The sequence below is a fragment of the Sphaerodactylus townsendi genome, linkage group LG02, assembly GCF_021028975.2.
Source record: "Sphaerodactylus townsendi isolate TG3544 linkage group LG02, MPM_Stown_v2.3, whole genome shotgun sequence".
Lineage (NCBI taxonomy): Eukaryota > Metazoa > Chordata > Lepidosauria > Squamata > Sphaerodactylidae > Sphaerodactylus > Sphaerodactylus townsendi.
In genome coordinates, this window is record NC_059426.1 from 141,938,874 (window position 1) to 142,069,571 (window position 130,698).

The following is a 130,698-nucleotide window of genomic DNA, read 5'->3' on the forward strand; positions in this document are numbered from 1 at the left end:
AAGTGGCAGTAAAGAGGCATGCATGGAGGGTAGCAGATCCACTACCATGCATCAAACCTTGTGATAGTTGCTGTACTGATAAGATGCTTCAGCTATTTCACAGCAATTATGTCCATTTCGGTCTCCTCCAAACTGTTCTTTCTTCACAGAGGCACAGGTACCTGACCCTCTGTTCAGCAGCATGGATAAACGGCGCCTCCTCCAAGCACTGATGAATGTTCGAACACGGTCATTTTCTCAACAATTTAGAGCCACTGATTAGATATCTAGTGTCATTCAAAAGCATTACCATCCTTCTGTCATAGGTTCTGGCTTCCCCAGGACATCTCCGCTTCACACTAAGACGGATCAATTCAGAAAAAATTCCAAACTCACTCAGTGTTAGTGTTTTTATGTTTGCTGCCTTGTGGGTGCTGACTGAATAGGAAGGCAGCTTTAAAAAAAATTAAAAAAAATAAAATAAACATGTTGGACAGTTTTTAGTGTTGTTTTCATGGAAGAAAAGCACTTGCCTTTAGGAAGACAGAGATTCAGAACAAGGGCCTTTGCATCCTGGCTGAGATACTCAGACTCTGCTGAGCATAATAAGATTAGGCCAAGCCAATTTAAGTAAATTGAGAAATGGTCTCTCCCTTCAGTTACCTTAATAAAGTGCCCCCTTTGACTTCACATTTTCCAGCCTCACAAAAAATAAAAGACAATTTAATTCTATTGTAATTAGCAACCCTAACTTGGAAGGAACTCAAGTAAAATTAAATCATCATTCTTTGATAATAGTGTCACACACAACCATACAGTTCCATAAATTATAGCAAGCAATTGCTGTTATCAAAAGAACATTTCTAGAGTCTGGTATGAAGGAAGAGGAATTGGGTTTTTACCCCACTTTTCTCTACTTCAATGGCATATCTACAGAAAATGGAGCCCAGGGCAAGAAGCCAGTAGCAACCACAGCGGCTTATATCATGCTCCTCTTCTCCAATTTATCTTCACAATAGCCCTGCCGGGTAGGTTTAGCTGAGAGTGACTGGCCCAAGGTCACACAGCAAACTTCCATGGCACAAGTGGGGGGAAACCAAATGGGGGGGAGAGAGTGGGGGGAGAAAGTGTGGCAGAACAATTTGAAGGGAAAGAATGAGGGGGGAACTAAATGGGGGAAGGGAGAGAGAGGGGGATAGAGAAAAAGGGTGGCAGAACAAAACAAAGGGATGGCTTTAAAATTGGATTTGACTTTTTGGAGCAGTGCTGTGGTCAGAGGGAGCCTGGCGGTGGGGAGGATGCTCTTTCCTTGGCCTTGTTCCTGCTCCCAGGCTTTGTCCAACTGCCACCACCACTTCTCTCTTAGAAGTAAAACTTACTTTTAGAGCCCCCTTGTGGTGGTGGTGGCGGCAGCGGCGAACCTCTTAATCCCTGCCTCTCTTTCTGCATAAGGGCAAGCAGGGCAGCAGGCTCACTGACCCCACACTTGTCCTTCCTGGTGGAGGGGAGGGGGGCAAATGCACCCCTCATGTGACTGAGGCGAGTGTCCCCTGGGTCACGTGACCCCTCACACCCGCCCCCCAATATGCCCATGTTCCACTTTTAAGGAGTCTCAAAACAGTCGCCCTCCACAAACAGGCAACTTGTGAGGTTGGTAGGGCTGAGAGAGTTCTGACAGAACTTTCAGTAGCCCAAGGTCTCCCAGCAAGCTTCATGTAGAGTGAGGAATCAACCGGTTCTCCAGGTTAAGAGTCTGCTGCTTTTAACCACTACACTGGCCAGGATCCAAAGAACCATGAAACCCTCTCAGTAAACATAAAGGGCCTTTGCATTTATTTCTTTTGATTGGTTGCCCTACAGAGACAAAATCTAGAAACCATGTATGAGTTGCGTGCCTAATACAACTCAAGCTTTAAACGGAATCGTTGCCTGCTTCCACAGTTGCAGTAATTGATGTGAATTAGAATTAGAATCCCTGTTCAACCTACGAACATCAGCTGGAAGCACCAAGAAAATGTATGTTTGTTGCTCACTAACTGGGTGCAAATACAAAAGGCTTCCTATGTCTAACAACTTTGTCATTTCAAAATTGTGTATATCCATAATTATTGTATGCATTTATGATGAATATGGGACTGAGGCTGAGTTATTCTAGAGGAGCACACACCTAAAAACCAACCCCTTTTAGCATGGAATAACACAGACAGCTGCCAGACGTTCCCTCGAAAAACTGATTTTAAAAAGGGGGGACGATTATTTTAAGTATGGGCTTCCCTCTAGTGGCCAAGAAACAGCAGTGGGCTTTTATATTCAGAATATTTTAGAAATAATTTAGAAATTCAGGTACCGTTTGTTATTTTCTCCTGCACTGTGTTCTTGATCATCAAAATGGCAGACTGCTAGAGAAATAATTAGTCATGAAATCAGCACAAAAGATTGTAGAGCACACAGAAATGGGTATTTGCCAAAATTTAAATGTTTCACATGGTCTTATAAACCCAATTCAAGGTACACATGTTACAACATAAAGTATATTGCACCTATTCGTGCTCATTTTCCTAGGGAACCACTTGATTCAGGTGTGAAACATTTAAAGTCATAAATGGCCTGTAGCCAACCAACATATCCCCTCTCACCTCTAAGGAGAACAGAGGTGGCTGGCTCAGACTCCCCTTTAACAAAGTTGAAAGCTGTATGCTAATACTGTGGTGGTGAACCTATGGCACTCCAGATGTTCATGGACTACAATTCCCATCAACCCCTGCCAGTATGGCCAATTGGCCATGCTGGCAGGGGGCTGATGGAAATTGTAGTCCATGAACATCTGGAGTGCCATAGGATCGCCACCACTGAGCTAATGAGTAAACTGTATGTGTTTGAAAACTCTGCCTGGAGTTGGTAATTCATTGTTTGTATATTACAGTTGCTACTGTGGTATGCCAAATTTATCTTCAATGTGACTGGTGGTTGTTTTCTTGGGGGGGGGGGGATACTGTTATTGTGCAATACCTACTTTTAATATGCTGCAGAACTCAACATGGGTACACTGTTTCAAGCATATTCTAAGATCATTATTTGTCTTTGAACAAATAGTCAGTTGCTGTTATCATCTATATTCTAATAGTCAAGTTGGCCAAATCATTGGATGCTTAAATCCAGTGACTGAAGCTGTGAATAGGCAAGACAGATCTTCCCACAAACCTAAAAAAGGCCCCAGATTTGCAGAAAATTTTGAAATCTAAAACAAATTACATTTGGAGGTAAAAAGCTCCAAATGATAAAAAGAACGCCTGTGGCTTTAAATAAACAGGAGCCCTCAATAGCTATGGGGAGATAACCATAGCACTCCATGTGATTTCTGTCAGCAAAACGTGGTGGGGGGGGGGTGTTTCCAGGGCTGTTTTGGCCTTTCTGGGAGGACTTATGGGAGCCAGACCTAGCAGTAACCAATGGGTGATTCGATATTGCCCACTTGCATGACTCACCTAGACCTGACTGCTTGCTACTGTTCAACAGCAGCAACCATATAAAAGCCAGTCTTGTATAGTGGTTAGACTCCAGAGTAGGATCTGCAAGACCCAGGTTTAAATTACCAGTCTGTCATGAAAGTTTATTTTGTTATATAAAGCCCATCACTTAGGGGACTCCCTGATCCCTTCCACACATGCAGAATAATGCACATTCAATCCACTTTCACAATTTTTAAAAGTGGATTTTGCTATTCCGCACAGTAAAATCCAGCTTCGAAGTGCATTGAAAGTGGATTGAAAGTGCATTATTCTGCATGTGCGGAAGGGCCCCCTGCCAAGGACAGAAGCAGTCATTTGCAGGCCTGACAAGATGTCTTGAAAGGTGTGCCGTCTTCACTGGGGCAAAAATCCATGACATCACACGCCAAACCTACTGACCATTATCCTTTCCTTTTGATCCATTTGTGGGAACAAATGATATTGCAAGGCATAGCTTTTGAGACATCACAATGGATTTTGAAGCTCTGGGAAGAAATCTGAAGGATCTAGATGCAAAGGTCGTCATTTCATCTTTACTCCCAGTTGAAGAACACAGCCCAGGGCCGACTCAAAACCTAACAGCTGGAGATCAGGCAAGGTGGGCTTCTGTCGCAGATAGCTAACTGCAGATGTATTATATCCATCTGAAAACATTGACTGACTGACAGGGGGTTGAGACAGAATTCTACTGTTTACCTGAGAGGTCAGTTCTTCAAGTTGAAAGTGTTGATTAGGAAGGAGGTTCGGGGGAGTAAAGAGGCGAGTGGAGGATATGGGAGGATCCTGAAATAGAGAAGCAGAACTAGTAGTTCTCCCCTAAGAGAAATAACAGTTTGGAAAGGGAGGTTGTATCAAGTATTAAAGACTGAAAATTGGAACCAATCTCGGTCTCCACAGGCTTTAGCAATTTTATGTCAACTAAACTGGTGCATGTTTATCTAGGTAGTAACAGCAGTTACCCCTCTCAGCAGCTACAAACAGCTACAGTTTTCCAACAAACTATCTATTGTGTATATATACAAAGTGTCCTTTATTCCTGGCGCCTTTTCACCCGCCAAGTTTAAAACTGAAACTTCCCTTGCAGTTTGACTAGGGCCATTTCCTGTGGGAATGAAATAAAACAGTTTATATGTTGGGAATTCATATCAGCCTCATGGGCTGTATTTAAACATGTACCAACAAAGGATTTTTTCAGTTCCTTGTCATCCTAGGTTGGGTCATAATGTATCTATGTACGTTTTAACCTCTGGGGAATAGACACAGATAAAGAAAATGAGCCGCTCAGTGAAGTGAAAAGGACGGGGGGGGGGGGAAGTGTCGTAATGTGCAAGCATGGCTGTCATTTTCTTGTGAAACTTCCAAGTCAATCTGAACATATAGTTTGTGCCCCCAAGAGAATGTCAAGTGCTAGTTCTAAAAGTCTGAGAATCAAAAATCATCACACCAGCCATCTAAAGCAGCTCAGCATGGGAAACAATACAAGAATAATTCTTGTTATATGACAATTACACCATATTTTAAATATTTTTTATTTATTGTACAAACTATTTACATCTATTAGAGACATACAGAATCTCACTGGAATATAAGCTGGAGCTAGCTAGCTGAAAACAGGCCCTGGCCTAGCTAAAATTAATAGCAATGGTTTCTAAAACATGCAAGATATTTCTCAGAGGCAGGGCAAGACCAAGTCCAATTGCAATTCGGCGCAGAGAGGTCTGCTTGAGACAGTATCGTGAGGTTATCTTTTACCCTGGAAACTGACACACTTAGATGGAACAAAGATCAGTGAAAAAGGAAGGGATTTCTTCAGAACTCACACACACACTCAATGGCTACAGCACAGCCTGCACCATGTCCCCACACTGGAATCCGGGCAACATTTACAGGTGGGAAAGAACAAAAAGCAAAATCAGACCATCTGCATTGAAATTATGAAGCTCTGGAACAATGGGAACTGGCTAACTGTAGGCATATGTGAACCCATGCAGAAGCCCGTTATTAACTAGGAACGAGCTGCATCACCCACTGTTCTGACTGTGCTTGTGTGTAAAGAAAATCCTTGGCATCTGTACAGCTGCAGAAAGGCAACAAGTGCCAAATATAATTTATTATACGAGAGTGGTTTCAAGCAGATGATTACCTGCTGAATTACCAGCCACTCAGTCCTTAGTATAAAAAAAGGAGCGGATTCCTGAGGAAGATGTAGCAGAACCAACTTCAAGCCATGGCTGGAAAAAGATTAGGGGATCAGGGATTAATAATTAGATCAGGGAACAAGACAAAAAAGACCAGAACAGCAAGAAGCAGCTCTTCTTCCCAGCCATTCGCTGCAGCAGCATCCCTTTCTGGTCCCCAGGGAGAGCAGCGGGTGGCGGTCAGAAGTCATCCAGGAATCTCCACTGCACTCTGTTTACAGAAGTCACCTTTAGCGCAATCTGATGGCATAAAGAGCTCCTCACAGCACAATCAATCTGCTTTTAAGAAGAACTTCTGCTTGAAGAAAAACATCTGCCATGAAGGAAAATACAGTGGTGGTCTCTAAACAAGCCCCCAAAGGGAAAAGACTCCCTGAGCTGTCCCCAATACTCAGAGTACTAGCTTTTTTTTTTTTGGCAGAGCGATGGCTTGTACTTCAGAACAGCTGCAATACGTATTCACCTATAGAAAAAAGTAAAATCCTGTTTTGTCCCCTTTTAAATCGTTATTTCATATTTTGAAAAAATATGCACACCTTGCTGAAAACAGAAGAGATCCATTTGCTATCTCAAAAAGCTGTAACCATAATCTATAGCAGAATGGCTGAACTGGAAATACTGGCACTGCTGTGAACTATTTTTTAAAGAGTTCGGTTTTCTGAGATATGAAGTGGAGATTCCAGCCTTGAGGGAGGCAGTCGCAGTTGTTGGCTCCCCTCATTAAACAAACAGCCACCAACATCTTTCTGGACCACAAGAAATGCATTTCAGGTGCCACTGGAGGGTTGACAATCAACTCAGATTCTGGCTTTGCTGAGGAGAACTGGTTGGACCGCCAGCTAGGATCCCTGAATTCCCACTCCTTTATTGCCAAGGAAATAGGAGTAGTGGAGAAGGTGTGGTGAGAATTAGTGAGAGACACTGATCAGGTATACATAGCTGCACCCACGATCTCCCAAACGGCCTGGAGGGTAAATAGTGCAATATGTTGTCTTGTGAGCCCACCTGCTTAAGCGCCTCCTCCAATTTGATCTCCATAAAAACAAATGGAATGCTTGGGACACACAACACAGGAGAACTGGGGGAAAGGAGGGCATGAGCACCAGCACCACCCATTCCCTATTCAGCTTGAAACACGCTAGGGAAACCAACTTTTGCTACCGTGTGGTAGAAGTAGACCCCATGTCCCATAGAATGGGAAGGAAAGACTGGGAGGAGCTAAGCTCTGTCTAATACTTATCACCCTGAATTTACTTCTATACAAACAGAATTTGGATGCACACAATTGCTTCCTCTTGACCTACCGCTGCTGTTTCCAAAGTACCCTGAAAGAGAGGTGCTGGGATAGGCATTGGATCTCAAACACACTTATATTCATCTTCTATGAGGAAGAGGGGAAATCTCCTGTCGAAGTTCATAATCACAGTCAGAACCAATCACTGGAGGAGAAATTCTTCTTCCTGTTCAGCCACTGGAAGTCACTACCACTACACAAATACATCCTGTTGCCAGTGCCTGATAGAGGTAGTACAACGCTACTGCCAGGGCCAGCACTTGGGCTCCAGTGTCAGAAATGCCGCCCTCCCTCCGCAGCAAGGACAAGCAATGGCAGCGTCCAGTGCAAGGTGGCACAAACGCCCTAATGTATCAGGCAACAAAAGGGAGGAGGGATGGTTTTATTTCCTTCTACAATATCCAGATTGAAGGGGAATTAGCTTTGTGAAAATTTGGCCCAAGGCATGGAAGAGTATTAAGGCTTCCCATAATCTGGGGATTTAGAGCTCCATACAGGTTCATTTACCCACAAAACAATCAGAATATTTAATGTTAGAAATCTTCTGTACCAGACAGCAACTCTAGCTTATGGGCTTCCTTCCTTCAGAGGGCCCTACACATATCACACCCTGGAAAAGGTAAGTGCCATGCCATCCCAGCAGATGCACCCCACTTCATTTACCATACCAAACTGAGCGGAGATAGAAAAGCTTCCAATCACACACTCCAGATGAGGGAAGGCCTCCATGTGACATTGCAGATTGACATTCCTGTTTGCACGGTGCTCCTGCCCTGCCTCCTTTACCCCTAAAAGGGGCGTCCAAATGAGCAGGGAAGTGGGTATGGGCTTTGCCCTGAAAAACAAAGGGAGCTAGAGGGGCTCTTCCCGGGGGGGAATCAGAGCATGCCGAAGCCCTCGCAGCCCTCACTGATGGCCAACTGCAACATCTTGTGTACCTCTTCATAGGAATCATAGGTAGGGAGGCACAGCTGGTTAAAACTGAAAGAAAGAAAAATACTAGTAAACATCACTGACACTTGCATGCTTTCAACAACTCCCAAGCAAGGGAATCTACTGCCCTGGTACCCATTAGATTTGATATGTTTGCTCTGAGCAACTCAAAGGCCTTAAATTGATCTGAAGTTAGCAGTAACTGCAAGATATAGGAAGGGGTACGTTATCAATATGCAGCTAACTTCACACACCTGAGAGACACTCACTCTCAGTGTCCACCCACCCCAGCAGGCAACTCACCAAGTATGGGCAGTTGGCAGTGTACTGTGCGTTGGAGCTGCAATGATTTGGAAAGAGGGGCAGAGTGCCGCAAATCCTCCAGGAGGCAGCTGAGAAGAGCCAGTGGTGAACTGCAACAGCCTGGCCAGTTCCTCCTGTGTGAAACTGGACACCACAGTCCAAAACCACCGCATTACCTGGAAGATGCAGAATGAAAATCAGGGAAACAAAGGCCACTGCAGACCACAGGAGAAAGAAACTTGTCAAAGTCCTTGCAACACTATAAAGATGCCACAGCTACTTAACTGAAAGGTCAAGCCACAGAAAGGTCAGGCCACAATGTGCATTCCTGTGTTGTTTTCAAAATGGATTGATTTTATTTATTTAAAACATTTGCAGACATGCTTTTCTCTCAGAGCAGGTAACAATAAATATACATCATAAAACAGTAAATAAATATTAAAATAATCAAATTTAATAACAACTGGTAAATTTTTGGGGTGGTGTGGGAAGATATGATCTTGCACCATCATAGGAATCCCCTTCTTTTCCCCAACAAAGATGACAATAGTAAGATCATAGGAGCATGCAGATGGCTGCACTCCCCAAATTGTATCTAGAGAGATTTGTGAGGGAGGATTATTTTGTTGTAAATGATTTAAGCCTGAGTAATATTTTTAATTTACTCTTATTTTTTTACTTCATTTATATCCTACTTCTCCAACAGGGCCCCAAAGCAGCTTACCTCAGTCTCTTCTCCAATTTTATCCTCACAACAACCCTATGAAGTAGGTGTGTCAGAGTATGACTGGCCCAAGGCCACCCAGCAAACTTCCAAGCTCAGTGGGCACTCAAAGCTGGGTCTCCCAGGTCCCAGTCAAACATAAACCACTATACCACCAATCAAGGAACATGCAAAAAAGCAAATGTGAAAAGAAAATTCCATGGATAGATTCTTGAATTTTCTCCTTTTTCATTTTCTTTTGGTTTTGCTCCTTAATAGGATATGAGATCTTTAGAAAAGATGCACTCAGTCTACAAGTTTATTATCCCACCTTTGCTTTTCCATTCATTCATATTGCCTCTGGTTTTTGTTTTTTAAATCTAGAAAGCTTCATTTCCTTGACAACACACATTTGCCGCCTCAGTCACAAGAAGACAACAATCAATCCATTGTGGCCATGGCTTATTCTGCTTACCTTTTCTCGGAAGTGCCAGGAACCACCCACTACCACAGCATGTGCTTTGAAATCACAGACACTGATGTCTCCAGTACCACACATCAGCAACTGAAGAAAACAAAGGCTACGTAAAGAAGAGTGGGGCTCCAGTTTTTCCCTCTCAAACCAAACCTCTTCCACATATAGCACAGCAAGTACAACGTTTGCTAAAATTCTACAACCAAAGGCTGAGTCACTTGAAGCCTGAACATCTAATCTGAAGTGCTGCAGCGAGGAAGGGGACACACACAGAACAAACCAATTCTTCTTCCTTCCTTTAGGTGGCATAGTCAGGGAAAGGGGACCATCTCACTTTCTTGGCTGGGGGTTCTTTCGCTCTTGCTAGGGTATGCCTTGCCAATCTTCCCGATGCCTGAGACTTCCAGTGAGTTGGGGGGGGGGAGGGAAAGAGTCGCAGAGTTTTGTGTTCCCAAGCTCTTTGATATCTCTCTACCCTTCTTTGCTCCCCCTGCAGCTGCTGCATCAGTAGCAGTTGAACTAACATCCATAGGAGCACTCCCGCCCAATCTGTAGTTTGTGTGGAAACCAGAGCAGCAGAAAATGTTGAGACTTCCCTCCAAAAGTGCAGCCAGTGAGCTAGTGCTTCCTGACCAGGCAGGAGTTCATGGAAATGATGGTCCCAGGTTTTGAGGGCCCCACTCGTAGGCTGTCATGTTAGATGTTATCCCAGGGATGGAAGGAGACAACTGACCACTGAGCAGGTTGCTCCTTGCCAGCCTCAAGGTTAGACGGCCTGGAAAGTCATGTGAGCCTCCCACTAATCCTGGTGAAGAAGCAGCAATGGACCAGGGTGGATCTGAAAAAGCAGGACACCCAGTCCCCATCACCTCAAGCAAGCTCAGCTGAGGTGCCTCCAAATCCTTAGATCTCCCTGGGCGAGGTGACTTCTCTGTCCCCTTCTACTTTTTGGCATCCGCAGCCATGAAGGAAGATAATTTTGATTTGTATTCAGTCATATTGAAAGTCCTATCTGTGAAGCTACTCCAAAACACAACCTGTCTGGACACAGGACAATGAAAACTTGAGGCAAATGGAAAGACAGCCCCGTTTTTCCAGGAGGGAACAGAAATTTCCATAGTCCCACCAAAGGAGAAGAGGCAGTTCTGTTCTGTAAGTGGAACTCTGCTTGCCACCCTTTGACTGTAACCTATTGTCTAAGGTTCCTTTTCAAGATTAAATTTATAGGACTAACAAGCAAAAGGCATACAGGCTAAAATACCCTTGCTCCAGTTGCCTCTAGGTGTTAGTCTGCACCAAAGAAACACTAGGACTCTATGAAGCCACCTTAAATGAAAGTCAGACCATTACATCTGTCAGTACTGATTACTCTGACTGGCAGCAGTTCTCCATGTTCTCAGGTAGAGAAAGGCATTTCCTGCAACACTTGCTATCTAAGACCCTATTGCATGGAGATGCTGAATACTGAACCCAGGGCCTTCGGTATGCATTCGATCACCAAGACACAGCCCACAGAAGGCAGTACTGTTGGGAGATGCAGCATCACACTTACTTAGGTTAGGAAGGAAGCTTGTAGAGGTGAGGACGTGGACTGGTTGGTAAGGCAGAGTGCTTTCTAAATTACTCAGTGGAGGTAAAGTACTACTGGCTGATAGATAGATCCTTCTGAGACTACATTATTGTGGAAGAATTTTTTTCTGGTTTATATGGACCACCCTGTGAAGTAACTATGAGTAATGTTAGGGAGGGGGGTGCAGCCCAATGGCAGAATATCTGATTGCCATGCATACATTTCCCAGATTCATCCCTGGCATCTCTAGTTAAAGAATCATGTAGGAGATAAACACTTCTGAGACCTTGGAGAGCAACAGCCAGTCTGAGTAGAAGTCTGCAACCTGTGGCTCTCCAGATGTTCATGGACTACAAATCCCATCAGCCCCTGTAGACCTTGATGGACCAATGGTTTAATTCAGTATTAAGGCAGCTTTATGTTTACATGTGCAAAGTTTTGCATTTTGTTCAGATACACAGCATTCAAATCTACGAATCACAGCTCTTAATCTGTTAATCTCTTAATTAATCTATTAATCTCTTAATTAATCTATTAATCTCTTAATTAATCTATTAATCACAGCTCACATCTATTTGAGAAACAGAAAGCAAGTGTGGCAGCCTCAAAGACGATCCTACCAATCTTACCTCAAGTTCATTTTCATCAAAAATAGCGAGAAGATTTTCAGGAACCATCTCATTGAGGCCTAAAAGAGGACAGCAGAATATACGTTTATTTAGAAAGCAAGAACCAGACAACTCAGGAAAGGACACCATACGCCACATTACCTTTCAAGAAGTGATCCACTTCCTCTCTAACCTGATTAGCCAATCTGTACTGCGCAAGTAGATTCAAGTAGAGGATTTTGTTTTCATTGGTTACTGGTACTTGAGAACCACCAGTTACAAGCTCAACCACCTAAAAGAGAAACGGTTCAACTCCTAAATCCACACAATTGGTAATCCTAAATGTATCTCTTCCCTCCTATTTCAAGATTGTTACTGGCTCACTTTGCACAAAGTGTCTTGTCTCAAACAGTATCTCTCACCTTCTCAAGCTGGCCCAGTTTGCTGTATTTTTCCTCAGCAAAGACTAGCTCCATCTCACTCACATCATTGTTCAAAATGAAACAAACTTTTGATTTATAAAACTCTGGATCATCCGTCTCGAAATACTAAGAGGAAAAGCAGCATGGGAGGGAAGAGAGAAAAGAAACTGAAACATCTGCCGTGGAACCGCGATTCAGTCGCTGTTTCATGCTCTAAAAACAATGCAAACGTAAAGAAAGGTCACCTTGTAATGCATCCGCAGTCCTATAATCTGAGCCAAGAAAGATCGGGTGAAACGAGCTCTCACCAGTTGCTTGTAAGCCCCTCCCAAAGATGACTCATAGAGACACTTTCCAACCAGCCGCCCTGCAAATTCATATACTTTCAACCGCAAATGAGGAGGCCGGTTTGGATTGGGGTGCACCTATAAACAGAGCCACAAATACCATTATCAGCACTTACTTTTTTAAAAAGCAGCTGAGAAAACACCCTGAACATTTCTGCTTATAGACTGTAGTTAAGCGCTTTCACATCTTTCTAACCTTGCTTATGAGTTAAAACTCAAGTATAAAAGTTCTGTAAAAGATAGAGGGATGATCTGCTAGTCTGGTTTAAGCAAAAGGACGTATAATTTAATCTCAGTGCAGTGAACAGAGGCACTACTTGTCTAAGCACGTAAGTGAAACCATATGAAAACACCTGATATAAGATTTGGCATGAAAAGCCTATGTAAAAGTTCTACACCACCCACCAACATTTTCATCACAGGCTCACATCAATATCTCCTCTGATTTAAATGTGTCTGTTGGTATGTGTATTAAATGTGTAAACCAGCAGATTTCCTGTCACTGAAAGATCTCGGAGAACAACACAAATGTTCAATCATAAGCATCTGAACGGATGCCATAAGCAGATGAGCAACTTCATTTTTCCAGCAACGGGTGAAAGAAAGACACTCACTAATGCTTGGTTGTTGTCACTGAAGCGGGTGAAAAGCTGATGGACGGTGTCAAATAAAGCTTTACAGATCAATTCAAACCACTCTCTGCGAGGGCCTCCCCAATCCAAGGCTACAAAACAGAACAGGTTCAAGACCAGTCAGATCGTGCAGAAGCCCCATGCCTTCCAGAAGTAGGGTATCAAGAAAAGAGATCCATCTCTCTTCATAGAGCATCACTGTCATGGACAGTACCCATGAAACATGATCCTTTAACAGTTGGTAGGAGAAATTCAGCGTTAATTCTTCTCTATTTTTCACATTAGTGCTTTGTATTGTAAGCCCCTTTCTACAATCATGCAATATACTGAGAGGACATCTTGTCAATTAAAACAATAGCAGGATTTTAAAAAATTTGGAAGAGCTATTGGTATTGCTACATATCTATTGTAACCTCTTCAATTAGCCAGGTAACCTGTGCCCAATTTTGATCTACAAAATAAGAATGATTTTATATTGGATTGGAAATATATTATGGAAGCCACAGAAATGTTTCATCATCAGCAGAACATTTCAACGTCAAACACTCCTCTTGCTTTCTCCCCATTTTTTCCTAGATGCATTGGCTCTTGCAGTGGGCAAATGAACTCACCTTCTTCATCCTGGAAAATGACTTCAAAGTTCTTGCTCCAGTCCGAAACGGAAAAATTCCGTGTTGCTTTCAGAGACTAGGAATATAAAAAGAAACTTGTTAACAGCAATGATGGCACTTGTCTGCAAACCTGGAGGTTGACGTGAGACCTTATTTCTGATAACGAGAGTCTGGTATTAACTCTACAGCCTGCAGCCAGGCAAACCCTTGTCACTCACTGAACTAGAGAGATCATCATCATTCTGCAGTGGACTGATACTTCCCACTTATCCTCTGGTTCCCTTCAGCCACACAGCTCATTGGATGACTTTGGGTCAGTCACTCTCAGCATAACCTACTGCACAGGGTTATTACAGGGATAAGGTCCTGAGCTTCTTGGAAAAATTGCAGAATAAAAACACCAAGCTTAAAATACTAGTTACCAATATTTTATAATACCTTCTCAGATACAATGTTCCTATTTTTCTAAGAACTCTTTCTGATTCCCAAACTATCAGACAATTTTGCATTCAATTTATTTATGTGCAATCCATATATATAAAATACCTTGAACTAGAAAGGTTTAAAAACAAGTTATCTTTGAACTCTAATTTTTTTATTTTAAATATTCAATTTGATAAACCGCTCTACCCCTGAAGGGCTCAGTTTATACCCACTTTTTAGCTTTCTGAAAACTTGAAAATTACACTCTGTTTTTCATCCAACTCTTTCATACTGATACAATCCATCTGGTGTACTGTTGTAATGAGTTTCAAGTTCATGCTCCTGTTCTGCTGGAAATGTACGGCCCAATCAAAAATCCCAGTATAAATGCTGCTAACAGGGTTACAGAGGCATTGGGGGAAGAACAGGAGAACCATGTCAGCCCTTGCAGGTTTGCTGATGTTACTGGCAACAAATAATGTATTTAGCTGGAGCTATATAAAGTAGCTAACCCAACATACTGAGCCAAGAGTTAATTGCTCTTGAATACTACGCATAGTTGTTCAAAGTAACAAGAACTATATGGACATGCAACAGCAAAATTACCCAAGACTCTGCAATTCTCAAGATACAATAAGAATAAGCTGAATTCTAGTTGGCCTTCAGGAGTGGATCCCCCACTCTTCCTCAACTGCTGCTAGAGGTATAATCTGGACAAAAAATCTTGCACAAGAACTTGTGAAACTGTTAAGAACATAGTCAGTCCAGAGGGTCCAGCAAAGTCAACACCACATTCCACACAGTATCCAGATACAGAATAACTGGTAACAGTCCTTCATCACACTCTTCAGCAACAGGCATTTAGAGGCAAAATGCCTCCGAACTAAACAGTTTTCTTTAGCTACCTTGTCTAATAGCTGGAGCTAGAACAAACTTCCAGGAATTTCCTGTTAACACCATCTAAACTAATGAGTATTATTACAGCTTAGATCCTAAGCCTTGCTTGTACCAATGCCATCCACTATACGGGCAGCTCTCTACTATGAAACATAATGCTCTGGCATGCGGTACATTTCAGCTTGCTGAAAGACACTGGGACTGCATGAGTGGAAGCGCCTAGCCCCAAAGGAGAATCACTCCCAAAACATAAATGGGCATATCATAAATGGATGCAAAACTTATGATCCAGATTCATATATTGTGGCGTCAGATTCTAAACACTACGATGCATCATGACAAGTTCTTTACTTCATTTGTCCTTAATCAACTGCTTAATTTCAATGGGTGATGTCAAGTTCTTGCATTATGAGAGGGGACAAGGGGGAAAACCCAAAATTACATTTCTTCACACCATTCATGATCTTATAAACCTCAACCACATACTGCCTCAGACATCTTAAATGTCTTAATTACAATCTACTGTAATTAAATGAATTGATTACAATCTAATGTCTTCTTTGGATTTTAAACTCTGACACTACCACTCTATTTGAACAGTTTTTCAAAAGATATTCTATAGATGGCTTCCAGTCAACGTCCTTAGCACAGATTTTGCCTTTTGCAAAGCTGCCACACACTCATTAATTGTTTTCATAGATCCCGAGCACTCCTTCTTGGTTCATCATTGACAGTTCAGACCCCATTAGTTTATGGAGACTATGTGCTCCAGTGTGAATGATTTTGGTTTATTTGCACTGAACATCATTTTGCTTAGATCCTACCTAGATTTCTGCAGATATAAGAGCCTGTGTGGGCAAATTTTGTCAATACCACTCTCCTGTGGCAGCACAAATTGCATTCCAAAATACTGCCTGTCAGAGCTGAAGTACCCAGGAACAGCTTAGGGGAGAATCAGAGGCTCCGAGAGATGGGGGAAAACTGGTGAAAATCATCCCTCTCTGCACCCAAAAAAATCTAGGGAGGATCCTGTCAAGAAAGAAGCCATCTTAAAGGAATTTTCCAGTAAGCTGCACCTAAGTTCACTGTTCTCTGATTCTCTGCAGTTGTTAGCAACCTCACCCCACCCTGGCAGTTGCTTGCCAAGATCATCTACTTAGGCCTGTTAATTAGCTCTTGCAGTTCAGCTATGAATCTGGTACGGGAGAAGGAAACACTCTCACCCTAGAACAGTGATGGCGAACCTTTTCAAGACTGAGTGCCCAAATTGCAACCCAAAACCCACTTATTTATCGCAAAGTGCCAACATGGCAATTTAACCTGAATACTGAGGTTTCAGTTTAGAAAAAAGGGTTGGCTCCAAGGCGTGCGTTACTCAGGAGTAAGCATAGTGGTAGTCGGTGGCTTTGCTTTGAAGCAACCGTGCAACTCTTCCAATGGGTGAATCACAACCCTAGGAGGGTTTAGTCAGAAGCAAGCCCCATTGCCAGCAATCGAGCTTACTCCCAGGTAAAGGATCATGCTTTAGTTCTTTGCATGAAAATCAGCGGGGTTTAACAGCGCTTAACAGGGTTGCCTACACTGCTTCCCCAAAACTAGGTCTTAGGTTTAATGCTAATAATCGAACCCAGCGGTCCAGGCCAGCCTAGATGGGGGAGGGGGGGAGGCAACTGTTTGCGCGTGCCCACAGAGAGGGCTCTGAGTGCCACCTCTGGCTCCCGTGCCATAGGTTTGCCACCATTGCCTTGGAAAGTTCAATGAACGCTGCCCAGTGATTGGCTAAGGAGGTCACAAAGTTATAGCCAATGTTTTTCTGAAAGTATACGTAGAGAGAAGAATCTGTATCCCTTTACTGTTTTCTTCCCTACCTCACCTTGTTGCCAAGAATATATTTGTATTACGCTCTGGAACTCAATGCTTTAAGAAGCAACGACACTGCATCAAGATGCTGCATCAAGTAAGACAGCTAATCAGTGTTGTTATTTTTATGCATTTCACTACCACTGAACTATATGCTTGATTTTATATTATTTCTTGATTTTCTTCAAAAAAGCCTTCTTTTGCTTTATGGTGTATGTCACTCAGGAAGTTACTGAGACCAAAGCCAGGTAACATTGCTGTACCAAGTCAGGTTCAGCCTTGTCAGCTCCAACCCACTAACATTCTGCTGCTCACTTATACAGCCTGGACACCTCCTTTCAGTCCACTAGGCTCTTAACAATCCTGAACAATTTGCTGCCCCTTAATGACAAAAGTCTCTAATGGAAGTCAACTGCTTACTAGCCTCCATTGTGAGTACTGTCTATTCCTGCCCTCTGCTTCTCATTCTTCAACCAGTTTCCAGTTTATGAGAAGATCAATCTCACCCCTTGACTAAGTCAGCTCAGAAGATTTTATAAAAGGATTTTGTCAAAAAGTTTTTTGAAAGCATCTGAGCACCTTTCTCCACAAACTTTTCAACACTGGCTACTCCCTGCAGATTAGTAAGGAAGCAATGAAGAATGAATACTGCTGAAGTGTGAACAAAACAAGTCAACACTTGGTGGCAGCAATGGCTGCATTAACATAAAGGGGGCTGTCCTGAGAGCAAATGGGGCCCTTTCTACCATTCAGGCCAATCTCCCATCTAGTTTCTGCTCCATTAGAAATGACTGACAATGTAAAATTCTTGGGTTGTGGACAATGCTACAGGTCTTGGAAAAGTCTCATATGATGCACACTGAGAAATACAATCCCAGCCTCATCCTATTCTTGCTCATTCTGCATCAGAATTAAAGAACATGCATGGCCTCTGGAACAGGAAGGGAGTAGTCTACACAGCCTTTTCTAAAAGAGAAACACAACACCCTCTAAAGAGTCTGCATTATAGATATGCTCACCGATTCCAGAAGATTGTGACGGCTGACTTTTAGAGTAACCTTGGAGTGGGGTCTCTTCATGTGCACCTGCCGCAACTCCCTTTGGAAAAAGTTCACTTTGTCTTGAAAAGTCTCTGAACCTCCTGAAACCAATAAATCCTGTGGTCATATCTCAATTAGCAACACACCACTAGCAGAAGGCAATATTACCATCCTTTGTTACGGAAGACTGTGATCTGCCACAGAGAACATAACTCAGGGTTTGAGCTTCTTCTCAGGCTCATGTTTACAGCTAGTCAAATGCACAAGCTGGTCACAATTATTCTACCAAACTGTCTTCAGGAGCACTCACAGTCTAAATAACAAAGGACCCGAGAAAAGAAAAGAGGTAATCATTCTTTCACAATGCCCAGGACCTCTTCACCGACTTGCCCCAATACTCTCTCCTTTTCCCCACACCTCTATTCTCTCACACACATGCAGCCACTCCAAGTTCCAAGGCCCTATTCACCTTCTCCCACCCCAAGACCACAAAAGGAGGAAAGAATGAATTGTTGCAACTGTGCCAAATCCTTCAAAAGAATACCAGAAAGAAACATATGAGCTGGAAAGCTGAGGGAGATGGCATGTGGCGCTCTAGTCACTTAAACAGTCTTAAATTAAGCTAAATTGCTGTTGCAACAACAATGCTCTGTTAGACACTTTGCAAAATGCAAAAGTAATGCAGTTCCAAAGGAGATGGATTGCAGTCTCTACCAAGTTTAAAAAAAAACACCACACTGCTAGTAGCTGTTTTATTATTTTACGCCAGCTAGGATGCATTAGAGACTAAGCCAGGGATCCCCAACATGGTTCCTGTGGAAAACCATGGTGCCCACAGACATCCTTTCCTGGTGCTAGCCAAGTGTTTTAAAAAGTGGGTGGGGCTTTTGCCCAGCAGGGCTTCTGATAAGCGCTGTGTGTGTGTGTGCAGGAAAATATTTTAAAATAATACCGTATGTTCATTTTAAAATGGGACCCTGTTAAACAAAGTATCTTCCTGAGAGTTACTATTTAGAGTTATGCATAACCTCACACCCTGACTTTCTGTGGTTGCTTCTGCCTCCTGCAGTTGCCATTTTCTGGTTATGCTCACGACCCTGTGTCAGAACTTGAAAGGCGCATGCAGGCGAGAAAAGGTTGGGGACCCCTGGACTAAGCCACAGTAGTGCATACCCCTTACTCTCTTTACCTATATTTTTATGTAGAGAGCGAATGAAAGTGGCTGCCAGGATGTTCCTCTCCTTGCAACTGAGCTCCACGGGAGGCTGTATCCCATCATCCACCACCAGTGTCAGCAGCTTGTGCACCGGATCAGGCCCATGGTAAGAAAACTAGCAGCAAAGAGATGCAGGAAGGGGTGAAACCATCATTCACCAGAAGAGCATAGAACATATGGATTAGATATAGTAAGATTGCCCTCTGAGCACATTCCCTTGTCCAGCCTTCCACTCATAGCCAAAGCTGCTGTCAAACATCCAGCTAAGATGTTCGGCGCAAAGCTGAGCAGATGCAAGCAACAAACCTCACTGCAAGAGGAATCAGAGCTGTATGTTCATGGGGACAGGAGAGTAAATTATAAAGACAGATGATGAAAATTAGGACCAGGAGCAGAATGGAAACCACAGGAGGCTCCCAAGCATGATACAGATATGGAAGACTATTTCAAATGTCTGATTCTGGTTGATAAATGGGAACAGGGCACTGTCTCAAAAGCCTCTTCTTCAAAACAGAAATCAAAACTCATCACTTGACACCTAGGAATTTTTCAAAAACTTACCTTCGTTCCAGGGCACACTCTGAAGGTAAAAAGGCGCCACGGAATAATCTTCAAGTAGAATTCCTTTACAGAGAATTGCTGTGAAGCCAAAGAAAGTCACTTGTGGCATCATGAATGCAACACTGGGGTGGGGGTGGGGATTCAATCATGGACAAGCCCAAAGCAAAAATCTTTCATAACAGAGAGGAAAATTATTTTTACAAGTCTGGCCTACATCAACTCTTTACAATATTTGTATCTACTGCCCTTCTATTAAGCTACGAAAAGAAAAAGGGTGGGGGAATCTTTTGTACCACATACAACAGTAGTGCCTACTCTGCAATGAACAGGCAGTCAAGGCAGAAGTTGTCCCTCCCCCGACCCAAGAGACCTGGGTTGCTTAAATCTGTTTTGCCTGTGTCTCCTGTGTTAATATATTTTCCAAAGTGCTCTGCCTGCCCTTGCAAACTTTGTGGACTTTTGACACCTTAGCAACATTTCACACTTCAGCTCTCGATTGTTTCCTAGAAAGTATGATGTCTAGATCACACCATTTCCTCATAATTGTAATTTTGTTTACAGCAAATCAAGAGACTTGTGATTTATTTATAATGTTCTTAAGGCATCCCCCCATTAACAAAAAATGTTCACTGGAGACTTGTGAAATGTAAATAATTTAATGCAAAAGAAGACACTGTTTTACCTATCTTTTTTTCCCTTTTAGACAAACATTGTCTAAACCAGTGGGTACATGTACTCTCCAGGGTACGCACCAGAGCGTTTCAGGGTACATGAAAAAAATTGTGCAATGGGTTGGCTAATATGGGAGCACAATTTTAGAGAAATGGGTTGCCCAGGGATACACGATTGAAAAAAGGCTGGAAACCACTGACCTAAACATTCAGTCCCAGTTCAGATATCTGATTAGTTATAAGGAAAGTATGGACAGTTGATTTTTATAAACTTTTTGCAACATTTCCTCAGCAGTTTTACAGCACAATGGATGGTTGCCCACAAAATAGTAACAATAGCCAAACATAAGACTGGAGTGATTTTTGATCAGTTAAAAGCAGCCATACACAATGGCTGTGCAAAAAAATGTTGCCATTTCTTCAAATAGATTCTTACCTTGGGTGAAACGTAGCAATACACCTTTTTTGGTTTCTTCACTTTCTCAGGGGTCTGGCTGTCAGAAGGAGAGTCCTCGTCCTCATCTTCAGTAGCAGTGGAAGGACGGCGCTGAGAGGCACCCAAATGGAGGGGTGGAAGGTGCCACTGTGTGTTGGCATAGCTACTAGCATTGTAAAGATAGGCCTCAAAATAGATACTGACCCCTGAGGTAGACACATTTCTCTCTACAATATTCTTCTCATTCTCTGCAATAGATTAGTATAAAGACAGATGGACAGGTTAGTATAAAGCCTAATGTGGCCAAAACACACAATGTCTTAACACATTTATTTGTATTTATTTACAACATTTATATCTCACCTTTCTGCCCCTACAAGGGTCACCAAGACAGCCCTGAAATTGAGGTCATATAAATCATATTGTCTACCAAATGGCAGCAGTTCTCCAGGGACTCAAGTAGAGTCCTATTGCCTGCTACCTGACTGCCAGGGATTGAAGATAGTGACCTGTGTAATCCTTGTATCAACTACAAAAAGATTCTGACACAATCTGTAAAATAGTAAGCTCTCAGAAACCAGCTTCTTGTATATAATTTCAATGTTATCCTTTGCCAGAAAAGCTTCCTGATTTATTTCTTGTAAATAAAAACTTCTGATTATTTGTTTAAACTTTACAAACCTTTGGTGCCAGTTCATTATTTTATTTTCTGACAGAAAGGGAAAAAATATTTTGGTGTTGCTACAGAGCTGCTAATCTTCCTGTCTGTGAAGTGCCCTGATTGAAAAACTAAAGATCATTCCTACTGTTTACTTTAATTTATAAAAGTGGGAAAACACAAAGTGTATACACAAAGTCTAAATTATCACATTCACACTACTGCATTGCATATTGATAAACAAAAGGGTGACTCATTCAAAGCATAAACGACTGTCAGAATTTTAAAAGGAAAAATCTCCTCATGGCATTAATGACCTTCCCTCTCATCATAGTTCCCAATTTAGAGTCCAGGCTTAGCGTTAGACCAATGGTTCCCAACCTGGGGTCTGGAGTTTAGAATTAGGCCAATGGTTCCAAACCAGGGTGCAGGGGTCCCCCCGGGAGCCAAAGAATTACTACAAGTGGCCTGTGAATCCATATGCCCACTGTTATTTTGATCTTTGTTATATATTTTCTCAATCAACAGTGACTAATCAGTACAACTACTATCAGATGAGAGGTCCACAAAAAGTGTTGATGATAAAAAAATGGTCCTCGTTGTGATAGACAGGAGGCTATCCTGCCTCTGAAGGGAACAGCAGCCACTCAGCTGTTTCGTCCCTAAGTCTATGGGAGTACTGTTCCAGCATCAGATCACCCTTCAGAGGGGGGATGGAATGTCAGAGGGAAGCACAGGGACATTTAGTTTAGATCTGCCTCACAGAAATTGCGATAGGTCAGGTCTGGCTCAGCAAAAGAGCAGACAGTTTGAAGGGTAGCTTTGCCTGGTAGTGTGGTTCAGTGGTTTGACTCTATCTCTGGGAAAGGACAGTGTACCTGGTTGTGAGATTGTTTCTGGTAATGAGTAGACGTCATACCAGTCAATCTGACTCTTGGGAAGGGGCAGATGTGGGTAGAATCCTGTGGGCATAAAAAGAATTTGACCTAATGGCTAGTCTGTAAAGCCTCTTCATACCTATAAACATTAAACATAATTCAAACCACACTCTGAGGCCATAACAAGCTTATGTGCCTCAGTCAGGTTTCCCATTTGTCTGGAAACCTGTACTGCTAATCTGTTCTTCAAAAACAACCTGTAAAAAAAACTTCTGTTATTTACATACAACTCCTGCCTTAATGATCTCTGTGTTCTACTTGCTTGCCACAAAACTTACCTCATGATAGTGAACTCAAAGACTTTATACCTGTTACCCTATTAATTTCTCACAATTAAGCGGGAAGTTTACAGATGTAAACAAACCCAATTCCCCATCATTATATGAGGCTGTGTGGGTTCCTTCACGTCAAAAGAAAGGGCTTGTCACAATCCTATTCAAAAAGGTTCAAAAAGGTTTTAGACAAAATACCAAATCAAGGTTTGGCACTATATAAGCAAATATTTGGTTCACTTACAGGATCATTTCTCTCCAGGGAAGCACAAGGCAATGAGTCTTGTCCTTTTTTGAGGCAAACCAGTTTGTTGTTAAAGCTGGGGAATTAAGGTTTGTTCTTGCCCTGCAAAAGCAGGCTTGGAAACTGGGAAGAAAGTATGCTTTTGGAGTCCTGGTCTACAGTGTGAGCACAAACCACAGCTTACCAGTTTGAGTGAAGCAAACTACAGTTTGTTGTATAAGAGGAATTAATTAGCTTGGAGAATGTAAAGAAAGGAGTGATCACACAAGCCAGAGCAGAGTTCTTTTTAGGCTTGCTCATCAAAACACCAATCCATGGTTTGGCATAGATCTGTACCAAGACTGTATGGACAATCCTTCCTGACAGAGGAAACTAATGCCTAATTTGTGCCATCCAGGGAGAAAGTAAACTCAAATTTCACCTGCCCATGCCCCTTTACAATGTCTTCAGATTTAGTTCTCTAGAGTTCTCTCCCAAACACATCACTGTTCCTTTCTTCAGTGCTTTCAGAAATAACTGACTACAGATATATAAAATACACACAATAGTCCTGACTTTGAAAATAGGTGGTTCTACAGGACTACGGTAATCAAAGTCCCTGTTGCCACAACAAAGATGCCCTATCCTGAAGAAAAATATCAGAATCGCTTCACCTCCTTCCAAAACCATGCCTAAAAGGTTTGTGCAGGTATGATTCTATTGCACTGTTGGGGAATAGCCAAAGGTACTAGCCCTGGGGTAATTGTACAGATTGTATTCTAGAAGGAAGCCAAATATATAGTATGCATCTCCTAAACTCCTCCTTCTACCCAGCGAGGCCCAAAGGATAGTGAATGGGGATTAATAATTCACCAAGGATAACAGTAGGGATTAAAGTCCAATCCTCTTTTGCTACCAAAAGGAATGCAAGAATAAGAGCTGCATTCCAAAGAATAAGAGCTGCATTTCTTCTAAACCTCATCCTTCTCTTTCCTCTTGCCCCCCCACCCCGCAACTTCCTCAGTGAATTTTCACGACTGACTCACTTGTCTTGTATATCTTTGTTGACACTTTAAGTTGCTGTGTAAGTTCACAGTAGTGCAAGAGGAGATATGTGTAAATATGAGGTGTATTACGACACTATAATAAAACAGAATGAAACCTTCACAACTTTTAGGTTGAAGAATCTTCCCTGCTCATGTGCATAAATTAAAACCAACCTGCCATGAAAACTTTTGGCTTCCTCCAACTTCAGCTTCCAATTGCAACTAAATTCCTACACAAAAAACCAAATTCCACATGTTTGCTAAACACTGCTGTTCTTTGGAAATTCTAAAACCAAAAAAAGAGGAGGGAGGGGAGCACAGTCCGGCTATATTTCCTTTAAAGTTATATTAAAATATTCTTCTTCTGGGGAACAGTGCTTTTTATCTGCTTGATGTGCACATATCGTTTTAAAGTCGAATTTCAGGAGCCAGTATAAAATAATGCCTCTAAAATTGGTCTTTATTTTGGGTTTTACAATCCAATGGAAGAGAGACTGCAGATTAGAAAGTCACAGCTCAATCTAGAAATAACAATTATGCACAAATTGCACTGAATTCAACATTAGCAAAGAAACTTGTTCTTGGTGCTTAAGGGGCTGGGCAGTTTAAAGCTTCCCTTTTTTTGAAAAAGAAAAGAAGCTTGAGGAGAAGAGAATACTGAACAGAACAATACTGGAGGGAAAGGAAGCAATCAAGCATTTTCCCTCCAGCCACTTCTCCATTCCAAACTGCTCACTATTGAAACAATTATGTAATAAAAGGTTCTGGAGCACTGTTTATAGTATAGTTAAGCAAAATGCTTATTCAGACTGAACCAATGGAGAATGCACTTTGTCTGTGTTCCACATCAATAAATATCCTTTGGCTCACTTTGGTACCTGAGAGAACACTTGTTCAATAACAGTTTTGCAACGGTTTCCTAACTGCCTTCCTTTACCAGCAGTAGATTCATGACAACAATAAGGAGACAAAACTGTCACATTTCTAAGACATAGAAAGCACACTAGCATGCTACAGTACCTAGAATGTTATACTTGGAAGGGAAATACAGGTTTGAAACCCCATTTGGTTATTAAACTCACTTGGTTGTCTTGGGTAAGCCACTACCTCTCATGTCTAGCTGTCTTACAAATTTGCTGCATGGCTGCAGAGTCAGATCTCTAAAGGAAGAGTGGGATATATTTATTTATTTATTTGTTTACTTATTATTAAATTTGATAAACCGCCCACCCCCGAAGGGCTCTGGATGGTGTACAACAAAACCACAACTAAAACAACGTGCACAATAAATAAGTGATAAATAGTTAAAATACATAACTCAGAATAAGCAGCATTCTAAAACCCAGTAAAGACAATATTAATAATACTAATGATGGTTCCTGGTCCCAAGGTCGGGAGGGGACAGACAATACTGAAAAATATCACACCGGTAGTGCCAATGATGGTACAGCACGCAACACAGGGACATCCACTTACAATATAAATGTAATTTTAAAAAATCAATCAATTGTAAACATTTTAGCAGGCAACAACAATACGTGGATGAGCTGAAATGTAGGCAACTGTAATATTCTTCTCAACTTACCACTTAAAACAATGATATCAAACTCTCCATTGCTAATAGGCTGGTTTTGGTAGGAGATGCAGGCATGGAAACACCCCCTGCGGAGCAGGGTGAGTCTCAGGAAAACCTGACAGGTCTTTTGATTTGATACCACAGACTTTTCAAACAAAATATCAGAAGACTCTTCTTCTTGGGAACCAAGCTGGATAAAAGGAAAAATATTTTATTAGGATGAATGGGTGTGTTGTGGCTCCTAATAAGGCAGAATGGGACGCAATGTTACTTACCTCATGGATTGAGAGGCTGTAATTGTGCTCATCTATCAATGATACTGAGTTACTGGTGGGGTTATCATATTCATCTCTGGGGACTATCTGCAAAGTATGTGGCTGCCCACAAGTCAGCACCAGAGTGGAGAAATGGCAAACAATTTTGGTTTTGGAGGGAACCACCATCCCTGGAACCAAAAAAAAATCAGTTTCTCAGCACACTGGAGTTTTAACATTCAAAAGGAATTACTAAAACATTAATAAAACAAAATGAAAATAACATTGCCTAAGTTTAGAATGCCCCTTAGCAGAAATCAAAGATGCTGGACAATAAAAACACATAGAATGGTGACAATGAATTTTATATCAGCACTCAAGAGAACATTAGTTCTCTTTTTTGTTTGATGAGTATTATTCACTGTGGTCTAAACATCAATTAAATAGTGGTAAGTTAAATCTCATTTGCATCACTGGGGAAAAAACAGTATAGGTTAATACTCTAATATGGGTCATAAGGTGCAGCCCTTAGTATAGCAACGAGGGTACCTGATAATTTAGTGTTCAAGAACTACAGAATCAAGTTAAAACTTGACTAAGGAATTAAAATTTCAGAGGTACAGCTGAGAAAAGCATAGTCTATGTGTCAAGTTGTGCCAACTACTGGAAGACCCTCTGGTAAAAATATCTGAAGGCAAGAAACAAGACAACTGAAGAAGTGTGTGGTTAAGCTAGTGAGGGAAAATTGGGAAACAGCTTGCGTACAGGAATAACCAAAACAGGAACTGCTGAATAAAGTAACATGCAAAAATAACAAGGAGAAAAGTGGATATGAATGGTCAGGAATTACAAACACTCGTTAAGCTTTTTCTTCACATGTAGACTTGAAAGAAAGTATGTCTTGGACATGATGTGGTGATGGCATGAGCAGAAGTGGCAGTGGCAAGGAGACGGTGCAACTGACCTTCTGAGCTACTCAATGACAACGAACAGAAATGTTTTTGTTTAAATTTGGACATTCACTGAAATGCAGAATATTCCTGGGCAGAAAAAAATCAGAAAGATACCATCGCAAGCCAGTTTCTACACTCTCCAAAACAGCGGGAGAAGAGCTTGGTAGGACCATAGCTGCCTACTTGTTCCTTGCCATCCTAAGGACGACTAAACAGGCTCTCTGACATTGAAGTGAATGCCTGACTATTCTGAAGCTTTCAGCTGGTACTATAGATTCTCTTTGGGCAGGATAATATACATTTTACACATTTTTGCTTGATTGTTCCCTATTGCTAGAAGTATGTGATGTTGCATTTAACAAACAATTTTAATTCATAAATCTAAATGGCTGTGTGCATGGTTGATCTTGATCTCAGCAGACTCTAAAAGGAGAATTTGGGTCACTGTTACCTACTCACAGTAGAACACAACATAGCATGGTAAATAACTATTGTGGAAAGAGTAGTAATGGGGCATGTAACCAGGTCATGTTTCTATATGTTGCTTTGGTATTAAATTACCAAGGCCTTACCTGGCTGAAAGACTTTGTAGTAAGGGCTATATGCCACATTTAATCCCCCAATTTTCACACTGATCTCATAGCGCCCAGCCTTGCGCACAGTGAATGCCACCTTCACCACATTCGAATTGGGCTCCTGAAGTACTTCCTGGGTCACTGGAATATCCATTGCTAGCTCCACATGGCAGATATGAATTCGTAACCCCACAGGGCGATGAGCAGGGAAGGGCTGGCCATTCTTGTAAAACAACTGCATGAAGAATTAAAAAGCCCAGGTGAACCGTAAGCCACAAACATACTATGAACACAGTAAATTGCGTACCAGTGAAAAGAAAAGTATCTCAAAGTTCCATGTTATAAACCGTGTCCCAAATTAAGATAAGATATGGATATTGGAAATACCTCCAAGCTTTGATAGAAGTATTTATACTACTTAAGAAGAAAAAGAGACAAACTTCAGGTAACCTCCAAACCATATGCTTGTATATAAAGCAATCTCAACAAAATTATGCCCAGAAGAAAAGTGGGCAGAGTTACATCTTATCAGGGAAATAATTACCTTGCCTCCACCTGGAAACCCATACAAAGTCACTACAAAAGCATACTAGATGTTTCCTAGACATATCTTATGTCTCTCGTGATAATATACATTGGCATGGAAAACATGACTGCATAATGACACCAATTCAAAAAGCCATGAGCGAAAGGAACTGGAACAGGCCATGTAACCTAAACCCAGACCCAATCCCCAAACTACTGTGGAACAGAAACATTCCCTTACATGCACTCGGAAGGCCATGCTGTGGCCCACCTCATAGGGGTCCTTCCAATCCCAGCAAACTTTGCAAGAGCGGGGGTCCAAGTAGTTGCCTCGCACGTAGTCATAAATGGTCCGCTCCCCTCGGCGCTCCCGATCCTCATGCTGGAGGAAGCTGACTACACGTGCGGCAAGCTCAAAGAGGAACTTAATGGTGAAAAAGAAAGCTACCACAGACACTGTGATCCCACCTGTCACAAACAGAAAATACACAACAGTTAGAATTCAGAAAGACATGTGGGGCACTGATAAACATGGATATGGGGGATGATATGTCGCTCAAAGCAGGAATTCATAAGTACCTGGAAGTCTCATGGACAGAATGATTACACCACTCAGGATCCTTAAGGCTGGATGAATGGCACATTCTGCAGCACTGTTACAGCGCAGCAAACTGTCAATTACTCTGTTATATTTTTACTGGGAGAAGAGGAGAAATTTGGCTTTCCTGTTGCTGGCACCAAAATGTCTTGGAATCAAAGAAAGCATTGTACCCTGGCTGTCATACCGTGTGGCAGCCGATGTGCAACGTGTTCTTTGATTCCCTATTATTTGCCGCTGGACCCCATTCTTTCATTTCTTACTGTTGTTCATTATGGCTGCATACCAAAACGTCTTGACAAGTCTCCTTTACCCTAAGACGTTTTTTTAAAAATTGAGATTGGTGTGACACAATTGCATGCCAGGACATGATATTCAAGCTCAGTATTAGCAAACTGGATTCTGGCCACATAACATGTTAAAAGAAATCGACCTTGAAAAAACTGTGTCCCACAAACAGCTGATCTTTGCTTACCAATAACGTAAAACATGAGGTCCCTTCAATGAGACACACAGCCGAGGATCACAGCTGCATCTGGAATGGAAAAAAAAGGAGAACCCATTCAGTATCCCACCTCCATTTTTGCACATCAACCATCTCCTAGCCTTTACCCACTCCCGCTCCCCTTCTACCTTCTTCTTACAAAATTTTTTTTAAATGATGATCATTCTACACCATAAAACTGTAAAGTGAATTTATAATTTCTGGTTGTTCTTAGCCAATATTTATATGTTAAAAGGAGAAGTTAGCACAGTACTGACAGGATAAAAAGTAGCATCACATGGGAAAACGAGTTGTGCTTTCTTGCCTCTGTCTTTTCATCTAAATAAAAAACCAACATTGCAAAAGCTCTTCTACTCTAAGAAGAATAGAGAGTTCCAGAAAGCACATCCTAACACACCAGGTACAAGCTATCTTTTTATATATATACACACACACACACACACACACACACACACACACACACACACACACACCCCTTTCAGTCCCAATAGCAGCAAATTACATTAAATTTTTCCTTTCCTGACCTTCAATTATCTAAACTATAGTATAGTTGTAGTTCACAGGTTGCAGAAGTATCTCCTCCGTCCCTCCAGCCACATACCTTTACACAAACTCCCATGCCCTGAAAGACAACAGGAGAGTGCCCATCCCTCAGCAGCTTTCCGTTCAGGACACGAAATCCAGGAAAGCGACAGGAAGTGATTAGTGCCAGGTCATCATGGAGAAAACCGACTCAGGAATTCCCAATACAGGTTCACAGCTAAGGAAGCAAGCCTATCAAAGAGTCTCCCATTCCAAAGAGTTGGCACGTCCTTCTGAAATGAAAGACAAAGAAGTCAAGACCATTACATTTATGAAAAGATCAAGGGGAAGGTCAAGTAGATTAAAAGAAACTTCCTTACTACTGAATTGAACACAAGAGTTGCAAAAGCCATAGGCATTCTCCCACAGAAAGATTTTTTTTAAAAAAATCCCAGTACTCAAATTAAGGGAATATACACTGCCACCCGTGCCTACAAAATGACATCAATGAATAATAGGCAAGGATTGGTGAAGTTCCTTGTCTACTCCCTGACATACCATTACTGCTCACTCTGTGATGTCTATAGCTTTAGTATTCTCCCTCTACTCACCACAAGTCCTCAGATCCAGCTGAAAAAAAGGGCATTTGTTCCACAGACCTTTAGCATATGCTTCACAGAAGCCCAATTTCCAAATTCCCCCTTCCCCATTTACACTAGTGAGAATATAATGTGCTCAGATGCTGCATCCTTTCCCAGGTGGAATAGGAATAGACTAGACAACATCTGTGTATTGCTTAGCTGGTTATCTGAGGCGGATTCTGCATGGGCCAAAAACAACAGTGTGAAAATGGTGTAAAATGGTTTAAAACAGTGTAAAACGGTTTTTATACCATTTTCACACTGCTGTTTTTGGCCCATGCGGAATCTGCCTGAGGTCAGACAAATTTTCCAGTTAAACAGGAGTTGCTGAAAAGCAGTCTGGGAAGGTAGCTCAGAACTTTCACTCTTAATCGGCTCCTTGCATTTGGAAAATTAAAGGGACTGCAGACTCAAAAAACAACTTGTGATGTAGATTTGGAACAGATTCCCAAATCTTTCTTAACAGACTGTACTAGGCAGAAACTTGTAAGTCTGCAATAATGCAAGATGCTGAATTAAGAGATGATGAAGAACACACCCTTTCCCCTTTCACATGCCTCACATAGCTTTCATGGAAAACACTCAGAAGGCTACTAGTGTTACCAATCCAAGTAGGCTAGGAACTCTTCCAATATGGATAGACTAGTGATGGCTAAACCTTAAGACTGTCAATTCCCTGCAGTCAATGCAAAAAAAAAACCCCTTTGTTCTCCTGGAGGTGACTGAGGGCATCTTGGATGGGTGATTTCCCAACCCTTTCTCAGGGAGGCAGGAACTTATTCCTTGGAAGGCTTGGGCATCCATCTCGTGCTCCAGTATTTTTCCTGCCTCAGCGGGGACAGCAGTGATTCTACTGTGCTCCATAGCCAGTACAGGTTTTCCTCCTCACCTCAACTATCCTTTAGTTAATTCATGTACCATTAGTTAATTCATGCTCCAATGCAAGGACAATGAGCAGGGATCAATTCCTGTGCCCAACATGCATTCAGGCTTTAACCAGGCCTAGAAATTCCATACTATTCATATAAATTCTTCTCTTCCTTTGGCAACCTTCGCAATATATTGTGAAGATCAAAAACAGGATATGGGTGATAAAATGCTTAAAATTATACTGCTCATGCTATCAGCAAATGATTGCAATGACTTCCAAAGATTCCAGGCAACTAGTGAAGGTTAAAGCCAGTGACATAGAACTGAAGTATATTGCTCCTTTGGAATGCATCCTATATTTTCATGAAGGCGCTTACAACTATTGGGCTGCTTATAAATGCCACTCAACAATTCTGAAGTCTTACTTTCAAAGAACATCTAAATAATCAAATACAAACACAGGACTACCCTAGCCATTCAACGACACTCCTGTAAAAGATAAAATGAATATCTTCTCTACAGGCTGGTCTACCATTAGCATCTTTCATGTCTCAGAAAATGACAGAAATTTTCAGACTAAATTTTGTACTTGAAACCTGCCAACATCTTTCCTACTCTCTGGAGGTTTGTGTTACAACAGCAATCTGACTATTCTTCAACACGCTATTTTAAAATTATCTTTGCCTGAAAGCCTGTCTCACTCGGTAAGTAAATTTCACTCTGATTTCATTTCCTTTTTGTGAAATGACAAGCAAGAGGCCAGACTAAACAGCCAGTAACAGCAGAAAAACTGACACTTTGAAAGTGTGCTCCTTTGCTCCCCATAAACTAGGACCAGACAACTGACATGTTTCGGTCATAGATCAAGCTGTTTTGCATATTTAGCTACTTTCAAACATGCAAAGCAATTCATTGTCTGACCAGAGGTAACCGGGCATCAAATAGACTGCAACAATAAAGAACAAAGGGTGAAATACCACATTACGTGCAATTTCTTGTTTTCAAAAAGCATGGGAAATAAAGGAACAGGTCTTTGGAACTGGAAATTAAAGGGGAATATTGTAGGGGGAAGTATTTTACTTGTTTACCCAGCCCTTTTTATCTCTCTGCTGTGGAACATTTCCACCCCCAAGCTGAATTTAGGCCTGCCTGGTAAATCTTATGGATGTCTCTATGCTTTAAAAAAAGAAATCAAGAAGTACTTACTAAAAAACCTTTGCTTTACGGAAAAGACACTGTAATCATCTGTTCCTTATTCCAAGACACATTTGATTTTTAAAAAACTCATCACTAAGTGATATGTTTCCTCTGGGATAATCTGGATGCCTTAAATAAAGCATGATCTGATTAACCAAAATTTTAAAAGTACTTCGTATTAGTTTTATATTCTAATGTATTCCAACTAATTCAAATGTTTGTGAATGTTATTCTATTGAAATAATACTTGCAAAATCTGAGGGCACTAAAAACTGTGGACACACTAATTTTAGCACACCAGAAAAACTATGCATGACATGGTCTGGATGTGATTGTTCACCAACACATTTCAACAAAACTGAATTCTTTTCCATGGAGGTCCAGAGGCACCTCAGTTTCACTGTCACTTTTTGTACCGTCTCTTTCATTACTCGTTAGTTCCACATCAGGCTGCAGAAAATCTGGTTCTGATCCAGATCTACTTTAACCATACTTCAAACTTTGTCACCCCAAGAAAAGAAAAAACAGATGTGTTTGCTAAAAGTGAAACAACGGTTAGTCAGATTTGGCTTTGCCTTCACTTGTAGCCTAACATGAAACAAGATTTTTTTTCTTCAGTTTTGACTTGCATAATCAGATTTATTTATTTCCTTATTCATTCATTCTTGGCGCTTATACCCCACCCTATATGGAGGTCTCAGGGTGGCTTACAAAATGAAAAACAACAATAAAAACATCATATAAAAAACAATTAAAAACATAAAACAAACTTCCAAAATATTACCCACCCACATACCCTCCCCTCCCCAGATTTATTATTAAAATTATGATTATTATAAGTCCTTGTGGTTATCCCTACCCCATTTTCATATCAACAACACACACATGTACTCACTCATGCAATTCCTCGGAACCATCACCAGAAAAACAGGTATAATAGCTTTAAAACTTACACGATTTTCTAATGTTGCACTGGCAGTGCTATTCAGTGTTATAACTGTAACCACCAATGTGTCTACTTGCAGAGAAGGGTGGATGAAAAAGGATCAAACAGTTTCTAATTTTACTGAACAATTAATCTTTAGAAATGGAAATTTTTCCACAGAAAAATTAAACAATGAAAAATTCCTGCCCTGTGTCTGTGCTCTACTCCAAACTAGACATTAAGAAAATATTCTACATATGAATTGGCAGATGTATCACACGAAGTACTAGAAGTGGCAAGACTATGATGTCAACTAAGCATCAAGCTACAGAACAGTAATTAAAAGCAATTTGCCAAAAGCAATGTTAAAAAAAACCTTGAAGGCATACTTAGAAGTTTGCGCACCATTATTCCTTAGGAACACAGACCACAAGCAAAGCAGAAATATCTTTTAGTAGGCTTAGCTAGCAAATGCTGAAGAATACGATTGTGCATTAAATGTGAATTCATAACCTAGAACTGACATGATGCTGGATGACTGAGTCAGCACAAGGGGCAAAAGTCAAGTCCCTGGTGCCACATCAATTGCCAATACCACTTAGAAAATAAAACCACACCTCTTAAAAACCCCAAACCTACCACTCTGGTAGTCCAGTGACACCTTAAAGACATTATTCCCACTTGCCCATGCCACAATGAATGTGCACACATCTCTCTCATACTATATGCTTAGCAATTAGCTTTCTGCTGTGCTGACACATGGTAAAATTGGCATATATATGAGCAACCAGACAAAATGCAATCGGGGCTCTGCTGGTCTCACAAAACACAACCAAGATCCACAAGCTGGAAGTACCAGTAAACACACAGGATCACTCTTCACAAATTTAAGAAAGACAGAAAAAAATTATCGAAAAAATTATTCCATAATAGTCACTGTAGGAAAAGAATAGGGAAAAACTACTATAAGCCTTAGAAGTCCAGAAATCATTCTAACCCATATCCTTGCATTTGTAATGTATGGCTTTTCAAAACTTTGTAAGATTTCGCTGCTTAGGGATGATTTTTACAACTAAAGGGCTGTTTGCAAGCCCATATTTCAAGCCAACCTTGCACATAAGAATTGTAAATTCTAAATAATTGTAAATTTAACACATATCCTATTTTTCCTTGTAATTTATACATAAACCTTGCCATTAGATGCCTCGTTATATAAAACAGGGACAACATGGCACAAATTTCACAATACGGTTCATTAAGCTATTCCATACCATGATCTGAAACATTCCCTTATGAATTTCAAACTTCTGCAAATTACTGGATAAGGAAGGGAGTGGGGGGAGACACTGCAACTGTGTTTGACCTAGACAGTTAATACACAACAACAAGAAGCCATCACTAGCTTATTATGCTAGCTAGGCAATTCTGATCGCATCTCAAACAGCGGAAAGTTCACGTTAAAAATCGAGTACATAAAGTACGCTAGGGAAACGATTGCCCTCAAAGTTGGATTATTCTGGAACAACCCTCTCTTCAGGACTGAGCACAACCAGAACAATGCAAAACAATGAAGCGCCTCACTGCAGCAGAACATGCAGGAACAGACAATGCAGAAACGGCCGCAGGAAGGCTTATAAGAACAGGGGCGACTAAATCCCATGTGGAAAAGGCCGCTCGCTCCCCTATGGGAGGGGAAAACACTTCGCCCCACTGAAAACACTGACACAGCCGACATGACTTTCAGGACTCATTTAAGCAAGGACGAGACACTCCCCCCATCTGCCATTAATCTGCACAGCGCCAAGGAGCAACGAGAAACAGACATCGACGGAGATAAGCCCTCCTTTGCACCCTCCTTAGCCAGGGGAGAAAAAAAGAGAAGAAGCCATAAAGCAAACCAACCCCAAATCAAGGGGTTCCCAATCCCACAGACTTCCCGCCCCCCACGGGCCCAGACGTCCCCCTGTTCTGCCTGGGGGTGAGCATGCTGCAGACACTGGGAGAAAACCCACCGGCGGGCCTCACTCTGCTGCAGGAGGCGAGACCACCAAGTTCGGTCCTCCCTTCTCCTCCGTCTAGACTAGAGGCAAAGACCAGGAGGCAGCGGGGATGGGACTATCAGCACTAACTGTCGCTCTCACAGCTCGAGCGCTGCCCAGTCGCCCTCTCCTTCCCTCCTCGGTGAGCGGAAGTGACGTGTGAACTGGCAACCGAGCGCGCCGGAAGTATCCCTACCAAAAGCCAGGAGGTACGGCGGAGGGTCGTGCGGGAGCTGAAGGGGCTGCAAGATGGTGAGTAGGAGTTGATGGGGGACCTCGCCGTCCCGTCTCATCGCGCCTACACAGGCTCGAGAAAGAGAGAGCGCGCCGTCCCAAATGTGTGTGGAGAAATAGTGTAATCCTAGGTGGAGCAATTGCAGCCTTTAATACCTGTGTGTGTGTTTCTTTTAATAGCTTGTTAATTTTATGCTGTTTTATGATGACTATCTTGGTGAGAGGCTTTTTGGACTGGCAGCCTAAGCCCATCGACGGGAGTAACTATGCAAAAGATTGCTCGGAGAAACATTAGGGAGTCACTGGGTTTGAGGTTCCATGTATGTTTCCTTACTTTACCCAACTATAATAAAGTGCCAGTCGTCAACTTTTTTGACCCTGACTCAGGTCGAGAGCTGAGTAGTTCAGCATCCTGGTTTTGCCGGTAGTCAGCCAGGTGCTCTCACGTGGTTTATAAGCACAGATAGAGTGGCCAGAACCTCTCCCTGTTGTAGTCTCCTGGCATGTAAATATATGTTGTCTTTAACATGGAAGTAATAGCCATTGATGGATCTGTAGCAATCCACTACCAGTTTTGCTCAAGAATACCCAAAAGGCAGTAAGGGATCTGCATGAATATAAGGGCTAGGCCTTCTCCCTTTACTCAGGCTGTTTCCGCACGGTGGCGGAAACGGCTGGGTCGGCGCATTCCGCGCCGACCCGAAGACACTGGGACCGTCCGCACGGACAGTCCTGGGAGGAGGCGGGATGCCGGCGCCGCAGAGCCCCGCTGCCCCGCCGCCCCTGCGTGTCCCTGGGCCTCCGGCATGTCGCCGAGGCCTGGGGACACGCCCCCCTGGCCCTGCACGCCTGCTCGAGCGGCGCAGGCCAGGAGGGCGTGTCCCCAGGCCTCGGCGACGCGCCGGAGGCCCAGGGACAAGGTGAGTGCCGGGTGGGGGAGGCGGCATGAAGCCGCTGCCGTTCGCTCGGCAGCGGCTTCACGGCGGCGTATTCCCGAAAAGAACACTTCCCAGCGTTCTGGGAATACGCCGGCTGCGGGCCAGCTGGGCGGCGCAAGGGTGGCGCCCCCCATGCGAATGGCGGCCTGGAGATGGTGTTTTTACCGTCTCCAGGCCGTCATTTTCTGCCCGTGCGGAAACGGCCTCATACTGTATAGAAGAGGACCCTGCCACTCTCAAGCCTGTCTGCCGTTCCTTGGTTTCAGTGGTTCGAAACACTGACATCAGTGTATTGCATGCATGCTTGCTTGCCAGTGTGCACTGCCCTTCTACCTGCCCTGCTAACCCTTTAGCCTGATCATATGTTTAGTCTGCGTGTGTGTGTGTGTGTTGAATGGGCAGGTGCTGTGGTAAAAACTCTTGGTCACAGAAGTAAACAAAATCTTTTTTTACTGACATATTCCACTCGTTGATAGGACTGCAAGAGAACCGGAAGGTAGTGTAAGAACAGTGGCAGGAATATTACAGACGCTAGCATACAAGAAACAGAACTTAAGTTGTATAAGTCACTAGGTTTACCTTGACATTCTTTCTGTGGGATGGACACAAGCTGAGCTGGAATTTTTAAATAGAGACTGGTTGATGCAGGCTTCATTCCAGTTCTCTATCTTTGGCTTGTGTGCCTTCATGAAATGTACTAAACCTTTTCACTATTTATCTCCTAGCTGGGAGGTTTTCCCTTTGATCTGTTCTGAAATTGGGTTTGAGTTCCCATGTATGCTTCCCTGCTTTAACCAACCCAACTATAATAAAGTGCTAGTCATCAACTATTTTCACCCTAACTTAGTTCAAGGTATAAGGAATAATATACTACACAATTTGGTAGGCCAAGAAGAGTTTGAAAAAACCTAGATTGGATTGTTTCTACGTCCTTAATAGGACCACTAAACCATACTGGAGTGCCAAAAAGTAGCTTAGGAAGTAATTTAGTAGTAAATATTTTAATTGTAGAGGCTATAAAGTGGGCCCTTTTTGTGAAATAGAAGCGCTTGGTTGCAGCAGTATTACGTTTGGCGAGTAGATTAATTTGCTCAATTTGCACTGACCATTTCAGTTTATGATGCTGTTTGGGGGTGGATTCTAGCATCACTTGTTTAAAATAAGGAGCCCAGATTCTCCTTTTAAATCCACCTTAAAGGGAGAATCTGGGGTCCCCAGTTTAAATAACATTGAAAGTGATGCTGTTTCCCCCAATTGGGAGGACTGGATACAATACCATAAAATGTTTTCATAGCAGTAATAAAACATTTTGAAAGCATTTTGAAAATGTTTTTTAAAAATATTTCTGCTGTGTGGCATGGCCCATTTCTGTGTTCAGATTTGTGAGTTGGGGCATGTTCGATAATGTGATGGTGACTTTGAATTTCGACCTGGTGGAAAAAAATCATTGCTTGGTCACAGTGGGGGAGGGTGGCCGCCCATGGGGGGGGCATCAAACTCAGGTTTTGCCCAGGGCTCCAGTTTGCCTAGGTACGCCACTTATCAATAATCATAACATAACACCATAAATTGTATAAAGCAAAAATACTCAATAACAACAAAGCATAATTAGCAGCATAATAACAATACTAGGGTAGATGGCAACTTTCTTTCCAATAGCACACAGAACCTAGGTGGGAGCCACAACTCCTCTCCTGGAGAGCTCCTTTGTCGTTTTTATATTTTGCCGCATTTTAGTCAGTATATGCAAGTTTGCCCTCCCTTCCCTTTGATGTACTTTACTGGAGATCGTATTCTTGAGTGCTTTAGCTGATGAGTAGTAAAGTGCCTAAGGTAAGATATTAATGATACTCTTTACAACGTTAGGAGGAAGTCGCGTATGGTGGTAATCCTGTGGTTTTGATATGCTGGAATATCTTTGTCAGTGTGGTTTAGAACATTTGGACTAGAAGTAGGGAATCAATCAATCAGTGCTCAATCACTGATGACTGTCTTTAATTCTAGCCTGCCTTATGGGGCTGTTGCAGGGATTAAAATGGAGGAGGGGAAAACCACACGTGTTAAACTGAGCTCTTACAATCAGAGCATAAGAGACTAACTTGGAGTGGTATGGCTTACACAGTAGCTTAGGCCATTTCCACACGGGCATTTAATGGCGGCCTGGAGACGGCAAAAACGCCGTCTCCAGGCCGCCATTCGCACAGGGGGCGCAGCTGCATCGCAGCCGCGCCGCCCTCGCGCCGCCCGACCACCGCGAAGCCGGCGTTTCCCCAGAGCGCTCGGAAGCGCTCTTGTTGGGGAAATGCCGCCTCGAAGCTGCTGCCGAGCGAACGGCAGTGGCTTCGAGACGCCTCCCCCACCCGGCACTTACCTTGTCCCCGGGCCTCCGGCGCGTCGCCGAGGCCTGGGGACACACACCCCTGCCCTGCTGGAGCAGGCGTGCAGGGCGAGGGGGGCGTGTCCCCAGGCCTCGGCAACACGCCGGAGGCCCAGGACATGCTGGGTCGGCCGGGCGCCGGCGCTCCGCGGCCCCGGTTGCCCGGCTCTTTCCAGGACTGTCCGTGTGGACGGTCCCAGCGTCGTCAGGTCGGCGTCGGAAACGCTGACCCGGCCACTTCTGCATTCGTGCGAAAACGGCCATAGTTTGAGTGAATGCTTGCTGAAACTTCAGTCTAGTTACTTATTTTAATTACTAGGGACATGATAATAATGAGCAGTATGTGGAACGTCTTTCTCTCATATGTGAGTAACCATACATAACGTACCTGAACTGAAGGCAGGCCTGAGTTTTTATACCTTTTATGTTAGAAATGAAGCCAGACCTCCGGTATTTCTGCCGAACACTGACCTACTATTAATGTATCCTTTTCAGGGGAAACAAAAGAAAGCAAGAAAATATGCCACTATGAAACGCACGATCAGTCTCCGTGACCAGCGCCTGTGAGTCTCTTGAATTTATTGAGTGGTGACAGCTGAGTTTTGCAAAAGGCTGCTCTTTTTGGTTGATACCCCTTTAGACCATTGATAAGTTTTTATGAGCTAAAAAAATCTGACCTTTAGAAGGAAAAGAGGAGGAGGAGGAGGAGTTTGGATTTATATCCCCCCCCTTTCTCTCCTGTAAGGAGACTCAAAGGGGTTTACAATCTCCTTGCCCTTCTCCCCTCACAACAAACACCCTGTGAGGTGAGTGGGGCTGAGAGAGCTCCAAGAAGCTGTGACTAGCCCAAGGTTACCCAGCTGGCATATGTGGGCGTGCACAGGCTAATCTGAATTCCCCAGATAAGCCTCTACAACTCAAGCGGCAGAACTGGGAATCAAACCCAGTTCTTCCAGATCAGAGTGCACCTGCTCTTAGCCACTACGCCACTGCTGCTCCCAATTAATAAGCCACTGCTTATTAATTGGGTAGGGATTTACATGTCTTGAACTATTTAATCCAAAACTGCTGGAGGTAGTTGCTATTTTAGAAAAGAGATCCTATTGAAAAAAAATTCTCACATACTCAAGGTGGGTTATACAAGTAATGCAATCAGAGTGTGGTGTTGCAGAATTAGAACAGTGAACTAAACATATGCCACCCTACTATAAAACAAATCTGATACAACAGACAATTAAATTAAACTGGATTGCAGAATTGGAGAATGAAACAGTGTAACAGCATAATGCATGTGACAAACAGAGCAGTGATAACCACCTAACATTTTAGTGACATTAACAACAACCCTTTTTCCATTATAAAAAGATCCTTTTCTGTTTTGCTGTCTAATTTGAATGTTTTGTGGGACTGAATTTAGAAATTTTTGTTCATTTTATTACTTGGTGTCAAAATGTAGAATTTCAGGCTGTGGCTAAGGGTAGAAATCCCTTGAGTTTGAGTTCTTATACGCCTTACTGCTACACTTACGTCATTTGTGTATTGTTGACTTTATATTAACAAGATTGTTTTAGAATTGGAAAGACTGAAACTTTTAGAGAAATAACATTTGTATTCAGTTATTTGGGGCTGCTTTAGAATTTGGAAAACCATCTTAAATGTTTGGACTTCACATGCATCTGTCTTTCTGTTTTTATCACCTGGCATATATCTTCCCCCAACCTTAATGCTTTGACCTGAAGTTATCTATGGAGCAGACATACTAATTCAGTGGCTTTGGAATCACATGTAGCTCTTTCACATGCCACTTGTGGCTCTTCTGAGCACTGTTCCCAACTTCGCACCTGCCCTCTATTTCAGAAAAGTAAGCGAAACCTTAGTTCAGCGAGTCTTCGGTGGTTGGAAAATGGTTCCCACCTTGAAACAGCTGTCACTGGAGTAGGAGATAAACGGGAAGCCTCCATTAGGTGAAGGCTTTATACCAAGGATAGAAATAAATTTAGCTCTCCTGGTTGATGATAATTGGTGTTGTGGTTCTCTGCAGTCTCTGGAGTGAATTCCATTGCTGTGGGGGGCTTGTCAAAATTGCAGTACACAAATGTTCTGAAACCTATTGTTGTTCCCAGCAAGGAGCAAGATAGAGCAAAAGCTAAGAAGAAAAAGAAGGATGATCCAAGTGCTATCAAAGAGAGAGAAGTGTAAGTACCAAATGATTTCTTGCTTTCTGTGGAGTGCTTTCCAAATTTCTCACCTTTGAATGTCTGTATTCTGAGTGTTTGGGGTATACAGAGTAGTTCAAGATATTTTTCACACCTATAGAAGTGTATGAAGTTTAAAGTGAACAAAAATCTGTGTGCAAAGAAAAGGTGCTGTGACCTCAGATAGGGTTCCAATTGAGCGGTCTAGGGGCCCATAAGCAAGAAGAGACCATCACCAAATGAGTTAGAGATTAGTCTTCCTTGGGTGACTAGCTGGGAGAAGAGGACAGAACTTTGGGACGGGCGTGACCAGAAACCCCTACAGCAGGACAAGGGTGGCTGTGGTAGATGGAGGGGGTGGTCCAAAGAGTGGTCACCTGACCACAGGGGTGGTTTCAGTTATTGTGCTTTGCACTTAAGGCAGTGGTGAAACACAGTTGGGTGTGGCCAGAACCTCAGGAGGAGGAACTACAGAAGTCTGGACAACTGAAGAGTGCTGCTAACGACCTTAGGCTGTGGAGTGTAAAACTGGCATATGGTGAAGACTTAATAAATGGAGAGCACCAGCAAGAAGTGGAGTGTTTCTTAATTTTATCACCCATGGATCCGAGTCACAGACACCCTGAGCCTACTTTAGGCCTCAACCCAGTGTGTGCAGTGGCACGCCACCTCCACCCTGTCACAGGTGCTTCTAGGAGATTCCTGACAATGTGTATGTAACCCCCATGCTCAGAATGGGTTGACCCAGAAAGGAGTGGAGACTCAAAGCAGCAAGAGGCTGCGGAGCTCATGTAGTTTGGAGAAGACAAGGCTACCAGACTCGGACCTTGATTTCTATAAGCCCTTAACACCTTGTTAAGGGTTTTTTGTGTTTGTAATGGGTGAGAGTTCTCCTGGAAACCTTCATTATGTTGAATCCTGTTCACCAAGCCCTTGGAGTCTTCAGGAGCCAACCCACTTGCAAAGAAGAATTGGACTTGGCAGTATCAGTAGACTGTAAATATAAGGACTTGAAAATGCAACCTGAACAGGACCTTGAAGTGTGATGTTAAATCGTTGATGTTATATGTTAAGAAAGTAAAACCATTTTGTTTTTTTAAAAGTTCTGTTGTTGCAAACTCATTCCAAGTTCTGCCCCACAGAACCCACAAGCTGAGGTTACAAATTGGCGCCCAACGTGGGGCTTGGAAGAGAGATTGCAAATATAAATTGCTTGCAATGGAAGTGTGCAGCAAGTTGGGGTTTGATCCCCATAAATCTGTTTTGTTATGTGATGTCAGTTCAAGAGATGTTGCTGTGTGAATTTGAAACACATGATTCTGTTTGGCAGTTATATGAAGGAAGGGATTCCAGTTGCAACCCCCCACAGTTGCAACCCCCATCCCTTCTGCAAACTACTTGGCTGAATTGCAACATTTGCTGTAAAGAGTTTTGCAAACTGCCAGTGCAGCTAAGCTTCTAGAAGTTGGACATCCTTGTAAGGAAAAGACAATGTTGTGCTATCAGATTCATCAAATGTGGTTCCTCCAAGTACAGGAATCTCTGGGGAAATCACTGTTTAATGATTTCAAGAGTTGCATTGTAATTACTGTCGAAACGACAGAATTTTAGTGGGGGAGAATGTAACCCCCATGCTCAGAATGGGTTGACCCAGAAAGGGGTGGAGACTCAAAGCAGCAAGAGGCTGCAGAGCTCATGTAGTTTGGAGAAGACAAGGCTACCAGACTCGGACCTTGATTTCTATAAGCCCTTAACACCTTGTTAAGGGTTTTTTGTGTTTTTAATGGGTGAGAGTTCTCCTGGAAACCTTCATTATGTTGAATCCTGTTCACCAAGCCCTTGGAGTCTTCAGGAGCCAACCCACTTGCAAAGAAGAATTGGACTTGGCAGTATCAGTAGACTGTAAATATAAGGACTTGAAAGTGCAACCTGAACAGGACCTTGAAGTGTGATGTTAAATGTTGATGTTATATGTTAAGAAAGTAAACCATTTTGTTTTTAAAATTTGTTGTTGCAAACTCATTCCAAGTTCTGCCCCACAGAACCCACAAGCTGAGGTTACATGTACACAGTAGGTTTTGTATCCCTGTTCTGAAATAACTTGTCCTGTATCTGTCTTTGCAGCCCTCAATATCCCTCCTGTTTGTTCTTCCAATATAACACACAACTTGGGCCTCCCTACTACATCTTGGTTGACACAAACTTTATCAATTTTTCCATTAAAGCCAAACTGGACTTGGTGCAGTCAATGATGGATTGCCTGTATGCCAAATGTAAGTTTCTGCACTTGTTCCAGGGTAATGTTGCACTGTAATGAAAGAAGCGTTTTTTATTAAGCCCCATTATCAGAGACCCACTGTGCTGAATCCTTTGAACTGTGAGCAGAAGGTACTTAGGTGTTGGCTTTCCCCCTACCACCTGTTAGCCCTAAGATCTACCCTTAAAAAAGTGAGAGGGGGAGGGTGCTCGAGAACAAAAATGCCTTAAGGCACTTGGAGCTTGTGTGGAGGGGAGAACTGAGCAAAACCACCAGACTTCCTCTTGCCCAATGGATGGTTTCCTCTTCCAGCCTACTTCCTCTAATGTCAGGAATGAAGTGAGGATGTTTTTGCTCAGTTCCCCCTGCTTTGCTTTAGCCAAGAGGGGCCATGCCTCAGTATTTGCTGTGTATGTAGAAGGCCCCAAGTTCAATCCCTGGCAACTCCAGCTAAAAGGATCAGGCAGTAGGTGAAGAAGAAGAGTTTGGATTTATACCCCACTTTTCTCTCCTGTAAGGAGTCTCAAACTCCAACAAGCTCCTTTCCCTTCCTCTCCCCACAACAGACACCTTGTGAGGTAGGTGGGGCTGAGAGAGTTCTGAAGAACTGTGACTAGCCCAAAGTCACCCAGCAGGAATGTAGGTGTGCAGAAACACATCTGGTTCATCAGATAAGCGTCTGCCACTCAGGTGGAGGAGCAGGGAATCAAACCCATTTCTCCAGAACTGAGTCCATCGCTCTTAACCACTACACCAGGCTAATTCTCAGTGATGTGAAGTACCTCTACCTGAGACCCTAGAGAGCTGCTGACAACCAGATTAGATAATACTGACTGTTGTGGTGCATGTTGTATGATGTTGTTTTATGTATCCTATTTTTGCAGGTATTCCCTGTATCACAGATTGTGTCATGGCAGAAATTGAGAAGCTGGGACAGAAATATCGTGTGGCCTTAAGGTGGGTGCATGGCAACTGAACTCTGTCCATATTCCGTCCATCTTGCCTAAACTACAAGTAAACTAACCGTAATATGTGATAACATGCATCTAAATGTAAGTATATAATGGGAAATTAAAATAAGCAGCTTCCAAAAAACTTTTCAGCTCCTCGTCTAGTCCTGTTCATCAGCCATACTAATCCTGTGTAATAATTGTGAAGAGCTGTATAATTGCTTGAAGTATTCATTAACCATTCCACTCTCCTACTGGAGGAAAAATAATTGGGATTGAACTACAGGGCTCCTGTTGTCCTAAATGCGGAGGCTGCCAGAATGAGACAAAGGCAAAAATCATGGGATGTTGTGGGGTTTCCAGGCTGTATCAGATCTGAAGATGCCAGCCACAGATGCAGGCAAAACATCAGGAGAAAATGCTACTGGAACATGGCCATGCAGCCCAGAAACCCCACAACACCCCAGTGATTCCGGCCATAAAAACCTTCGACAGTACACAGAAATGATGGTTTCTGTTAGTAATTTGCTATCTTCTCTGTATCAGTTGCCTGGCCCTTTTCCTAATTTATGACTTTATGATTCTGCAGGATAGCCAAAGACCCACGATTTGAACGCTTGCCATGCGCTCACAAAGGAACGTATGCAGATGACTGTTTGGTGCAGAGGGTGACTCAGGTACCTTCTTGGCTGTAAGAATTCCTATGTCATGTAAAGCAACAATTTCTATCTGTACCATTTACTTTCAAAAAATCTGATTCAATTAAGGCTCTGCCTTTTTAGTTTCTATTCACTTTATAAGTAGCAATCACTATTTCAATGAGTTGATTGTGGAAGGGGAGATACACTTTCCTCTGCTAAAACAACCTTGGATATTTCAGATACTAAGGTAGTAAACATTGTTAATATGCTTGTGAAGAGGTCTGTTATTTCTGAAAATGTGTGCCATCTGGCACTGGTGGTCAAAGGAATAGAAACATTGGGTTTACTCTTTCATTAGAATGTTGCCAAGTTTGAATTAATTGCTTTTTGCTCCCTTTGCAGCACAAATGTTACATAGTGGCTACTGTAGATAGAGACCTCAAGCGGAGAATACGGAAAATTCCTGGAGTCCCTATAATGTATATATCCAATCACAGGTAAATATCAGAGCAAAATTGCCATTTTGTTTTATGGTGTCCTGCCTTGTTTTTCCCTAGAGTACTATTGTAATCTTTCCCAGCACATACATTTGTGCACAGGGCCCATGTGTAAAGAAAAAGGTTTAGTAATAAATGCGATATTTGCAACCGTGACATTTTGGAATTTGACGGTGGCATGAGCTGTCCACTGGCTAATTTTGGTTTGTGTACAGTTGTCTGTGTTTGGCTGAACACGCTTGTATATTACTGTGTATTTGCTTTTCTTTGGCTTGTTGAATGAGATTTACTTCAAGCCTCATGGCAAATCTGTGTTTGCAGGATAATTAATGCCATTAAGCTCAGAGATGTTCTCTGTCCATGGCTACTGATGAATTTTGATATTTGTTACTCCCATGATATTTGTTACTATTTTGGTCTCTGAGATAGGACTCATCAGTCCAGGCCCTCCAACAAACCACCAAGTGATTTGATACCATGTGACTTTCCTGATTCACCCAGGGCTAGCTGCTTGCTACTGTTCAACAGCAATCACCCGACAAAAACTAGTGTTCTATAGTGGTTAGAGTTTCAGACTAAGATTTAGGAAAGCCAAGTCTGAATAATAATTACTGTGCTGTGGAAGCTCACTGGGTGACCTTGGGCCAGTTACACATTCTTTTCCTAACTTACCTAAACTGCACCCCCTGGTGGCTGACAGAGTAAAAACCCTAAAATATTTTTAAAAATACACCTGACTCGTGTATAAGTCGAGGGGGGCTTTTTCAGCACAAAAAATGTGCTGAAAAACTCGACTTATACACGAGTATATACAGTAAGACCAACAAAGATCAGGAGGCTCTCAATGTGTGTCTTCCACAGAGGAAATATGATGGACTGCTTAATAATTACTGTGTTTTTATACTAGGTATAACATTGAAAGGATGCCGGATGACTATGGAGCTCCTCGATTTTAGCCTTACGTTGGAAAGATTCGAAGAGAAGCCTGCTGGGTCCTATTATGATATTCCAGAACTCTTTGCTTGTTGCAAGGCTCACTTGTTTCTCATTCTAATAAATTTTTTATTCTAATAAATTGTTTCTCATTCTATAAATCTAATAAATAAATAAATAAAATTCACATTCGGTTGTATTGGAAACAGGGCTGATTTATGGAGTTCATCTCTTCTTCCAGAAGAAAATATATGCTGGATTTGTTTCTTTGTTCCAGAATAAATATTTGTGATGGCTTAGGAGTCGGCTGTTGATAATTTCTGTGTCAGAGTGTGATTTTGAACCTGGGTCTCCGAGATCCTACTCCAATACTCTGACACTATACCACACTGGCTGTCTTTTATATTTTAGTCCTTTTTCTAGATAACCATTTTTAATCACAAATTGCCTGTACAAAATGGTGGGTCATTCCTTCAGTGAGATTTACATGCAACTTCTTTAAAACTATGGAAATGAACAAAAAGTGAATGGCAAAAAACACGTTTCTTAGATTCTAAGCTGTGTCCCATTGTAATGTGTTTGTTTTGATCCACATGGTAAAAAGCTATAACAGTAACACTGAAACAGATCAGTTCTGTATTTTCTGGAGTGTAAGAGAATGATTGCAAGCAACCTATTCATAATCCTACTCAGATGTGTTCAATTGGACTTATTGACCAGAAGCGTTCTTAGGTTGGCACCATAAAGAAGATTAAAATGCAACAAAGAGGACCCAGTTGAAATTCTAATAGATTTACTTTTCTTGGTAGCTGATTTTTGACACAAATGTCTCTGTACTGGCATTCATAGCAGAACTCTTAATTATTTCACTGGGACTCTGTTTTCCTCACTGCCCATTTGTGCTTTTTGTTTGTTTGTGTAAAATTGTTTTGTGATCTACTTCTAAAACTTTGCACTTAGAAAGAAGTTTCACTAGTCTGTGACTTCTAAACCTACTTAGGAGATTAAGCCTTATTCTTTCCCTGAGGAAGTTGACGTGGTGGTGGTGGTCCTATGTTGTTTGCAATGACACATTTCTGATCACGCAGCAAACCTCAGGTAGTGCTGTCCTACATGCTTGGATGATTTTTTTTACTATTTCACAAATGTAAATCCTTCTGCAATCTTAAAAAAATGCAAATCTACATTTATTTATTTTCCTTTTGCCCAATAATGACCATCTTCAGCTTCCTTCAGAGACTTCCATGTACTTGACACTCTTCAAACCTGGCTGGACAAACGCTTGTCAGGGATGGCCTAGGACCTAGGCCAGGGGTGAGCAATTATTTTTTCCGTGGGGCCGCATAAAAAACAGAAAATATTGTGGAGGGCTGGGCCAAAAGGCAGGGGGGCAAGGCGCTTTTGAAAGCCCCGCAGAAGCTGGCAGCCAAGGCAACAGGCTTCTGCGGGGCTTTCAAAGGCGCCTCGCTCCCCAGCATGGCAGGGGGGCCAGTCAGGGTCATCTGGCGAGCCGGATGTGGCCCCTGGCCGTATAATGCCCAGGTCTGGCCTAGGCCGATCCTGCATAGTACAGGGGGTTAGACTAGATGGCCTGTATTGATCCCTTCCAACTCTATGATACTATGCACCTTCAAATAGTGTTGAGTAAGGGATGTGGATAGTGTTGCCAGCTCCAGGTTGGGGAATACTTGAGATTCGGGAGGTGGAACTTTGGGAAGGGAGGTCTTCAATGGGGTGTAATGCAATAGAGTCCACCTTCAAAAGCAGCCATTTTCTCCAGACGAACTGATTTCTGTTGCCCGGAGATCAGTTGTAATAGTGGAAAATCTCCAGCCACCACATGGGGGTTGGCAGTCGTGGATGTGGATAGTGTGAGACAGCTCCTATTATCCTTTGACTCAAGGTATGATCTTCTTTGCAAGACCGTCAACACAGCTCTTCGTCATAAATGAAACTTTATTCACAACTTCAACATGCAATAAAAGATCTCAATGTGCGGACAAATTTACAGTTCCTGTGAAATATATGCTGAATTAGAAACAGTAAGATAATTAGGGCTTAACATAAAGAAGTGAAGCTTCTAAGAAAAATCCGGTGAAAAGTCTTGAGCTTCTTCTCCAGTGTTAAAAATATAAATAGCTTTTGAAGATGGAGAAAAAAAAATCATCACGGCAAGTAATAACACAAGGAAAAGGAAATACCCAATGCCAAGGAAGAAACAGTGTCTGTCACATGATATATTGCTGCACCATACCAACTAACAAGCACTTATTCTTAAAGGTTCACTAAACATTAACAGTAGTCCTATAGAGAGTTACTCCAGTCCAAGCCCATTGGCTTCAGTGGCTTCTACTGAAGTAACTTTCCATAGGATTGCACTGAAAATATACTGGCTACATGGCAGCAGACCTATGGAATTACATGCCCTTGAATTTCTTTCCAGAACTTATCTGAGATAAATGTGCAGTTTGTTGTTGCAGCATACGATACCCTGCAACTCTCCTCATAGGGGGACCCCCATTTTGATCCTTGTACAAGCGTACATCTTACCAGGGGGCCAGCAATGAAAAATGAAAATGATATGAAAATGACAGTGAGTCACACTGAGAGCATGCAAGGAAAATTAAGAAATGTTAAGTCGTGCAAAAGTCATCTCTGGTGGAGGCCAACCGAAGGGCCCTTTCCTTCCAAAGACCTAAGGCCATGGTGTCGAACCTGTGGCATGGGTGCCAGAGGCGGCACTCAGAGCCTTCTCTGTGGGCACGTGTGCCATCATCTCCCCCTTCCCCTCTCGCCCCACCAGAAGCTGCTGCCGGCAGACGCATTGGGAGTCACGCTGCACAGGCTGGCTGTGCACAAGGCACTCTGCCAACTGGGGCTGTACTTCGGGGAGGTCCTCGAGTCGACCTGATTTGCTGTAAGTATCATCTACCCCCCACAAGTACCCCCTCTCCCCCACAATGCTTGGGAGACTGTAGGCTGGCATGCTTTTCTTGGCATGTAACTTTTGGGATCAAACTAAAACTTTGGGGTAGGGTTAAAAAGCGGCAGCCTAGGCACAGTGGTGGGATTCAGGTGTTTCTCCCCAATTGGGATGAACCGTTTGTTAAGGGCCCCCTGCCTCCCTCCCCTGGGAGAGAGAGCAATGGGGCTTTTAGTGTCTGGGAGGCCAGGACAGGGAAAAGAGATCTTGCAAGGTCCTAGGCTCGTGGCGCTAAGCAAGATCCATGAACTCAGTTTTGCAGGGAGACCTCCTGCCCTGCGAAAAAGTCCAGATCTTGCTCGGAGGAGCTCTCCCTGCAAAACCAAGTAATCTGCTGGGTTCGCTCCAATGGCTTCCTCTGATCCGTGCCGGTGGAAAGGTGAGGGGGCAGCCAGCGAAGCGGGCAGAGGGCAAGGCTGCCTAGCAAGCGGAGCCCTCAGTGCGCTGCCCTGAGAAAAGTGAATCGTCCCTGCACAAACAAAAAAAAGCATCACCGGGTCCCACGCTCCTCTGCAGCATGACTTTCAACACCCAGATTGCAGCATACAGAATTAGGGCCATGTTTTTTATTTCTTCTTGAATTTTAAAAATATTTTTCATTCTAAACCATACAAATGAACAGTTTAATAACTTTACTTGCCTTTAGGTCTTGTGAATGAGAAGAGAGGAAGAAGTTTCCAGGAAATGGAAATATAGGATGGGAATAGTAATAGAGTTAGACGTTTGAAGGAAGTGTTTCGGGGTGCAAGGGAGGTTTCCCCATATTTATAATAAGCAGATTTTAAATATGAGCAAATCACTAGAACAATGATGTTTTGTATCTTCAAAACACTGCCTATCTAGAAATATGCCCTAGTTAATAGGGCAGCAACTTTAAATGTGTGCATTCCTTAATACAACAATTAAAGAGCCGGGGACAAGTGCCCTCTTAAAAGAGGCCGTCCCTCAAAATGAACTGGACCGAGTCTTTGTGCCACAAATGGTATAAAACAAAAAACGGATTGACAGGCGGGAGGCGGTCTAGAGATGCTCCGCGTCGCTGCAATAAGACGAGCGTTCTTTTCTTTCCAACCACAGGGGGCGCTGTAGCTCTTGCGCCGATCCGGAAACGTTCTGGCTGTTTCGGAAATTGCACTCTATGGCTTTGGCGGTCCAGGCCCTTCCGCACGCGCTCCAGTTGCCGACCGTCGCTCTTGCGGCCTGTGGGAGGAAGACCTGCGATCTCTTCTGGCGGCACCCACTGACCTTCTCTCCCCGGCCCCATGTTTCCGACGTGGGGTCTGTACGGGGCGGCCCCAGGGGCCTATCCGCCGCCCACGATGATGCCGCCTCCTCCGTTGCCCGGGCCTCCGCCGGCCGTGATGTCCGCCGGCCTGCCGCCGCAGGTCCCGGTGGTGCCGCCACCTTACGCGGCCTCCTCGGCGGCTTCCTCCGCATCTCCAGTGAGCGGCACGTCGGGCTTTCTGAGCCTGCAGGAGCAGCACCTGGCCCAGCTGCAGCAGCTCCAGCAAATGCACCAGAAGCAGCTGCAGTCTGTGCTGCTGGGGGGCCCCCCTCCGCCTCCGGGACCTCCGCCCAGCCTGCCGCCGCCTCCCCTCCCCGGAGCCTCGGCCCCTACCACCTCCTGGCAGCCTCCTGTCCCAACCGGTCCACCCCCCACACGCACTTACCAGAAGCAGTTTAAGCACCGCGACCCGCCGCCCCCGCCACCTCCTCGCGACCCGCCGATCCGCAACCCCCCAATGCCCCCTTTGCCCCGATCAGAGGAGAGTGTGGAGCCGCCTGAACCTCTTCAGGAATGGGACAGCGTACCGGCCTCGGCCAGTCCCGGCATGGACATGGATATGGACTTGTCCTCCCCGCCCCAGTCTCCGGGCTCGTCTTACCTGCCCCCTCTTCAGGATGACTCTTGCCTTCGCCCCTCCCAACTTCTGCCCTCACAGACCCGCAGTCCGCCGCCCCCTCAGTCATACCAGGACCGTTCCCAGGCCTTTGCAGAACAGACTTTCTCCGAATCTTCTCCCGCAGCAGTTTCCCAGCCTTACCTGACACAGTCTTACCAAACCACTTCCCAGCCAGCATCCTCCCAGTCGGTTCAGTCCAAGGCTCCTTCGATCTCCCAGTCTGAATCTCGCTTCACCTCGTCCCAGGTGTCACAGCCTGCCCCTGAACCTCAGGAGTTCAGACAGGGCAGTAGTAAGCACACTGATAACAAGGGTGAGCGACTGCAAAGTACCTCCCGTGCAGACCTCTCCACAATGACGCCCCAGGTAAGAATGAAGTGTATTTGTCATCTTTAGACTGCAAAATAACTAGACAAGGGGGTCAGATAATAAACTTCCAGAAGTGGTATGATCTATCTTTTGGAGAGAGTTCAGTTAAGACTCCATGTAGGTGGGAGGCACTTGACTTGAAATCATTGTGGAGTCTGAAAGTTCACAATTCGATTATTAGGTTAAATTGTTGCTCCTGCTTTCTCTCTAAAATAAAAAATCAGTTCAGTTCAGGAAATAAATGAATCCACATTTTAGATCAGCATGTGTGATGATTGTTGCTGTGCAGATACATTGTGTGCTAAAAAGATGCATGGGTCACATGTAACTATTTCAAGTGTTCACATTATTTTTTACAATGAAGTTTTTTGTGGAAAGTGCTTTCCTTCCTGAGAAGGGCACACACGTTTAAATTTTCCATCCCACATTCCTGCCAGTATCCATTTATTTGAGATTCTGCAGTAATAGGCTTTTACTTTGTCATCTGTCTGTCCCCAAACCTAAGCATGGTTATTTAGAAATAAGACCCACTGTAGGCAATGGGATTTGTTTAGGTTTACAACCTTTGAAAATTAATATCTGGGTATTTAAGAGAAAAGTATTCTTAAATATCAGTCACACCTTCGTGCTGAAGGGAGCTCAGGACATTTTGGGTTTCTATACTTCCTCACCCAACATATGGCTAGTTTAGAGTCAGTAGACCCAAAGATATTCAGATGTGCGCATGCCTCCTGTTTTCACTAACCTCTGTCCAAACTAATGTGGAAATATGAAAAAGTAGATTATTTTGCTTCGAAAAGAAGCAGACACTTGCTTTAGTCACTGAAATATATGACTATATTCTTGCTAAGCAGCTGAATATTTTTATGGTTTTAGGGGACAGTAGTTATTTGAATAACATTTATTGATTTTTAGACTGTTAAATTTGTTCATCAGCAATTTATTGGAAATAATCTGGACTTTTAATTTGGCAGAAAACTTGGTAGCTTGACCAGATAGTTTCTGGGGAGCATTTTTCATCACTGACCCTAAAGTTGTCATTTGGCCACGTATACATCAACCTGGGGTGAAAACATTGTTATTTATTTGTTTGGGCATTTAAATGATAGATCAGAGTTGACAGGGAGTTTGGATGAGAGGGGAAGACGCAGTAGATGTGTACTAGCTCTAGTGAGCCTAATTTTAGGGATTAAATAATGAAGCGGGGGGTGGGGCAGCAGTGTCAAAACTACTTCATTTTTGTTCCAGTATTTCTCTGGAAGAGCGTTTATGTTTTTCTATTAGTATTCTTTGCTATACATGTAGTATATATAATCTAGGCGTTTCAGACTTTGGGGCCCAATATACATTTCATTAATGTCTTGCAGATCATATTTTATTTATTTATTTATTTATTTATTGGACTTCTATACCGCCCCATCCCCGGAGGGCTCTGGGCGGTGTACAACACAAAAGAAAACAATATAGGCAATTAAAACATTTAAAAGCAGCGACAATCTTAAAAAACATATCTAGTAAATATAATAAATTACAATAAAATGATTAGCGTTCTTCAATCTACTACTCTAGTTCTCACCCCTCCCTTAAGGGGGGGGCGATGGCGTCCAGAGCTCCAATTCTAAAAACTCCCTCCCCCTCCAAAAGGGAGCAATGGCGGGTCTAAGATGACAGTTGGCCCAGATGTCAGGGCCAAAGAAGGGGGGGGGCACCTTCAGCGGTTCCTCCAAAGGCCCAGCGGAACCAGGGGGTTCCTCCAAAGGCCCAGCGGAACAACTCCGTCTTACAGGCCCTGCGGAACTCAGCGAGGTCCCGCAGGGCCCGAACAGTTGGTGGGAGAGCGTTCCACCAGGCCGGGGCCAGAGCCGTAAATGCTCTGGCCCGTGTGGAGGCCAGCCGTATCACCAAAGGGCCAGGGACCACCAGTAGATTGGCCTCTACAGATCAAAGAGGCCGTGCAGGGACATATGGGGTGATGCGGTCTCGAAGATACGATGGTCCCAGGCCCCGTAAAGCCTTAAAGGTCAGTACCAGCACCTTGAAGATGATCCGGAATTCCACAGGAAGCCTGTGCTGCTGACGTAGTATAGGTTGAATGTGTGCCCAGGTGGCGCTACCTGCAAGCAAACGCGCCGCCGCATGCTGGACCAGCTTTAGTCTCCGGATCAAACGCAAGGGAAGGCCCGCGTAGAGCGAGTTACAATAGTCTAGTCTGGATGTAATTGATGAGAGAACAGCATCATTATTTTTGCTTATTTCCAGATAATCCCATGAAAGATACTATAAACTCACATTGATACTTTCTTGCACGATTATGGCAAATGCTACACCACTCACTTTTGTTTAACATTGGCACTGGCTGTGAGTAGTTTGCCTTAAAGGAATAGCAAAGGGCAGTGTAATCCCAGTGGTGTTTATCTTGTTCTCTTAGCACTTTGGCATCGTTCTATTGTGCCATCACTTCTGCTACCTGTAATGAATGTGGTGCTTTGATATCTCTGTGCTTACCAGGGGATTAGAAGGTGTCCTCAGCTTTGCAAATGAGACCTGAGCTCTTCCAAAAAACACCCTTCCTTTTGGAAGTGTTTTTGTATTTCTTTGAGAGCATATTTCCTAATTCTTCCCAAATCTGCTTTGAAATCTGCAAAGTGACATGGTGAAATCCCCACCTCAAGCCTTCCCGTTGGTTGCCATGCTAAGCCTGGCATCTCTACTCGGGGGAATGTTGTGAGGATAAATGGAGGAGGAGAGAATTATATAAGCCACTTCGAATCCCGATTGGGGAGGGAATCATGGTTTAAAAGTTAGTAAGTAAACAAATAAAGGCCTTGTGTTGATGGGACATGCCAGAAGTAGAAAAGCAAAGTGGTACAATACAACCCATTGTTTGCAGTTCTATTGCTAAAGTTTTGTACAGTTGTTGTTTTGGAATCTGTTAATTCTCTGGAAATTATACAGAATTTCTTGACTCTCTCCTATGTTATTATGAGCTGAAACAATTAAACAGTAATGTTGCCTAAGGAGACATGGTGGCATCTGGGCTTGTTGCAGGATCTGGACCCTGTACTTATGTCTATGTTAAGTGATACACTGTTATAAAATCTGTTTATGGGCAACCAGGACCTAAATGTCGTGATGTGACGTCATCCCATGGGTCTGTAATGACCCAGTACTTGCATAGGGTCCTTTACCTTCATAATGATCTACCATCAAGAGAAGATTCATTGTCTAATGAGCTGCAGATCGTCAGTGCTACTTTGAAGGGGTTTTAATAAGGAACTGTGTAGGTGAGAAACTGTGCAAGTGTTGTCCTGTCATTTTTCTTTTAAGTTTGTTCTTATTGTAGTGGTCTGTCCTAGGTTGCTAAATGAGTTAATCCAAGATGGAGATTTGGTAAAGATTCTGAACTGGGCATGGAAACCATTCAGCTTACCTGTACCTTCTTTGGTACTATTTTGTTAAGATGGGCTATTATAAGAAGAGTAACTTTTGAGTACCTTACCTGCTACCTGCTGAATAAAGCTTTTACCTGGTTAAGCTTTCTGGCAATGTCATAAGCATATTTGGCTAGCACATATTATATTGCCCTGATCTGTTAACAACTTTGTCCAATCAAAGTGCAATTGAGAATTTAATCTACTATAATATAGTGCCTTTTATATTGGGATCCTAGAGAATGATTTCTTTGATGTTTGTTGAGCAATGTCACTTGACTAACAAAATTTACTATATAATTTGAAGGAAAAAAGCTGTAGCATTTGGGAAAATCAAAACCAGGTATTTGTAATCCATTTCGTGTCTCAAAATACAAAGATTGAGAACTAGTTATTTCTGGACATGATCTGGCAAATGCTGAACTGAACCTTGCAGGCAATGGCTTTCATTCCATTTTTTTGGCTAGTAATGCCTGTAATTTGGAGAAACTGGAGAAACTGGCATGCACATTTAATTTAATTGTGCATCCCCACTTCCTCTATTTTTTCTCTCTTTTCCCCCATTCTCTGATAGAAGGACTGTGTTGAGATGGGGGAAGGTGTATAGTGTGGGTCTGGGTGTTTTTGGAATTTGGATACTGTGGAAATTTAAGTTTTGGTTTTAGCATTGTTATCAGTTTTATTGTAAAGTTTTACTGTACTTTTTATAAGCTGCCCTGAACCCCTCTGGTTGAGGAATGGGTAAGGTATAAATGTAATAAATAAATGAATAAGGTAATGATATCCTATAAAACCACAATTTGCTTTCCCTACCTCTGCAATTTAAAATTACCCCAACAAAGTAAAACCTAATAAGTTAAGAATGATGATTGTGCTGTGATTGTTACTGCAGCAAGGGCAGCAATAAAATTGAAGCCACAAAATTCAAATTAAAAATAAAATAAAGTTTTAATGCGGTTGAACAGAGTTTCGTTTAGTAAAAAGTGAAGTCAGCAGCAGCTCGGTGGCACACTGGCATGCGGGCGCAATGCACAGCGAGCACCAGGCAAGGCGCAAGGCCAAGCCTGGCAAAAGTGCCCTGAACACAGAAAAATACAGACTTCTTATAGTAATTTCAGAAGTTACATCATAGACTGAGTTATACAATAATAATACAGGACCATTAAGCTTCTTCTCCTGAGACGTCCAGGTCTTCTCTTTGGTGAGGAAACACCTCCGAATAGTTGTCCTTGTGATAACACAGATGTTTGCCTGCTGGCTCTTATTCATATTCACCTTGACGTTCCGCCCTGTATCTGGCTGTTAATGTTTTGTTTTGAAACTTACAATTTTGGGAGAGACTTTTTAGTACGGCTGGGGGATTAAACTATTCTTTAGTGATTTTTCCCCAACTAGGAGGAAATTACTTAACATAGATTCTGCCATCGGCTGATGGTTTTTCCTTACTCGGGACTATGTCAAAATCCAAAAGGGGTTTGCCTGATTCATTAACTGTCTGCATCCTGTTTCTCTGGGTCCATCTTTAGCATAATCTAATCTTTTGTTTCAGCAAGCTTGTGACTTAAGACAATGGCTTCAGGGAGTAATACATTTTACAGCAGGAAGGAAAACCTTTTACAGAAAACCAGAAAAAAACCTAAATTCTACTAACACCATATGTCTATCAAAACTATATTAAAAACAAAATAATTGTCCCTCTGGCTACATTATAACTTGGCAAAGGTGATGTGTCCAATGTGGTAGGTTTTAAAATTTCATGGGAGATGTTTGTGGAACCTAAAACTTCCATGAAAATCTTGCCAAAAATACTGTCATACTGTCACCTGAGTGGCAGAGGCTTATCTGGTGAACCAGATATGTGTCCACACTCCTACATTCCTGCTGGGTGACCTTGGGCTATTCACAGTTCTTCGGAACTGTCTCAGCTCCACCTACCTCACAAGTTGTCTGTTGTGGGGAGAGGAAGGGAAAGGAGCTTGTAAGCCACCTTGAGTCTCCTTACAGGAGAGAAAGATGGGATATAAATCCAAACTCTTCATCTTCTGCTCTTGTTTTACCAGATAGGGATATTGTGTGTTGCAAACTAGGGAAATTGGTAGGAGTTTATACAAGAACTCTTAAATGGAATTAGAAGTTCATGCATGTGAAGTCAAAGGTAAAAAACAATGTTACTCTTAGATCTTCAAGTGAAAGAATAAATGCCTTTTTAGGCCTTAAATGACAGCTGAATTCTTGAATAAATGTTTATTCCACCACTTTTCAGTCTGTCTATTTGAATATAGCTGTTTGAGGAAGGGTATTCTTAAGTCTCTGATGGAATAACTTGGTTAGTTAAAATGTTCTTCCATAGTCTATATGTCAGATTCCATGGTCTTCATATCAGATTTTTGTTTTCTATGTCAGATTTATGCCTCATTAAATGAACATGTTAGTAGAATTTTGTGCTGTATGTACTTTCCTGACTTGGAATCGTGTGACAGCAGAATAAGAGAATTGGGGTCAGAGCTCTTAGAACCTTTCACAAGCAGAAAGTTGTGCAATTGAATAAAAGGGGAAGTTGTTGTCCATCAATCCAAAGCAGTGAACAAAAAGACAAACAGTTGAGGAAGAGTCTAAATAGGTCATAATCAGTTATCTAGATATAAGCAAATAACCAGCTAGTTGTAAACTGTATATCTCAAAACAAACAGTGTAATCTTTAGATTACAATCTCACCAGAATTAATGTTGCCCTTTTAAAAAGAACAAGCCTTGTAATGTTTATTTTCATAATATTTGAAGCTAGAGTGTGTATGGCTCTGGGGGAATACGATCTGACCTTTCCCCATAACATTTTTGCTTTTTTCTGAAATTATGAGGATTTGAAATAGTAATGCTCAGGTCACATCAAATAGCCTCTCCCCCTGGTCAAGTCACATTTGACTTATGGCAACCCCTGGTGGGGTTTTCAAGGCAAGAATCGTTCAGAGGTGGTTTGCCATCACCTGCCTCCATGTCACAACCCTGGTATTCCTTGGAGGTCTTCCATCCAAATACTTGCCAGGTCAACTGCGTAGCTTCCGATATCTGACATGAGGCTAGTATAGACTACCCAGGTTAGGGCCTCAAATTACTTTAGAGACCACATATTGTCTACTTCACTGCAATCAGTTTTGCAGAAGTATTTTTGAGAATAGAATAGACCCTTCTTTTTCTGAACGCTTATAATTTGACCTGCTTTAAAATATTTTAAATTCGAAAGAAAACAATGACAAATTATGTTTTTATATATTTTTAAAAGTTTACACCTTGCCCTTCTTCCTTTAGAACCTTTGTCATTTCTGGTTGTGGTGGGTTTTCCAGGCTGTTTGACCATGGTCTGGTGGATCTTGTTCCTAACGTTTCGCCGGCATCTGTGGCTGGCATCTTCAGACGTGTATCACAGAGGGAAGTCTGTTACTTTGTCATTTCTGTTCTGATTTATTCAGAAAACAGATGGTAAACATTTTGCTGAATAGTGAAAGGATTTATCCTTTCTTATTTTGCAAAAGGGATCTTATGGTACTACAAATAGGGAATAATTATATTTTTGGACACTGAAAAGGATTTGGTACTTTGTCAGGTTCTAGTAAAAACTTTTGATAGTGAAAACTTTAAATATCAAATACAGCTTGTATAATTCTGTATAGGAATCGTATGTAACTTTAGAACTATTCCTTACACTCCAATAATAAAGAGCAACTTTATTTGCTTGATAGAATACCTTATAGTCATGTATGATTAAACCTTCAAGTTATCAAACATTTTTCTCCACCTGGGGTTGGTATGAAATAAGCTGTATTCAATCAACTTCCTGTCTGTATAAATACAATTCTAATGTATAGCACTTATTTCCTACAATGCTGCCAAATATGTTTTACCGTATATACTCATGTATAAGTCGAATTTTTCAGCACATTTTTAATGCTGAAAAAGCTCCCCTCGACTTATATGCGGGTCATTAATTTTTTGTGTGTTTTTACTTTGCCGGCCAGCAGGGGGCGCAGTTTTTATGCTAGATGCACCAAAATTTCAGGGTACCCTCAGAAGACTCTCCTGATGATACCAGCCAAGTTTGGTAAAGTTTGGTTCAGGGGGTCCAAAGTTATGGACCCCCAAAGGAGGTGCCCCCATTCCCCATTGTTTTCAATGGGCGCTATTAGTAGATGGGGCTACCCTTTTGAGGGTCCATAACTTTGGACCCTCTGAACCAAACTTCACCAAACCTGGCTGGTCTCATCAGGAGAGTCTCTTTATGATACCAGCCAGGTTTGGTGAAGTTTGGGTCAGGGGATCCAAAGTTATTGACCCCCAAAGGGGATGCCCCATCCCCCATTGTTTACAATGGAAGCTAATAGTAGATTTTTCATTTCTGATAATATCCCTCTTAAAATCTAAGTTGGGTTACATTTGTACATACAGATGATGAGGAGGAATCCAGTTCTGAAGGATTTTAACTCTTGTGTTTTAGCTTGGTTGCTGGTTGAGCTAAGGTTTTTGTACTTTTAAAGTTATTGTTGATACCATATTGTTCTTGTTGACCCTCTTTTCCACTTACAGAGCCAGTTTACTGTTTTTTTAAAATAAATATTCAAAAACATTTAACCTACTGATGCCTCAATTGATGTTGCATTTCCCACCCTCAACTTATACGCGAGTCAATAAGTTTTCCCAGTTTTTTTGTGGTAAAATTGGGTGCCTCGACTTATATGCGGGTCGACTTATACACGAGTATATACGGTACTATATTACAGTGCTTAGCCTCAGACATTCTACTGAAGCAAAAAAACATAGAAACTGGAGGAAGCCAAACAATTAGTCAAGATACCTGAATCTTCTGTTTTTATCAAACCTGTTGACTACTATTATGTCTCATTCCAATTCATTACCAGTCTCTTGTATCAACCAAACATATCATTTTGTGCCATTTCTCTATATCCATCACAAGAACTATAATTTTTATCAATGCTGTTGGTCTTAGTAAATAACTTTTCAGTTCTTTATTGTTTTGCTTTGTAAAAAATAATTTATGAGGCTATCTACTCTCCTGTCATCACTGCATTCAATTACTGGCCACTTTCTTGAAAAAAGTTCTGCATTCTATATACCATTCTTCAGCCTTCACATTTGTTCTGATTCCTTTTTAAACGGCGTGCATGGTAACATGTTGTAAATAGGAATTAATGTTGCTGCTTTTCTGTACACTGATCAACAGATCATTCTTTATTTCCGTACCCCCCCCCCCCAAAAAAAAGTGCACTGCTTCTTTTTATATTTGATGTCGACTCTTGTAATATTTTTGGAATTCATAAGCATACTAGATTTCTCAGGAGGATTTTCTGTGCCTTTCCAATCTATACATTTGTCATCCCTACACCCTTTATGAATACTGTTTTAAATTGATAATCCTCTTGAAGTTTAATACATCAGTTCAGACCAATTCGAGATATATTAATCAGTTCAGAAGCAAATTTTGATCCCATGGTAAAGCATAACTGCACTTCTTCATCAGCTGAAAATAATTTTTCTCTGATGCAGATCTCATGAATGCACAATAAATGCAATGTAGGATCCCATGAATGTTTGTTCAGTGTTTCTTCGGTTGTCATTATTTTCTCTCTCTGTGGGCAGTTTTACAGAATGACTAAACATTCTAAAACCTCAGGGGTTTTTTAGAGGGCAGGTTAGTTTTAAGAGACAGTATCTTTTAAGGATGTTTTTTCTGCCAGTCTTACCATTTGACCTTTGACAAGTAGGAAGAGTTGGAGCAGATGTTGGGAGCACAAAGTAGAACTAGAATGCATTTTCACATGTCATCGTTTTTGTGAGACCGTAAGCCAGCCCTGCTTATGATATTCAGTTAGTGCATCAGAGCCAACATGTAATTCGACATTTGATTTTTTTTCTTATCTGTTGAATCAGTGGTCAACAAGCAGATGGGTCAAGGCTTTCAGTGAGAATTCACATGTGAGCCCAGTTTCCAGAACTATGCTGGTGCTGAAAGTCCCTTGTCAACATAGTCCAGTGATGGCGAACCTTTTCGAGACTGAGTGCCCAAATTGCAACCCAAAACACACTTATTTATCGCAAAGTGCCAACATGGCAATTTATCCTGAATACTGAGGTTTCAGTTTAGAAAAAAACGGTTTGCTCCGAGGCGCCCTTTACTCGGGAGTAAGCTTGGTGAAGCAACCGTGCAACGCTTCGAACGGGTGAATTACGACCCAAGGAGGGTTTACTCAGAAGCAAAGCCAGCCTAGATGTGTGTGATGTGTGTGATGAACTCTGTGTGTGCGTGCCCACAGAGAGGGCTCTGAGTGTCACCTCTGGCACGTGTGCCATAGGTTCTCCACCACTGACATAGTCTGTCAAAACTTGAAGCAGCACTGTAGGCACTACTTGTGTGTGCAATCCCTTCTGTGATTGTTGCCTCTCCTTGTACAGTCAGAAGTGAGAAACTTTATAAAAAGGAGCATTTTTTTCTAGAAGAGTACATATGTACTTAGTGGGTGAGGGCAACAGATAAGTCACATGTGCACTGGATTAAATCGTGCATAAGTCCCTGCCCCCAAATATTATAAAACTTTTGATATGTTTCATTTACGGTTGATGCTAGCAAAGCAAACACCGCGTGCTTTCATTTACAAGCATTCCGTATTGTCTCATCTTCCAAAAACAAATTTTGTGCGCCTAATTTTTAAAAATCTGTTTAAATGTATTTGTTTGAAGTGTATGTATCACTTTCTCTGCCAAACAATGTGGCACCAAGTTGATGATCATAACAGATAAAACAGTACAAAATACAACGACAAAGTAATTTTAAACCAAAAATTTCTATGCACACTTTCCACAATCAGAGCCTGGATGACACCAGCAAATGGGACAAAGTGAACTTTAACTCACAAAAGCTTGTACCCTGGAAAATTTCAGTGGCCTTTAAGGTGCTACTGGACTCAAATTTTGGTGAACGTAGTTATCTATATTTTTATCTTAAAAACTTTATTGCTGTAGTCTTTCCTTTCAAAAGGTACACCTATCCTATTTGAGAGTTGAGTTCTTTCTGCTTTTCTCAGGGGTTAATCTGCCTTCATTCTAGGATATAAGCTTCTTGAAACTACTGTCCTTCTCAAATCTTTTCTGTTATAGGAACAGCAGAAATATTGGTACCAACAGCATCTGCTTACTCTGCAGCAGAGGGCAAAAGCACATGCACTGGGACAACAGCTTCCACAAGACCTAGGCGTTGCAAATGATGCTCCAGAGCAGAGGCAAGAAGAAAGGGAAATGTCTCTTTCTGACCAACTTTCTGAGTCCACCTTGCATTATGAACCCCAGTTATCTCATTCCAAAGACGATGACCTTCCTTTGTCATCCATTGAACCTAAGGTAGGCTGTGCACAGAGATATCAGTCTGGATATTGTGTCCGGTCGTAGGGATTTGTTTTCCTCTTTTGCCTGTTTCAAATTTATCTTTCATTGTTGAAAGGCTTTGCTGGAGAAAAAAAACTGTGCCAGGGCATAGTAGAGCACTAGGATGATCAATTAGATCTGTTTGCTGGTCAGTTGGGACTCTAATGCAGGCCTAAAAACCTCCAGACTTCTTCTCGTACTGGAGTTGATTTATATTCATTTGTGGTGAGTATATAAATTTGCCCTTCGTCTGCAGCATAGCAATGAGAAGAGTGGAGCACAAATGAGCTACAGCTTTTCCTGTTGGTGGAGTTGACCAGCCATTTTGGCTCAAGGCCTTGTAAAGCAGATGGCAACGCTGAAAAGCAGAGGAGCTCTCAGAGTAGAAATACTGAAAAGTTGGCATTGTATGTCATAGCTAATGTCGAGTTTGCTTGAGACTGGCAAAGCCCATCAATAATACCGTATTGCACAGTATCTTTCTCATGTACTTCTGCACAGGCTTGAGGATTAAGAGCAGGCCCCATAGCTTAATTTTTTTCCAATAATGCGTAATTGATACTAGGATCTCACATAAAGAAGAACTTGAACTTGCTAAGTCGGACCAGGGCCTATCTAATCTAGATATTTCTTTCCAGTTGTACCCAGCCCAGATTTTTTTGGAAGCTTTTAAGCACATAATGATAATACCATGCATTCTGTATTGTTTATCTCCAGCCATTCACAACCAGAATTTTACTAGGTTTTTTATCCTGTGGGTTTCATTTGGTTCTGAGAAGTGAAAGCAACTCATAGACTTGTTCTCCATGTATTTTTCTCATCATTACAAAAGACCACCTGATCCAGTGGTTGCCTCCGTTTCTTCTGGCAGTGAATTCTAAATGTACTGTGTGAAGTAGTACATTGTTTTATCTGTCCTAAGATTACCATTAGAGAATATAATTGAATGGCACTGAGTTATAAAATGATAGATGAGGGAAATATTCTCTTCTCATTCTCTTCCCCATAAATTTATAAACTCCCCATTATGTCTTACTCTTAGAATGAAGAAGTGAGTTGTGACTCATGAAAGCTCATACCCTGCAGAAATGTTGTTAGTCTTTAAGGTGCTACTGCACTCTTGCTATTGCTGCAGACAGACTGACATCCCAATCCAGAGCTGGGGGACCGAAGGGACTCCTGAAGGTGGGGTGGCCTTATGCTGGCAGAAATACTGTCCCTGGGGCACTTACCCCAGCGAAGGGGCAAATTTGTCTGCAGGCAACTGCCATGGCCTCTTGGAATGCCCGGATGCATCGCTGAGTGCTGGATCAGCACCCCTTCTGGCCTCACCAGCGTAGCAGGGGCATTCAGGAGGCATGGCCAGAGGCCACCCTAGCTTTGCCTGCAGATACATCACGACACTGGACTCCAACCTACATCACCCTTTTGGGTAGTATATTTCTAGGCAGCCCTATGGAGAACTTTCCTGAGGCAGAAAGGGAGGTTTTCTTTTTTTCTTCCCCATGCTGCTGAAAAGCTTTCTGAAGGTGGTGTGACAGCAGTGCCATCCTGGCCATCCTGGGCCTCTGGATTGGGCTGCCCCATGGCTACTATTGGGATCTACCTTTATGGATAAATGGTCTGTCTTGGTATAAGGCTGCTTTCAATATGTATATAAAAACAACAAAAAAGTAATATGTTCGCCTAATTTAGATAAATCTTTTTAGCATTCTTAACATGTACTTGTAATACCAGGCAAATCTATCCTCAAATGTGGGGGAACATATATGCTGGGATCAGCTATAGTTCCCTGTCAAATATAACCTTGATATCATATGAGGAAACAGAGCCAGGGTAAAATGGATGCCAGCCCAGAACCAAGAGGGTGGTATCAAGAGGGTCTGTCTGACACATGGCATCATTCTTCCCCTTCCAGAATTAGTAACGCACAGCTTCTGCAAATGCTCCTCCTAAGGGCATAGCCACTCTCATCTGGTTAACAACAGCCCTGCTTTGCAAAAGTGCACCTGGCTCCAGTCCTACAATGAACTTGCAAAGATCTGCAGCTTAAACTCATCAAGAAACCTCCTGCACCGCCCTGTACATTAACCTCACCCTAGAAACTCCCTATCCAACTGTGATGGGTCGTCAGTCTTCCCAGGTTTCTTTGTTTTAATCTCATCAGCACTGCCCAAAATTCATCAAATCATGAGTTCTCCCCAATTAAATCTCAACAAATTATTTCCAATGGCATTGTCCATGCCTGGGAATGGATCTTTGAATTGTCCCAAAAAATCACCCCTCTTATCATTGCCAGGGGATCCATTTTTCCTATAACTATAGCACCAAAGGCCAGTCCTTTGCTCTTGAATAACCTCCTTGTTCCCAGTGTCGCGCTGTGCGAGAAACGCAGGCTGTTTCTCACGTCTCTCTTGGACCTCTTCACTTCTGAAAAGGTAATTATCACCCTCCCAATACACTAATTTATTCCTGCTCTTGCTCACCCCTTTATTTATTAGGCTTCTTAAAAATGAGGGTTTATTTTTATTTTGATCTTCTAATAAAATTGTAATCTCTTTTGCTGACATCTTGGTTTTGAGTAATTTTCTTGGGGAACAGATCCCTGTATCAGGTGTCAGATCCCCCACTCTGCCAAGAGGCAGACCCAACCAATTCAGGTAACACTTGACTTCTACCGTCCTGAATAATTTGTTATCATAATTTTTGTCATAGCTACCTGACTTCTTGCCCTTGCTTTCAAACTATTTATGAATAATATTATGTTCCAATAAAGATTTTTTTTGTAGGTCCCGCTGCTGACATACTTCCAGGCTAAAGATTATTTATTTTTCCCTGTGGTGTTGCATAGAAGGATTTGTTTGCCAATTCTAGTCTTAGTAATTCTTTCTTCCAGTTTAGTTCAGACTAATGTTAGACTGGCAGTTATTTCTGAAAACTGATGTTACGTATTTAATTTTTCATTCTTAGATGAAAAAGTTGACTTCAGTGTTACATATTTTGCTTTAAAGGGCCTTGAGTTATTTGAATATTCTTGGTTTTAATGCCTGTTGTCCCTGCTATACATAGTTGTTGTAATGGCTAGTGCATCTGACTACGGGGTGAGGACACATTGGGTCAGTCAGCCATTAAGCTCTTTTGGTAGCATTGAGCCAATCATTCTCTCTGTCTCTGTGGCTCATGTACCTCACAAAGGTTGTTGTGAGGCTAAAAAGGAAGAAAAGTAGTTGATCATTATTATCTTATTTCCTTTTGCGTTTCAGTATCAATAATATCTGGATAGAAGAGAGATAATGCGCTGCTTCCAGATGGGAGGGATTTTGCATGGTGGTTGTGTTGCTGTTATAATTATTGTCCATTTGCATTACCAGCAGAGATTCCACATGCCACAGGCTAATACTGTTTTTCTTCAATTCTTGCTATGGTTTTGTTTTCACACAATGGGGGCTGCGTTTACTTTGGTGCTACTGTCTTGTAGTCATAATTTTTTTTTAAAAAAAAAAACCCTTAATTAAAAAAATCTATATCTATCTACCTGTACTGGTATACATGTAGCACTCTCTGTAATTAAACTGTTGCATTATTGCAATGTTATTGTGCATAAAATTCAGGATATTGACTTGGATCCAGCAATGCACAAGTGGAAACAGAAACTTGCTTGTTCGTTTATTTGTTTTCCACCTTTCTGTCCCACCTTTCAACCCAGCTTAAGGTCCCTAAGGGAGCAGATGGTATGCTGGTCCCAAGCGATAAATGGCTTTAAAGATCATTACCAGCACCTAGAATTGGGCCCAGAAACAAACTGCAAACAATTGTAGATGGAGGCAGACTGGAGTGATATTATCCTTCAGCTCACTCCAGTTAACATTCTGGCTGCAGCTTTCTGTATGAACTGAAGTTTCTAGACAGGCTTCAAGGGCAGACCTATGCAGATCACACTGCAGTGATCTAATATAGCTGTTGTCAAGACATATGCCTCAGTGGCACAATCTTTTCTGTCCCTGAAGGACCACAGCTAGGTCACCAACCAAAGCTGATGGAAGGTGTTCTTGGGTACTGCTGCCACTTGTTTTTTGAGTCCCAAGAGTAACCCCTAAGCTATCAACTTGCCTCTTGTGGAACCCTTTATGCCAAAGGCCAGGGGACTGAGTAGCAATGCTTCAGCACCACACTCTGAAACCCAGTATTACAGTTGTATGATGCAGACTTGCACCTTCCAAGGGTGGTAAAATGAGTACCCAGCTTGCTGGAGGTAAAGTGTAAATGACCAAGGAAGGCAGTAGCAAATCACCCTATAAACATAGTCTGCCTAGTAAATGTCATGATGTGACACAGGGGACTACCTTTACCCTATATCTAGGCAACTGTGGGAAACTATGCGAGAGCTTTAGATTAAAATAAAAATCATTAACGATCTCATTTGAAAACCCAAAATCCTGGTGTATTCGGTATTTAAATATAGTATGGCATTCTTGAACCAGTAATTTCCTAAAACCATCTTGATCATCCTGAATGATGACCTTTCCCAGGAGAGAGATTAAGGCAATACGACCCTGTTGGTCCTCCTGGATCTCTTGGGGGCTTTTGATGCTCTTGGAAAGGCTATGGTGCTTGGCAGTTGGGGGTACTGCTTTCCAGTGGTTCCATTCCTACCTTCAATGCTGGTACCAGAGAGTTGTCATGGGAGACTCTTGCTTGACACCATGAGACACTTGTGGGGTCCTTCAGGGGTTGATTTTATTTCCCATTCTGTTTAACATCTACATGAAGCTGCTTGGAGGAAGTTATCAGGAGACTTGGAGTAACGCACCATCAGTATGCTGATGACACTCAGCTCTTTCTCTTTGTACCATCTGAATCAGGAGAAGCAGTGAACGTTCTTGACAGGTGCTTGGAAGCAGCAATGGTCTGGATGAGGGCCAATAAATTGAGGCTGAATCCAGACAAGAAGTAGGTGATGGGTGTCTGTACGTCTCGGGTCCATGAGGGGGGGGGGCCATCCTGTTCTTGATAGGGCTGTATTGTGCAGGAAGGGCAGATGCAAAATCTGGGGGTGCTTCTGGACTCTGCTATGACATTTGAAGCTCAGGTGGAGGGAGTGGCCAAGAGTAACTATTCCCAACTCCAGTTGGTTCACCAGTTGTGGCCCCTTCTGAACAGAGATAATTTGGCTATAGCCGTGGTGGCGAAGCTATGGCACTCCAGATGTTCATGGCCAATTGGCCATGCTGGCAGGGGCTGATGGGCATTGTAGTTCATGAACATCTGGAGTGCCATAGCTTCGCCACCACTGGGCTATAGTAATCCAAGCTCTGGTAAACTCCAGATTGGTCTATTTTAATGCACTTTATGTGGGGTTGCCCTTGAAAATGGTTCAGAAGCTGCAGTTAGTGCAGAATGTGGCAGCAAGACTTCTAATGGGTACTGCTAGCTGGATGCATATCACACTGGTCTTAGAAGAACTGTACTGGTTGCCAATTTGTTACAGAGTTCAATTCAAGGTGTTATCTCTGACTTATAAAGCCCTAAAAAACTTGGACCTCAAATATCTAAAGGATGCCTTCTCCCATATCAACTTGCTTCTGCCCTAAACATGTCAACAGATGAAGTCTTTACAGTGGTACCATCACCTTCAGTGATAAGCAAAGTGGAGACCCGAGATAGGTCTTTTTGAGTGTTAGCCCCAAGATTGTGGAACAGTCTCCCCGTTGAGGTGTGTCAACCATTTTCTCTATACGTATTTAGATATTTGGGAAATATGCACTTATCTTGGCCTTTGGCTGAAGAGTAGGTTTCCCCTTTTGGAAATTTTATGATTTTTAATTGTTTTTTTAGGATTTTTAATACATTTTAAAGGATTTTAATAGACTTTTAAGAATTTTAAACAGATCTTATTGTGTACAGTTTATAATTATTTTTACTTTTTTTTGTTTTATATTGTTACCCGCAATGAGACCTTCAGTTATAGGGAGGGATAGAGAAGTATATAAATAAATAATGAAGAAAATATATGTGTAAACCTGGAGCAATTCATAAATGATTGGATGAAATCAGTGATTAATAGAGGTAGTTTGCAGAAAGGATCTTTGCATTATAGAAGTTATCTCCTGCCTCAGGGAGTCTGCAGAAGGGGATCCCTTGCCTGAAGAACCACATTGGTTGTGTTAATAGCAAGAAGGAGGCACTGAAAGGAATTACCACTTCTCACTCTTCCATGAGCAGATTAAAGAGTTTGCACAAGAGAAATGTGCTGATTTCCTCCTTCTCATTGCAGTCCTTTGCCCACATCTCTTGTCATTCCTGGGGATGCTGTGATAGTCAGAAGATGCTTTTCTAGAGACATGAACTGTATGTGGAGGGGTAGTGTGGTAAAGATCTCTGTGCTCCATTCGTGATTAGTTGTGCCTAATCCGTATGCCAGTATCTTCAGGGATGAAAGCTGTACAGCTGCATATTTGATCAACCTTTCTGTTCTGATATTTATTTGTGTCTTCAGCTGAGCATCAAACCACCAGAGGATCCTGAGGAGAGTTTAAGGTTGCAGCAACTGCAGGCTGCAGCTACCCAATGGCAGCAGCATCCACAGCAGCGTGTGGGCTTCCAGTACCAGAGAATTATGCAAAAGCATGCACAGTTGCAACAGATGCTGCATCATTATCAACAGATCATACAACAACCCCCACATTTGCCTGTGAGTCTTTGCAGGAATAGAATTTGATTCCTTCTTTCTGTTGCCTTGCTGGAGTTGTTACTGTACTTTAATGATGAGTGTGATTATTTTTCATAATTGTCTTTTTTATCATAGCAGACCGTTTCCTGTTGGCTAAATGTTAGCTTCTTGTCCTTTTCTTCAGAAGCTGCATTCCAATGTAAAGGGGAAAAACTAAGCTGCAGTTCTTGTGTGAAATCCATTGTGTAGAAAAGACTCCTGCTTTCTTCAGTGGGGCTTAATTAAGCAGTATGTTTAGGATCACAGTGAAGACTACAGTAGTTGTAATTTGTTTTGTTGCTTGTATAATTTTATTATACTGTTTTTACTTGTGAGCCTCCTTGGACAGGTTTACAGAGAGGGATGTAAACATTTTCCAAATAAATAAATAAGGTAGGTACTTTATATTGTCACAGTAATGGGGGACGGGGGGAAGAAAATTGTATTCCAAGACTCCAGTGTATGACTTCACCATCGGAGCACAGTAATATTGCAACTGTGACAGTATTCAGTATTTCATCTGAGATCGTAGATCCAAATTTCTGCTACATTGACTGCATTAAATAGCTTCAAGTTTGCAAAACATTATTTTATGGGCCTTTGCATGCCTTCACTATTACTTTCTCTTGCACGCAGACAATGTCAACAGAGATGCAGCTACAGCATTATGAGTCACAACACAAAAAGTTCCAGCCACTTTATAAAGAATGGGAACGGGAATTTCAGCAGTGGCAGGATCAGCTCCAGACCTATCCTCACAAGGACCAGCTTCATGAGTGCGAGAAACAATGGAACATGTGGCAAGGGCAGATGAAAGCCACGCAGAACCACTTGCTGGAGAAAGTGAAGTCCCTTCAAAAGATGAGCAGTCAATATACTGGGGGTACAACTGTTCCACAGTTTCCTCCATTTTCTCAGACTGCTCAAGTGGGCGTGCCTGTTATGCCCTCTACTTTGCCCTCAGCTACACTGTCTGTGACATCCTCTGGGTTCTCTTCTGGCTCTCATGGAACTGATATATCTGGTCCCAAAGAATCTGGTCTTCAGAGTACCCAGAACACTGAAACTGCAAGGGCTGCTCCATTTTCTTCATCAGCTGCTTTTCAGTTTAAATTGGCCGAGTCATCTACTACTTCCCATGCAACAGAGATTTCTAGGCCAGCTCTGCTTCCCCCATCCACACCTCCTTCTTATACATTTAAAGCAACAGAGTCACCCACTGCCTCTCAGTCCATGGAAACAACCAGGCCGGCATTCCTTCCCACACCTTCCCTTAGTTCTTTTTCATTTAAAATGACCGATTCTTCTGCTGCCTCCCAAGCCACTGATGTAGGCAGACCATCTCTCCTTCCTACCCCTGCTGCTTCTTCCTTTTCATTTAAAATTATTGATTCACCTCCCACCTCTCACACCATCGAGACAGCTAGGCCAGCTCTACTTCCTACTCCCACCCCTCCTTCTTTTTCTTATAAAGGTTCAGATTCGTCTACCACAATGCCTTATCACTCAAATGTGACATCATCTACTAGTTCTTCTGACCAAGGCATTCCTCTGGGCAAACAGGCAATGCCATTTGGTTCTGGCTCATCTGAACTAGGCTCTGCTGAAGTGAAGCCGCCTTCTACAGTGTCCTCATCATCTGTAGCCACCACCACTGCCACCACTACCTATCAGAGCAAACCAGTGAGATCAACTGGGTTTACTGAATCTCCCAGAGGGCTGTGTTTTGATGGCCCTAGGGGTCCAAGGTATGATTGTTTTCCCCTTTTTAATTTTCAAACAGTATTGCAAGACTGTACAACTGTGTTGGAGGAAGATGGTTAAAGGTTTATTTTAAACATAGTTTTGCTGTATTTAGCACTGTAGAGATAAGATGTTTTATGTGGATTTGCTTGTCTTGTGATATGATCACTGCTATCAGTGATAGCCCTGCTTCATCATGTGACTTACAGTGTTGTCACCTTGTATGCATCAAACATTCCTCTGGAATGATTCTAGAGTGCCCAGAGACATCCAGATCTGCTTTATATTTGAAGGGGGTCCTTTGGCAAAGAGTATTCTTGAGATAATGCTCTGTGGATTGGTAGTTTTTTGTGGCCACTTTTCCCTATTTTACCCAATGTGTCCAGTGGTAGGAACAATCTCCTTTTCTTCTTGGAAAGCAAAGTTTATTTTACATATGGGGAGAAGTGATTCTTTCTGGATTACAATGTATTGTGTGTTGTAGTCTTCAACTGAGCTCAGTCCCGTTTATAAGTCCCGCTAAGACCAATGGATGTTGTTGCAAAGTATGTGCACATGCATAGGGCTGTATACTTAATGACTTTCTGCATGGTGATCAAGAACTTAATTTATATTTAATGTTAAAAGATTTAATATTTCCTTTGATTGTATGTCACTTTGGGATTCAGGGTGAATTCAGGGTGAAAAGAGTAGGTGTAACTAATTTGCCCATTTCCCTACATGGGATGTCTGATTATATTTGCATGTTTGTTTCTACAAGACAGAACCAACGTTCTTGCAGGCAGAATGTCAGATTTGCTGGAATTATACAAGTCTGAGAATTCAAGTTTTCATTAAAGAGCTTCAAAGAGGCAGGATCCTACACGCCTGAAAATCAAATATTTGAAAAGAGCTCTGTCAGCTGATTTTTGTTTTTGTCCCACCTTTCCCCCCAATGGGAAGTCAAAGCATGCCTATTATAGTTTTCTCCTCTTCATTTTATTCTCACAACATCCTTGTGGGGTAGGTTAGGCTGAGTGTGAATGGCTCACCAAGCAAGCACCCATGGCAGAGTGGGGATTTGAACCTGCGTCTCCCAGATCCCAGCCTATCTTTCCAACCACTACTCCATCTGATATCTTCTGAATTTTTTATTTTTATTTAATGCAGCTACAGAGTGGGAGCTCTGAACTGCATCTCAGCAGTGAAACTGGTGAAGAGGGTGTTTTATCCGTTTCCTACTATATTTCTCATATAAGTGACACTGTTTATAGTTATTAACATGTACCTTTGAAGTTCCAAGGTAGACATCCAAATACCTCAAGTTACAGATTTGCTGCTGCGGACATTGGTAGATCTTTGTCAAATTGTGTTTTATAGGGAAGGAAAACCCATTATCTACATGTATGTTACATATATAATATTTAGTTTCCTGGTTAATAGTGAGGGTCGTTTATTACTTCATGAAGTTTGAATTAGGCAGATATTTCCCTGACAAACTATATGGGCTCTGTTGTAAGCAAATCCAACTAATTTGTTTTACTTGAATTAATTTTTTTTAGGATATTTCTATGCCACCTCTTTGGAGTCATCCTTTAATCAAATAACGCTTTTTAAACCCACAGGTTTGATGGACCACGAGGAGGAAGCTTCGAGAGATTTGAAGCCCCAAGACAGAGAGGGCCGCATTTCCAGGGCCAGCGGTTAGAAGGCCCAAAGCCAAGGCTTCAAAATCAGAAAATGGATGGATCTTCCGGCAAACAGGGAACAATCCCCCGGGGCCCAGCAGCAGCATTTTATTCTGCGTCAGGCATATCGCAGGCGCAGGCTTCCCAATCAGGTGGAACACAGTGGCGGGGGTCTAGGCCCCCTTCGGGTCAGCAGCATCCGCAGGCCGATGGTAGCAACTCTTTCAGTGATGTGGCCAGCACTCAGGCAGCTGCAAATCATTCTAAACCTCCACTGGATAGAAAAAATTCTGGTCAACTTCAGGCAGGTAAAGGCCCATCTACCATGCAGCAAAATACATCCAGAATAGATGGCAAAGAAGTGACATCAGAAGCACAAAAGTGGAGCACCACAGAGCCTGGACGGCAGATAGAAGCATCTAAAACAGCTTCTGGTCCATCATCAGTTCCTGCTCCGCCACCAAAACCAGGAGGGAAGAAACCATTGCTGCCAACTCCAGCACTTGGAAATACAGACTTGAACTCTGCAGAGAGCAAATTAGTTTCGCCTGAAAATAGCCAGAACAAGGAACCACCTAAACTAGAGGACAGGGGGAGAGGGCAGATTAAGCCAGGAGATAATCAATCTAAAGGACCAGCTGTCAGAGGTAGAGGCCAAGGTCGGATAGAGGATACGAGAGGTAGAGGCCAGACCCGGTTAGAAAATGCCAGGGGCAGGGGGATGCCAACTCGAGGTAGAGGCAGAGGTCAGATTAGAGATGTAGCTGGCAGAGGGTTAAACAGTGGCACAGAACTCCATGAGAAGCTGCCAGAGAGACAGCCAGGCAGCTGGGAACCAGGCAGTCAGGAGAGAGTACAAGGCAGGCGATCCAGGAGCCAGGAAAGAGGGTTGCCAGCTAGAGATGGAGAGCCAGATCATCGAACGGGCAGCAGAGAGAGAGGCCGTGCAAGTAGCCGGGAGAGGGAACCGGTCAGGCGGCCTGGTAGCCGAGAGAGGAGGCTGGATCGGCAGGCCAGTAGCCGGGAAAGGGGTCCCAGTCGACAAGCTGGTAGCAGAGAGAGAGGCTCAGATCGGCGACCTAGTAGCCGGGACAGAGACCCAGTCAGAAGGCCTAGCAGCCAGGAAATGGAACTTCACAGGCACGACGTAGGTCTTGGAGGCAATACTGAAAATTTACCTCCATTTTGTGATGAACCACGCAGGCCTCCATGGGCTTATGGAGATTCAAACCTAGAAGAAGGATGTCCATTTGAATACAGAGATGTTCCACCTTTAGAACGCAGACGATTGGACGATTGGGAAAGTGATAGATACTGGCCTGAACGTGAACGTGACCGCCGGTATCATGATAGCTCTCTTGATCTGTATGAGAGAGATGATTCGCTATCACATCGTCGTCCATTGCCTCCTCTTTCACCTCTCCCTCCTCTCCCTCCTTTACCTCCATTGTCTGCTGACCTTGACAGACGTGATTCATTTTGGAATGACTGGGAAAGGCCAGTGACTAGAGAGAGGGAGATGGACAGAGACCTGGACAGGATCAGAAGACCCTTGGATTCTTATGATCGTGAATTTGGAAGAGACTGGGACAGAGATTACATAAGGCCACTGAGTGACAGAGATACACTGAGTCGTGATCTAGACATACCTCCTCTCCCACCTTTGCCTCCCCTTCCGCCACTTCCTCCTTTGGACAGGTATCGTGAAGAGCAGTGGATGGAGGACAGAGACAGAGATTTCTATGATCCTAGAGACAGAGGGGAACTTAGAATCAGAGAGTATCCAGATACATGGAGGGAGCCATCTGACTTTCCTCCTGAAAGGAATGATTGGGAGAGGAAAAGACTTCCAGAAAAGTGGTATCCAGAGGATGTGGACAGATTCCCAACTTTAGATGATCATCTGGAACCGCCGCCTCTGCCACCATTATCTGATATACGTGCAGAAGAACCAAGTGCAAAGTCTGAGCAGTCAACAGGAGGAGTAATGGTCCTTAGTCAAAGGCAACATGAAATAATCTTGAAGGCTGCCCAGGAGTTGAAAATGCTAAGGTGAGCTGGTTGTTCTTGTTGCTTACTGTACAAAAACTTTCCCTTCCCAGGCTGTTCCTCTCTCTGCCTCTCTTTCCAGAGTGTTAAGTAAAATTGTGGGTTACTTGAGATTGATAAAAAAAAATTTGGGTAACTGGGTGGTGGGTGATTATCATTGTTATCCCAGGATCTGATTCAAGGAACGGAAAGCAGAAGGACTTTGCTTATTAAGACCTACAGCACTCCGGAAAGGGGGCTCCGTGGAAGCAAAAAGTCAGTGGAATGGAAATGGTTGCTTGTTAGTCTCCCATTTTGCCTGGAGAGAAGAGGTCACTTCACCTTTTGATCCAGTCGCATATGAAAATTAATGCTAGAAGGGTTCAGAGAACAGTGATTGCCTCTCTTAGGATTTGTCCTCCAGAGAAAAGCCTCCTTGTGACTGGATGAGACTAAATCAAAGACTGAATGGTAAAAACAAACTTTCATTTGCAGCAGATAAAGTGTGTGTGTGTGCTATTTCTGCTTTACTCAGTATGGACAAGTGGTTGAAAGCCATCCCCTAAAACCAGTGGCCAAACTGTGGCTCATGAGCTGCATGCGGCTCTTTGCCACATATTGTGCAGCTCACAGTTAGGAAGGCTGGAGGCGGAGTGGGTCTCCCCCTGTCTCGCTATGTGTGTCCTTGCCTCTAGTTGCTTTAACAGTCCGCCTCATTTTGCAGCAGATGGAAACACAATATACCGTATATACTCGCGTATAAGTCGAGTTTTTCAGCCCTTTTTTTAGGCTGAAAAATTCCCCCCTCAACTTATATGTGAGTCAGTGGCAGGGCTACCAGGGGACAGGGGGGTGCGCTACGCACCGGGCACACGGTTTTGGGTCACGTGTGGGGCAGAAAATTCTCTCCAACCCCTCCCCCCATGGCGCCCCCCACACACTTACTTTAGCAAACAGAGCGGGCTGCCTTCTCCCTAGGGCACAGGGGGAATGGCGGAGGCGCCCTACTCTGTGCTGCTAGCTGCTGCATTTCCCACCCTCGACTTATACACGAGTCAATAAATTTTCCAAGTTTTTGTGGTAACATTAGGTGCCTCGACTTATACTCAGGTTGACTTATACACGAGTATATACGGTAAGTATCTCCATCTTACCCCAAGACCCCTTTCAAGTTTATCTGTGTTCTCAGGTAATTTTACTTCATTCTCCCACCCCTTCTTTTTAACTAACACACAGCTGCTTTCAACATTTTATCCCATGTTCAAACTGTTTGGAGGAACATTTTTGTTGAGATTAATTTGTGAAATCACATCATACCAGCCATCTCCTATGGAAATCAACAGGTCTTAAAGTGGCTGAACACTTTGGTTGGATCACTTAATAATGTGTCCTTCATAGTTTTGGAAAAAAAATTGTTATGTGGAGGGTGAAGTTCATAATTTACAGTAAGAAGGGGGGTGGAGGGTGATCATTTTGCCTTGGCTGAATGGTACCCTAATTCACTTTTCTGAATAGATATCTGGCACTTTCATGAAAACATTTTGTATTAGAGTGCCCTTGTTTTTTTTAATGCCTCCCCCCTCCAGTCTTTGCCCCAAACCAGCAATGCGATGGGTGCTTGCATTTGTCTCTCAGGATCGCTTTGAATTGCAAACCTCAAAGTTAGAGTTAGATGGCTGGTGCATATTTAAAGAATCAAGGCTGGCTGGTGAGGTGGAGGGGGGTGTTAGAGAGGCTGTGTGTGTCAGCTGTACTTTTAACTCTTCTGCCTTTGATTTTAGGGAAGGGGACATTACTCTTCTCAAAGAGTAGAGACAGTGGGGGGGAAGAACTGGGTTTATGCCTACATTGATAATAAAAGCCAGATTTCTCCTTTAGGGTTTTTTTCCCTGCAGATTTTTTTGTTGGGTTTGAGTCCACTTCTTCCAATAATACAAGCAAGGATCCTGTTTATTTTGATTGTAATACACTATGCTTAGGTTACCACCTAGAATGATTCTTATAATTAATGCTAATAAAAATTACATACATGAATAATTTTATTACTTATGTCTATTTCCTAACATTAAAAATCAAATGAATGAATAAATTTATATAAGTAATTTGTAACAAAATGTGCATGTAATGATAAAAACGTGTCTCATTTGTTCATGTCTTATAGCTTTCAAACAACTAAAGTTTATTCTATGTGGCTTTTACATTAACACATTAGACTATTCAGATTAAGTGCTGTACAGTGCTGTATTCTTTTTTAAAGCAAAATTTAAAGCATCAACATAAAAACACAGGAAAAAGAATAATAGCATACAAACAAGTAAAAGATGGATATGCATTAATTATTACTAATACTGAAGGGATTAAAAAAACAATTTAAATTAAGGAGTAATAATATTTTTGTCACAAAAGATAGCAAATCTGTCCTGCAGTTTTATAACTGCTTAATTTAAAATTATTTATCAATATTAGCAACGGTTAACTGTTAAGGAAATATGGCTACATTTATATACTTTTATGTTAGACTTGTAACAGCTGCACTTAAAATTAAATAATCCTTCATGTTTTATAATACTTAGAATAAGACTCCCATTTTTCTTTAAATTCAAGTCTTCTGTTTACAAAATGCTGTCTTGTTTTTTCCTCCCAAATCTCATGCATGGAAACGCTTTCCAATCTCCAAGTTGAAGCAATAATGGTTCTTTCTGCTGTTAAGTACAAAAATTTCTCAAAGATGAGGGGGATAGTGCGCAGGAAGCTGAAAGGAAAAATCAAGTCAAAACTGTCCAAGATGCTTGGAGGTTATTTAAAAACACAGTAATAAAAATTCAGCTGGAATGTGTTCCGCAGGTTAGGAAAGGCAGCACCCAGTCCAAAAGAAAGCCACCATGGTTAACAAGGGAGGTTGAGGAAATTATTAGGAAAACATTGTTCTTGATGCCTGTTTGGTAGATTTTTGGGCAAAATACCCAACAGCATAGCTTTTGGGTCCATTTGGAATTTACCAGGCTGGATTGGGCACACTTAAATGACACTTGATGCTTATTAACAGGCAAATAAAGATGAAACGTTTATTTATAGAATTGCAAGAAAATAAATTACAGAAATAATTAAACTTTTCTTTTTCACTGGCAGGAATATTTTACTAAACACTTTAGTTGTTTCAGATATTATAGTTTCCAAACAGTTCTCTGGCTCAGTTTTAACAATCCTACCAAATTTCTTACACAGGGAAAATCTTCACAGAACTTGACAGATACTTAAATATTCAACTCCTTTCAGCAAAAGAGCAGGCTCTGGGGTATTCCACCTGGAAATCTACTCCTGACTCTGTTAACTAAATAATACACACCCTCAGAGACTTCATTGTCCCATAACTAGGTGCCTTCTCAGCAGTGACCTACAAACAATCTGGTGCCCTTTTTAATCTGTAATTCTTCAGTAAGAAGACTATTTATGCTTGTTTGTTTCTTTGTATACATATTCCGGATCCAATTATGAAACTTAGGTCTACATTTTAAATACTCTAGTGTTGTCAACCTAAAGTCCCAGGAAATATTGTCAAAGGCCTTTTCAGCATCTTTAAAAAAAAGGCAGTTTTAATTTTCTTTGATTTAGCATATTCGAAGGCATTTATAACAAATTGTATATTATCCTTGAAAAATCTTTTGGGAATAAAAACAGTTAAACGTTTTAAAAATGCAGAGCACCTGGTCCAGAGGGCCTAACCGCAGAATATTGCAAAAACATAGCAAAAAAATTAAGCTTAACATTATTGGATGGGATGAATTCTATAGATTCTCTCCAACAAACTGCCATCTTTAGGGCAAGATGCACATATAACATTGATTTACAAAGAAGGTGTTGACCCAGAAACACCACAATCACATAGACCAGGGGTAGGGAACCTGCGGCTCTCCAGATGTTCAGGAACTGAAATTCCCATCAGCCTCTGTCAGCATGGCCAATTGGCCATGCTGGTAGGGGCTGATGGGAATTGTAGTTCCTGAACATCTGGAGAGCCGCAGGTTCCCTACCCCTGACATAGACCCATCTCATTATTGAACATTGATTATAAACTCTTCACATCAATTATGACAATCAGATTGAGAAGATGTACCAATAAAGGAATTCAGCACTGTATCCTATGGATGCATTAAATTCTCAGTAAATTAGTGAATATGTTTTGACAAAGTTTTGTTGCTGATTGTAGAGACAAGAGAATTAAAAGTAACATGGAGCTTTTTTATCTGTATGTTCCTATGGTGGTACTTTTTTGTCATCTAGGCTGGAATGTATATATTAAGATTCTGATCTGAAGGTTTTCATAGTGAGGGCTAGATTTTTTTTCTTTCACCGGCAAGCGGATATTCTCAAGAACAGTAACAGTTGATTTGAGGTGAGGGTGTAAAGGTATATCTTGGGAGGGGGATAAGTGTTTTTTGCAAATTGTTGGCTGCTCGTGTTTGGCACTAAGAAAAAGAGTTGAATTTGGTAAACCAGTAGATCATATACTTTGCGGGTATTGGAATGAATTCTTGAAAGAGATGCTTATGGCAAATGCTGTACTTTTTGGCTCTGCAGAGAACAGAAAGAACATATGCAGAAGATGCAAGACTTCGTTCCTGAGCCTGATCTGCCACCACAGGAAATGGCTAGAGTCCAAAGTTCAGTGGCTACAAGGCAGGAGAACTTTCAGGTAAATTAACTGTGAAGGGTATACTGTGCAAATGGAAGTTCGTTCTACGGTGCCTGTTTCTTTATTTGCTTTTAAAGGTTATAATATTTTCCTCCAGAAAACAAGCCCAAAGTAATTTACATAGTTGGCGTAAATCATTGTCATGAAACCAGAATACAATAAAAACATAATAGCATCAGCAATCAAGTACAAACAAAAGGCAGGAAAAACTAAATGCTGCTCATATTCCAGGGGAAAAAATATGCGTGGCTTAATAAGTTTGGTATGGACTTTCTAATTGATTGTAAAGTTCCATTGATTCATTGTAAAGTCCCATTGTCAAGTTCTAATTGATTGAAAAGTTCCATTGTTTGTTAACTTGTCCAACTAGACCAGTCATTTGAAAGAAGGAGCATTCTGCCTTGCTCTTCCTGGCAGCAATTTCTGTGCATAAAGCAACAGTTAGCATCCACAGTGCTGATGTAAATCCACTTTTGGGAAGTGACAGTTTCATATGTGACCATGTTAACTCTGATCTGGCTCTTGAGATAACTGGACAGAGAGTTGCTTTTGGTAAACAGATTACGGAGGACCATTTGGAACAGAAAAATGCTTGTTAGATATTTATTCTCTGCAAGAGAATAATTTTATTTATTAATGTTACAGTGTTGTAAGTTAATGCAGTCAGTAGGTTGGGTCATCCAATTAACCATGTAACAGAATTAGGACTGTGAGAATTTTAATTAAGTAAAAAAGCTGGAAAAAAGCTGAAACAAATCAGAAGTATTAACATGGCATATTAAATTATGCCGAAATTAAATAATAAGATAATATATGCTCAACAGGTAGTACGTACCATACACTGTAGTACAGTCTGTAATCTCTTTCCCTTTATCAAACCATTCTTCCTGACTCATTCCATTATAATAAAGTCTTTCTACGTTATAAGCTATATGAAGCAGCAGCATTGTAAAAAATAGATTTGGTGTATTTACCCTTGTCACACAAAGAATATGCTCCGAAAGGTGGATTTCGGGTCTGTTAAATGTTTCTTTTTATCTAGGCACCTTCTGAAATGCAACCTGAAATACCTATAGAGGAACAACCAATTGCACCAACTCCAGCTGTAATTATAAAGCCACCCATCTTATTTCGGCAGCCCACCCCAACCACAAAGGCAACTGCCCCTGTAGCAAAGCTTTCTGTCCCAGCAGTGAGGCCACCTGTTCCAGCTGCAAAAGCCCCTCTTCCCATGGTCAGGCCACCGGCTCCATCAGTGCCACCAGACCCTCCAGGTCCCCTTTCAACTGCAGCAGCCACTCAGGTTTCAGCTTCTGTGGTGAAGCCATCCCTTGCTATGAACCAAGAGCGTTGGGATGAAGATTCTTTCCAAGGGCTTTGGGACACCAGTGAAGATAAAGGAATAAAATCAGAGTACGACTTACCTAAAACAGACCCCTCACCAATCCCAACATCCCTTGCGTCAGGTATGCCACAACTTTCCAAGCCACCAGTTATGCATCAGACCGTCGACTATGGACACGGCCATGGCCATGGACACGGTCAAGGTGAGTATTTTTAAAAATATTTTTAAAACGTTAGTTATTCCTGTAACATAAAGGGAGCAAGTACTACTGTCTTCAGAGCAACACATTGGAGCATAATCTCTGCATTGTAAATGAGCTTCTGAAAACACCTTTGTGTTGAAATACTGGAAAATTTGGTCTCAATCTCATCCTAATGTGTTTCCAACTACCTACAAATGGATAGAAATGTCTCTGTGTCCTATGCAGTGCTGGGATTTGGAGTCATCTGATTAAATAGATTTAGAACTCAAGAAAGGAAGGGCTTCTTATAGAATCTATAACTAATTTCTGGAGTTTTAAGGCATTATTTCTCAAACTGAAGTCTAAGAATCTTTGGATAGTTGCAAGATTTCTACAGGGGATCAGCAAGTCCTCTGGAAGGTGAGTGGATGAGCCTTTCTCGTGGTCCCCTATTAGCAGGGACTGTGGCTCAGTGGTAGAGCATCTGCTTGGCATTCAAAAATTCCCAGGTTCAACCTCTGGCATCTCTGCTTAAAAGGATCAGGTAAACATCAGTGGTCTAATAATGTAGTGCATATAGGTGCCATAGTATGCACAGACACTTTTCTAATGCCCTTCAAGTGTTTTTAGAAAGTGGGCTGGACACATGAGGCATTTGCCCAGTAGGGCTTTCTGTTGGCCACTGGAGATTCGACTGACTGTGCAGATATTTTAAAGGTTTCCTTGGCAGCAGCTATTGCTGCAGCACAAATATATTACCTTCAATCATGCAGCAAAGCTGTATGTCTGCAGGAAATTATTTTAAAAGGTATTCTGTTAAACAGAGATTCTTCCTGAAATGTTGAAAAGTTACTGTTAAAGTTGGGCATGAACTTACTCTCTGATGCTCTGTGGTTGGCTCCACTTCTTGCAGCAACCATTTTGTCATTGGTTCCACCTCCTACATGTGTTTCCAATTGTGGATTGTGCTTACCACACCCCAAGTTGCAAGGCACACTCGTAGTCAGCTGAGGTTTGTTTTGAGTCAGTGGTGAGGGGGAGGGAGAGACAGTGTGCCAATCGTGCACTATTGCCAGGGTTGTGACATCATGCTGCCTCCACTCTTATTATACCTCCATAAGCAATACAGTGTAGTCATGACCTTGACTGCGTGTGAGTGAGTAAAATTGTGAGTAAAATTCTTCAGGCGGCCCTCAAAATTGATTTGGAGCTAATCACGGTGGTCTGTTACCTACTGTACCAGGATCAGGCTGTCAGCTATAGGGGGGTGAAAACTTGAAGTGCTGGAGTGGGTTCAGAGTACCTGAAAGCTTAGGGTTAATATGGTCCTGCTGGTAAGATGCGGTCCCTACAGCAGGAATTTGTCGGCTGTTTTACAGGGGCATTTTTTAACCAGTTGTAGTTTCTGTACTGTTTTTGCAAGCAGCCCTATATAATCTGCATGGGAAGGGGTACATGGATCACCCCATAGTTTACCTACTGTTAGAAATTGAATGCTGGGCCCTTTTGAGTTACCAAAACATGTGTTGCCTTTGTGCCCAAGCATATATCTGTATTTGCTGCAGTGTGTCCTGTTTGCTACCCAACCATTCAATCTGTGCTGGCAAGCAGCTGGTGGGATTTGGGAATGATCTCAAAACAATTGAAAGAGAGACAGGGAGAATACTTCCCTGTTGATTCTCCATAGTATTTTGCTAGACCGGCTCTGGGGAATGGGGTTGGGGGGGGGGGGCACTGTTTTACACAGTGGTTCTCCTACCTTTGAATTGGTTCCAGAAGATAGTGTTGGGGGACTCAAGCTCGCAATCCTGGGAGTTCCCTTGTGGGATTCTTCAGGGCTCGGTTCTGGCCCCTATTCTGTTCTACATTGATATGAAGCGACTGGGTGAGATTATCAGGGAATTTGGAGTCAAGTGTCATCAATATACAGATGACATCCAGCTCAATCTGTCCATTTCATCAGAGTCAGTAGAGGTGTTGTTCATGCTGGACTACTGCCTGGAAGCAGTTATGGGTTGGATGAGGACCAACAAAAAGAGGGAGGTTCTGTGTTTTGGGCTCCTAAGTCCATGAAATCAAGAGGCAAGCAGTTCTGAATGGAGTTGTATTGCCCCAGAAGGACTGGTTGGAAGATCTGGGGGTGCTCTTGGATTCATTGCTGTCCTTTTGCTTCAGGTGACGGTGGTGGCCACGAGGGCCTTCAAGCAGTTCCATCCGGTTCACCATCTCTGCACACTTTTGGACAAAGGGGACCTGGCTACAGTTTTGCACACTCTGGTAACCTGATTGGATTACTATAATGTGCTTTATGTGGGAGGCAATCCTAGTGGTACCTCCCCCCGCTGGGGGCAGGGCACATGGGAAGACTTTTTCTGTGATTGCCTCCAGGCTGTGGAATAATCTCGCCTTGGATATTCACCACACACCTACCCTTTAAGGGTCTAGGCACATGGCGAAAACTACCCTCTTCGCCTAGGGATTTGGTTAGCCTCCCTAGAAACCCCCTCTGCAGCTGATGGTCTGAGGGGGTGGGAGTGGGGGTTGGAATTACCTTATTGCTGTTTTAACTGTTATATTTTATTCATGATTTTTTATTGTGGCTTTATCATTTTTTTAACCTTTGTAAACCTACAGTTGCCAGTATGAGGCGGGGTATAAATATCATAAATAAATCTTTTTTTTAAAAAAAAGCAAGTGTTTGCACTGTCTACTTGCTATGTGATGAGCTAGTTTTAACACTACTTCAGAATTGGCACCTGCTCCTTTGTTTTTGGAGACAAAAATGTTAGACATGTTTCTGCCTTGTTACAGATTTTCCCTTGAGAATTTTAGCTAGATAATGTCTGTTTTTAATTTAATTACACATTTGTTAGGATGGACAAATACAGAATCTTTGTTCTGTGTAATGTGTTTACTTCAGTGGTGATTATTTTCTTTTGAAGCAGTAGATTTGTGTTTCTTTCCCTCATGCCTTTAATTAAAGCATACATATATTGAAAGACTGGGACAATATCTTTATGTTATTGCCAATTTGTACTTAATAGATATAACTGCCAGTAAAGGTGGACAAATTCCGTATGGAGAGCGAGTAACTCTGCGTCCAGAACCTCCTCATGAAAGACAGTCCTTTTCAAAAGGTGGGTGTTTCTTTGGTGACTCTTTGAAGAAGGCAAGCATCATAGAATCATAGGGTTGGAAGCGATCACAAGGGCCATCCAGTCCAACCCCCTGCTATGCAGGAACACACACCATCAGAGCATTCCCAACAGATGATCATCCAGTCTCTGTTTAATAACCTCCGGAGAAGGAGACTCCACCGCCCTCTGAGCCAGCATATTCCACTGTCAGTTTGCTATTTGGTAGGTTCTGTGTGAACAAACAAAATACACTTTCCTCTTCTCTTTTATATATTAAAAAAAGTAATATGAATACATTTTTCCTGCTTCAGAGTCCTTTAGCTTCCCAGGATAACGCCTGTGTACAGCCTAAAATGGCACAGTTTAATAAAGCTACTTGGTTGTGTTGATGGAATTTATAAACTGGGCCTTGTAGAAAAATGATTTTTGCTTCTTTTTACAGAGCATCCTGGCCAGAGAGATCGATACATCAAGGAGAGAGAAACTCACTTCGAGCGACAAAATAATACAAATACAGACCATAGAGATTTCAGACGAGAACGAGAATCCTATAGAGACCGTAGTTCTGGAGACCATGAACGGGAAAGATTTGACAAAGATCGTTACCCACGAGAAGACAGGTATGCAGTGTGGGAACAACTGGAGTACAAAAGGCTCTCGTAACCATTGTTGATCAGAGGTCTTAAAATTTTCAGTTTTTTTGTTAGAGCAATAATCCTCAAATGTTTTTCTAGAGACAACAATTGTATACGGGAATATCTTTTCATAAATTACTCAGTGATCCTCATTTAGGTAAAATCTGTTTAAACCTAAAGTGCTTCTGTGTAACCATTCAGCAAAAAAAGTACTTTAAAAAGTAGACAATTCAAACTAGCTTGGTACAAGAAAATATAATTAAAAATGCCAGTAATCAACAACCATATAAACATCTTTTAAATGGTCTTTAAGAAGAAGAAGAGTTTGGATTTATATCCCCCCTTTCTGTCCTGCAGGAGACTCAAAGGGGCTTACAATCTCCTTGCCCTTCCCCCCTCACAACAAACACCCTGTGAGGTGGGTGGGGCTGAGAGAGCTCAGAAGAGCTGTGACTAGCCCAAGGTCACCCAGCTGGCGTGTGTGGGAGTGCACAGGCTAATCTGAATTCCCCAGATAAGCCTCCACAGCTCAGGCGACAGAGCTGGGAATCAAACCCAGTTCCTCCAGATTAGATACACGAGCTCGTAACCTCCTACGCCACTGCTGCTCCAAGAAAGAAAATATACTCAAAGTAATGAGTAGCACAAATACCAGCCAGCATAACTTAAGTTCTAGTGCTAAAGGCCCATTGGAATTAAACTTCTTGTGCTGCTGTACCTAAAAGATGGACCATCTGAGGAAGGCACTCATCCTATACCAGTAATGGCGAACCTATGGCACGGGTGCCAGAGGTGGCACTTGGAGCCCTCTCTGTGGGCACGTGAACACAGAGTTTGTCATGTGGGAGGCGGAAAATCACCCTCCCACACACACATCTAGGCTGGCCTGGGCCACTGAGCACAACGTGCGTGCACCACAGTGAGCAGGGAGGACTCGGCTGGCAGGCCTGGTGCCTGTGCTCCGGGTGGCTGTTGCCCGAGGGGGGGGGGGCGCAGAGGAAGCAGAGATGCTAGAGAGGCACAGAGCGGTGCACATGGGACTTGCTGGAGGCTAGAGCAGGCTGGCCCCTGCTCGAGCAGGTGGGGCGGAGGAAGAGGGAGCCAACCGGTTTTTTCTAAACTAAAACCTCAGCATTCAGGTTAAATTGCCGTGTTGGCACTTTGCGATAAATAAGTGGGGTTTGGGTTGCAATTTGGGCACTCGGTCTCAAAAAGGTTTGCCATCACTGTCTATACCCACTGAACTGAATGGGCAGTTAGAACCTCATGACTGGCCTGGCCACAAGCTGGTTAAAAGATTAGGGATACAGAGGGCATGTAGTGGTGTGGACCCCTTCACGCAGCTTGCTAACTTCCCAGGGGAAATCAGCTGAAACTCATCTAAGCAACTACTATTAGCAGAGTCTAGAGCTGTGGTGGTGAACCTATGGCACTCCAGATGTTCATGGACTACAATTCCCATCAGCCCCTTCCAGCATGGCCAAATGGCTGATGGGAACTGTAGTCCATGAACATCTGGAGTGCCATAGGTTCGCCACCATTGGTCTAGAGTGAATTCCGATATCGCTTTATCGCACTGGGATGACCCAAGCTAACCTGATTTTGTCAGATCTCAGAAGTAAATCAGGGTCAGCCCTGGTTAGTATTTTGAGGGGAGACCACTAAGGAATACCGAGGTCATTGTGCAGAGAAAAGCAGTGGCAAACCACCTCTGTTAGTCTCTTGCCCCATAAGGGGTCGCCAAGAGTCAACTGTGACTTGGCGGCACTATATATGCACTCATGCACATACAAAGTAAAAAGGCTGACCCTTCTCTAGGATCACAAGAGTACCAAAACCAGGCCACCCACCTAGTCCCCAAATGAAATCCCCCCCAAAATGAGTTTGTAGAGTAGCCAACACACACACACACACACACACACACACACACAAACCCTTTAAAAAATGATCAAGTAATGATTGGATGTTCTCCAGAAGGGGCAAGACATTGAGAGAAACTGAGGTCAATTAAAAGGTGAGGGGAAAGGCATTGAAGAAGAAATTGGTCTGTCCGAGCCCGTTGGAACTCAGAGAATCTTAGAGGAGATGTTGAGGGCAGAGTGAAGATGTTTTGTTTCTGCCCCACAATTCCCCATGGCTTATATAACTTTGCAAATGCATTACAGTAGGCTGATGATGAGTTCAGTGTGTCCCCCAAAGTTGTTCAAGGGTCTTCACAATCTGAAAAGTCTTCACTGAACAACAGTTTGCAGGTGCAGTGTTTGTGGAGAGGCAAGATTGTTTCAGTTGGGTGGTCAACTTTGTGTTTGAATTGTTCCTTTCATTTGCAAGCTTAACTTAAAATATAGAAGAAGAGGAGGAGGAGGGGAGGAGGAGGAGAAGGAGGAGTTTGGATTTATATCCCCCCTTTCTCTCCTGTAGGAGACTCAAAGGGGCTTACAATCTCCTTGCCCTTCCCCCCTCACAACAAACACCCTGTGAGGTGGGTGGGGCTGAGAGAGCTCCGAAAAGCTGTGACTAGCCCAAGGTCACCCAGCTGGCATGTGTGGGAGTGTACAGGCTAATCTGAATTCCCCAGATAAGCCTCTACAACTCAAGCAGCAGAGCTGGGAATCAAACCCGGTTCCTCCAGATCAGAGTGCACCTTCTCTTAGCCACTGCTCTTAGACACTACGCCATAAAATCAAGTCCATTAAAATGTCCATGCAAAAATAATATCTCGCCTAACGTAAAGAATGGGTTGAGAAATGGCCAAGAAAGAAATATAAACAACTATGATGTCTAGTGTATAGGAGCTGCACATTTTGACTGGCCTTGGTAGCCAGCCATTGTTGCCAGTTGCCAAAGAAGCTTAGTTTTCTGAGTGAAAATGTGTCCCTTTTGTACCTGAGGTCCAACAAAGGAGTTTTGTAGGGTCAGTGGCAAGACAGCAGGCAGGGTATGTCTGAGGGAGGAGAAGACAATTTTTCCTGATTCCCTGTCATTGCAGCAGGCAGTATCCCGCAGCCCATTGTGTTTGCAAACCAGTGCTTGCTGCCACTGTTGGGACAAACATTAGGTTGCTTGTATTGTCAAAGGTTTTCACGGCTTCATTCAACTGGTTGTTGTGGGTTTTCCGGGCTGTGTGGCTATGGTCTGGTAGATCTTGTTCCTAATGTTTCACCTGCATCTGTGGCTGGCATCTTCAGAGGTGTATCACAGAGATACACACTTCTCTCTGTGATACACCTCTGAAGATGCCAGCCACAGATGCAGGTGAAACATTAGGAACAAGATCTACCAGACCATGGCTACACAGCCCAGAAAACCCACAACAATCTATCAGGTTGCTTGGTGAAAGGAAAAGCAGGGAGAAATCCAGTCCTCCAGTTTCTTAAAAACATAATAAAGACCCTGCTAGATCAAACCAGAGTCCATCTAGTCCAGCACTCTGCTACTCGCAGTGGCCCACCAGGTGCCTTTGGGAGCTCACATGCAGGATGTGAAAGCAATGGACTTCTGCTTCTGCTGCTGCTCCCAAGCACCTGGTCTGCTAAGGCATTTGCAATCTCAGATCAAGGAGGATCAAGATTGGGAGCCATAGGTCGACTTCTCCTCCATAAATCTGTCCAAGCCCCTTTTAAAGCTATCCAGGTTAGTGTGTAATAATTCACCACCTGTGGCAGCATATTCAAAACACCCAATCACGCTACAGGTGAATAAATGTTTCCTTTATTAGTCCTAATTCTTCCCCCCAACATTTTCAATGTATGCCCCTGGTTCTAGTATTGTGAGAAAGAGAGAAAATTTTCTCTCTGTCAACATTTTCTACCCCATGCATAATTTTATAGACTTCAATCATATCCCCCCTCAGCCGTCTCCTCTCCAAACTAAAGAGTCCCAAACGCTGCAGCCTCTCCTCATAAGGAAGGTGCTCCAATCCCTCAATCATCTTCATAAACCCACTGCAAGCTTTCCCATGGGGTCCCTCAGATTCCCAGCTGACATCAAACCCTGTTAGTAAGTTCAGCAGTGCTCAGAAGTTCAGATAATTAACCAATTGTGGTTTATATTTATTATATAATTAATTCAGGGTTTTTTTAGCTGCTAAGTGTTGTGTTCCTTATGTGTTGAGCTTATTTGAAACGAAAGGAGGTGAAATATATTTCCATGTTCTTGGAGGCCCAGAACATTTCCATTAAAAAGTGTATCACTGGGGCAGAGAGTATATGGACTGGCCATCAATTCAGAAAACCACATATATTAGAAATACTATTTTTATTAATGTTAAATACATCGGCTAATTGATCATGTGGTGTCTCTGTGTATCCAATAGCCATGTGTGCCTCTCTCCTTCCTTGACATTGTGTGGATCAAAAAATCTTTGAAGCAAAGTCACCCAGAATTGGATGCAATAAGAGTTTTCTGCAGTTGCAAGGAGAATGTTCATGCTGCGGGGGGGGAAAAGAAAAAAATCCTCTCTGATTTGTGAAAAACAAAAAAGCATTTCAAAACTCTCAAACAATAGATGCAACACTTGTGCATGATTGCAACTGACTGAAATAGAAATAGAGCCAGTGTGGGGCAGTGAATCAGGGGGATTTTTTCTTCTCTGTGAGACCTCATGGGACCTCAGCTTGAATGTTACTAAATGCTGTCTCTGTTGGCAGGCCATCTCCTTCAAGAACTCAGTCTTACCGCGACAAAGACCATTTAAACTCAAGGAGGGGGGGATTTGAAAGACAGTCGTACGAAAGAAAGCCGGATCGTCCTCCTTATGATCATGGACCTACTGGATTTGGAGGTACAGTTCTTCAGGCTGAGGAAAACATTAGACGTTGGAGTTAGAATGGGAATGAGAGCATGAGCTTGCTTGATTCTTCCTCTTCAAAGGGTGCAAGTCAATGTAATTATTTAAGGTTAATTATTTGGTCTAGAGAGGAAGGAAATGAGTAGCGGTAAATACAGGAAATAAACCAAAGGCTTGGCCAAGGCAAAAAACCCGCAAACTCAAGGCAGGACCCGGAGATAAGTTAGTGAACTATATAGCTATATAAGACAGTCCAATAAACACAATATTCAGTACAATAATGACATTCCATTCATGACGTTTCATTCATAAATTTGCTAAGCCATTCATAGGCGGAAGGTGCAGTCTGTATCTCTCACACACCTTCGTGTGCGTAAATTGTCTCTAATTCTCCTTTAACATATATGTCTTAACTTTGTGAGTATATTAGAAAAATTCAAGGATTTGGAATGGTGAACCAGCTGCCGAGATAGCTTTTGTGCTGTTCATGTAGAGAATCAGATGTTGTTTGCACTGAGGAAGACTCCAAGAATCGAAAACGCCTGTCAGCGCTCCAGTGTTTTGATGCCTTCATCGGGTATCGGAGTTAATGTGCCATGCCCCTATTGGGTATCTGAGTGAAGATTGAAGATTCCAAACCCAGTTCTTTCATCCAGGTTCTTCTTATGGTTGTTCTCCTTCACACGTACTCTGTTGAGATAGTTAAAGGAGAATTAGAGACAATTTACACACACGAAGGTGTGTGAGAGATACAGACTGCACCTTCCACCTATGAATGGCTTAGCAAATTTATGAATGAAATGTCATGAATGGAATGTCATTATTGTACTGAATATTGTGTTTATTGGACTGTCTTATATAGCTATATAGTTCACTAACTTATCTCCGGGTCCTGCCTTGAGTTTGCGGGTTTTTTGCCTTGGCCAAGCCTTTGGTTTATTTCCTTAATTATTTGGTCTCCCTAACACCAGTGTAATAACAGTAATTACATTTTTGTTAACCTTACTGATCAGAATTGTGTAGAAATTACGCTCTTCTGCACCTGATTAGCGTAAGCATGTGTCAGTTCCTGCTCCAAGATTTAGAATATTCCTGTCCAAGCAATCTTGCACCGTAGAATTCCTGTTGCATTTACTTTTTAATATGTATATATGTTAGGTGAACTGCGTAAGGATGAATTAAGTTCTTGCTTACTGGTCTTCATTTATTTAGAATATGCAAGGCTTTTACATAGTCAAAATATTGCAGACATGTTTAAGTCTTTCAAATGTAGCTCTCTTTGGGGAAGAGAGGTTAACTAAACTACAGAAGAGGTTTATGCTTGTGGCTTGTAGGGAAAGTCTATGCATTTGTTTTGAGGGTTACACACTAGAGTGTATTTTTGTTATTTTAAATATTTGACTATCAATGAAATTAAGGAAATACACAGAAAGGAAAATGTATTAGTGAAGCATATCAGACGCAGAAAAAGAATGATCTCTTCTCCGTTCAGTGCAAATTGTTTATTTTGCTTATCCTTCTCTGTGTGTGCAAACCTTATGTTAAGGTGATAGGAGAAATTACCCTGAGGAGAGAATGCCTATTCCTGCTCCATCAATACCCCGACAGCCACCTCCTGCACCACGTGTAGAGAAGAAACCAGAATCTAAAAATGTGGATGATATACTGAAGGCACCTGGACGAGAGAGTAGGCCAGAGAGAGTAAGTCTGGACATTTTGAGGCAATAGAATGTATCAGAAATGTGTGAGACATTTACTGTGTATAGCCAAAGGCTGTTAAAATCAGTTACAAAGAGCATAAAACATAAATCAAGGAAACATGTGTGTGAGTTGGTTGCTGTTAAGTTTTCAGTGGGATGTTGAGCCCTCTCTGACATACAGAGCCACTCTAGCACTATCTTCCTGTATATCTTATCCAGTATCTTCCTGTATTTTCCCTGTTTACCTGTACTTGGTTTCTTCAGTCACGTGTCCTTGACTCTGTGATCTCCTTAAATGTTCTTATGTTCTTATGACTGCCTTTTTTTCTGACACATCTTCAAGGCCATATTCTAACTGGCTTCTATCTAAATTACCCAAACCATTATCCTTCAGTGATGAGTCAACCCAAAACAGATGCCTTGGTCTACTTATCAGTTTTGAAAACTGTTTAAAAATTAAGCAATCATAGTCTGGTTCCATCTCCATTCTAGTGAAATCTTTCACTTTCATACCATGTTAACTTACTCTGAAATGTTCCCTAGGGTCTAACAAGTTCCATTCTTTCATCTCAGGACCACCATCTCATGCACACATTGAGACGCCCCCTCCACACGTGACAAAACGGTGTGTGCCTGCCCCCGCCCCCCCGCCGACTGGTTTCTGCCTTCCCCAGGCCCTGGGGAGAGCAGCAGCCAGCCTCCAGGGATGCACTGGGCGGGGGCGGTGCTCTGCCCCCCTGCAGCCAGGCTTCTGCCATCCCCAGAGTCTGGGGAGAGCAGGAGTCGAGCCAGCCTCCACGGACTTGCTTTTAAAAGCACAGAGGGCAGGGCTCCAGGGCGGGACCCTGCCCCCTGAGCCTTGCCCTCCTGGGCTCCCTGCAGCCTGGCTTCTGCCCTTCCCAGAGCCTGGGGAGAGCAGGAGCTGAGCCAACCTCCAGAGACTTGGCTCCTGCTCTCCTTAGGCTCTGGGGAGGGCAGAAGCTGGGCTGTAGGGAGCCCAGGGGCAGGGCCATGCCCCCCAAACCCCGCACCCGTGTTTTCTCCGGGTGCCATTTTCCCTTCATACGCCTCTGCCCATCACTCTAGATTCCTAAGAATCAGCTTGCACTGCCAACCCCAGAAGGATATCTTTGGCACAAGAGGATGTTGTTTTGATATCTGTAGGACAGGTCCATTCTAGGGGATTACTTCAGTGCTCCTCAGCCTTCATTCTTCCTGACAACTGAGGAGTCTCAAAAATGCAATTGTTAATTTTTCAAGCCAGAAACCTTAGCATCAAGGTGATAAATGTGTACCTCGAAAGCCAAGACCTTGTTACTATAAGCACACACCTACAACTTCTGTCTGTAGTGTGCAGTATATTGGATAGTCCACATCACCTTGATATCTTCCTGACAGATGGCTGGATTTGTGTTTCGATACCCAAGTCATTTACTTGGAACTATGCTTTCAGAAAAGTGAGAGAGACATCATATAGTTTCCTCCAGTTAAACTCACACAGTTTCTCAACTCACTTCTTATCTCTTTGCAAACAATTTGTTGCTATGGCTGCGATGTTTCCTTACTTGGGTCTCTTTCTCACAGAAGAGCCCAGCTATAGCACATCAAAAGAGAACAACGCTGTGCATTTTGTACTCATTACTCCCACTTGATAGATAGCCTGCCTTTCATTTGTGCTGTCTTTTGTTCTAGATCGTCATTATCATGAGAGGATTGCCTGGCAGTGGGAAGACACATGTGGCTAAGCTCATCAGGGTGGGTAGTAAAATGACCTGTTCTCACTTTATTCTGCACAATTCAGTTGAGTTGTACCTTGGTCTCATCCATCTGTTTGCGAATTTTAATTTCTTAACCATTCAGTGCACCCAGGGAGATGTATAATCTGTGTCTTCTTGGTGAAAGCAAAGTTTAGATTTCGAAGTCCTGCTAATACTGCTGACTCAAGCACATTGGATGCCTCTTCCATTACTATAGTATTATGGTGTTAAGCGACCCTGATGGTGTTTCCAGATAGTTCATGGATCATACCTCTTTCATCAGCCTTCCTGCCAGCATGGGCCACTTTGGGCCATGCTGGCAGGGAAGGCTGATGGGAAATCTCTGTAGTCCATGAAGATCTGAGCTGCTTTATTAGCTTCAGCCACCACTGCTGTGATAGTATAATACTTTGGCAGGTGTCAGCTAAAATAAAGAGTTGGAAGTAGAATTCTCTCTTACTAATGCATTAGTCAAGGCTTTCTGTGTTCATAGCAGAAGTGCATGTTCCATTCTTGTGTTTCCTTTCCAGGATAAAGAAGTTGAATGTGGAGGAGCTGCTCCCAGAGTCCTCAGCCTGGATGACTATTTTATCACTGAAATAGAAAAAGAAGAACGAGACCCAGATACAAAGAAAAGGGTGAAAAAGAAGGTACTCTTGATGCCTTTTCCCTTGTGACTGAACTTCTCCCAAGGAGGAGTGGAGAAATGCAAAAGTATTCTCAAGAGCATCAGTGGTGGAGTGGTTTAGAGCAGGTGCGCTCTAATCTGGAGGAACCAGGTTTGATTCCCCGCTCTGCTGCTTGAGCTGTGGCCCGCTGTCAGTCTAGGGGTCATATCTAGCCCACATGTTTATCCTATGAAATTTAAATTAAGATGCAGTAAAAAATTTGCCCACAGTTTTATTTGAAGGAAAAGGAAAAGGAAAATTTTGCAAGAGATATTTTGCAAGAGACATTTTAAAGCAGTTTCTCTTGAAAATTTGTATATAGTAGACTGTGTGGCTAATCACATTGTGTTCCATATTTACGAAGCCTTCCGTGCTAGTTGGTAAATCATTGATGAACACATTTATTTGGAGAAATATTCTACTGGCCCCCCACAGACTGTTGTCAGAGGAGAGTGACCCTTGAGTGTAGAAAACGATCACTTCTGTCTTAGGCCACATTAACAGAATGTTACAGTCTTGATCGAACATTGCAGGGAAAGTAGACAAGACCCTGGTTTAAACATCATACCAGAAAGGCAACAGAACTCCCACACAGGACTTTGCACCTGCTCAGTGTCTCACTCCTCCCGTGTGGTAGTGGTTAGAGTGCTGGACTAGATGTTGAGAAGCCCAAGTTGAAATTCTCCCTCTTGCATACATCTCACTAGCCCAGCTTTTGACAATCATTGCCTCAGTTTAATCATCTCACAGAGTTGTGATAACGTGGAGGTGGGAACCGCTGAAGCCACCCTGAGCTCCTTGGAGAAAGGGCGGAATAAAATCATGCTAGATTTTGTAAAGAACTGAAACAGGTCTGTGCCAACAATTTTCAAACAGCCATGCAAGCCTAGTAAGCAAACCAGCCGGCCCAACACTTGCCTGGGCTACCGGTCTCTGGTGTCCTTAGTCGTCATGGGATAGTAGGAGCTGGAAACCCACTCTTTTAGGAAGGAGGCTTGTTCTCGTTTTGCCTAATGTGCTGTTTTCTGGAGCAGGTTTTGGAGTATGAATATGAAGCTGATATGGAAGAGGTCTACCGTGCCAGCATGTTCAAAACCTTCAAAAAGACTTTGGATGATGGGTTTTTCCCTTTCATTATCCTTGATGCCATCAATGACAAAGTGCGTCACTTTGATCAGTTGTGGAGTGCTGCAAAAACAAAAGGGTTTGAGGTAAACTTCCTTAGATAACCTTTTCAGTGGTTAGCTCCTCTAAAATGACCCAGGATGTGCCTGAGCTGGAAATAGCCAAGGGAAAGCCAGGCCTCAAGTCCCTGCAGAATCTAAGGCCAAAATAGTTAGGGAGGTCCAGTAGCAGTTGACCCAAACGTCAAGTTATTACTTGCCTCACTAGCTAACCACAGATGCTGGACGTTAGCCCAGAAGGAAAGGCGTAAACCAGTCTATTACAAAGGCTCAGAAATATAGGCCTGACATATGTTGGCAGGCCTTGACAGGAAGAACAGATGGACTGAGGAGACTGTGAATGTTATTGTTCTGCCCCCCTTTTCTCTCTGCAGCTTAGAGTGGCAGCACAGCTAGTGTTTACTTCAGACAGATGACCAGGCAACTCTGTGCCTAGCAAACTTTGCTCTAACACAGTGGTTCTCAACCTTCCTAATGCCATGACCCTTTAATACAGTTCCTCATGTTGTGGTGACCCCCAACCCTAACATTTATCCATTTTACAGATGGAGAACACTGATGCAGAGAGTCTTAGGTGACCCCTGTGAAAGGGTCGTTTGACCCCAAAGGGGTCCCAACCCCCAGGTTGAGAACCACTGCTCTAACAAAAGTGAGCTGTTGATAGGGGGTGCTGTTTTTTGTTGAACTATTGTTAACTGTGTCCAAGGGCATTGCTAGAAAATGCTAGAGACCGAAGTATAAAGGGGGCACCACTACACAGAGACTCAAGTTCCCAGTGGACGTCCAAATTTGACATTGTTCCTCCTTCAGCCTTTCTTGTTCTGTCTTAGTTTGTACATCTGCCAGTATGCTCACAACCTCTCCTTAGTCTTAGGCCAACAAGCAGATCTCTCCTTAGGCCTGGGCAGCAGATGTGCTTACCATATTTTCTTGCCTCTTGTGCATTCTAGGTCTACATAGCTGAAATAAGTGCAGACAACCAGACCTGTTGCAAGAGAAACGTCCATGGACGCAAGCTCAGAGAAATCAGCAGGGTAACTCCACAAAGTTACAGAACTACAGATACTGCTGCAATTGATTTTCTCAGGGCTGACATAAGAGGTTGTTTTAAGAAGATTCCCATTCTAAGGATGTTTGTGAATTTATTTTAGTAGTCACGGGGTAGGGCGGTTTATAAATCGAAACAATAAATAAAAGCCAGCATGGTGTACTGGCTAGCACAGTCTAAGACTGGGAGACATTCTCTGCCATAAAAATTTGCTTGGGCCAGTTACCCTTCACCAGTGATGTAGCACCAAGGGGGCAGGGGGGAGGGTGTGACGCACCAGGCATGCGCCAGTGGGGGGTTGCAGGCCGCACGTGTGCCCCGGGCACAGTTCCCCCTCGCTCTTCGCAGCATAACTGATCTCACAGGATGGTTATTGTAAAGATAAAATGGAAGGGGGAGAATGCTTTTGTAAGGAATTTTGGGTCCCCATTGGGAAGAAAAGCGGGTTATAAATTAAATATCTAAATAAATTAATATTATTTATCAGCTACAAATATTTAACCAACTTCTGTCATAATGGGCCCTGTTTTTATTTGGAAGATATTGCTGTAATGCATGCAGAGTAATAACAGTTTTTACCAGCATTTAACAGACACATTGGAAACTATGGGTTAGATTTGTGTTTCTTGTAAAACCTTAATGCACCTATACTCAGGAAAACAATAAACTTTTCTGACTAAACCCAACATTTTTCTTTAGAAATTACCTAATATAGAAAAACTCTTTCCATTCCCATTCTTCCATTTCTCAGATGGCTGATTATTGGGAGATGGCCCCCCGTCACATGATACGTTTAGACATTCGTTCTCTGCTACAAGATGCTGCTATCGAAGAGGTGAGATTTGTAAGAAGCAAAAATGTATAGGGCTAGTCATTATATGTGACTGAACAGAAGCAGTTGATTTTACAACTGTAGAAGAAAATTTATTACTAATGCAGTGTTCGACTACAGACTGAGGAGTTAATTGTTTAGTGGCATTATAATCAAAAAAATACTAGAGGAATTCATTACTCCTGAGTCTACCAAAGTACTCCTTTGATCAAACTTCTAAACAAGTACTCATAGTCTGCCTTCAATGAGGAAGATGCCAGCCACAGATGTAAGCGAAACATCAGGAGAAAATGCTACTAGAACACGACCAAACAGCTCGGAAACCACACAACACCCCAAGGAAGGCATTACTTGGAAAGAAAATCTACTTGCCATGGCCTTATAGTCTTGTCATGCATTCTTGCTGCTTTTTTTTAATACTTCAAAGTATATTGGAGCATACAGATGTACAGATAAAATGCTGCTTGAATGCTTCACACCTGGATTTTGATGTTAGAAGCTGCTGGAAGAACCAGGCAAAGAACAAAAGTTCGGCAAAGGAACTGCTGCCTGGTAACTCTTGGCTTCTAATGTCCTGAGGCATCATTGTTTACTTCATTCTAGTAACCTCTGAGGGAGAAACATGAGCCTTAGCTTTCAGGAAGAGAGATATCTCTAATATGAATAAAATGTTTAGTTATCAGACAGAGATGACAATGTTTGCAGTCTGTGTTCTTTCCCAGTAGGGGCCACTAAATTTGGATCCCAAGGAGCTGTGATGTACATTTCATATACTCTTCCGTGTATAAACTTCAGAAAACACATACTTCCATATGATACAGGCACAAATGTTTCTGGCAATATTATCTTGTATCAAACTATGAAGGTCAGAAAGCTTCAGTGTCCTTAAAGCGGAGGGCAATTCCCTAAGCATGTACATTGCAGTCCACTAAGCATCCTGAAATTTTGTTCCTTCAGTGTCAGCAAATCCTAAGGGACAGCATAGTGGGGGGGGGGGGGGGGGAGGGGGTTTATGCAGTGAGACTGGGAAACCAACAAAAGCTGCACTTAAGCCTTTTGAATGTTCATGCCTGGATACAGGCAATTAATCTGCTTGAGGTTTTTTCTATTGTCTTGTGTTGTAAAGTACAGAAGTGTTGTAAAGCACAGAATGGAAATTCTTCCATTTTGCAGCAAACATATATAAAATTTGATAGAATTATCATTTGACATTTCATTTGTGCTAAAGAATGTGCGTGAATGAAGTATGCAAACTGCAAAAGTACAATCCATTTCTGTCAAACAAAACAAGGAAAACACAATATGAGCTGTAAACAACAGCAATTCAAGCCATGCTAATATGCCACAAGAAGGAAATGGATTAATTGTTGTTGCTTAAAATTCACTCATTTCTGTGACAAAAGACCTAAAAAACAAAGCTGTAGAAAGGGAAAACTTGTTCTGTATGCTGAATCAGTACTGTTGAGTTAATGCCATTGTTTTTTTCTTATGAGTCTGTTATTTTAATTCAGAGCTGCAGTGACAGTTTCATGAGCAGGTATTGCAGTTTGCTATAATCATATAACTATGTGTTACTTAGGTGGAGATGGAGGATTTTGATGCCAACATTGAAGACCAGAAAGAAGACAAGAAAGATGCAGATGAAGAAGAGAGTGAACTGGTAGGAAATACATCAGCCACCCAGAGCAACAAATGTATTTTCTTACAGGGCACTAATAGGAACTGTGTCTGTCCTAACCCCTTACCCCATCACCACCACATACAGCAGTGTAGGAGCACTGGATATGTAAGAGTTTCTTAGCATTTTTGAGCAATCTTCAGACCGAGAGTCTTAGTCACTTAGTCTTTGCTGAAAGCACTGAAGTGGTATTCACTGTGGATAGACGTTATAAGCTTGATAAAATTGGCAAAACAACCCAGGAATTTTAAAAACTATAGTTCAGTTCCTTGGAAGAGGTCGGTTCTGAAATATTTTCAGGTTGGGAATGGAGACGTTTCTTTTTAAATACTGAATGTAGAAAAAGAGTTTTTCTAGAGACTGCTCTTGATTGAACAGACCTGTAGTTCCACTACAAATAAAATCTGCTTTAGAAGGCTTTGGTGGGAGGGGGTCTTTATTTTCATTCAGCTGGTAGGAGTGTAGTCAGCAAAGATCTTGTTCCTTATCCAGCTCAGAAAACAGAAGCAACATGACAGCTCTGTCAGAGAGGCATTTGACTTCTCTTTTGACTTGGAATCAAAGACAGCTTTCATTCCATATGTCCATGCATGGAACATTGATCTGTGCCTTTTATTATCTGCCTCCGCTCTTGACTTTTTAGACTGGAGAGAAGGGAGAATTTGGATATATTTAATCTCAGTGCTTCATGCTGGCACATGGTTCTCCGGCCCATTCTCAAATGATCACTACTGACCCACCCTCACTATCTTTGTTGCGTAGGTGCAACGAGTTCTTTCAAGAGCTCCTTTATTCTTCATGTCACATTTTCTGGCTTGGAGATTGCTTTGGGAACAATAGCGACTTCAGAGACTGGACACATTCTGTTTGTGAGAAGAGACCAGATGCTACCCAGGTGCATCAGAGGTTGCAGTGAAGACAAAGCCAGCCAGAGAGAGAGGAGGCAGTTGCCTCCATGTTCTTTAAAGTCCCTCTGGGACAGGAAAGCAGCTGGAAGAGAATGTGGGTTAAAGCCGAAGATAGCTGCTCCACTGAGTTTGGGTTCAGCAAACTCCAAGAAAGGTGGCAAGGCCTAGGATATTGCAGTCTGTCAAGGGAGGCAGCCTGCAGGACATAGTGACAAAAAACTCTAACAAGGGATCTTCCAAGGCTGCTTCAGACTTGATTTCTTGTTTCTGAACAGAAAGGAGAATGTTCTCACTACTTCTAGTCCCCAACAGATTTGTTCATCCATGGGCTGAAGCATCCTCCTAACTCAAACCGTGCATTACAGAGAGGGTGGAGTGGAGGTCAACTGGAAATCCAGATAAGAATTCTCCCCATGGAGATCTGTAAGGTTTTCCAACCTAAATCTATGAATCCAGTTTTTGATTCTTCAGGAGGGAAGAGTTGAAGGACTGAGGAATGGGCAGGGTCCCTTGTAATCTGGTTTTAAAAAGAACACTGTGGAGATTCTCAGAGAATGCATACTTCACACCTTTGCATCAGCTTAAAAATCTGCAGTGGTAATTCCAAGGGAATGGTGGGAACAAGATGCTTCAGGATCATGAGGGAAAATGCACTTGGTCAAAGAGCTGCAGCTACAATTGATGGCATCACTTACAATCGATGCATGTGACCCACTGAGATTATCTGGAGAAATGCATGCCTAAAATACTGGCATGTGAGTTTCAACCATGACCCCATCCTCAGGTGCATAGTCAAGCAAATCCACGTGGAAAGTGAGGAAGGAAAGAAGGAAAGAAGGAAAGAAAAGCAACCTTGCTCATTCAAGAAGATGGCTGTCATATTCATAACCCCTTTCATTTCCAGCAAAAGCAGGAACAAACCTGGAGGGACTGCTGTTAAGCCTGAGTGCAAATAACAGCACCAGCTATGGAAATCCACAGCCCCATACAGTTGTGTCCTAAGGAGAGCATGATTGCCTTGTGCCCTGGAGGTAAACCCCATGTTATTGGACAGACTTGTTGTGTCTTCCATAAATACATCAAGCAAAAAACATCAAATAGTTGTTTTTCAGGAAACAGAAGCTAACAAGGTAGATTCATAGCTCTAAAAATCTCTTTTCCCAAGTGAGCCAGTTTCCAAAATAAATGGGAAGTGAAAAACGGTTTCTGAACTTAAAGCCAACACCCCCTCCCAAAAAAAGAATACTGAATGGAAGCTGTTGAAGGTCAATCAGAGGAGGAGCTCATCAGTCTCATGTTGACTGCTTTGACTATTCTAACTGAATTACCAGGTGTTTTTCAAGGAGAACAGAGATGTTTCAAGAAATAATTGAGAAGTGGGGGCCCATGTTCTTGGACCAGTTTGCCACTTGGCCAACAGCAAGGACAGCTACTCATGAGATTGGGAAGGCAAGGTGAAAACTACTATGCCACTGAAGTGCCTTCCTTGGACTTTGGCTGGAAGGATCTAAGCATGTGATGATCCTGGTTTCCTCAGATTGACAACCGAGTTCATGTTACTCTTAATGTGCCTTTGATAAACTTTGGACTGCCAGGACTCTCATCCAGTGCATGTAATTTAATTTGAGTTGTTTTAACTATTAGATTTTATTGTGTTTTATTCATTGTGCTCCGTCCAGAGCCCTTTGGGGGTGGGCAGGGTTTTTTTTAACCTAACAAATAAATAAATAAATAAATTGCTTGAGTGTCTGTTGCTGGCAGAAGTGCAACAACAGCAACTGGGGTTGAAAGGGTATGCCTGGCACTGATTGGTCAGCACCATGTTGGACTCTTGTGAAGCATCCAACAGCTGCTGTGACTGCCAGTGCTGTATGGGAAGCATTTCAGAAATATAAATGTGCAAGCCCATCTCTTCAGCAGATGCCTTGGTTCATCTGCAACAGGGGAGGAAAAAATGTCTGAACCTAGCAATTATAAAACAACCCTCTGTAGAGTTGCCTGCATTGATGCAGAATCCCCCATTTCAAAAGTTTAATACATCACAGCAAGTGAAGCTTTAATGTCACTCAAATCCATCACAATTTTAAAGTTCCCAACTTCTCTACTTCGGCAAAAGCATCTTTCAGAACTTGGTTGGGTGAAACATTTCTAGTTAGTAAGCCTTGTTTGTCCCTTGTTTTTCCAGCTTTTTTGAAAGAGATTTATGCTATTAAAAAAAAAGAATGTGAAAAGACCATTGGAATATCTGCTTTTTTAATAAGAGTGTAACTTGCATTGACTGTATAATGAATATAATAAATAATGATATATATATATATAATGAATATTATATATGTCATTTTTATCTCAAACTTCTAGGAGACATATTTATGTTAAGGGAAAACACAGGAAGTTTCCATGTCTAGAAGCAGCTATTTTAACTTTTTTTTTTACCATCAAGTCAAATTTTATTTATGGAAACCCCTGGTGGGGTTTTCAAGGCAAGAGATGTTCAGAGGTGGTTTCCCATTGCCTGCCTTGTGTCAGGCCCCTGGTATTCCTTGGTGGTCTCCGATCCAAATACTTGCCAGAGTCAAGGTTGAGAATGTGTGACTGTCCCAAGGTCACCCAGCAAATTTCCATGGCACAGCAGGAATTCAAGCCTAGGTTTCCTCTGCGCTATGCTGGCTCTAATTTAATTTGTAGCGTTTATGTTATTGTAAGGAAAGGCAACCGTGAAAAAACTGAACAAGATTCTTGAGTGTAAGGAAGTTTCAATGAAGACCAAGATCCAGATAATTTATACTGTAATATTCCCCATTACTATATGGATGAAAAAGTTGTACAATAAAGAAAGCCGCCAGCATGAAAATTGATTAATTTGAAATGTTGTAAGAGAGTTTTATGGATACCATTAACCACCAAAAAGACAAATACATGAGTTTTAAATCAAATCACATCTGAACTCTTCCTAGAAGTGAAAATGACTGTTGAACCTATCGTACTTTGATCCCATCATGAAAAGGTGAGACTTGCTAGAAAATACAATAATACTAGGAAAAAACTCTCTCAGCCCCATTTTCCTCACAGGGTGTCTGTAGTGGAGAAAGGAAAGCAAGAAGTCGATGAGCCACTGTGAGATGCCTTGCAGTTGAGAAAAGTGGGGTATAAATGCAAAATTATAAAAAACTGAAAATTCAGAAGTTGAAGGCAGTAGGAAAAGAAGAAGACCCAACATGGGTTGACTCGATTAAGGAAGCCGCAGCCCTCAGTTTGCATGTCCTGAATAAAGCTATTACTGAGAGGACATTTTAGATCTCATTAATTGATAGAAGCAGCTAGATAGCACATAAAACACAAACATCGTTGCATGTTAGTATACTGGTGCTGGTTCTTCCTTGTGTTCCCTTTCTAGGTTTTGGTACCAAAATGTTTTACTGAGTAGGCCTACCATTGTCCAGAAGTGGGGGTTGCAACTGAATGTATATGCACAGTGAAGTATGTACCATCAAAAGCAGAACATAGAAGAATCAAGATACCCGTCAGAAGACCAAGATCAGACATTCAAATTATCTTCGCTTTGAGTAAGCAGTAGGCTCTAGTGGCTAAGGCATCCATACCCAGCATCATCAAGTGGATTATGAAAAGCATTATCTAAAAATGGATGTTACTTCCTTCAGAGGAATATCTGTACAGAGCTGTAACTCAAGTCTCACACGTCTCCACAGATGCCTCCATTGGACTTGATCTGTACAAATAGTGATATAGGATGCGACATTATTCCCTTTTTGGCCCACTCTTAGGATGTGGCTACTGTTGCTGTGCAGCTGCTCTCTTACCAGCTGAATGAGAAAGAAGCTGGACTTGCTATGAGATTCTTTTCTGTTCAACTGGTAGGAGATCAGTCTGGCTCAGCCTTGCAACTGCATTCGGTAAGGATGGGTCCTTGCAGAGATAAGAAAAACGCTCCCAGCAATGGCCATTCCTTCCGTCAATCCTCTCCCCTTTTTCAAGTTTTCGTGCCTAAAGGCTGGTTGAAATTTATGATACTTTAGAAACTGAACACATTTTTCCAGTATATGCTTCCAAACTCTGGAGGAATTGTTCCCCAACGGAGTGTCAAGCTTGCAGGCCATGCCTTCTGGGATTCTGTTCATCCTCTGCTGATTGCTAGATATCTCGGACTTATTTTCCTGTCAAGGTATTCTTTTTCCCCAAGATAAGTTTCTGCCCCAGAATGAAGACAGTGTCGTTTAGATAAATGAAAATTAGAGAACAAAAATTCAAGATTTTTTAAAGATTAATCACAAAACATAACATAGCCCCTTTCACCTGGATGGAACATTAGTGTTCATTTCCTAGAAGGGAATCTTTTTGTAAAAACAAAGGATTCTTAGGAAACTTTCTGGCTGTACTTCTGGGGGTGGTGGGGTGTATAAACCTGAACCTTGTGCATTTAGGATCTCTGAACAAAGGTTCTATCCTGTTGTACAAGACCATATTTACTAATTATGATCTTGAAGCTTACTATTACAGTAGATTTCATTTCTCATACTTTCTGTGTCAGAGGAGTGTGCAGTAGTGATGGACAGAAGTAATTAACTACAGTATTTACAGAAAATGGTCAGATATGCCAAAGTAGGAAAGCTTGATGGTTCACTGATTTATGTAATGAAAAAATGCCGTATATAACAAATGCTTGCTCGGATACAGAAGACAACAAACCACCATTGTTGAACAGCCTGTTTAGTATGCCGGTTTTACAATGAGGCATGGTGAAATGGTGGCCTCTGTCAGCAGATTTCAAGGAATGGAGGCTACAGTTGCCTTGGAGCAAGATACGAATGCAGCAACAAAAAGGGGAGCAATTTTTGGATCCTAATATAGTGGAGCTAAAAAATGTTGGTATTCCTAGTTTCTTGGATTTCAAATACTGGTATGGTATTCAGATCCGGGTTTTATTCAGGATTCCAATATTTTTGGCTTCATTATTTCTTATGGGGAATTTTTCAGGAAGGGGGGTGTTTTTAAAGGTACTGGCCGCAAACTTGCAGGGGAGCTTTAAAAAAACCTCCTCTCCTTTTCAAGTCAGTTGGACCAAGGTGGCCTATTCTGTGGGCCCCTGAAGAAGGTGCCCCCAGACATGTTCCATTGTTTCCAAGGAGGAGGAAAATGTAAAAAATGTACAATGTGCAGGCCCCTAAAAACATCGTTGGAAGCAATTGCGAATCCTAACCAATGTAAAATGCAAGAATCCAAACCCATAAAACCGCAAGAATCAAAAACTATGTAAAATGGAAGAGTCAATAACTGAATAAAATGCAAGAATCTGAAACCAAGTAAAACCAGAGACTCTCAATGTAAAAACATGAGAATCCACAAAACCCCACAAACCCAACACAAACCAACTCCAGCAAAGAACGAAACTAAAAAACAAAAAAACCCCTCTTGAAATGGACAAAATCCTACCTAGAGCAGCCTGGCAAGCCGATACCAAGTCCCTGGAAACAGAGGGACACAAGGGGAAAAGAAAAAAATAGTCCTGGGAGCAAATTCTGGCTCCCCAGATTCCCAGTTAATTCCAGTTATTTTTAGAATCCATTTTTAGGTGTCCTGAATTTTTAGGTAAGATATTTCCCAAATATATTTTCAGATCAAGGATATCCAAACTCATGTTCCTAAAGAAATGAGAGTAAAGGAAGTTCTGTTATGCAAGTGTGGTTTGCAGGTGCTGCTTAAAGGTGCCTGGGTCATAAGGAAGCCATCTGCTTCAGCTCCTGGGGGAGGTGGCATGAACCTCAGACAGCAGCCCTTTTGAACCACCATGGCCTGTACGGCAAGCAGAATCTGAATAGAAAACTTCTGCTGATATTTGGCTGTAATACACCGCAGGTGATGTCACTGTGTTCAGTTTGCAGTTTGTTACATTTTGGCAACTTGTTGGGGTTGGAAGGTCAGATGACTTATTCTTAAAACGGTCCTGTTGGAAGTCATTTTTAATTGAAAGTTGTTGGAAGAAATCCAGCTAACTGAATCAACAGTTTATTTTTTAACTATATTGTATACTTTGTACCCTCCCCATCAAAATCAATCCACTGTTAGGTCAGATTTATATTACTAATATTCTCTTCTTTCCTTCTTTTTTTCCTTTTTTTTTTGCTCAAAGACAAATGGGTACTTTGGTGGTGTTTTTATCTTTGTATTGTGCTATATATGTGATAACCCATGCAAAACATGAGTCCTTTTAAATGGTTAATATATTTAATAAGTATCACTTTCTTCTTTTAAGGCATTTACTCTTATATTAGTAAAACTATTAGGATTCTGGTCAAGACAGTATCCCAAGTCTTTGTGCAGTTGTATCACCTATTAAATTATTGTCATGCTTATGACATCTGTATATCTAATAGCGACACGTCACCGTCATCTGCAGATACCTGAATCCACAGATTGGGATCACACTACTAAACATATTCTTTTGCAAAATTTTGGTACTCTCCATATTTGCAGAAAAATCTGAAAACTTAAAAAAAATTGTGGGGTCAAATTTTTCCTAGTTTAAAAAATAGCATTGCCTACACTTACACAGATAATGCTCTTACCTTTTGTGCTGACCGTCACCATCATAGGACTCCATTCTGGGCCCAGGTTCAGTGGCAACTGCCACATCAGTCCATTTGGGAATTGGTAGTGGCGGGCACCAGGAATGGCTCTGGGCCTGGTGGCTATAGTGACAATGCCTGGGAGCAGCTCTGAACCCAGAGCAGTTCCCAACATCCTCCACTACAGCAGCCGGGAGTGAATAGTGGGACCTGGAGCCATGTTGGGGGGAAGAAATAGCGCCCCCTCCACCATGAGTCTCATGGGCCTCCCACTTGTTCAATATAGTAATGTTCAAAAGAAAAGTGAAAGTGACAAAGAACTGACCTGACTAGCAAGGCACCATGTTAAACCCAGTTAAATGAACATTTTGTTACACGATTAATGTCAGATTATAACATCCATGCTTTTGGTACGGATTTGCCCAAGTGAGGACCAGACAACATATTGCATGGAGTGCTGTGTAAATTTTCTCCGTTTTTAATGTGAAATAGCCACAGGAGACTGAAAATCAGAACTAAAGGGATAGGTGGGTATGTAATAGATTGACAAATGCCTAAGGGCAGGTGATTTGGAGAAGAAAAACAGCCAACCTTAAAGAGGTTGAGCATGTACTTCTCCCCTGCCCCTCTGTTATTCTGGAATCCACAGCTCCTAGCAGATTGCTTTTAAAAAATCAAGCCCAGTTATCTACAAATCTGTAACACTGCTGAAGCTAAGCTAGGGTGGACTAGAGTCAGGACTTGGATAGCAGATTACTGTAATATAAAATTTTGTTTTTAAATTGAGGGCACAGTTGCATGGTGAGCTTGATGTAATTATACAAAATTGCGCTGAGTAAGATTATATTAACTCATAAACCAAAAATATGGGGAAGTGTTTACTTACAGAGTACTGAAATGCCTAAATTGGATCAAAATACAAGTGTTACAGATTAATTTGAGACAGCCTGTTCACAAAGTATGCCAGTAAATGTTTGCATGATGATAGGGCTTTGTTTGTTCATTTAATGGATCTGAATGTTTAATGGATCTTCTTCTTGTTTGTTTAATGGATCTGACTTTCACCCAGATCCATTAAGAGGTAATGCAACTTCGTCTCTTGCTGGTTGGGGCATCACCCTCCTACATTCACAATTCCCCTTTCTGATTCAGGAGCTAGGGTCATGTGTGTTTTAAGTCTGTTTAAAAGCTTAAGTCATGTTAATCAACTGGGGTTATGTGTGTAACCCTGGCTGTTTTACATGTTCTACACTTGGTCAGAACAAGGGTTTTTTTAAGCGTTTGTGGTGAGTTCACATGTTATGTGTTGCATTGATAATTGTTCCCCTTAATCATAACACTTTATTTAAACTGGCAAATGTTTAAAACTGAACCTGCACACAGTTCTTACCTTTCACTGATATACTTGCTTTGTACATACTGATTTTTTTAGTTTCTTTAACATAAGTATCTAGTGAAGTCTGACCGTCAGCCCCAACCCACCAGCACTTCTGGCAAATGGGCCAGTGGGGTGAGCAGACTGGGAGGTGGCACCACCTGGCCCCCAACCCAGAAGAGAGGCTGACCATTTCAAGCTGCGTGGCATCAGTGCAGGGAGGGGCAGGGCAGGTGTTCCCAGGGGTGGCACACGGACTCATGACACTGAAAGGGTGGCGTAAGTCCATTGAGCCTCATGGAGGACTTTCAGCTGGCCGGAGAGCTTTTTGTTTTTCACAGCACCACCTGAAAGCCTTCTCAAGGTGGCAGGGTAGCAGCACTGCGTCCCAGCACCTCAAGCTGCTCAACTTCCAGTGATTTATACTAATAAGAGGATCTCCATGGCAGAACAATTATTTGCATCTGTATTCGTGGAAAATATTCTGGGCAGGATCCAAAGAACAATTCCTCAAACCTTGCAGCTTCTGCACTCCTCTTCCCAGCAGAGCTCTCCAGTCTGTTCCACACCCCCTCTAAAAAGTTGGGGCTCTCATGCGTAGCATGTGGAATTACAGTTGTGGAGTTGGGAACCTGGAGAGCCCTAGTCCATCCACGCTTTGGCATGTACATGGGTCTCTTTGCATCATTTACCAAAGCTGAATCTTGTATGTAGCAAAAATCAGGTATATTGAGGAATATGACAGCTTTACATGTGTGTATAATTGTTGCCTGGAAAATGCTTCAGGAGCTCTTTGTTATTGTGCCAAATGAATGTATGAAAGTTTATAGTGTTTTACACTTAAGATCTTTTCTTTCCTTTCACAATTCAGAAAGAAATGTTTGCAGTATTGTGCTGTTGTAATATGACGTGTCTGAGTATCTCTTTCGCTAATCCTTCGAGCTTCTCTCTGTATACGATTTAGGGTTACATTCCGAAAAGCAAATGGGAGATGGATACTTCTGAAGCAAAACTAGGTGGGTATTTTGTTTCTTTAAAAAAAGTAATCTGATAAAAGTACCTGCACAGCTTTTGTTTTCTCTCTGAAAGAGAGAACTATCTGTGCCTCAAGCAAAATAATATTAAATTATTGGTTTTGATATATCTGAAGGTATCCCTCAGAGAACTGTAACACATACTTTCTGTCTTCCGCAGTAAGAAGGGCACATATAATCAAGTGCTTCAAATTGTAGCTTTTTATATGGCTTGTGTGATGCAGTTATTTCTATAATGGTATTCCAATAAATGTGTTGTGGCCAAAAAAGAAGCATTTGCAGTGTGTTAATGATTGCTGCAGAGTTTGAAGAAGAAGAAGATGCCATCAAGTTACAACTAACTTATGGTGACCCCCTTTCTAGGCCTTTCTAGTCAAGAGGTGGTTTGCCATTGCCTTCCTCCACATAACAACTCAGTCTTCCTTGGTGGTCTGCCATCCAAGTATTGGGCGCATCCAACCCTGCCTAGCTTCCCAGTTCTGATCATCTCAGGCTAAGTTGGGCTATTTATGCTGCTGCAGAGTTTGCAAAATCAATATAATTAATATAACCACTGAGCCGGGTTGGGACAGCAGTCTATAAATTGAATAAATAAATAGATAAACAAACAATATGTATTACATTTAATTATAATATAATTAATCCATATGTGTTTTGTTAATGATATGTACTCATTAAGTGCTAATGATAATTTTACCTCCATTGTTCAGTATTATTTGTTTTGTCACGGCTAAGGGTAACAAGTGAACACTTTTTTGAAAAAGCACTATAATACTATTAGCTACTTTCCATAGCAAAATGTGCCCAGCAAAAATCAGGAGAAGTCAGTGCATGCAGTAATTCTGAACAATGGTGCTTGGGTTTGCTACCAGGGCCACGATGCTTCAGTTTCTGTTATTATATACTGATTTAAATCAGAGACATGTATATTTCCCCACTGGACCTAAGAGTGCTCCATCTCCTTACATATTATTTCTTGGGGTTGAATATATTTGAAGCACATCAACAGAAAGATGGATTTTTAAAGCATCCTATCTAATTGCTGTTCCTATATTTATATATGAAAATTATTACTTTGGATTGCATTTATTTAACAGTCTAGGTTGAATGTGTAAGTGTGTACAGAAGCTCTTGAAATATTCTGGATATTCTGGACTCTGGATATTCATACTTTAAACTGAATCCTGTTTGCATGCCCTAACAGTTTAGGGTACAGTAAGAGAAACTTTCTTTAATTCTTGCCGGGACCATTCGCAGTTTTTGTCAGCCCTTGACACCTGTTTTGTGGTGCTCTGTTGATGAGCTGCATGGATTTGTTAAATTGGCATATAATAAAACAGTATTTTAAGGAGAATATGTATATAATTATGCGCAGTAACTATGCAGCGTTGTTGCTTTCTCATGCAGCAGTTGTTCTGTCTAAATGCATAAGCCAAGAATCTGAAAGTTGAGTCACATGGTTTTATCCTACAATCAACCTAGACACATCATATGATTTTCCTGCTGCACATATTCTGTGTGATCATTTCAGCATCCTAGTTGGTCCCACAGACTTTCAGTTTCCTAGGATGCATAAACATCCAGAGACTCAGTGCTGGTGGCCAAGGTTGCTGATGTTCTCTCTGAAAGAGAGGCATGTGATCACCCCTTCATGAGCATATCCAAATATGCAGAACTATGGCAGATGGTGAGGCTGCACTCGCTGCTGCTTCCCATGTGGGTGAAGCAAAGAGGCACCTTGGAGAAAATGTTTCCTTTACTGTATGACTGGGTATTCCTGTGATTCCCAGCTACACTATTGGAGCAGACAATATATAATATTGGTTTGTATTGGAGCTCAAATGACACTGCAAATGACACGTAGGCAGTGACGGGACTGAAATAATTTAACAACCGGTTCCAGTGGTGGGATTCACATAATTTAACAACTGGTTGTTTACAAGCATCATTTTAACAACCGGTCTTCCGAAGTGGTGCGAACCTGCTGAATCCCACCACTGCATGTAGGTAAGTGTCTGTGAATCTGTGATTGGCTTCATTCACTTGGTATAGTGGTATGACTTGTTTTCATATGATTGCTATGAATTTACAGTATTTTTCTGAAATTGAGCCTGAGTCACTTCCAGCAGTAACATTTTTACAACAAGGAAGAAATGCTTACAGAAAATCACTAGTGACAACAAGGGATATTGTCCACCTTCTAAATTAAACCTGAAGCTTAGCTTATGTTTGAATGTTGTAAACTAAGCTAGCTACCCAGAGTCTTGCTCTGTGGCTGTTCTCGAATCAGTTGGTAAAATACCTCTCTCTATTACATTCCTGATTGAAAGAATTAAATAAGCTGTTGAACTTTGGGTGGTGATCTTTTCTCGTAACTTAGTAGAAACAGAGTTTTGTTATACTGGTGAGTCATTCTTTTGAATACTGTATACCTGCAGACTTCTTACATAGCTTATTTGAAACAAAGCAATTGTCTAGTTTGGGTCTTGTTTTGTTTTTAAAATAGCTTCTCTGCTGCCCTGCGCCTATCTCTGACATTCATTCTTGAAATAAATGCTTTCCTGCATTTGTTTCAAAGTTATTTCAAACCTCACGGAAACCAATGGATTCTATTAGGGATTAGATGTTTCTGTCAGTCAGTAGCTTCATAAGAATTATGTCTGTGCAAAATGACTGTTTATTCTGGGAGCTCTTTGCATCATAAGCTGTTCTTTGGTCCTTTTATAATTATTGAGGTGAGTATCCATTACATTTTGCAGGGTTTTAAGATGATCACAACATATTTTGAAAAACATAGTGAGGCAGGAATGAAACTTGGAAACAGTACAAGAAATCAGAACATAATAATATGAAGTAATTTGCTGAACAGAGATATTCTGCTTAAAGCTAACCCTTTTCTTTAATCCGAGCATTACACAGTCCTCATACACCATTCAATGCTTCTGAGCTGACGATATTAATATGTTAGTGATCTCAACTATGTGCTACTAGTTGAAGCTCTTATTTAGAATAATCTAACACTTAATCTGGGATTCAAAGGACCTTGTGCACAACAAAGTTTTTGTTCCCATACCACCCCTGTCACCCCTTATACATCCGCTCCCTTAACACCACCATGTGCTCCTTGAATCCTTTGGAGTGACGTTTGGCACTGTGAATGGCCTTCAGGTGGAATGAAAGGTTAATGATCTCTGAATGAAATTTCATTCTGTTCTACATCAGGATATTTTGATCCTATTTCTAGTTGTGTGGAGAGTTCCAAACTTTTTATGTAATTCCCATATCTGAGTATTTGCAAATCGCATCTTTCTGTGGAGCTGAAAAGGCCGCTTTGGATCAGAATATCAGTAATATTTAGATGATGCTTGTAAAAATACAATTAAAATGAACTGTTTACAATAGCAGCTATAGATAATTTAACACAAATCATCATTATGACTAAATGAAATTGACAACTCATTTGCCTTATTTGCAGTTATGAATGGGTATTGCTGTGAATTTATAAACTGCAGTTTCCATTGTCCTTTGATGTTAAATTACATACAGCTGCTATGCTTCAATTTTGCTACATTAAAAATGAATTTTCTGCAATATGGTAAATATGCAGTGTAATGTTTATGATTTGTGGGTCCTTCTTACAAATAGGAAGGAGACAGTCTGCTAATCATTAACAATCTGGTAGTCATTTAGTCTACATATAACCCTAAAATGCAGCGTTTTGCTCTTAAACATGGAACAATTATAAAAACTATGTAATGATTTGATTTTGTCTTCCACTTAATGTCATAAAACTCTTATAAGTTATGCAGATAGAAAGAAAGCGTTTGTAGTTCATGAAGTCCGTTTCACATATTCACATCAGTTCCAAGTTCACACGTCGTAATGTAAACCTGCTTTGTAATCACGAAATGTTTGAATGACATTGTAAAAGGAAAAGTGCCCACAGTGGAATGACAGATCAACCATGTTAATTCAACCAAAGAAAGAAGATGGTAAACTTGAGGGCACCCTCAGCCCTCCTTTGGCTAGTATTCTGCTCTACAGTCAATTAAGCTAACACAAGGCACGAAACATTTGCTTTTGACCATTAAACTGCTGGTAACCAAAGGGCTGGTTTTCAGAACATGTTCAAAATCACTACAGTTTACGAGCTCTGCCAAGATCATCCAAGTTGCGTTTCTCCCTCCTGCATACATATCTCACAAGGTTGATTCAAAAAGATGGCAGTGTATTTATCTGCATAGAGATTATTACCCTGCTGCAGATACCCAGGAATTTGCAGGTTTTGCTGCTATAGGATGCAATCGTGCTCCCTTCAGAGCATCTTGTTTGTATTCAGCATTGCACAAGTTTTCTTCTTTAACCCTAAGGCTGTGTGTTTGTTCTCAGACAAATTGGATGGGCTGCGAACTGGTGCTAAGCGGAAACGCGATTGGGAGGCAATTGCCAGCAGAATGGAGGATTACCTTCAGCTTCCAGATGACTATGATACCCGTGCTTCTGAACCTGGAAAGAAGAGGGTAATAAATATCATTTTGGGTTTAAAGTCTCAGGAAGACTTGCTTCAGAAGCATTTCACAGAGCAGCAGCAGCTGTCTAATTCAATCCATCTGTAAGGTCATTGCATTTCTTTCACTGTTCGTCGAGTTTCCATTTCTCTTACAAAACATTTTTGGAAGTGTGGTCTCCAGTCGTGAGTGGGTGGTAGATGAGAGCAAAGTTGGGGGGGGGGGGGAGCAAGGCTTAATAGTATGCTTGTGATGGCAAATCAAAAGATGTTGTTTGGCAAGAGAATGAAAAGAACAGTATCAAATCAATATCTAGTTGAGGGAAATGGGACACATTATGGGCTGAGATCACTATGGAAGTCTTCTAAATATAATTTTCCAAGGAACATCAATTCCATTTTAGGATCAATTTTTATTTCAAAATATTGTTTTGTTAACAGGTATTGTTACTCTAATTCATTTAATACACATTTGTAGTCATTGGTTTTCAGGGGGAATAACACATCCTTGATAACATGGCAGCAACAGCAAGACTTTTACCCTGATTCAACTCTGATTGCAAGTAATTAGTCACACATTACTTAATTTACCCTGAATGTGGGTGCAGATGTGCATCCCACTGACAGCAGTAAGAACCATCTCCAACCATGCTTCCCCATCTGCATTCTGCCCTAAGTCGTCAACCAAGAGTGCATGAGAGCCAGGGCTCACTTCCTCAGTTGTCTCAGCACAGGAATATATTTCCTCTCCTCATCTTTTCTGTTGTATTTTGCAAAACCTATACCTGGGAAGGCCACCTCTCTCCACCCTCCACCCCCCCTTCATTACATTTTCCAGAGGCAAGCTTTGAGGGTGAATAAGTGTGTCCAGCACATATTTTTTGCTCCTTGCTGCCTCACCTCTTCTCTCTCTGTTCAGGGGTAGGCAGATGCATGTCAGCATCCTCACAGTATGCACACCTTGACCTGGGGTCTACGGAACATAAGCCTTTGTATATCCAGATACATGTTTGCTGTGCTGTTTCTTCAGGTGGAAGAGACACTTCAGCTGAATAGATCTAATTTTTAATTGACTAAAAGGTAGATGGGAGAATCAAATGTTAGGGTTGGGGGTCACCACAACATGAGGAACTGTATTAAAGGGTCGTGGCATTAGCAAGGTTGAGAACCACTGCTGTACAAGGAGGGGCTCATCAAGAACTGGAACAGCAGTGATCCAGCAGATGAACCAGCAGTGATCGGAAGTGAGTAGCATAGTGGGCCTGGATAGTCAGAGACAGGGGGTATAATCCAAGCTACTAAGGAGATTCTAAGGCCAGGGGAGTATTGGGAAGTTGTTGAGAAGAGAGTAAGAGTTAGTGAGGGGGAAGCTGAGCGGAGCATAGTGTGTGAGAATGCGGAGAGAGATTAGGGCATACTCTACCTTATCTTGAAGTGTATGCATTGTTTTGGTGGTGGGGAAGAGTGAGGAGGTATGGGGAAGGAACTTTTAAACTGAGTCCTGATTGGATCTTGAATTTCCTATCTCATTTCCTCTTGGACGGGGGAGGTAACAATTTCATGAGCTCAAATTTCAAATTGGAAGGGACTTGTAGGCTGTCTGTAAAAAAGTTCTTACTGTTAAAAAGTTTTATTTCAAGTCTGATCCACCACTGCCAACAGGGACAGCTTCCTGCCTTCCTCTAAGTGACATCCCTTCAGATACTTGAAGACAGCAATAATGTTCCCTCTCCATCTCCTTGTTTGCAGACTAAACATTCCCAAGTCCCTCAGCCTTTCCTCATAGCTATGGCTTGATGTCTAGGGTTCTGATAATCCCAGTTGCTCTCCTTTACACTTGCTCCATTCTGTCCATATTCTTTTTGAAGTGAGGCATCCAGAACTGTACACAGTACTCCAGATATGGCCTGTCTACGTAATACAGTGTACTTTGATACACTCCAAGATCACATTAGCCTTTTTTGTTGCTGGCTGCTCATACTTACTACTGTTCAGCAGTACCCCAAGGTCTTGTTCACACACAGTTCTACTCAGTGGTCTATCCCCTATCCAGTATGCATGTTCCTCATTTTTGTTACCCAGATGTAGAATTCAGCACTTATCCTTGTTGAATTGCATTTTGTTCACATCTGCCCACTTTTCAAGTGTGTTCAGATCTCATCAAATTCTGTCTCTAACTTCTGGTGTATCTGCTTCTCCTTCCAATTCGTTACCATCTACATGAGTAATCCCTCCACGCCCTCATCCAGATCATTTATAAAAATATTGAAAAGTACCGGGCCTAGAACCGAGCCCTGCGGCACTCCACTGGACGATGTTACCTCACTGGAGGATTCTCTGAAGAAGTTTTAACAGGAGATGGATCCGTTTTTGTGATTGAATCAGGATGCAGGCTTGATTGCAGCCTCATTAAGTATCCTGTGGTATCTGTCTGTATTCAAGTATCAGTCATTCTTGGGCGGGGGGGGGGGGGCTAATACCTGGAGTGATCTCAGTGATGCCAGAAGCAAGCCCCAGACTAGATTGCATACTTTCTTAGGCATCTGTTCACCTTACAATGAAATGGCATCTTATGTGATCCTAATTTCCATATAGAAAACTTAATCGCTTTTGGACCTGAATTAAGAAAAGAATGAATTTCGACAGAGATAAATGTAAGATACTTTGGCAGAAAAAATGAAATGCATAGACATAAGATGGATGACACCTGGCTTGACGGCAGTACATGTGAAAGGAATCTGGGAATCTTAATAGATCACAAACTGGAAATGAATCAGCAGTGTGATGTGACAGTCAAGAAAGCCAAGGTGATTCTGGGTTGTATCAACAGGAGTACAGTGTCTAGACTGAGGGATGTAATAGTACCACTCTACTCTCCATTGGTCAGACCTCACTTGGAATACTGTGTCCAGTTCTGGGCGACACTATTCAAGGAGGATGTTGACAAACTGGAATGGGTCCTGAGGAGGGCGACCAGAACGGTAAAAGGTCTGGAATCCATGCCCTATGAGGAGCGGCTTAGGGCGCTAGGTGTGTTTAGTCTGGAGAAGAGAAGGTTGAGGGGTGACATGATAGCCATGTTTAAATATTTGAAGGGATGTCATGTTGAAGAGGAAACAAGCTTGTTTTCTGCTGCCCCAGAGATATGGACTAAATGGTTCCAAAGTACAGGAAGAGAGATTCCTCCTAAACATTAGGGGAAATGTCCTGATAGTAAGGGCTGTCTGACAGTGGAATACACTGCCTCAAAGTGTGGTGTGGTGGAGTCTATTCTTTGAAGGTTTTTCGACGGAGGCTAGGTGTCAAGGATGCTTTGATTCTGTATTCCTGCATGGCAGGGCTTTGGACTTGATGACTCTTGTGGTCTCTTCCAAGTCTATGATTCTAAGAATGAGACTCTTGTTTTTAGGCTCTGGGCTTCAGGGTGGGGGTGGAGGTTCACCTATGCTATTTTTTTCCTATATCCTATGGTATCATATGGCCCCACTAGTACTATCTGATTTGCATAGTTATGTAGGTAATTATGATGATTGAGGCAAAATTCTGATGAGTTTAAAAGTGAACAAAAGCAACCAGTCAAAGCAGTCTATATTGACGTGTCAGATCCTGTAACTGTCAAAAGCAGCAGCATTACAAGCAAAGGGGGAGGGAGAGAAAGTCCTTTTGGATGCAGACTTTGAGAGTGAAATGCTTTGGTCTGAAGATACAACACCAGAGCAGCAGACTCGGATGGCAGAAATACTGGCTGAAGTAAAAGATGTGTTCTGCAGCAAGCCAGGCTACACTGACTTGATTTCACATTACATTGACACGGACAGGCATTGGCCTATTGAAGTTACATCCTGGCACCTTTGCATGTCTTCCTATTCTCCATCCAGGAGATCAAAGATGCTTTTCACAGTCATGTGTGATTTCCCTTTGCTCTACCGATAGCATCATTCCATGACAGTAACTATTACAGATGGAGGATAATGGACCTTGAAAGCTATGCTAACTATTTGATTAGTCAATTTTTGTGCATTCTTTTTACTGGGGTGATAGACCCACTGGAGCTTTGCTGGAATCCAAAAGAACTACATTTGAGACTAAACTACCAGTGATAGTCTCAGTGAACCACTGACTTGATTTGCTATATGCCAACTCCATACATACTACTATATGTCACACTGTACTATATGCCAACTCCATAAGCATGCATGTGTACAAATGATAAGCAAACGGTGAAGCTCATGAGTTGCTTTGGAGTGTCTCAGCAGAGAACATCAACAGGAAGGACCAAAAACTTTGTACAGCCTCTTCAGATGTTCAGAAAAGAAGTAAAATATTTAGCTCTATAGATGGAGCACTTTTCCTTTTAGTTTCTTTCAAAAAAAAAACATCCAAAGGAAGTACTTGGAACAACTCCTGTAGGTCTAGAGACACAAATTGCCGATGTGTGAGAAACTAGCATGTTGCATTGCACATGAGATTGTGCACCTTCCCCATTCACTTATTACACAGGAATACAAAAACTAAAATCACAGGTCTGCTTTTTGTTACTTCTTGTTGGAAATATAGTAAAGAGGAAACTTGCCTGGAAAAACTGTGTTGTATGCCAGTTCATCTGACTGGAAAATTGTTTGCCACTTGGTATGGTGCCCAGTAGTGAATTATAGAATTCCAAGGTCGCTTTATGTCTTCTGTACAATCCCACATTGATACTGCACATACGTAGGTCAAATGTGTGCCTGACAGAAGACTGCTTGATGAACAGCAGTTACAGGTTTGCCTGAAAAAGTATACAAGATTATTTTTTCCTAAGTGGAACCATCCCTTTTTTCATTATGGAGGCAAAACAAGAATGCTCCCTTATCTTATTTTTTCTTATAGGCAAAATCTTCACTGGTGTGATTAGAAACAGGAATAAATTCAAGAATAGCCTATAACATTAGATAACTGAAAGTGGATAAGGCTTACATTTTGCCCATTTCCCAGTCCGTATAAAGTTGCTCTTAGGGCATTTGGTGTTCAAAACGCAACTTATTGGAGATGCGGAGTGGTTGTGCTTTTTCTGCATAGATCTTTCCTGTATGCAATACTGTATCGGGATGAAACTTTTTTCCTGAAGTGAGTATCATCCTGACACTGTTCTTTGTAGGTGAGGTGGGCAGACCTTGAAGAGAAAAAGGATGCAGACAGAAAAAGGGCCATTGGTTTTGTTGTTGGACAGACAGATTGGGAGAAAATCACGGATGAAAGTGGTCATCTTGCTGAGAGAGCCCTCAATCGCACCAAATATATCTGATGCAGTTGTTTCATGGGATTTCTCTACCTTTTAAGGTAAGTGCTAAACCTCTTTTATCTTTAATGTGTAAGGAAGGGTTGAGAATGTGCCAAGGCATGTACAGTGGGAAGAATACTCTAGATACTGGCTTGGATCCTGCAGTGCAAATGAAACCATAGGCACATACACAGCACATGTTGCTCTTGCAGTAGCTTGTACAACACCTGGTACTTCTCCCTTGCATATTATAGTGCCCAGAAATGGGTTGTACGTGATCTGGACAAAGTGGGAATCCAGGAAGTCTGACTTGTCAATTCTACATATTTGTTGATGTCTAATCCAATATGATAACTGGAGGAAATTGAATGTCCAAGTTAAGACATTCACTTATAAACTTCATAAGCAGTGTGGTTATTTCTCTGACTGGCTAGAGACTGATTGATTCTCTTTAACAATTTTCTTTTCTCTGCAGGCCATTTGCTTTGATGAGAGCTGAACGTGAAGTGATGTTCCCCCATCTTGAGTATTGTGGGGTTTCTTTCTTTAGAAACTTTTTTATTTTGTTGTGTTCTTTGAAATTTTGACTAGTGATGTCCAGCCGCCCCAAGTAACATGGAATCCCATTGCACCTAAATGTGAAAGAAGGTTTTTGTTTTAAGAAAGTAGTTTTAGCTCTTATGCGTGCAGTAGAATGGAACGATTAGGCCTATTTCCACTGCTATATTTGTCACAAAATATCTGCATTTACCATTGCGTTGTTGCTTCGTGGCTATTATTTTATACTGTACAAACTTTGTAGTTTATTGTACTACAGTATGGAACAATAAACTTTCACTATGAACCCAGTGAATGATGTCGTCGGCCATATATGATATGGATTGTGGTTTATGTGTGAGTGTATTTATCTTTAAAATATGGGCTCCATCTCTTGAAAGAATATCAGAAACCTAAGACTTATGAAGTCTTAATGAATGTCAGAAACTTAAGACAGAAGAAGACTTATGAATGACTTACCCAATGATGATCCAGTTATTGTTTTTGGACATTAATGAGTCATGTTATTTTATAAGTCTTCTCTAAAGGATTTTTAATATGCATACATACATTACTTTTTAGACAAAAGCTAAGCTTGTGTTCAGGCATCAGAGAGCATTTGTGCAGAAACAGACTGAAAGACACCTCTGTTATCCCAAGGAGAAGGATACCTGTCTTCTACAGAATGGCCGAATGACTTCATATACTATATTCTCACTGCTATATGACATACACACAATTTCATATGTTTACTAAAGAACAAACTTTATTGTCTGTCTCTTTCTGGATTTTCCACCCAGTGGTTAGTAGTGTGAATTATGTGCATGGCAAAGGTACCACTAGCTGGAGGAGATTATTTCAATTGGTAAAACTTTTGAAATCATTGTCTTTATTTTTGTACAAAAATAAAAAGGCTTGAAAGCTGCTTCAGCAATTCTTGCTAGCCCATCTACATAGCTGATTGCCTATCAAATGTTTTCAGTTTGTGAGTGCATCAGTATGATTGGGGCATTTTTCTTCATTGAAGGAGCACCGCTGTTAAGAATGGTAATGCACTTGTTTATTTGACCTATTCCACTATGATTAATTATGTATAATTTGAAAACTATTCCCAGTATGAACGATCAAAGACTTGAATGCAACGCAGACTATTTTAAAGGCCACAAAAACTTATTCATATGTTTATTTTCCCATTATACTGCAATTTGACTTTTTATTGGTAAGCTATTTTTGGACCCGCGTCATCAGCTAATAAGAGCTGTTAATTGCAAGGAGCCAGGAAGCTGGATTCTTCTGTGATCTTGTCAGTGTCAGGAATTTCACACTTTCTTTGCAAAATGAAACCCACCATTTGATGAGAAGACTTAGGAGGCTTAATGCTGTTTTCAAGAAATGCGATGGATCTCTCAGACAGATTTTCAGAAGCATATCTTGCGTCAACATTTTATAGACAATAATTTTTGTTGTCATTTTATGGTTGATTTTATCTAATTGTGCCTCTCTCAGCTTTACTCTACAGTTTCCCCTCCAGAAGGTCGCAAGAGTTGCTTCTACCAATATAGTTTGCAGAGTGATGTGGCTTGCTACTTTGGTATTAAGTGAAGCATAAAAGTAAAAACCCATGACCTTGGGTGATCTTGGTTAAAAAAAAGAAAAGTGTTCTTCCAGAGACCATTTCTGGATGTGGCTAAAAAAAGCATGAATAAAAACTGACCACAGGGTATGATTTGGTGCGAAATGACAACACGGCTTAGATTTTAGACATTCTGCTCACGCAGTTTTCAAATTTAAGCCTACTTGAACTCTCATTGCTGTATTTCTCTTGACCATTTGCTGCAGCTTCTGCTTTCCACCTATTGGAATAGATTTTGAATTTGTATGTGTTGCTGATAGCTCACAAGTCTCGGTCAGGTCAGTTCCTGAATGTCGGACTGTGTGTTAAACTTCTGTTAGACAGGGTTGTGTTCCATAGAAGAAAGGCAAGAGATAAATAATGATGAACTACTTGTAGAAATGTCATCAGTTTTTCTTGAGTGCAGACTAAGTGTGGTTTACCAGAACCCTCAACAGTGATGTCTGATTCATTGTGGTGGGACTGCACTTCTCTGTCCTGAGATTTTGTGGCAGTGATTGCGGTGACGTCCACCTAGAAAAAGTCCTGTTTAGGCAGATTTCAATACATATCAGGTGAGCAAGAACATGGCAAATAACTCATTTACAGCTACTATTCTTGCAGTTTTGGAATGCTAGCCAAGTGCCTGCCTGAATTGCAAGTCCCCAGCGTGCTAATGCTGCGCTGGTAGGCAAAGGGATCTGATCTATATGCGACACTAGGTATGCATTGTTTCAGAACAGTACAGGGTCCAGCTGTCTATCATCACATTTAAATTGCTTCTACATGAATTTTTGAGATTATTGTACTCCACTGTAATTGCTGTTTTATCATGGTTCTCCTATCACCATTAGTTCTCCTTTTGGACCAATCAGGCATTTTTATATACTTAAGTAATTAATACATTATTTGGGACCAGTTACACATTCCAAGGTGGACACCTTGCATGCCTGTGTCCAGCTCTCTTTCTCCCTACCTCCAGTATTTCTATCTATGGCAGGGGTAGGGAACCTACGGCTCGAGAGCCGCATGCGGCTCTTCTGCTCTTGCTCTGTGGCTCCACGAGCCGAGCTGCTGGCCCCATCCTTGCCCGCCTTGCAGGCAGCAGGGCAGGCGTACCACTGCCCGCAGCCGGCTGGGCCGCACCGCGGGCTTCCCCTCTCGCCTGCCCCATTGGAGCGGGGCGGGTGCTTTCCCGGCGGCCGGCGAGGCCAAGCCACTGGCCCCATCCTTGCCCGCCCTGCAGGCAGCAGGGCGGACGCATCCATGCGCTTCTCAGAATGAGCGGAGTAAAAGGTAAAAAAACCCAATATATACAGTGTTATCTTTATTTCAAATGTCAAAAATTATTTGCGGCTCCAAGTGTTTTCTTTTCCCATGGAAAACAGGTCCAAATGGCTCTTTGAGTGTTAAAGGTTCCCTACCCCTGATCTATGGAAACCTTGCTACACATATCATGAATGAGACATTCCAAGTTTTTAAACATTGATTGTTTTTTCTTACTTACAGTGGTCAGAAATTTAGGAATGGCCAGAAGCATACGCATGCATTTTGATATACTTGAGTGCTCCATTGTCATTTTATGACATTGTTTCAAAATCTTGTGTTAGTTAAATTTTTGTTTTAATTATCCCAGAAGAATTGCTGTGAGAACAAAATGAAAAGGGGTGTTTCATATCATTTAAATGACAGTACTCCTTGCGGCTGAACAACCTTCTGTTACCTTCTTTTGACACTGACAGCTATTTTAATAGGAGAAAAGAACAAAATTTCTGCATCCTCAAAAGGAATTGAACATCCAGCTTGCAGTTATATCACTAAAGTTGCTGTTATATTTCAGTCAAAAGCAGACCATGAATGAAAAAAATCTCCACATCATCCTTTGTGTGAATGTGTGAGTGGCATGACACCCTCACTAATAACAATTCACGCTTAATGGATTGCATCATGTATAGAAGAATATCCTCTGCTTTTCTCTATGTTTAACTCCCATCCCCCTGCTACTACAGGTAGCTTGTGAGGTAGGTGGAGCTGAGACAGTTCTGAGAGAACAGTGATTGGCCCAAGGTCACCCAGCAGGCTTTATGGGGACAACAGCGGAATCAAACCTGGTTCACCAGATTAGAGACTGCTGCTCTTAATCATTATGCCACACTGATACAGTCCAGAGAGGTCGATCGGCTTATCGTAACACATGCTTGAAAAGAACGAAATCCTCAAGATGGCCTGTTAAAACATATGCCATAGAAAAATGTACCCTGGATATTGTTAATTCATTTTAAATCTGACATGACACCACTCAAGAGTTATCCACCTCAGTATATATCAACTGTCATGCAGAAAACCAAGTTCTCAAGCTTCAGAGAGAAATAACAACCTCAGATACAGTCGACCTCACTTCAAATTCAGTGACAACACTATCCCTTGATGTTAACAAAGCTGGGTTACTCCTGCACCCCAAAACTGAAAACTGATAAATATGAAGCTACAGTCTTTACAAAAAGAATTTTTATCCTACTGTAAAACTGATTTTTCTGGAAATCTGGTAAGGTGAGTAGACTTCTTGCCCTATCACATTTGTAAATGTATTTCTATTCAATGTACTGAATTTCCGTCTTTGTAAAATGATGGTGTCCCCGTTTCCTGGTGACTAGGCTCTGGCAAGGCTTCCAATGTGATCAGATCTGCCCAGAGGATTCTAAGAGTGGTAACTGGCAGCATCTAAGACAGAGAAGGCAATCTGTTTGACTGGGCTACAGATCCTTTCCTGTGTAGTATACAACTTCCTGTAAGCCTCTGGTACATCTTCTAAAAACTGTGAAGGATTCCAACGGATATTTCCTGAGTACAAATTCAGGTGGTGTCTGAACCAAGGAAGGATCGTCAGTCTTGTGCAAGCTGTAGGTGAATTTGTTTCTTAAATGTTGACACTACAATTTAGTTATGGCGCTGGTTGAACATCTTGGTTGTTTCATTTCTTCCAAATTCAAGAGAAGCTTTTTCCTTCCGGACATAATACAAATCATTTGCTCTGTGTCACTGATGTCATTGCTGCCAAAAATGCTGTTGGGTGACAAAAGTATTAGCCACCCTCTATGGATGTCAAAAAGGCAGACTTCAGTGGAATTTTCAATGCTGGATCGTTTCTGTATTCCTTCCAAGCCAAGAATATCTCCACGGTTTGCTGATTTTGTATCACTGCCCATTTTCTAGGGCAGGAGTCCCAACATGGAGCCTGTGAGCACTGTGGCACCCATCAACATGTTTCTCAGTGCCCACCAAGTGTTTTTAGAAATTGTGTGGTCCCAGGCGTGACTTAGCCAGCAAGTTTTCTGATTGCCTACTGGAAATGTAGCAGGCTGTGCAGATTTTTACAGGCATTGCTTTGACAGGAGCTACCACTTCAGCACAAGGATCTACGTGACTGAAGATAAACTGCTGCAGCCATTTTGTGCCTGGCTTTGCTTCCTGTGGAAGCCATTCTGTGGCTGTGGCCACCATGCTGTATTAGAATTCCAAAGGTGCCTGCAGGGTCAAAAAGATCAGGGACCCTTGCTTTAGGGTTATAATAAACGGGGTTTGTCTATTGCCTCAACATACTGGAACAGACGATGATTTTCCTGTGGGCCACAGGGCAATAAACATAATTCTGGCATTGTCTGGTTTCATAATTTAGCCCTGGTACTTACAGCATTTCTGATCACTCATTTTTATTTTTGTCAGACATTGAATAAAACAGGATGGTTAATTATTGTGATATATACTGGATGCCTTCGTAGCAATAAAATGAAATAGGCCAGTTCACCATTCTGGGTGGTCAACTCAGTAGTACTTTGAATTCAGAGATAACAGCATCTTCTGACTTCAGGCTCTACTTGGTTCAATATGCAGTGCTGTTCATGTTTGCCACCAGTGCATTTTCACTGTCGTGACTTGAACCTGGTAGCAGGAACTGAAGGTCTGGAACCCAAGCGTTGGACCATCTGCATTGAAGCTCCCCCAAAGTTACCACTTTTTGAAATATGTTAACCTTACTTTGCCCACATTTCTATAATTTCCTCCTATTCATTTGATCCTGTGTATATTTCTGTTTGCAGTGGCTTTGTAAGTATGGAATTTTGAGTCCAATTAGCGTCCTTGGTAACAAATATCCTTTTGGTATTTGAAGACTGCTTGTTCCTTCATAAGAGTACTGCATAAATGAAATTTCTGAGCTCTCTTTGTGAGCTAAAAATATGTTCATAATAAAATTCTTTGACATCTACATTATTTAGTGTATGTTTTTCTATGCATAGCTTCAGTATTTCCATAACTTTCTGTATTGCATTCCTTTTCTTCCTCTGTTTTCTTCTGTGTTCTTTTTTCTTTGCTGTTCCTTATTCATTTGAGGTTTTATTTTGTTATTAAGGGGGGAAAGACGTGGATTTGCATTATAGCACAATGAGGTGGTATAATAGAACATGCCATTTGAGAGTGCCTGTGGGGGGTTATTAGCTTTAATGTTCACCTAGATCAAAGAACATCTAGAAAGGTAGTACCTCGGGGATTGGCTTCAACTAGTGCCATTTCACTGATGTGCTAGTTTGTTTACTTGCCGAGCATTTTTTTCAGATGTGGCAGTAAAACCAATTTCCCTACCTACAGTTTATAAATAATAAAATTTTGCCAAAATAAAAAAATCTGGTTTACTCCCAATGACATTTTAACAATAGTTTATACATCTGGGAGGAGACAGGCTGGAGCCTTTTCACCTCATTCATTCATGCAAAGGAAGTACCCAACCCACGCTCCCTCAGTGAGGGAGGAGAGGGGAGGGAGTGAAGGGTGGCATGCAAGGGAGGGGAAGGGAACCAAGCATCTGGACATGGCCCGCCCACCCTAGTGGTGGAAAGGCAGGGAGGGGGAGGGGTGGCCTGCAAGGGAGAGGAGGAAGGGTTTCCTGAGCTGTTACCTTGGTTGTGCCTTTTGGAGATGGTGAGAGGAAACTGCATGCCACCTCCTTGTAACAATATTCACTGTGTGCCTTTGGTTGTGCTCTATTTCGCTTTCTGTCAACAGTGGCGTCTCCTGCAATATAGGACACCTGTAATTATGACATCTCCATTTCGGCATATCCTGAAGCAGTATGTTTGACAGTTGTGCATTGCGGGGACTTGCTGCTGAAAATTCTGCCTGTACTTACTAATTGTCAGCGCTCATATTGATAGTTGAGTATGCAGAAATTCAAACTGGGCAACATTCCACTGATAACCAAATACTTGGACCACAAATGGGATGGCCTATCTTCATCAGTCTTCAAGCTCCCCAGCAGCATCTGTCTGATTACTGCTGAAAACAATAAAAGGAAAATACCTGAAACGGATAGCACAGTAGCAAAATCTAAGCAAAAAATACTCGAAATACTTCCTGTGTTACAACTTTACTAATATACAAACACTGAATTTTGTATTCACAATTAACAATTACATTAAACATGTATGTTGTCACTGCACATTGTCATGCATTCAAATGAAAGAAGAGCATCTGTACGGCATGCATTCTTCAGGATTGTTGAAGTTATCCCTTGATAAGAATGCCTTGGATTTAAGAAGCGTAATTATCAATTATGTGCGAAGTGATGTGTTCTGTTGTGGAAGACGCTGCTAAAGGATGCAACAAGCATGGAGTATGTGTGTCAGGGTCTGATTTATGTGCTAGAGAAGCATGTCTAAGCACATGTCTAGCACAGACAGACTTCTGGTGAAGTAGGAGGGCAGCTGGACTGACACTGTATATTTACTTCCATCAAAATTGTGAAAACTGAGTGCTCTGCAAAGATCAAACGTGTTTAATGTCGTTCCAGATCAACAGGCCGACTTCTGTAGATATACCTATTGTGCTTGGAATTTCATAAATAAAAACTATTTTAAAATTTTATTTATAATTGAATTTATAGGCCGCCCTTTCCCTGACAGGCTTAGGGTGGCTCACAACCTATTCATAACAACATTAAGAACTCATAAAATCACAATTAAAATTCCCAACGTTCTATACACTCATGGTGCTCTAACCAGCTCAAAGACTCTTTCTAAAAAGTTTGTGAACTATGCTGCACTTGTTCTCCCCCAACATGGTGTCATTATTGGCTCATGGGAGAGAGAAGACAGCATGTTTTCCCATTATTCCTTCATTCATTGACAAAGCAATCATAATCAACTGACTTCGTCATCCCGATACCAGGCTTTACTTGATTGTACTACTCAGTCCTCCTTAGAAATGAAGTCACTTTCAACTTGTTTTTAAGCAAAACATCTTAACATCACCAAATTCTATGGTTTTAGCCATTCGTCTGGCCACGCCAGTGTGAGTTTGAGCTTTCTAATCTGAAGCTTCAACAGGAAGATGGTAAGTGAAGTGAAAACCCAGTTTTCTCAGCAAGTATGTCTCCCAAATACTCTGTACAGTGTATTTAGTTAAAAGCTAAAGTAAATATATTACAGCACAAATGACATCCTTTGCAGAGAAACCACACAAGACCAATGTATACATTTCTTGTTAAAGTTCCATGTCTTTTTAATTTGATCATGCCTTCTGCTGTTATTCCCCCACCCCCACCCCCAAGAAATCTCTTTTTTCCAGGTTGCTGATTCTGGGGATTTAGGAAGTTGACTGGGAGAGTTCATGCATGCCCATTCACCAATCTGGGACTGAAGCATCAAGTGACAACTTGCATGTGTGAAGCAGTTATTACAGTGCAGGCGTTAGACAGAAATTCTGAGTATTGCATCACTTCAGACAGCACTCTCAGTAAAGCTGGTTTTTGCATCTCAGTCTCTATGCATGTCGTCGTACATGTGTGAAGCAGCCCAAAGGCTGACAACTCTATGTACAAGTTCTTTTTTGTTGTGTACACATCTGCTATTTCCCTAAGCTTTTGTTGTTTTACTCCTTTGTTTGCATTTTCTCAGTGGATTGAATGAACATAAACTAAACATAACTTAGTAGACGACTTTTACTTATGGACAAGAATGAAGTATATCACCATTTGCTTTGGTCTATCTTAACATTTCTTCTGATACATTATGCTGAACATGATATAGGATTAAAGTTATAATGAAAAGGAATTGCATGTACTCTAACTGGACATTTCAGCTCGCCAGAAGGTTTTCTATGCTGCAATCCATGCATTCCAGTATTTGGACTATTCTGAGAGGGTTTCTGCCTACTGAATATTGGAATGGCATAGATTCACTGTAATTTTTTTACAGAAGTGACTTTTTTTGGTACCGTTTGCTCCATGGTCACATAATTTTGATCTGCTTTAGTCGCATGAAGGTGAAGAGCGATCATCTTACTGGCCTAGATATTTGCCAGAATATAAACCAGAAAATACTTTGCTTAAACTTACATAAATTGATCTGCTCTTCCCAGTCCATAGAACAAATAGCAACATATAAAATATTGCTAGAAACATTTGACAGTCAGCAATAATACCACTTGGGAGGGAGTTCTGGACAGCAACAATGCCATGAGCAGAATGGAAAGAAGTTTCTAGCATTCAAGGACATATTAAAATATCTTTACATACAAAAAGTCATACGTACAAAACGTTTTTGTGAGCTGATGTTGAAGGCCAGCTACCTACAGATGCATCTGTGTTGGTACAGGTGTTCAGAAGCCTGGCTGTAGCTGCACAACTGTGTGTGGGGGTGTGTGTGTGTGTGTATTGTTTTGCAGGGATAACTTCCTCCTCACACTGCTTGTTTCTCCCATTTTTTATTCATCCTGCACAGTTTGCATGTTTGCAGGTGAATAAAACACAAACACAGCATCCATCTATGGGAAGGAGAATGTGTACATGTGCTTTAAAATATATGCTAGATAAATTTGCAGCTGTATTATAAATTTCATATTTGAAGACATGATGCCTCAGTATTGTATTGGTAATGCTGGGTACAAATGCTGAAGGAGTTTTGTGGCCATTTTGAAAGAAGGTCTGACATAACTGAAATCATAATGCCCTTAGTTGTAATACAGACACTGTGAGATGCTGTGGCCTTATTCTTCTGGTGTTTTTAGAGCAAATAACAGCCTAAAATGAGAGGTGGCAGATAAATATAAACCTGGCTGATTTTATGAGACATACACCAAATGAACTTAAGTAAAATTCTTTTTTTCTGTATCTTGTTTGAAACAGTCTCGCCCTCTTTTCCTTCAGAATATGCATTTCTTAATATATCTGCTCAGGGCTAGGCTTCATTTACCTTCCCAAAGCTTTCTGTCTAAGGAAGTGAGATTTTTTAGAAGGCAATAAAAGGAGGGTAGTCAGAGAAGCAAAGTGCCGACTATGCAGGAAAAGCACATTGAGGCATGTGAAAAAGAAGAGGAAATATCTAGGAATCCAGGAAGTATCTGAAGTGTTTTCCAGTTCAGAATATTCTAGAGCCAACCCAAGTGTGCATTACATGGTTGTTAAGTTTTATGCAGTAGAAGATAGACCTCCAGGAAGCCTTTCTAACCCTCGTTATTCTCCTGCCTTCCCCTGGTCAAGGCACCCTTCAGTCTTCCACCTACAGGACCTCTCAATTAATTGTCTTCCTCTCCCTGCCCCCCCCCCCCTTCAATGTTTCAAGGACCACACATTGACAGTGGCCATGGTAGGTTTAGGGCACAGGAGACTTCGGGGGGGGGGGGTTGGTCAAGTTGTAAACACAGGGAGAGAAGAGTTTGCATTACCTGAGCAAGGCGTTTTGTAGATCATACGTCAGAAGTTATTTGATGACACATAACACACATAAACAGGCCCTCTATTATTGTGTCCCCCTTCCCCCACCCTTTTCCACAGTATACATTCAGACACTTTGGGGTAGGTCAAGCCTATCAGATGAGGGGGCAGGTCTACTTGTGGCCGTTGGCAAACACAACATAACATTGCTCTGTTTTAAAGGGGGATGGGCAGAGAGAAAAGAGCCCATGCTTTTCCCTTTTGCTCAGGGTCAGATCTAAATGGGGGTGAGGAAAGAAGGTGTCCCAGGTGGCAGGCAGTGAGAGGGCAGTGGCAAGGCATGTGGGAGGCTCAACTGCCCAGCAGAGATGGCTCATTCTGCAGTGCATATGCCCTGTTCTCCCACTGGCCTGCTGCTAGGAGGTGGGAGAGGGAGATGGAGACCCTGGGCCATAGAGGGGAGTTGCAGTTCTTGGTAAGACAGAAACTGGGGTTGCTAGTCAGGCAAGATGTGGTGAGTGAAGAGGAGGGGGAGCTAATGTTTCCTGAGGAGATATTCAAAAATGTCAAGTTCTACACTGTGGGAGAGACAGACCCCAGGTAACCTTCCTACTGATTTCCCTCCTCCTCCCAGCTGAGTCTTCTTGGGTTGGGTTTTTATATGTGCAGGGAATATTCAAACATTAGGGATAGATAATGTAAAAAGGTAAAGGTAGTCCTCTATGCAAGCACCTAGTCATTACTAACCCATGGGGTGACATCACATTGTGACATCACATTGTCACATTTACTTAGGCAGACTGTGTTTACGGGGTGGTTTGCCACTGCCTTCCCCAGTCTACACTTTACCCCCAGTAAGCCAGGTACTCATTTTACTGACCTGAGAAGGATGGAAGGCTAAATCCAACCTTGAACTGGCTACCTGAAACAAACCTCCATTGGGATCAAACTCGGGCTGTGAGCTGAACTTTGACTGCAGCTTGCCACCCTGTGCCACAGGGCTCATACAAGATAATGTAAAAGTGTAATTCATCAATAATGCATAGAGGTCAGCATAATTTATTCTATTATTTAAAACTGTTGTTGATTACATATGTTGATTATATACTTACATGTAAAGAAAAGATATGAATATAATATATATGGGGGGCATCATTTTGTACTTTTGTCCCTCTTCAAAAAAATATAGATCAGGCCTGCCTTTCCCCCTTTATATTCTACAATTGTTCTTTTGGCTGGGGAGGGCACAATAGTAGAAAGGAGTTGAGTTTCAGCCCTGAAGCTTTTCGTGCTGAAAAAACAACACTAATGACTGCAAAGAATTAATAAACCAAGAAAGTAGTTACCTTGCATAAAAGTCCTAAAAGCTCTGCTATTAAGTGGTGAAGGCAAAGGAAATTAATACAACAAATGTGCAGTGGTTTATATCCATTGTATTCTGATGGCATTATGGAGAGAATTTAGGCCACAGAAAAAACATCTGTATCAGATAGTAGGTCTGAAAAACCTACTATCTAGGACTAGTTTGAAACCTGTGCCGTTAAAAGTATCCGTTCTGATTTCGTTTTCTGTATTTTGCCTTTTCCCCCAACAGACTGTCATACATTGTGGTTACCCCATTCTATTCTCACAACAGGCTTGTATTATGTAATGTATATATGTTTCACTGGCCCAAGGTTACCCTGTGAGCTTTCTGATTGAACAGAGTTTCTAATCCAGACCTTCTGACCAGCATATCACACGAGGTCTCTAGAAGGCAGTGATTTCCCCAGATGTTCAGAGAGAGACCATCCTGCACTTCTGATGCATGGAAACCACCTACCATTTACCCCATGTATGAGGTAAGGAGTGTTTTCCTGTCGTAAAGTTGTGATCACACAAGGCCCTCTATTCTTATCAAATTTTGTATTTTCTGCTAGCTCTGTATCTGCCCCAGGAATACAGCTGACAGGTGGACTTCTGTTGGAATGGCGTTTCACTCCGGTTGAACCTGTGAGTGCTCCCAGACTACACATTGCCGATAGGGGCTATTTTGCCGGCTCCAGAGCAAGTTTTTCTTAGCTCTCACCTCCCCAAATACTGAGATCTCAAAATGTGACAGGTGGATACAGAGCTCTGGATTAAGACCCACCAGTTCTCAAAAAAGCTAGAATCCAGCCGTATGAGTGAGCTGTCGAGCTCTTGGAAACAGCCTCCCCTCCTCCTTCCCCTTTTTTTGGTTTCTTTCTCATTAGTCTTTTTCTCC

General features: G+C 42.0%; 3 protein-coding genes across 7 annotated transcripts; 2 read left to right on the forward strand and 1 right to left on the reverse strand.

Moving 5' to 3' along the window:
* Positions 1-5,001: 5,001 nt before the first annotated feature.
* On the reverse strand, positions 5,002-35,152 carry AREL1 (apoptosis resistant E3 ubiquitin protein ligase 1). 4 transcript variants are annotated; one of them, XM_048484917.1, is made up of 20 exons: positions 34,979-35,152; positions 29,413-29,623; positions 28,782-28,841; positions 27,950-28,176; positions 27,181-27,418; positions 25,677-25,846; positions 25,411-25,591; positions 20,689-20,936; positions 19,582-19,659; positions 18,994-19,135; positions 17,784-17,905; positions 13,585-13,660; positions 12,956-13,065; positions 12,240-12,419; positions 11,995-12,120; positions 11,735-11,864; positions 11,594-11,652; positions 9,395-9,484; positions 8,217-8,392; positions 5,002-7,961 (listed from the first exon to the last, which is right to left on the reverse strand). In XM_048484917.1, the coding sequence occupies exons 3-20, from the start codon at positions 28,795-28,797 to the stop codon at positions 7,859-7,861; spliced, it is 2,472 nt and encodes an 823-aa protein (XP_048340874.1). In that variant the 5' UTR covers positions 28,798-28,841; positions 29,413-29,623; positions 34,979-35,152; the 3' UTR covers positions 5,002-7,858. The 4 variants fall into 4 exon arrangements, with proteins under 4 accessions (XP_048340874.1, XP_048340875.1, XP_048340873.1 ...); XM_048484918.1 differs by having other exon boundaries at positions 27,980-28,176; positions 29,413-29,626; XM_048484916.1 differs by having other exon boundaries at positions 29,413-29,626.
* A 6-nt stretch (positions 35,153-35,158) lies between these two features.
* On the forward strand, positions 35,159-46,329 carry FCF1 (FCF1 rRNA-processing protein). Of its 2 annotated transcripts, XR_007243527.1 has the most exons (9): positions 35,159-35,257; positions 39,050-39,117; positions 40,678-40,749; positions 42,874-43,022; positions 43,891-43,963; positions 44,546-44,633; positions 45,000-45,094; positions 46,002-46,141; positions 46,210-46,329. XR_007243527.1 is itself a non-coding variant. In XM_048484920.1 (8 exons), exons 1-8 carry the CDS (start codon positions 35,272-35,274, stop codon positions 46,048-46,050), a joined length of 666 nt encoding a protein of 221 aa, XP_048340877.1. In that variant the 5' UTR covers positions 35,207-35,271; the 3' UTR covers positions 46,051-46,329. The 2 variants fall into 2 exon arrangements, 1 of the variants encoding a protein (XP_048340877.1); XM_048484920.1 differs by having other exon boundaries at positions 35,207-35,343; positions 46,002-46,329.
* Positions 46,330-50,162: 3,833 nt separating this feature from the next.
* Positions 50,163-118,448, forward strand: YLPM1 (YLP motif containing 1). The gene is made up of 22 exons (XM_048484922.1): positions 50,163-51,280; positions 61,878-62,117; positions 68,638-68,832; positions 69,487-70,598; positions 72,198-74,312; positions 78,867-78,981; positions 80,024-80,528; positions 82,683-82,784; positions 83,552-83,644; positions 84,087-84,264; positions 88,929-89,062; positions 90,615-90,769; positions 92,461-92,523; positions 93,056-93,175; positions 94,228-94,404; positions 95,328-95,411; positions 96,177-96,260; positions 97,837-97,917; positions 107,764-107,815; positions 112,223-112,353; positions 117,478-117,659; positions 118,076-118,448. The coding sequence occupies exons 1-21, from the start codon at positions 50,273-50,275 to the stop codon at positions 117,622-117,624; spliced, it is 6,891 nt and encodes a 2,296-aa protein (XP_048340879.1). The 5' UTR covers positions 50,163-50,272; the 3' UTR covers positions 117,625-117,659; positions 118,076-118,448.
* The last annotated feature ends 12,250 nt before the right edge of the window (positions 118,449-130,698 follow it).

What these genes read in the sequence shown, in the direction of transcription:
- AREL1 (XM_048484917.1), bottom strand. An exon ending in AGTGGATCACTTCTTGAAAG is followed by an intron (nt 11,653 to 11,734) that starts GTAATGTGGCGT and finishes GTCCTCTTTTAG; the next exon opens with GCCTCAATGAGATGGTTCCT. An exon ending in CCTGGCACTTCCGAGAAAAG is followed by an intron (nt 8,393 to 9,394) that starts GTAAGCAGAATA and finishes TGCATCTTCCAG; the next exon opens with GTAATGCGGTGGTTTTGGAC.
- FCF1 (XM_048484920.1), top strand. Translation starts at nt 35,272, where the DNA reads ATGGGGGACCTCGCCGTCCCGTCTCATCGCGCCTACACAGGCTCGAGA. An exon ending in GGATTGCCTGTATGCCAAAT is followed by an intron (nt 43,023 to 43,890) that starts GTAAGTTTCTGC and finishes CTATTTTTGCAG; the next exon opens with GTATTCCCTGTATCACAGAT. An exon ending in TGGTGCAGAGGGTGACTCAG is followed by an intron (nt 44,634 to 44,999) that starts GTACCTTCTTGG and finishes CTCCCTTTGCAG; the next exon opens with CACAAATGTTACATAGTGGC.
- YLPM1 (XM_048484922.1), top strand. Translation starts at nt 50,273, where the DNA reads ATGTTTCCGACGTGGGGTCTGTACGGGGCGGCCCCAGGGGCCTATCCG. An exon ending in CTACAGTTTTGCACACTCTG is followed by an intron (nt 82,785 to 83,551) that starts GTAACCTGATTG and finishes TGTACTTAATAG; the next exon opens with ATATAACTGCCAGTAAAGGT. An exon ending in CGTTACCCACGAGAAGACAG is followed by an intron (nt 84,265 to 88,928) that starts GTATGCAGTGTG and finishes CTCTGTTGGCAG; the next exon opens with GCCATCTCCTTCAAGAACTC.